General features: G+C 37.8%; 3 protein-coding genes, 1 long non-coding RNA gene, 1 other non-coding gene and 4 pseudogenes across 5 annotated transcripts; 5 read left to right on the forward strand and 4 right to left on the reverse strand.

Annotated features, from left to right (window-relative positions):
- The first annotated feature begins 16,829 nt into the window (after nucleotides 1-16,829).
- On the forward strand, nucleotides 16,830-20,187 carry LOC146929337 (uncharacterized). Its single transcript, XM_085707290.1, has 2 exons — nucleotides 16,830-17,091; nucleotides 19,919-20,187. The coding sequence occupies exons 1-2, from the start codon at nucleotides 16,830-16,832 to the stop codon at nucleotides 20,185-20,187; spliced, it is 531 nt and encodes a 176-aa protein (XP_085563416.1).
- A 629-nt stretch (nucleotides 20,188-20,816) lies between these two features.
- Nucleotides 20,817-22,001, reverse strand: LOC146929338 (uncharacterized). Its single transcript, XM_085707292.1, has one exon. It carries the CDS (start codon nucleotides 21,999-22,001, stop codon nucleotides 20,817-20,819), a length of 1,185 nt encoding a protein of 394 aa, XP_085563418.1.
- Nucleotides 22,002-28,820: 6,819 nt separating this feature from the next.
- LOC146929339 (uncharacterized) lies at nucleotides 28,821-36,334 on the forward strand (annotated as a pseudogene).
- Nucleotides 36,335-48,339: 12,005 nt separating this feature from the next.
- LOC146929340 (uncharacterized) lies at nucleotides 48,340-50,439 on the forward strand (annotated as a pseudogene).
- Nucleotides 50,440-55,688: 5,249 nt separating this feature from the next.
- On the reverse strand, nucleotides 55,689-61,431 carry LOC146929341 (ASI1-immunoprecipitated protein 2-like). Its single transcript, XM_085701321.1, has 9 exons — nucleotides 61,191-61,431; nucleotides 60,996-61,090; nucleotides 60,381-60,605; nucleotides 59,731-60,228; nucleotides 58,751-59,432; nucleotides 58,419-58,655; nucleotides 58,187-58,311; nucleotides 57,328-57,743; nucleotides 55,689-57,020 (listed from the first exon to the last, which is right to left on the reverse strand). The coding sequence occupies exons 2-9, from the start codon at nucleotides 61,081-61,083 to the stop codon at nucleotides 55,980-55,982; spliced, it is 3,312 nt and encodes a 1,103-aa protein (XP_085557447.1). The 5' UTR covers nucleotides 61,084-61,090; nucleotides 61,191-61,431; the 3' UTR covers nucleotides 55,689-55,979.
- On the forward strand, nucleotides 61,145-62,584 carry LOC146929342 (uncharacterized; annotated as a pseudogene).
- Nucleotides 62,585-62,700: 116 nt separating this feature from the next.
- On the reverse strand, nucleotides 62,701-82,058 carry LOC146929343 (uncharacterized; annotated as a pseudogene).
- LOC146929344 (small nucleolar RNA R71) lies at nucleotides 74,418-74,524 on the forward strand. The gene has a single exon (XR_015009113.1). It is a non-coding gene; the product is annotated as a small nucleolar RNA R71 (small nucleolar RNA).
- Nucleotides 82,059-126,692: 44,634 nt separating the features above from the next.
- Nucleotides 126,693-129,018, reverse strand: LOC146929345 (uncharacterized). Its single transcript, XR_015008258.1, has 2 exons — nucleotides 128,879-129,018; nucleotides 126,693-126,982 (listed from the first exon to the last, which is right to left on the reverse strand). It is a non-coding gene; the product is annotated as an uncharacterized LOC146929345 (long non-coding RNA).
- Nucleotides 129,019-138,207: the final 9,189 nt, after the last annotated feature.

The following is a 138,207-nucleotide window of genomic DNA, read 5'->3' on the forward strand; positions in this document are numbered from 1 at the left end:
CAATTAATCAGGTTCTAACATATTCAACAATATTATCACAATCATTTCTACAATATCCTTCGTGTCCAAAGCGATATCGTTATTTCTAAGTTATCGTTTAAACATTCGTGTCCAAATACCTTAAAAGATAACAAAGTCGATCGAATAACTTAATCGACCGTGTCCAGCCTGATTAAATGTCTGAAAGCATTAAGTTCTTGATTAAAAGTGATTATCAAAGATTAGTCAAACGCGTCAAGAGTGATAATTTAAGATAGATTGTTATTCTAGTTCTAGATTCAAGAGTTCGTGTCCAAATCATCTTGAATCTCTTTGAAAGTATTAAGAACGAGAATAACAACAATATTGAATAAATAAGCTAGAACCATAAATTAAAAGATAAAGAAATTACATAATAGCTTGTTTGAATACCTTAGAACCACAAGTTAAATGCAGCTACATATGTCTATGATAGCTTTGCAAAGGATAAAGAAAGATGAAGATTCCATGTCAAGATCCTTCGTGTCCAAAGCGATCTAGAATTGAATCTACTCCAAACTACCTTGCTTTGTGTTTCTTTCTATGGAAAGATCTAACCTTCTCCCTAAAACTAGAAAACATAAAGAAAATATTTATGTTACATTGCAATTCTGTGTTACAAGAGAGAAGGAAAGCTTGTTTTATAGGCAGAATTCGAGGGAGGACGCTTTCGCGTCCATAGCACGCTTAAGCGTGCTACAAAAATATCTTCTTTGGTCCAATTGAAGACTGCCACGTGGAGAACCACCTTCTAAAACTGTCGGCAGGCTGAGGACCAGAAAGCGTCCTTAAGATGCGAAAGCGTCCTACTCTAAACTTCTGTCGGCAGGCTGAGGACGCGAAAGCGTCCTACTCTAAACTTGAAAAGCGTCTTAAAAGCGTCCTGAAAGCGTGGTGAAAGTTGCTTACGGCATTGTGGATGCGAAAGCGTCCTGAGGACGCGAAAGCGTCCTTCACTTTGTTCAAGAGCTTCTTTCTTTGTCCTTGCTTGTCTTTTTCTGCATAAATTGGTTTGATAATGGCATATAAAGCATAAATGGTGAATTTACATCAAATAATTGCTTTTCCTTAGATAGCTTGTAAAACAAGTAACTAAAAATGCCTATTTTATCATATGATTTGTATCACTTTTGTGCACTTATATCGTCATCCCCGGCAACGGCGCCATTTTGAAGGTAGTATTTTTCATACGATCAAAAGTAAGTATTTTCGTTTATATCATCTCCAAAGGGATGGTGTATGTCTTTAAATATTTCCATAATATTTGTCACGTTAAGGATCTGAATATAATTTGTTGTTTGTGCAAAACTATTTTAACTAAATGACATAAAAATAAAACCAGAAGAGATTAGAGCGATTCCGCTTGAGGTCAGAGACATCAACCAAGCGTAACAGCTGCAATCTCTCGATCAATTAATCAGGTTCTAACATATTCAACAATATTATCACAATCATTTCTACAATATCCTTCGTGTCCAAAGCGATATCGTTATTTCTAAGTTATCGTTTAAACATTCGTGTCCAAATACCTTAAAAGATAACAAAGTCGATCGAATAACTTAATCGACCGTGTCCAGCCTGATTAAATGTCCGAAAGCATTAAGTTCTTGATTAAAAGTGATAATCAAAGATTAGTCAAACGCGTCAAGAGTGATAATTTAAGATAGATTGTTATTCTAGTTCTAGATTCAAGAGTTCGTGTCCAAATCATCTTGAATCTCTTTGAAAGTATTAAGAACGAGAATAACAACAATATTGAATAAATAAGCTAGAACTATAAATTAAAAGATAAAGAAATTACATAATAGCTTGTTTGAATACCTTAGAACCACAAGTTAAATGCAGCTACATATGTCTATGATAGCTTTGCAAAGGATAAAGAAAGATGAAGATTCCATGTCAAGATCCTTCGTGTCCAAAGCGATCTTGAATTGAATCTACTCCAAAATACCTTGCTTTGTGTTTCTTTCTATGGAAAGATCTAACCTTCTCCCTAAAACTAGAAAACATAAAGAAAATATTTATGTTACATTGCAATTCTGTGTTACAAGAGAGAAGGAAAGCTTGTTTTATAGGCAGAATTCGAGGGAGGACGCTTTCGCGTCCATAGCACGCTTAAGCGTGCTACAAAAATATCTTCTTTGGTCCAATTGAAGACTGCCACGTGGAGAACCACCTTCTAAAACTGTCGGCAGGCTGAGGACGAGAAAGCGTCCTTAGGATGCGAAAGCGTCCTACTCTAAACTTCTGTCGGCAGGCTGAGGACGCGAAAGCGTCCTACTCTAAACTTGAAAAGCGTCTTAAAAGCGTCCTGAAAGCATGGTGAAAGTTGCTTACGGCATTGTGGATGCGAAAGCGTCCTGAGGACGCGAAAGCGTCCTTCACTTTGTTCAAGAGCTTCTTTCTTTGTCCTTGCTTGTCTTTTTCTGCATAAATTGGTTTGATAATGGCATATAAAGCATAAATGGTGAATTTACATCAAATAATTTCTTTTCCTTAGATAGCTTGTAAAACAAGTAACTAAAAATGCCTATTTTATCATATGATTTGTATCACTTTTGTGCACTTATATCGTCATCCCCGGCAACGACGCCATTTTGAAGGTAGTATCTTTCATACGATCAAAAGTAAGTATTTTCGTTTATATCATCTCCACAGGGATGGTGTATGTCTTTAAATATTTCCATAATATTTGTCACGTTAAGGATCTGAATATAATTTGTTGTTTGTGCAAAACTATTTTAACTAAATGACATAAAAATAAAACCAGAAGAGATTAGAGCGATTCCGCTTGAGGTCAGAGACATCAACCAAGCGTAACAGCTGCAATATCTCGATCAATTAATCAGGTTCTAACATATTCAACAATATTATCACAATCATTTCTACAATATCCTTCGTGTCCAAAGCGATATCGTTATTTCTAAGTTATCGTTTAAACATTCGTGTCCAAATACCTTAAAAGATAACAAAGTCAATCGAATAACTTAATCGACTGTGTCCAGCCTGATTAAATGTCCGAAAGCATTAAGTTCTTGATTAAAAATGATTATCAAAGATTAGTCAAACGCGTCAAGAGTGATAATTTAAGATAGATTGTTATTCTAGTTCTAGATTCAAGAGTTCGTGTCCAAATCATCTTGAATCTCTTTGAAAGTATTAAGAACGAGAATAACAACAATATTGAATAAATAAGCTAGAACCATAAATTAAAAGATAAAGAAATTACATAATAGCTTGTTTGAATACCTTAGAACCACAAGTTAAATGCAGCTACATATGTCTATGATAGCTTTGGAAAGGATAAAGAAAGATGAAGATTCCATGTCAAGATCCTTCGTGTCCAAAGCGATCTAGAATTGAATCTACTCCAAACTACCTTGCTTTGTGTTTCTTTCTATGGATAGATCTAACCTTCACCCTAAAACTAGAAAACATAAAGAAAATATTTATGTTACATTGCAATTCTGTGTTACAAGAGAGAAGGAAAGCTTGTTTTATAGGCAGAATTCGAGGGAGGACGCTTTCGCGTCCATAGCACGCTTAAGCGTGCTACAAAAATATCTTCTCTGGTCCAATTGAAGACTGCCACGTGGAGAACCACCTTCTAAAACTGTCGGCAGGCTGAGGACGTGAAAGCGTCGTTAGGATGAAAAAGCGTCCGTAGGATGCGAAAGCGTCCTACTCTAAACTTCTGTCGGCAGGCTGAGGACGCGAAAGCATCCTGAGGATGCGAAAGCGTCCTACTCTAAACTTGAAAAGCGTCCAAAAAGCGTCCTGAAAGCGTGGTGAAAGTTGCTTACAACAATGTGGATGCTTAAGCGTCCTGAGGACGCGAAAGCATCCTTCACTTTGTTCAAGAGCTTCTTTCTTTGTCCTTGCTTGTCTTTTTCTGCATAAATTGGTTTGATAATGGCATATAAAGCATAAATGGTGAATTTACATCAAATAATTGCTTTTCCTTAGATAACTTGTAAAACAAGTAACTAAAAATGCCTATTTTATCATATGATTTGTATCACTTTTGTGCAGTTATATCGTCATCCCCGGCAAAGGCGCCATTTTGAAGGTAGTATTTTTCATACGATCAAAAGTAAGTATTTTCGTTTATATCGTCTCCACAGGGATGGTGTATGTCTTTAAATATTTCCATAATATTTGTCACGTTAAGGATCTGAATATAATTTGTTGTTTGTGCAAAACTATTTTAACTAAATGACATAAAAATAAAACCAGAAGAGATTAGAGCGATTCCGCTTGAGGTCAGAGACATCAACCAAGTGTAACAGCTGCAATCTCTCGATCAATTAATCAGGTTCTAACATATTCAACAATATTATCACAATCATTTCTACAATATCCTTCGTGTCCAAAGCGATATCGTTATTTCTAAGTTATCGTTTAAACATTCGTGTCCAAATACCTTAAAAGATAACAAAGTCGATCGAATAACTTAATCGACCGTGTCCAGCCTGATTAAATGTCCGAAAGCATTAAGTTCTTGATTAAAAGTGATTATCAAAGATTAGTCAAACGCGTCAAGAGTGATAATTTAAGATAGATTGTTATTCTAGTTCTAGATTCAAGAGTTCGTGTCCAAATCATCTTGAATCTCTTTGAAAGTATTAAGAACGAGAATAACAACAATATTGAATAAATAAGCTAGAACCATAAATTAAAAGATAAAGAAATTACATAATAGCTTGTTTGAATACCTTAGAACCACAAGTTAAATGCAGCTACATATGTCTATGATAGCTTTGCAAAGGATAAAGAAAGATGAAGATTCCATGTCAAGATCCTTCGTGTCCAAAGCGATCTAGAATTGAATCTACTCCAAACTACCTTGCTTTGTGTTTCTTTCTATGGAAAGATCTAACCTTCTCCCTAAAACTAGAAAACATAAAGAAAATATTTATGTTACATTGCAATTCTGTGTTACAAGAGAGAAGGAAAGCTTGTTTTATAGGCAGAATTCGAGGGAGGACGCTTTCGCGTCCATAGCACGCTTAAGCGTGCTACAAAAATATCTTCTCTGGTCCAATTAAAGACTGCCACGTGGAGAACTACCTTCTAAAACTGTCGGCAGGCTGAGGACGAGAAAGCGTCCTTAGGATGCGAAAGCGTCCTACTCTAAACTTCTGTTGGCAGGCTAAGGACGCGAAAGCGTCCCGAGGACGCGAAAGCGTCCTACTCTAAACTTGAAAAGCGTCCTAAAAGCGTGGTGAAAGTTGCTTACGGCATTGTGGACACTTAAGCGTCCTGAGGACGCGAAAGCGTCCTTCACTTTGTTCAAGAGCTTCTTTCTTTGTCCTTGCTTGTCTTTTTCTGCATAAATTGGTTTGATAATGGCATATAAAGCATAAATGGTGAATTTACATCAAATAATTGCTTTTCCTTAGATAACTTGTAAAACAAGTAACTAAAAATGCCTATTTTATCATATGATTTGTATCACTTTTGTGCAGTTATCAGTAACCGTCAAGTGGTTATGGACAATTGGATCCTAGGTAATTTTCTGCCTGTTGTTGCTCGAAATCTGCCACCTCCTTTTCTACCTGAAATTGCTTATCCAATCCTTCTAGTGTCTGCTACTCCTGTTCCTGAGCCCTCTGATAAGGCTCCACCTCCTCCTCCAGCCTAAGGGTTAGGCTGAGCTTTAACCACCCCCTTACTTTTTAGTTGCTGACAAAAGGGGGAGAATTTTCTTGAAAAAATCTGGTGTCTGCTGTCTGCTACTGTCTACTATTATGCTTTTTATTTTTTTGCTTTCTAAAAATTGCAATCAGTCTGCAATTCGTGCTTGTACAAACAGTTTTTTTAGTCTAATCTTTTGGAAAACTAGGTAGTAGTTAGTTTTAATCCCTTTTTGAAATTTCTAGGATCTTATCTTTGAGCTTAAACATGGTGTATGTAGCAAATTGATCCTCTGAAATTTTAATATTAGTCTTATGCTAATCTTTATGAATCAATTGTAATCATGAATTATTATGATTAATGAAATGAATGATTCTATGCTTTTAATCTTTCCATCTAATATGATGCATAAATTAAGGGGGAGTTTTTATTCTAAACCTCCTTATATAATTTTAATTTCAAGAAGTTTGTCATCAATCAAAAAGGGGGAGATTGTTGAAGCAAAAATCCCTTTAAAATTGTTTTTAAATGATAAACAAACTCTTGTATTAAAATTAAGATTATAATTTTATTTGGTTATTTAATGTGTGCTCTTCAGTGAATTTTATTAAGGATAGGTAAGTCCAATTCTCACACATTGTTAAAACCATGGATGATTATGCTTAAGCTCTCATGAACATTGTGATTATGCTCAGGCTATCATGAACATTATGATGGTAATTCATTATTAATCAAGAAAGGTTAATAAAGCAATCACAAAGGAAAGCCATGCGCTAATGCAAGGGAAAATTATCTTTCAATCATGTGCTAATCATTTGGTAAAGATAAAGATGATGACAAAGCCCTAAAGATGAATCTTGATGAGCAAGCAAGAAAAAAATCTTAAAGAAACAAGACTTGGTGACCAAGTACGCTAATATGATTAATTAATGGTGTCTTGGAGGCAAAAAGAAAAGATCTTTTTACTGTTCATGTAATTTTCACTGTTCACACACGCTCCTGGTCCAAGACAAGCTCAAGCTCTTATTGTTAAAAGTTGAGGTCGAGGCTGACAAGCTCAAGCTCAGCATACAAAAGAATGGGACAATGGAAGTTTTGCAATTCCTATCAACAGCAAAGGTGTCTACACAAGAATGAACAGTTGCAGATATTGAAGGATGAAGGATGGCTATAAATAGAAGTTTTCTCTCAACAAAGAAAGCATGAATTTGAAATACAATCACAAGCCTACATACAAGCAATAAATTCATCAATCAATCTCAATATAAAAAATACTCTTACAGTACTCAATCATATTTTCTGATCATCCTTTTAAGAGTATTACAAACTACAATCTCTCATTCTCTTAGTAGCTTGAAAGTTGTAACTAGATCCAAACATCAAATCTTATTTTGATTGTATATCCTCAAGACTGTAAAATCTTGAGTGATAGTGTAAGCTTGCTGAAGCTAATAATATCAGTAGTGTAAGCCTGGTGAGGCTAAGAGAATACATAGTTGTACAAGCTCAGGCTCTTTAAAAGCTCGAGTTTGAGTGTAAGCCTAGTGAGGCTTAGAGAATACATACTATTTTGCACATTGCAAAGAGGAGGAAAAAACTCCTAAGAACTAGTGGATAATCTCACAAAGTTGTGGGGACTGGACTAACCCATATTGGGGGAACCAGGATAACTTCTCTGTGTGATCTCTCTTAACTCTACTCTTTACTTTCTGCTTTGCTTACTTTAGCATTAAATATTTATTTATCGTTTTACTAACCATTTCATTGCAAGCAAAGTCTTAAGTGTTTAAACTCTTAAAAAGTACAGATAAATTTTTAAAGGGTCACTATTCAACCCCCCTTCTAGTGACATTTACTTCAACTTCACCCTTTTACTATATTCTACTATATTACAAGAGGTGTGTGAGAACATTTATCAGGATCTTAACAAGTTGGTGAAGACCAGAACCAATTTTGTCCATGAAAAAGATTATGTAGATGAATGGACAAAACTGAGAAACAGAGTAGATTTTGTCATGTGTGAGCTTCAAAAGACATCTTTGGAAGCACATGATAAAGCCTTGAACACTCTCAATGAATGGTTTAAAGAAGTTGTCAAGAATGTGGAAGAAGTGGAAATCAACAGAGATCAGGAGAAGAGCAAATTGTACTTATCAGACACTCCTATCTATTTGGATGCTTCTGGTATTATCTCTTCAGGAGTACACTCCAAGAATTTGGATCTCAGATGGTTAACTATGTTAAAGATTCAAACTGATGCTCCTATTCTTGAGGAGTTAAAGAAGAACTCTGAACTTGAAAAAGAAAACAAGGAGCTGAAGAAAGATCAGTTTGAGCAAAGAATGTTGTGTGCTGAACTCCAGAGGAAGATGATAGCTCAATAAGAGGAAGCTAAGGTCAGAGAAGAAGCACTTATGAAGAGCTATAATGATCTTAAGGAAACTATGGAGAAGCAGTTTGAAAAGACAAACAACATGATGCAGGAAATGATAGAACTGATGAAGAAACAAGCCAAGCCTTAGATTGCACACCTTTAGCTTGTTTAAGTTATATTTCTATCTTTGTCTTCTACTTCTGAACTATGTTTTTACTATGATGCTTCTAAACGGAAACAACCCCTATATTGGATCAAAATAGCTTCACAAAATCCATTATCCAACCTTATCCCCCCTAAAATACAAAGAAAATTACTCTTCTCTTGAAGGGAATTGCTCACTCTCACATGATCTGTCTAAATTACCTCCACGTGATTAAGTCATGTTCGGCAGCATCGACATGACTTAAGTCACATTGAGCCAACGTGAGTTAAGTCACATAGGTACAAAGCCAACGTGACTTAAGTCATGTTGGTTTTAGATAAGTTAAGATTTCATCAATTTTTTCAATTTTTCACAAAGATGCTATTTTTTGAATACCCCAAACGTACAATATGTTATGTTCATTTTTTAAAATCATGTCATGTCTTATTAAACAATAACAATAATTCATTCACAATCCAAAATAAATCATAACTAAAAATACACAAGTTCATGAAATCAATACCAAAAATACACAATTTTATTTAGTTTTAATTTCATCTACATTACATTACATTACATGGTGGCATTTAACATGGGAAAGGTTAATCCTGTCCCACCATGGGAAGATTTTTTTTTTACCATTAGATGAAAGAGGATCACATATTTTATAATGATATGTCAATACTATATCATCCATAAGCATTCTCTCTCGTCCATTCCCCCACTCATGAACCCACCCACCACCACTACACTATTCTTCTTCTATCTTGGTCTGGGTTTTCAGTCCAGAACACAAAAATTGCTTATCCAACCACTTAAACAACTTCAATTATTCTCTTCCCCTCATCCTTTCCCTTTCATTCATCTAAAATCTCAGATTTAGAATTCAACAAGAAATTCATATTAATCAAAATAATAGAATACTGTGTTGGAACAAAATGTGTTTAACATTACCCTTTGAGTTTTGATGATAACAAGGTATTAAAAATTGTCAATTGGATACACTAATATTGTTCAATTGTGCAGGACCATAGTCAAAAATTTTAGTGTCTTTAATTCAAGCATAGGTTCTGAAGAACAAAAGAGAGCAATGGAAACAACAAAAAGGAAGCTTGTGTTGCAAGAAAGTGGATCTAAAGAAAAGAGGTTCTGAAGACAAGAGGTTCTGAAGACAAGAGGTCCTGAAGAAGCTGACGTCATCAGAAGCACTCTGCTCATAAGCTAGTCACCAGAAGCTGAAGATCATCAGGAGCTGGATAACTGGAAGCTTCAGTTTATGTCAAAGAGCTGTTTCAATCACACGTGTCATTGCAGAAGAATAGAAGCCTGATGCAACGGCTAAATCAGAGGATTTTAGAAGGCATTGGATGCTTATTCTTTGGAGAACGTTGGAAAAAGACAATAGTACAATTGTACAACCACTACCTCCACTACTCTGTTTTGTGTCTGCAATAGTACAAGAACAACAGTTGTGACTACGCTGGTATTCCTCTATACTTGGAATGGATTTGAAATTGTTCCTTCATATGACAATAACTAAATCAGGCAACAGATCATTGGTGATTTGATCAAGCTTCAAATGACTCTTTTTGATGTGCTGGCAATCAACAACGTCTCTTTCACACCTCTATATAAAGGAGTTAAGACTTGAAGATTTCCAAGAGACTCATAACAATTTTACAAGTGCCAAAACTCTGCTCAAATTGTTTCACATCAAAGTTCGCTTAGAATTTCTTAACAACTTTCATATCTTAGAAATTCTAGAGTCTTAAGAGTCTGTATCTGATTTGTATTCTGAACACCACTGATTGTATATCAAGTGTTCAACCTTAAACAATTTTCTTTGTAATTCTGTTTGAATAGAAGCCTCTTGCAGTTGTGCTTTAGCATAAGAAGTCTCTTGATTTTGTTCTTGAGCATAGGAAATCTCTTGCAGTTGTGCTTGAGTAGTTTGAAATCTCTTGCTAGTTTTAGCAGTGAGCTGTTGTAATCAGATATTGAATTTAGTGAACTCTCCTTAGAAGTGCAAGGGGGACAGGACTACTTCCGGTTTGTGGAAGGAAACTGTATAATTGTTTTGTGTCTTTCTTCTCTCTTTCTCTCTATTTTTATCCGCTGCATTTAGATTCTGAACATCACTCAGTTCAGAAGCTGAACTCTATCAGGTTCTGAACAGTGATTTCAGTTTAGGAGAAAATGAAGAAAAAGCTAACACAATTCAACCCCTCCTTCTTGTGTTTTTCTCACCTTCATACTGTTGAGCTGAAATGGGTCTTAAATTTTATACATGGATGGATTTCGAAAATGGGGTTCAACCTTCATTTATATCAAATTGTAATCATTGAATTAAAAATTCGGTCTTGATTTTTCATATGGGTTTTAATTTTTTTAAGGACATATGGGTTTTGAATGTTTATGAACATTAAATTAATTTGAATGAAAAATAGAAAAGAGAAAACGAAATTGTTGAGAGGAAGATGAATTTTGTGATCCTGTGTTTATGAAAGTGAGAATATTCCAACAAATGGAAACAAATCTAAGCCTCCCACACTCATGTTGAAATGCTAGAAATGGTTAATCAAGAGATGTTCTCGTTTTGCAAAATGGTAATTCAAGCTATTGGAATGGGAACCATGGTGGTAACTGGGTGGATTTTGATTTTGAGAGGTTGCTGCTGCTGGTGGTGATGGGTGAAGAGAGGAAACTAAGGAGAGAGAAATTGGTGAATGATAGTGTTAAAAAAGATATAGTGTTGAGAGAGTATGATAGTATTGTGGTCTTCATTTAATCTAATGATCAAAAAATACTTTCCTATGGTGGGAAAGTTTTATCCTTTCCCATGTTAAATGCCACCACATTACATTCTTCCTAAATATGTGGTATCATCGTGATGTTGGATTTAAATTAAATTCTTGAAAATTTGCAGAAAATGTTGGCATTGAAGTGTCTTATATTTAGTGTAAAAATTTGCTAGTCTCTTTGAAAACTAAAAAGAATTAAGAGAACACAACACATGTATTCTACCAAATCAACTGTATAGGTTATCACGTCGAATCCCTTCATGTAGGATGAGTACTCACAAAAAAGAATGCATTCCAATATATTCTTTTGAACTTAATCCTACTGCCCTGTCAACTAACAAGTTTCAATTGACAGAGGAGCATGATCAAACTCAAAACATCTTAGAAACGAATTCCCTTTTATGGCACTCATCCTATACGAAGGAATTCTATGTGAAAACCTATATAGTTGATTTGGCAGAATACATGTTGTGTTCTCTTCATTCTTTTGAGTTTCTAAAGAGACTTGAAAATCTTTACACTAAGTATAAAACACTTCAATGTCAACATCGTCAGCAAACTAACAAGATAATGACACAACATAATAATATTGCCTAAACATCTTCATCTGGTCGAATCAAACTCTTGAGAATATCTTCATGTGATCTCAACAACGTAGCATCCATCTCGATCCTCGGGAACATGTTGTGTTGACTAAATATCGAGAACATGCTCCTCACGTCATCGTTTTTTGTTAACTTCAACCAACCGAACGTCAATCTCCCCTCTGATTCGAACGATGGATGCTCATACCAAACTTATTCCACCCACTTTGTGTCTCCAGGGTTGAGTCTTTGGTTGATTTCATTTAGTTGATCATTTAGATCTTTTAATGTGACATCGTCCCGAACCCTGAACAAACTAGGGTTTCCACCGTTGAAGCATACTTATGCATTAAACAAATTGTCCATTGTTTCAGGTTTACATCATAAAAAAATTAAAAACAATCAATGAAAAACTCATTCAAACATTTCATCAACCACTTGGAGTGAAAATTATATCTAAACCTAAAACTAAAAACTACAACATAAACATGCAAACATCTAAACACTTAATCAATATAAGTCATTTACGTGTAAACATTGTATCATTTCTTACAAAAAAAAAATCAAAATTTAAACAAACTCTAAATAAAAAAAATTTAATTTAAGAGAAAAAAATGTAACATATAAACGTAAAATGACAATGGTACTTGATTATGAAAACTTACTTGTTATTGAAGTGTTGGTTGATTTGAACTTGGAGAAATTGGGAATTTGGATGATTTGAGAGAGTTTTTAGAGATTTTAGATGTGAAAAGAAGAAATGAGGTACTGTCTGACCTATAAAGGAACGCCACGTGACTTAACTCACGTTGGATGTACGGAACGTGACTTAAGTCACGTAGGTTATAACCCAACGTGACTTGACTCACATAGGTTATATCCCAACGTGACTTAACTCACGTTTTGTTTGTGTCAGCAAACAGAACAACATAATTGCTTATGTTCCCTGTTTTCAATCATTCATGAATTCATACATACATCCATTCATTCATTTTCATCCCTGTTTTGCATCATTCATTCAGTCATTCAATCATTCATTCATTCATAATTAAAATAAGCACAATAAAACCAAAAATTACGTAAAATATCATAAAAACGCAAAAGCACAAGTGTAATATGTTACATCCATATCCGCCAAATTGTCATAAAAATAACTACAACTATACCAATGTCATAAAATAAGACCCTACTCATGTGGACTATGGCTACTAGTCCTCCTCTGGAGAACCAACTCCTCCTGAAGAATGTGATACTCCGACTAGATGTCCTGCAACACATCGGTAAAGACTGGATGCACCTCAGGATACTCCAATGCTAACTCGACTCTGACTCTGATGTTCACAATAATCTGAAGTGAGTCGGGAACCTGTCAGGTCCACTGTTACAGAACAATAACTTCCTAGTAAGAAGGGAAATGAGTTATGTATTAGCAACGAGCCCAGGGCCGCTCATAATAGGATGAGATACATGGTAGAACCATATCATGTACCCCTCCTGATACCTCCACTATTGAGCCTTTGTTGTCTGCCGATCCTGAAGCACCAATGGAAGGACATGGACCATAAAATCCTGTAAGGCCACAACCATATCCTCTGGCCTAAGAGCCTCAAACATCGTCGAAGATCTTGGAATGGTCTGGACATAGTCGTACTTCCTGAGAACCCGCTTTGGCAAGTGAAGGCACATCGTCGTACTCTTGGCCATGATCCAACCCGAGTACCAGCATATGTCATGGAAAGGCGTGATGTCCGACTAGGGGTGTTCAAAACCGAACCAACCCAATAGATAAACCACAAACCAAACCAACCCAAACCGAACCGCAAAAAACCGCATTTGGTTTGGATGTAATCGGATCATTTTCTTGCTCAACCGCATGGTTTGGTTTGGTTTGTGGTTTTAATTTTACCAACTGAACCAAACCAAACCAAACCAAACCTCAACATAAGAAAAATGTTAATTAAACATATATCACCTAGACCAATACTAATATTATTGAAACCCATTTCTCTTGTTAAATTCCTTCTTTACTTTTTTATTTAAAAAACGTATTTATGTGCTACTTGAAATTTTATAGAATAATAAAATCTTAGTCTTTTGCATTTCTTACAAAATAGGATTACATTTTGTCCATGTTTTTAACTTGGTCTATGTTGTTGGAAACATTGTAAAGTGAAAATGAAATTGTAATATTTGATGAAATTTAAAACATTGTTGAAAATATGTTGTGTTTCTGCTTTTTAACCTGATTTTAATGTTGAAAACAAAAAATTGTGTCGTCTAGAAAAAACCGCACCAACTGATCCAATCTAAACCGCATTGGTTTGTGATCCAATCTAAATGTGGTGGTTTGAGTGGTGGTAGAATGCGTCAAGAATGCTTCTTGGAATGGAGGGGGTGTGTACCTGCAGGCGCTCCGACGCTCAAGTAAGTAGAGATCAGAGAGTGAGGGTTTAGAGGAAGAGATATATTCTACCTTGGGGACTACTTTGAGTCCCCTATATATAGAGGTGGAGGGCGGCAGAGCCGTTGTAATGGCACACCAGGCTCTGGCGTTACAAAATCGTGGGAAGTGTAACCGTAGAGAGATTATTGCGGGAACGTGCAAAGAGACGTTGGGGTTCGTTTGAACAGGTCTTGCTCGCTCCGTGCACCCCCTCGCGGGGAAGGGGTGTGTCGCAAGTAATGTTGCCAAACGTGGTATTTGGGCTTTGGATTGTATTGGGCCTAAGTAAATGGGCCAAAGTTCCTTTTGGCCGGTCCAGAACAGTAGCCCCCCAAGTCGTTGCTCTTGAAGAAGAGTGATGACTTAAGGGCGGACATGTTTTGCTGCTTGGAAACGGTCAAAGAGGAAAGATTTGCTCTTGGAGTCGAGCTATTGAGACATGCGATAACGCCTTGAATTTGGGAACCGTTTGCCTTGGATAGTTATAATACTTAAGAGAACTGGGCGGGCGTGTGTAGGGACGCGCTCGCTATTCCCTGAGAATTTTCGTTTCATAGCCAGACAAGTTCGACAGTCGAGTGATTTGTGTTCGGCATGTGGATGCTTGACTCTTTCTTGGTCAGATGGAAAGATTCCCTCGTTAGAAAGTTTGGTCGATTGTCATTCCACAATTAATGCCCACGTCTCGTGGGAAAGTTTGAGGAGACATGACCTTTGGTTTCTGAGTGACACGTGTAAAGGCTAGCATGGTACTTGAGTACCTAGTGCCTGAGGTGTGTTCTTGGTTTATGTTTCCAAGGTGTCATTAGTACTGTTGATCTAACCTTGACGTTTGAGGAACCACTATCTTTAATCAGGGCCCTTGGATGGATGATTTGATTTGATCTGAACCGTGGGTAGGCCACTTTGAGTGGAGAGTTGCATGCGAAGGGTTCTACTGGATTGCAGCTTCTTGGCCCTTGAAAGGTTTATGAAGCGGATATAAATAGTTCAAACGCTTGTTTGGAACATTTTTATCACTTCATTTCTCAGAAACTTAGACAATTTCCAAGAATTCTTTCAAAGACGAAGCCTTTCCGAACCTTCAACTTTTCACTTCAAGTTCAGTTTTTCATTCATCGTAACAGGTAATGTCCTGATGATTCTTCTTTCTTTTATTTTTATGCTTGCTGGCTTGACTTCTTTGGTTTCTGCCTTTTGTTATGGTGGTTCCCACTGTGTGTAAGAAGTTTTAGGAGTTTTGCTGTCTGTTTTCTGTATTTCGAGAAAAACATTGGCGATAGGCTATAGTTTAACTCATAAGCTTTAGTCCTGCTTGCTTCGGAACAAGTTCCCCGATGTGGTTGGAGTAGACTTACCATCGGTTTCCTCCTCTGGTTTCAAGTGGTGATGTTTAATCCCTTCCTCGCCGTGGTCGATCTGATGGGTGAAGGAAGGGTGGATCTGAATGTTGGATTCACTTTTTCCTTGCTCTTTCAGGTTTCCCATGGCGAACGAGGAATTTGTCGCGCCTGTTTCTTCTTGGCTGGGGGAAGAACTCCTGGAGATGGATTCATCTTTTTCTATTGACGGAACAGGAGAGATTCCTTTCAGCTCCATTGGTAAAGCAGAGGATTGAGAGGTAGTACTCCCGAGCACATCTGATCGAGTGTGTTTGGAGTACGAGAACCATGTCTTTCCCATGTATGAAGTGGTTTTCGAATACATGGGTTTTCGACTCCCTTTCTCTGATTTTCAACGGGAGTTGCTCCGCTGGACTAAGTTGTCGCCTTCTCGGATTCACCCCAATTTTTATGCCTTTATGAGGGCCTTTGAATTGGTGTGCGATTATCTGAAAATTCCCACCTTTAAGAAAGTTTTCTTTACCATCTTTACTGTGCAACGGGGCACGGATTGGGTTTCTTTCTGTCAGACCCAGAAGATATTCGAGTTATTTACTGGGAAAGTACGGAGTTTCAAAGAACGCTTCTTTCTGGTAAGGTCGAGAAGTGAAGCGGCTTTGAATACTCTTTTGGAGGCGGCGAAGGAATGTGTTCAGGACCGTCGTACCCTTTTTCCTCTCTGCTGCACTCAAGATCACTTTAGCTATGAGCCAAAGGATTTCTGTCAGACCATTTCCAGTCTCACGGAGGAGATAGATGCTCGCCAAAAACTTTGGGCATTTGTTCATTCTTTCTCACGGAGGGTCAAAACTGACAAACGGGGGAACCCATTGATGAATGCGGATGGGACACCAGTAACAGAGCCCCGCTTCATCAATACCCGTGAGTTTTTGGTGTCGGAAGATTCTGAGGATTCCCTTGGTAGTTTGTATTTTCTTTTTGTTCCATCTATAGCTTGTTTTATGTACTATCTTTCGTATCTGATCTGTTTTTCCCTTTTTGTGTTTGCGGGAAAAATGAAAGATTTACATGCCCTTGTGAATGAAGCAAATAAGAAGGTCGCCGCCAAGAAGCGGCGTAAGAATGTTCAGTATGTGGACCAACTCATAGCTGGGTCTGGACCTGGTTCGACCTCTTGTCCGGTGGTGGACTTGGAAGGAGAAGTCCGTTCTAAGGAGAAGGTGCAGGAACCTGTGAAGAGAAGGAGAGTGGAGACCCCTTCGAAAGAGCCCGCCACACCTATCAGGGCTATTACTCATCGCTCTAAAAGCGGGGATTTCCTCCAGCTTCCTAAAGTATGGTCTGAGCCTGATCGTTGTGGTCCTCATTCGACCCTTTTCTTGGATGACCCTGAGTTGTGAGTTATTCATGACCTTGGTCCCGCTGGCCGGAGTAAGGCAATAACGGAAGGAGTTATTGCTACTATGAAGGCTCTGATGGTCGCCATGGTCCTGAACATCGCTTCTCTTGAAGGTGAGATTCAGGTGAATGCACTGTCCAAGGAGAGGGACGCTTTTGCTGCCAAAGTCTCCGAACTTGAAGGCGAGGTTGCTGACAAGAGGTCAGTTGCTGAGGAGCGTGCCCGCCAGGTTGCTGTTATAGAAAAGCAATTGGCAGATGCTCGAACTGCCCTTAAGAAGGCGACCAAACCTTCTAGGAAGCTGGCTGAGGAGAAGGAGGCTTTGGAGAAGTCTCTGAAGAAAACGTGTAACGCCCTACTTCTATTAAAGCGATAAAACACGCAAATAATACAAATATTCAAGAAATAGACGTTACGTCTCCAGATGATCTCAAAGCATGCATAATAAAAATTAATTCTCAAAACACCGCAGCGGATAATTAGCATACATCTCAAAATATTCATGTCATAAACTCATAAATACATCATCACATAAAATCTCCAAATCCCGACATATGGGGAAAATCTCAACAACATAACTCAATACAAAATAAAGTATAGACCGACTATCCTACATCAGAGCCTATACTATGACTCGAAAATAGGTAAATAGAGGAAATTATGCTATCCTCAGGTCACTCACCAAGCAAGCTAAAAGATCACTCCTGCACAATGTCTACCCATTCATACAAACAGGTAAGCGGTCAAAACCACTGAAGGTTAGCTTCACATCAACCATAATCAGCATAAATAATTGAAAAGATAAGCATTGAATTAAACTTCAATTAATTACACCACGGCTAATTCAACTTCAACCAACAAAATAAATTCACAACATCACCAATTTGTAATTCACCAATCATATTCAATCACCAAGCACATGTACAATTAGGACTCATGGAAGAATGTATTATGCACATATACATGACACCTAAATGCATGCGATACCATCACCAACAAAGGTCGTCACCTTATGATGCAACAAAAACATCATATCCATTAAATCACACCATTGGATATAAATATCCTAATCTCCATCAGTCATGTATGCATGAACATATGAAACAACAACAATGCATATGTTCACACAAACAAATCACCAACACCATTATCATATATGCATCCACTAACATATATATGCATTTCTCAACATCAAATATATTTAACATATATGCTTTCACAAACAACATCACCATCAATTGACATATATCCATTGCTCAAAATAAACTATATATCATATAGTTCAACGACTTCATTCAATTCCTCATAATCCAAGTAAAGGAGAAAATACATCATATTAAGATAAACATCATATTCATCTCCTATCAGTAATTCATACATCTTCATATAATCATATAAAGTTATTCACAAAAGATTTGTCAAGTATTTGGTCTTAAATATTATTTCTGACAAAGTTCGTCTCTCATTTCACAACTTTAAAATAATTGAAACAAGTAAATCAAGACCAAGCAAACAAGATCCAATGCCTCAACTATGTATACATCTAGACCACTTATAAGTGCAGTAGAGTATACATGTGTGTTTCACCGGCTAATTATAACGAAATCATAAAATTCACAAAGTTCGTCTCATAGTATCATTTAGCAAAACCAATTCATTTTCAAAACAAAACAAAGTTAGATCCATCACATCATAGGTTAAACACTCTTAAAAACCTTAATTGAACTCCTTAACACTCAAGTTTTGAAGTTTGGAAACAAACCATAAGATTTGGGTTGACTAGAAACGGTTATGCTGAATTTTCGTAAAATTTTACAAAGACCTCCTTGGAGTATTTTCATCATAACTCGAAATCTAAAAATCATTTTCAAGTCAAACTAAAGCCACTGGAAAGCTAACACAATTATCTAAAACTTTCATGTTTACACCGAAAGCCAATTCAAAACAGAAATGTGTGAAAAGACGCAAGAACATTAAATAGGGAATGTTGTCACTATGCAACTCGCCCCGGCGACCAAATCACTCGCCATGGCCACCAGATTACTCGCCATGGCGAACTATGACAGGTAGCTCTCGGGAAAAACTCCATTTTCACCCAAAATCCCAATTTTGAATCCCCTAAGCCCAAATTTTTCCCCAAAGTTTGTCCAAACGTTTCTAAACATAAAAAGACACTCAAATCCATATAAAACTTGAACCAAAACATCCTTTTAACAAAAATCACCATTTGACCCATTTTTCATGAAAATTCTCAAGAACAACACAATTTCACATCAAGCTCTATGATTATGGTTACCCATGGCATCAATCATCAACAACATCTCATAACAACAACAGCAACAGTTAATCATGAATTCATCAACAATTCATCAACAACAACATCACATTTCATCAATTTTTAAGTAAAATACAAAGTATACATATATACATATCTTGGGCATGTAATTTCATCATCAACAACTTAATTATCATTAAATTCACATACCCAAACATTACATCAAAACCTAAGCACGAATTTCACCAATTAAATTCACAATAATCACTTTTCACAAATAAGCACTTTTGAATTTGAGAAGGAAAAGAGATTATACAAAGGATTATGAATGAAAACTATCCCCCTTACCTCAACTCTTCACAAATCTAAGCTAGTGCTTCACTTTAGCTCCAAACCCTTGAGTCTCTACCCTCTCCTTGCTCTTCAAGTTCTTCTCTCTTCAAAACCCTCTCTCTAGCTCTTTCTCTCTACCTCTTGTGAAAAACGAACAAATGATCTTACAAGACCTAATTTTCCTCACAGCTAGGGTTTAAATAGGCTCCTCACTATTGGGCTTAACCCTTAATGTCTTAATGGGCTCAACTCCCTCATTAAACAATTCACAAAGTTTCTACTCACTAACGGTAAAAATAACGATTACTCACCGGCTCTTAATTAATTACCACAACCCACTAATAACTTAGTAAAATAACTATTCACTCCAAGCATTACAAAATAACCTAAGTGGTAAAATTTCTAATTTACACTTGCCCGCGAAATGACCAAAATACCCTTCTAACACCAAACCCGTCAAAATACACACATAGGCAATTAATCACATACGAGCATAAATAAAACACACATAAAACAATTAAAATAAATCTAATAAAAATTGAGTTGTTACAAGGCGGACCTCCCAGGGGAGGATGAGACAGAGGACATAGTTGTCCTGAAGCGCGCTGAACTCGTTGAGAGGGTTAGCGTGCTGGAAGGAAGCTTGGTGGACGCCGTCAAGCTTGGTTTTGATCGCGCAGTGGCTCAGTTTAAGGTGGTGAACCCTGGAGTCGACTTATGCGTCAAGGGGATTCATCATCTTAGTGATGTTGAAGATGGTGTGATAAAACCTCCCCCAGACTTTGAGGAAGATATAGGGCATGTTGATGAAGCCCAAGCCGATGAGGCCTTTTAATTTTAATCACTCTTCTTTAACAATTTCTGCTTGTAACTGGCTTTCGAGCTGATGACATTGTGCGCCCTTTGTAGTTTTAGCACTTTAATATAATTTGTTGTTTTTTGTTCTCATCATACTTTGTTGAAAAATGTTTGTTTTATTTTCAAGTATGACGTTCGAACTGAGTGCTCGCTAACTTCGAATTTTTGTTTTATGACCTTTTTGTTTTAGCGTTGTTTCTCACAAAGCTGCTTCACTTCTGACTTCGTCAGCAAATTCGAGCTCTTCACGTAAGTTAACCGTGTTAGTTGGGAAGTCTGTGTTAGCGTCGGTTCGCCAAGTGAGTTCTGTGAGCTCAATGGGAATGATCGCTTTTGTCCCACACGTGAGTCGAAAAGGTGACTTGCCGGTAGTGGAGTGGGGAGTAGTTCTATAGGCCCAAAGGACCATGTGCAACTTTTCATCCCACCTGGTTTTGGTTGTTTCTTGCCTTCTTTGTATTCCCCGTAAGATGAACCTGTTTGCTGCTTCGGCGAGGCTGATAGCTTGAGGGTGTTCTACGGAGGTGAAGCTTTGTTTGATGTCGATGTTTCTCAGGTAGTCCTAGAACTTCTAATCAGTGAATTGAGTTCCATTGTCAGATATCACTAGGGTCGGTACTCTGAATCTTGCCATAATGTTTCTTTTAAAGAAGCGAGTACGTTCCTGGCTGTGATCTTTGCCAATGGTTCTGCTTCGACCCAGTTGGTTGAGTAGTCAATTGCTACGACTAAATATTTGAGTTGACCGGCAGCTTTAGGGAATGGTCCCAGAAGGTCGATACCCCACCATGCAAAAGGCCAAGGAGAGACCAGAGGTGTCAGTTCGGCGGGAGGTCCTAGGTGCATGTCTCCGTGCCTTCGACACTTATCACACAGGTTGACATAGTCTTTCGCGTCTTTTAGCATGGTGGGCCAAAAGTATCCTGCTCGTAGAACCTTTTTGGGGAGTGCTTTGGCACCAAGATGTTGTCCGCATATGCCATCGTGGTCGTCGGCAAGGACTTCTTGGGTCTCGTTAGGTCCCAAACACTGGATGAGTGGTTTGATGAAACCCCTTTTGTATAGGATTCCCTCCACTAAATTGAATGAGCAGGCCCTTCTTTTCAGCTTCATTCTCTCGTGAGGATCAGATGGGAGTTCGCCGCTAGTTATGTAGCGTGTAATGGGTCCTCTCCAATCCTCCATCCCAACGATTGAGTTGATTTCATGTAGCTGAGCTTTCTGCCTCTGAACGCTGGGTCCGTTGAGGACTTCTTGAATCACTGTCTTGTTTTCGCTTGCAGTCCGCGTGCCAGCGAGTTTTGAGAGAATGTCTGCTTGGGTATTCTGTTCTCGGGGAACATGAGTTACCTCCACAGTTTTGAATTCTCTCATCTTTTCGTGTACTAGTTGTACGTACTGTTGTAGATGCTCTTCTCGAACTTGGTAATCGCCAGTCACTTGCAAAGCCACCAATTGAGAATCGATAAAGATTTTTACCTTTCTGGCTCCTAGATCCTGTGTGATTCGCAGACCGGTCAAGAAGGCTTCATACTCTGCAGTATTGTTAGTTACAGGGAAAGACAAACCAAGGGAGATTTCAACGACAATACCTTCGCCGTTTTCTACAATTACCCCTGCTCCGCTTCCTTTGGAATTGGATGATCCGTCTACGAAGACGGTCCATTCTTCTGCGTTCTCTTCCGCGGGGAAGGTCATTTCAGCTAGGAAGTCAGCGAACACTTGTGCCTTCGGTGCCTTCCTGAATTCGTAGTATATGTCGAACTCGGATAGCTCGAGTGACCACTTCATCATCCGTCCGGCGACGTCAGGACAACCCAAAATTTCTCTAATGGATTAGTCTGTTTGGACTATCACTATGTGGGCTAAGTAATATTGCCTCAATCTTCGAGCTGTTGTGAGGAGGGCGATAGCTACCTTTCCAATCTTTTGATACCTTGTCTCTGGCCCTAACAAAACTTTGCTGGTGAAGTAGACTGGTTTCTGACCTTTCAGTGTCTCTCTGACTAGAATGGCGCTCACCGCGTCGGAAGAAACGGAAAGGTAGAGGTACAGTACTTCACCTTGATCAGGTCGCAGAGAACAGGAGGTGCGGAAAGGGTCTACTTGAGATGCTTTAAGGCTGCTTCACACTCCTCAGTCCATTCGAACTTTGTCTCCTTCCTCAATAGTTTGAAGAAAGGGAAAGCATGTTGAGCGTACTTAACCAAAAATCTTGAGAGGTCAGTTAGCATGTTGTTGAGTGTTTGGATGCACTTTTTAGAGTGGGGTGTAGGGAGCTTTGTAAATGCCTGGCATTTATCTAGGTTAATTCCTCTTTCTGTTAAGTAGAAACCAAGGAACTTACCCGCTTGAACTCCAAAAGTGCATTTTTCTGGGTTGAGTCGCATGTTGTATTTCCGGGTTTGCTCGAACACTCTCTTGAGATGGGCGGCATGATCAACCTCTTGTAGGGATTTTACAATCATGTCGTCCATGTAGACTTCGAGAATGTCGCCCAGAAGTTTCTTGTCATAGATTTTATTCATCATTCGTTGATAAGTGGCCCTCGCATTTCTTAGACCGAAGGGCATTACGTTGTAGTAATAGTTCCCTGATTCGGTCATGAAGGTTGTTTTCTTTTTATCTTCTTTGGCCATGGGTATCTGGTTGTAACCAAAATAGGCGTCCATGAAGGATAAAAGTTTGTAGTCAGAGGAATTATCTACGAGTTTATCGATGTTCGGAAGAGGATATGCGTCTTTAGGTCAGGCCCTATTAAGATCGGTATAATCAACACACATACGCCATTTTCCATTAGGTTTCTTGACAAGTACAACATTGGAGAGCCATGCAGTGTATTTGGCCTCAGAAATAAAATTTGCCTCTAGGAGGTCTTTTACAGCTTTTTCTGCAGCCTCCGACTTTTCAGGAGATTGCTTTCTACGTCGCTGGGCCAGAGTGCTAACACCAAGGTCCACTGTCAGCTGGTGACAGGCAACGCTCGGGTCAATTTCGGGCATGTCAGGTGCACTCCAGGCAAATAGGTCATCATTTTCCCTTAAGCAGGTGACCAACTGTACTTTGACAAGTTCGGGAAGATACTTGCCGATCTTGAAATTCTTCGAGGGGTCGTTCCCTAAAGGGACCAACTCGAATTCTCCATCAGGAATAGGTCTAAGAAGTTTAGCATTGAGCGGATCCTTCTTTTCCCTCTTATGTTCCTTGAGGTCCTCCTTGGTGAACCTGGGGTCAAGTTCGACCAAGTTTGCATCCAGAGTGCTTGCAGCAACTTTCCCTTTGTCGTCAGTAGATTTGCTGGATTGGGAAACCGAGTTCTGGGTTTTGTTTGCCTGAAGGAAAAATCTTTTTGCAGCTTCGATGTCTCCGTTCAGGGAGGCGTTGATGCCATCCTTTGCATGGTATTTCAACTTCAGATGAGCAGTTGAGCATGCAGCGCCCAGCTGGGCAAGTCCGGTCTTTCCTAGAATGCAATTATAGAGAGAAGGACAATCGATCACCAGGAATGGAATCTTAATTGCTTTCTTGGCCTCCTTTTCGCCGAAGGTGACCAGCAACTCTACGTAGCCCCAAGGTTGAGTAGACGAACCGTTGAAGCTGTAGAGTTCATTTCCGACATAGGGAGAAAGGTTTTTCTTACGTCGGCTGAAGAGTTTTGAATATGTTGGTGTACATAATGTCGCATGAGGCCCCTGTGTCAATTAGGACTCGACGGACGTCGGTATTGGCCATCGACGCTTGCACGAGCAAAGGGATGGCTGAATTTGAAGCCCCACCAAGCAGTTTAGAGTCGTAGAACGCCAAGCATGGTCTTCCCCCGATGTTGGAATCAGAAGGGACTAGCAAATTGATGCTCATGAGCTCTTCAGACTTTCTTTTCATGTTTCCTATGGAGATGTTCAGTGTTCCTCTCGTGATGACGTTGGCGGAGGGGAACTGTTCCCAGGTGCATGAGTAAGGTACAATTTCCACGTTGTCAGGGAAATCGCCCAAATGTTCGACGGACACAGCCACTATCTTGTCTGTTTCGTTGCCATCGGCGATGAGCTCAATGGTTTTCCTTTCCGACTCGGGGTTCTTGACGAACTGCTTGAGCCATCCTCGTTGGATGAGGAGTTCGATAGCATCTTTCAGGTGGATGCAATCGTCAGTGACGTGCCCATGGCACTTGTGGAACCAACAGTATTTTGTTTTGTCGACTCCCTTCCTCTCCTGCGACGGGGCCTTTGGTGGCTTGACGCCAGCTTCTGTCAGATCGGCTAAGACGATCTCGGGGAGGATTTTTTCCCTGGACATGGCCAACAGTGTATAGTTAGTGAAGCTACCATTAGGTGCTTTGCCTTCACGAGTTACTTTGCCTTCCTTGTTTTTCTCATGGAAGGGCTTTTTGGAGAATTCAGCAGCAGGCTCCTCCTACCTGGACTTGTTGAGGCTGTCCGCATACAGCTCCTCTTCGTACCTGATGTAGATATTTGCGATCGCTAGGAACTCGTTGAGAGTCCTTGGGTGATCTAAGTGGGCAGCCTTCTTGACATTTGTGCCTTCGCGCAGACCTTTGGCAATGAGGTATCGCTTCATTGTTTTGTCGACACCCATTACCTGCACAGCTTCTTTGTTAAACCTTTTGATGTAGTCTCTAAGAGGTTCGCTCTTTCCTTGACCAATGGCTTCAAGGGATGCCACCGTTTTTGGTTGCGTCCTTGAAGCAGTAAAGTGGGTTGTGAACTCGTCACAGAGGTCGCTCCATGAGTTGATGGAGTTTCTCTATAAGTTCTTGAACCACATAACGGCTCCTCGTCTCAGTGTAATGACGAAGAGTTTACATTTCACGGCGCCTTGCACCGATCGGTATGTGAGAACTGCCTCAATGTTGTCGATGTGCTCATCCAGATCCATCGTCCCGTCGTACGAGTCCATATGAGGAGGTTTCTCTTGTCCGCGGGGAGTAGGAGCTTCTCGGATGCACCATGTGAATGGACCGTAAGCATTACGGTCATTCCGGGCATCGCGGCTGTCCTCGGAGCTAGAAGGGGACCAAGAGCGTCTGTTGTGTCTTGGTGGTGGTCTCCTAGGAGGGCATCGCCTTGGAGGAGATCGTCTGGGTGACCTCCTTCTGGGTGATCTCCTGGTGTAGCTGGGAGACCTGATGCTTACTGAGTGTCGAGGGGATTTGGAATGTGAAGGGCGAGGGCTCCCTCCTTTTCTGTTAGTTGTTGGGGAAGGAGTACGTCTAGGTCGGACTAATGGACGCGCTCGCTTCAGAACCATCAAGCGTCGATTATGTTCCTCGATTAACGATGTCTGTCATTGAACCGTGGGAATCAGGTTGTTGACGAGGGCACTAGTTGGTGTGGCATCTTATGGTGTCTCTATAGGTCGTGGAGGACCTTGCAGAGGCCTTTGTAGGTCGTGGTATTTGGGCTTTGGATTGTATTGGGCCTAAGTAAATGGGCCAAAGTTCCTTTTGGCCGGTCCAGAACATTTTGGTTTGGTTTGGTTCGGATTTTATTTTTAAAGTCAGCCGAACCAAATCAAACCGCAAGATTTGTTATCTTGCGGTTCGGATGACTTAGCCTCAAAACCAAACCAAACTACACCGTGAACACCCCTACGTCCTGCTGATCCTCGTACGGTCTCCATATGACATTAGCATTCACCATCATATCAATCAGGCCTCAGTAATGTCCAAGATCAGAATGGCCTCTGGGCGGTTTCCATCTAGCAGCAAGAGGGTTAGCATAATCGTAGTCCTGCACAAGATTCCTCGGAAAGAGGTAGAGACATGTAACCACTAATGACGCCGATGGTCTGGTCTGTAGCAATCGAAAGTTGGGTGTAGAAAAAAGCAAGTGTCATCCCACCCTAGGACCACTCGTGCACTGTGCTAAGTCCTACAGTATAGTCACCCATAACAGATGAATGTTTTTGCTATTCTTGTTGGCAAAAATGGTGATGCCAACCAAGAACAACAAAAACGCCTTAATGCACGTAGTCATATTCCTATCCAGCTCCTTCGCCTCCTCCTCATCAGCTGGCTGCTCCAACTCATCATACCTATGCACGAGTCTATCATACACAATCTTCAGGTTATGTATACTAATATACTCACCCCACTGTTTATTTCCCCAGACATTGCCTCCTCCACAGTCAAACCCAGCTCATCACCCATGAGCCTCCCAACGATGGGGATGTGTAGACGACACACCACAATATCTATTGTGACGGTCATCTCCTAACGGGGCAGATGGAAGTTGCTGGTCTCCCCTTGCCATCTCTATGACAAGGCGGTGATGAGGATATGGTTTATGTTCTCATACCTAGTCTGATGAGGCCATGGTTTCAGATTACATATTCCTCTGAAACTTGCTCAGAAAAACAGGAAAAAATTTAAAATTATATAATTTGAATTGTAAATATCTGAGAATATGATCAAATAGCCTGAAAACTGGAGTTTTGACTGGGACTCGACATGAATAGCTAACAATGATCTAAAACACAAGGAAGAGGTTATGATAGTTATTATAGTTCTTAAAGTGACTATCTCTTCCTAAAAAAGACTCGGTCTTTGTGTTGATACAATTTGAATTATATAACCCGAACTAGTTTTCCTTGAATTTTTGGCACAAGAGGAGTGTGTATGGAGTGTTCGGATTTTATAATTCGAAAAAAACAAGGAATACACATTGTTATAATTGGGTTTTCATATTGTGTAATTCAAATAGATGAAAAAAAAACTCATTCTTCATCCAAAAACAAGTGAAAACTCGGTTTAGATTCTATAATCGGAAAATCCATCAAAATATTTTTTTAAGAAACAAATAGAGAGAGTGAAAAGACTTTTTGCGCTTCTGATCAATTATTATGCTTCTAAACTTATGTTTATACCTCTAATTTTGTGTTTTTGCTCTGATATATATATATATGGTTAATGCTCTGATTATAGAATTTTTCTCACTATCTTTTTCCTATCTCTTTCTTTTTGTCTTTAGTTTTTATACTTTTTATTGATGACAAAAAGGGGGGTAGATGTATAGTATTTATAGGCTCTGAGCCCCATTAATTTAATTTTTAATCAAGTTAAATTAATAGGACCTTCTTCTTATCTCTTAGTCTATTAATGTGAGAATATTCCGAGTGTTATTTCGTTCTTAATGATGAATTTAATTAACATGGATAGAACTCAGGGGGAGCTTACAAACCTCACCTTAAAGTACTATTAGACTCAGGGGGAGCTTACAAACCTCAAACCCTTATAGTCAACTTGTTAATTAGATTAACAACAATTGCACATTTTAAATACTAATGTTTGTCATCATCAAAAAGAGGGAAATTGTTGGAACAAAATGTGTTTAACATTACCCTTTGAGAATTTTGATGATAACAAGGTATTAAAAATTGTCAATTGGATAAGCTAATATTTGTTCAAGTGTACAGGACCATAGACAAAAATTTGACATCTTAAATAGGTATTGGAAGAACAAAAGAGAGCTAAGGAATCAACAAAAAGGAAGCTTAAAGCATCTGAAGAGAAGTGCTCCTGAAGTGATGACGTCATCAGAAGCAAGTTCATCAGAAGCATCTCATCATAAGCTGAAGATCACCAGAAGCTGAAGTTCATCAGGAGATGCAAGAATTAAAGCTTCAAATATTGTTCAATGGATTTAATCTCGTCTAAGCATTGCAGAAGACTGGAAGTGTGAAGTAACGACTAATTTGAAAGGATTTGATGGCATTGGATGCTTGTTCTTTAAAGAGCGTTAACAAAGTACAATTGTACGAAGTGTACAACCACTACCTCCACTACTCTGTTTTTGTCTCTGCTACAAGACAAGAAAAACAGCTCTGTCTGCAACGATGTTCCTTCACAATGGGAATGGATTTGAAATTGATCCTTCATAGGACAATAACCATATCAGGCAAAAGATGATTGGTGATTGATCAAAGCTTCAAACGACTCTATTTTGATGTGATGGCAGTTCACAACGTCTCTTTCACACCTCTATATAAAGGAATGAAGACTTAGAGTTTGGTAGAAGGACTAAACAACAATTTACAAGTGCCAAAACTCTGCTGAAATTGTTCTGCATTCAAAGTGCACTTAGAATTTCTTTTTCAAAGTTCATATCTTAGAAATTCTAGAGTCTTAAGAGTCTATATCTGATTTGTATTGTGAACACCACTGATTGTATATCAAGTGTTCAACCTCAAACAATTTCTTTGTAATTCTGTTTGAATAGAAGTCTCTTGCAGTTGTGCTTGAGCATTAGAAGTCTCTTGATTGTGTTCAGGAGCATAGGAAGTCTCTTGTAGTTGTGCTTGAGTAGTTTGAAGTCTCTTGCTAGTTTTAGGAGTGAGCAGTTGTAATCAGATATTACATTTTAGTGAACTCTCCTTGGAAATGCAAGAGGGACATTACTACTTCTGGTTTGTGGAAGGAACTTGTATAATTGTTTTGTGTCTTTCTCTCTCTGTTTTTATCCGCTGCAAGTTAGTCCTGAACATCACTTCAGAAGTAGAACTCTATCTGCTACTGATCAGTGTTTTCAGCTCAGGAGAAAACAAAAAAAAAAGAACGCTAACACAATTCAACCCCCCTTCTTGTGTTTTTCTCACCTTCAATTGGTATCTAGAGCCTTGGTCTGTTGTCTTAACACTTAACAGTGTAACAGAAAAAGATCTGAGAAAAACATGTCTGGTGATTCCTCCAGTTCGAACAACAATGTTGTTCCATATGATTATGGTGACAACAAGAAATCTAACTCTGGAAAAGTTCCTAAGTTCAATGGAGATCCTGAAGAATTTTCTTGGTGTAAAACCAACTTCTACAGCTATGTCATGGGCTTAGATGAAGAACTATGGGACATACTTGAAGATGGTGTTGGTGACTTGGTCCTTGATGAAGAAGGGGCTGCTGTTGAGAGAAAGAAACATACTCCTACTCAGAAGAAAATTTATAAGAAGCATCATATTATCAGAGGAGCACTTGTCACTGCCATACCTAAAGCAGAGTACATGAAGATGAGTGACAAATCCACTGCTAAGGCAATGTTTGCTTCTCTTTGTGAAAACTATGAAGGCAACAAGAAAGTCAGAGAAGCAAAAGCTCTTATGCTTGTTCATCAGTATGAGTTGTTCAAGATGAAGGATGATGAAACTATTGAGGAGATGTACTCAAGGTTTCAAACCCTAGTCTCTGGACTACAAATACTGAAGAAGAGTTATGTTGCTTCTGATCATGTTAGCAAGATACTAAGAAGCTTGCCTGCTAGATGGAGACCTAAGGTTACTGCTATTGAGGAAGCTAAAGATTTAAACACTTTGAGTGTTGAAGACCTTGTCAGGTCTCTCAAGGTTCATGAGATAAGTCTAAATGAGCATGAGCCTGCTAAGAATAGTAAATCTATTGCTCTACCATCTAGAGGGAAGTCATCAAAAGCTCTTAAAGTTATTGAATCTTAAGAAGAGTCACCTGATGGAGATTCTGATGAAGATCCTACAGAGAAGATGGCTATGCTCTCCAACAAGCTTGAGTATCTAGCAAGGAAGAACAGGAAGTTTCTTAGTAAGATAAGTGGTACCAAGAGCTCCAAGAAAGAAGATCAGAAGGGATGCTTCGACTGTAAGAAGCCTGGACATTTCATTGCTGACTGCCCTGATCTTCAGAAGGAGAAATCAAAGGATAAGTCAAAGAAATCAAGTTTCAACACAAGAAAATTTAGAAAGAAGATTAAGAAGAGTGTAATGGCAACCTGGGAAGATTTAGATAGTGAATCTGGGTCTGAAAAGGAAGTAGTTGAAGATGAAGTAAATGTAGCTATGGGGTTAGTGGCTACTGTGACTTCAGAAGCAGATCCTGACTCAGACTCTAAAGATGAAAATGAGGTATATTCTAAAATTCCCAGAGAAGAACTTATTGATTCTCTTAAAGAACTCCTTACACATTTTGAACTGAGAACCAATGAGTTGAAAGATTTAAAAGAAAAATATGTTGGTTAATGAAACAACAAGAATCAACTATATTGGATCTGAAAGCTTGTGAAGAATGACTTAGAGGCTTTGACTTCATCTGTAAAACTTATGAAGAGAAGCTCAAGTTTCTTTGTCAGAAGCTACAAGAAAAGTGTAATGGAAAGACTTTAAGCAAACATGAAATTGCTCTTGAGGATTTTATCATATCTGGTATTGACAGAAGCAAAGTTGCTTCAATGATTTACATCATTTACAAAAACAATGGTAAAGGGATTGGATTTTCAGGAGGGAAACCTAATGAAATCAGTCTCAAAGCATGTTGTGAATGAATCAAAGAAGGATTGAAAACCTTCTTTGTACCTGAAGGTGCTAAGCCTGAAACTGTACTTCAGTCAGAACTTGAAGCTTCCATCTCTAAGGCTAAGATTACATCAAAGCCAAAGAACTCTAAGCCAAAGGGAATGACAAACTCTGATTCTAAGACTTCAAAGATCAAGATTCTAAAGAGATCAGAACCTATTCCTCAGAGTCTGTTGAAACCTGAATCTGAGGTCCTAAAGTCTATGTTTCAAAAGAACAAAACAGTTGTTGCTCCTGGAGAATCAAAACCAAAAGGTGTTAAACCTAAGGTAATGATTAATCAGAAGCTACCAAACTTACAACACAAGGTACAAGAAGTGAAGAGTAAAACTTCTAGTACTAACCTCAAAGGACCCATAAAACAATGGGTACCTAAATCTGAAAATGTCAATACTGCAGATATGTCTAAGAGCAAAGGAAAAGCAAAAATCTTGGTACCTAGACAATGGTTGCTCAAGGCATATGACAGGAGAGAAGTCTATGTTCCTCACCCTCACAAAGAAAGAAGGAGGAAATGTGAAGTTTGGAGCCAACCAGTCTGGCAAGATCATTGGTACAGGAACTATTGGTAACTCCTCTATCTCAATTAATAATGTGTGGTTGGTAGATGGTCTTGAACATAACCTTTTGAGTATCAGTCAGTTTTGTGACAATGGTTATGATGTGATGGTTGAAAAGACCAACTGCACAGTAATCAACAAAGATGATAAGTCCATAGTATTCAAGGGAAACAGGATGGAGATTGTCTATAAAATTAACTTCTCTGAACTGGTTGACCAGAAGGTAATTTGCCTTCTGTCAGTGAATGATAAGAAATGGATGTGGCACAGAAGGTTGGAACATGCTAACTGGAGATTAATCTCTAAGCTTAGTAAGTTACAACTTGTCAAAGGCCTGCCAGACATTGACTATCATTCAGATGCACTTTGTGGTGCATGCCAGAAAGGGAAGATTGTAAAACCATCTTTTAAAACAAAAGACATTGTCTCAACCTCCAGACCCTTAGAATTACTTCATATTGATTTATTTGGACCAGTTAGCACAGCATCCTTATATGGAAGTAAATATGGATTAGTTATTGTTGATGCTTACAGCAGATGGACTTGGGTAAAATTCCTGAAAAATAAGGATAATGCTTATGATGTATTCAGCAACTTCTGCACTCAAATCCAGTCTGAAAAAGAAATGAAGATTTTAAAAGTAAGAAGTGATCATGGTGGAGAATTTGAAAATGAGCCATTTGAAAATCTTTGTGAAAAAACGTGGAATTGTCCATGAATTCTCTTCTCCTAGAACTCCACAGCAAAATGGGGCTGTAGAGAGAAAGTATAGAACTTTACAAGAAATGTCTAGAACCATGATTCATGAAAACAATTTGGCTAAACATTTCTAGGCAGAAGCAGTGAATACAGCAAGTTATGTCCAAAATAGAATCTATATCAGACCTATCTTGGAGAAAACAGCATATGAACTCTTTAAGGGAAGAAGACCCAATATCTCTTACTTTCATCAATTTGGATGTACCTGTTACATTCTGAATAACAAGCTCTACCTAAAGAAATTTGATGCCAAGGCCCAAAAGGGAATCTTTTTAGGTTACTCTGAAAGGTCAAAGGCATACAGAGTGTATAATTCAGAAACACTTTGTGTTGAAGAATCAATGCACGTTAAATTTGATGACAAAGAGCTTGGAAGTAAAACTCCAGAGCAAGATGAAAGTTTTGCAGATATACAGGTTCCTGAAGATACTCCAGAACCTGATCAGATAGCTGAATCTGAAGATAGTCCAGAAGCTGAACCAACCTTAGAAGCACAAGATGAAGTTGCTTCTGATGAAGCTCAAGATGGCTCTCAGCAAGCTACTCTATCCAAGAACACATTCAAGTACAAGTCTTCACATCCTGAGGATCAAATCATTGGAAACAAAGAGAGTCCTAGAAGAACAAGATCATACTTCAGACAAGAAGAGTCAATGATAGGACAGTTATCAGTGGTTTAACCTGTTACAGTTGATGAAGCACTTTTAGATGATGGATGGATACTAGCTTTGTAAGAAGAGCTTAATCAGTTTCAAAGAAATGATGTGTGGGATCTGGTACCCAAACCTCAACATCAGAACATTATTGGAACAAAATGGGTATTCAGAAACAAGTTGAATGAACAAGGTGAAGTAGTCAGAAACAAAGCAAAACTTGTTGCATAGTGTTAGAGTCAACAAGAAGGCATTGATTATACTGAAACATTTGCTCTAGTTGCAAGATTGGAAGCAATCAGGTTACTTTTATCCTATGCAGTTAATCATGACATAATATTATATCAAATGGCTTGAAACAAGCTCCCAGAGCTTGTTATGATAGACTAAGTAATTTCTTGATCAAAAATGATTTTAAAAGAGGTCAGGTTGACACAACACTCTTCAAGAGGACTCTTGAGAAAGACATTCTTGTTGTGGCGATATATGTTGATGATATAATATTTGGTTCTACTAATGCATCTCTTTGCAAGGAATTCTCTAAGTTAATGCAGGATGAATTTGAAATGAGCATGATGGGAGAGCTAAAGTTCTTCCTTGGAATTCAAATCAATCAAAGCAAAGATGTAGTATATGTTCATCAAACAAACTACACTAAGGAGCTTCTGAAGAAGTTCAAGCTGGAAGATTGTAAAGTCATGAACACTCCAATGCATCCAACTTGCACCTTAAGCAAAGAAGATACTGGAACAAAAGTAGACCAGAAGCTGTATAGAGGTATGATTGGTTCTTTGTTATACCTCACTGTGTAACAGCCCGATTTTTCGCTAGATTTATTTTATTTTTTATTTAATTGCTTTTATGTGCATTTGTATGTGCTCGTATGTGATTATTTGCCTCTGTGTGTATTTTGGTTGGAATTTGTAGAATTTGGTGTTAGAAGGGTATTTTAGTCATTTTGGACTCAGGGGTATTTTGGTCATTTTATGAGTAGGGGTAATTTAGTAATTTTGATGAGGATTATTTTTAGTGCTTAGAGAGAGCTAGTATTATTTTACTAAGTGCTAGGGAGTTGTAGTGAATTGTTTTATTACCGGTAGGTGGCCGTTATTATTACATTTTACCGTTAAGTGAGTAGAAACATTTTGAATTAGATTAGTAATGGGTTAGACCCATTAAGGCATTGTAAGTTGAGCCCAATTATGTAGAGCCTATATAAACTCTAGTGTTAGAGAGAAATAGGGTTTACAACATCATTTTTCATTTTAAGAGAAGAAGTAGAGAGAGAAAGGGCAAGAGAAGATAAGGGTTTGAAGAGGAAGATCTAGAGAGAGCTAGGGGAGGCTAGAGATTCAAGTCTTTGGAGTTAAAGTGAAGCCTTAGTTGGTGATTGTGAAGAATTAAGGTATGGGGGTTAGAATTCAAGCATAATTAATAGTTGTTGTTCTTCCCTAATTCTTTGTTTAAGTGGTTAATTTGAATTTGGTTGTAGAAATTCGTGCTTAAATTTGGTGACATGATTATATACATGAATTGAATGATAATTGTGTTGTTGTTGAATTTGTATGTCAAAACGGGTTTATATGTATATGTCATGTTTTTGAATGATTATGATGAAGGATGAAGTTGTGGTTGTTATATTGTTGATGAAATCATGATTAGATGTTGTTGTTGTTGTTGTTAGATGTGTTGTTGATGAACTGATGCTTTGAGTATCATGTATTGGTGAATTATGATGAGAATTGAATGGTTGTTGAAGGTTTTGTAAAAATAGGTTGATTTGATAAATTGTGTTGGAATGGTGTTTGATTTCATGTTTGGTTGTGTTTTTGAAAGCCCTTTTGAGTACATATACCTGTAAACAACCTTTGGGAACAAATCTGGATGTTGGGGGATCAAAAATTAGGTTTTTGGGTGAAAAATGGTGTAAAAACCGTAACTACAGGGGAAACTCGCTAAGAAACTCGCTAATGGCGAAACTGTCTGGAACTTTTTCGCTAATAGCGAAAAATTTCGCTATCAGCGAAATTGCCTAGTGCCAGCATTCTCTGTTTCGCGTTCTTGTGTCTTTTTCACACGTTTCTGTTTTGAATTGGCCTTTGGCGTAAACATGAAAGTTTTAGATAATTGTGTTAGCTTTCTAATGGTCTTGGTTTGGCTTGAAAATGATTTTTATATTTTGAGTTATGATGAGAATACTCCAAGTGGGTCTTAGTAAAACTTTATGAAAATTCAGCATAACTATTCCTAAGTTAAACAAAAACCTATAGTTTGCTTCCAAACTCCGAAGCTTGAGTTTTATGAGTTCAATTAAGGTGTTTAATGATATTTAAACTATGATGTGATGGATTTAACTTGTTTTGATTTGAAAATAGAAAATTCTTGAAAAATGATAAAGAGAGACGAACTTCGTGATTTTCATGATTTCGTCGTATTTAGCCGGTGAAACGTAACTGTATGCTCTACTGCACTTATATGTGGCCTAGAGGTATACTTAGTTGAGGCATTGGATCTTGTTTACTTGGTTTCGGTTTAATTGCTTCAATTATTTTGAAATGGTGAAGTTAGAGACGAATTTTGATGAAAATGGTTTTAAGAGCCGAATGCTTTATAAATCCTCTATGAATAGTTTGATATGATTGTAAGAAGATTTATGCATGATTGTTAGGTGATGAATATGATCTTTGTTATCATATGTTGTATTGAATGGAGTTGTTGAACTTTATGATAAAGTTGTATGTTGATGATAGCCGTTGGTTATAGCCGTTGATTATAGCCGTTGAATATAGCCGTTGAATTGTTATGAACATATGCATAGTAGATTGAGTCATATGTTCATGCATCATATGTCGTGTCGGGTGTTATATCCATATTGTCGTTGACTATAGCTGTTGATAATGATGTTTTTGTTGCATCATGGGTGACGACCTTGAGGAGATTTGGTACCACATGCATATATGTGTCGAGTCTAGGTGCATATCATTATAACATGAGTCGTAATTGTTGCATTGGATGATGAATGTGATGAAAGTGTGATTGAAATATACATACTTGTGATGATTGATATTGTTGTGTGAATGTGTAGTTGGAGGTTAATTGTTCATAATGATTGGTGAAGAATGGAATTGAACTGAATTGATTTGATGTATTTGTGCCAAGTTGTTTATTATTAATTATGATTGATGTAAAGCTAACCTCTAGTGGTTTTGACCGCCTACCTGTCTGTATGGATGGGTAGACGCTGTGCAGGAGTAGTTGCTTTTGGTGAGTGCTTGGATAGCGGGAGCTATCTCCGTTATCGGTTGGAGTCGTAGGTTTAGGCTCTGATTAGGTTGTTGGTGTATTTATGTTATTGACGGAGTCTGTTTTATTTTGTTGATATTGTGCACTTGTTGGGACTTGGAGGATTTTATATAATGATGTATTGTTGACCATGGCATGTATATTTGGAGATATATGATTTGTATCCGCTGCGACTGTTGAGATATTTTATATATGCATTTTGTTTTGGATTTTGTTGAGACGTAGCGTCTATTTCTTGAATATTTGTTATATTCGCGTGTTTTATCGCTTTAATAGAAATAGGACGTTACAAGTTGGTATCAGAGCCGTGGTCAGTCCTTGTCCGGACTAACATCCGTTGAATTTTCCTGTTAGTATACGAATGGTACTAAGCTACCTTCGATACTTGTTTGTTGTGATGTTGTTCTTATCTGTTGGTTGGTTTTAATGTAGAAGTGAGACGGTTGGTGGTAGAGATCATGGAGCGATTGCAGAAGCTTTGACTGCAATGGCACAGGTGTTGGTTCAGGCTAATGAGTAGACGGCGGTTGGTCATCGTGATCCTGGGGAAGTTGAGGAGCCGAGGCTTGATCGTTTCTTGAGAAATAGTCCGCCGACGTTCAAGGGTAGATATGACCCGGTTGGAGCTCAGACATGGATGCAAGCCATGGAGAGGATCTTTCGTGCTATGGTGATAGTTGCTACAAGTGCGGGAAAGCAGGTCACAAGGCGTTTAAGTGCAAGAGGGATATTACTTGTTTCAACTATGGTGAAGAGGGTCATCTTAGTACCAAGTGTACCAAGCCGAAGAAGGCAGCGGGGAAGGTGTTTGCACTGAATGCGGAAGAGGTGGAGCATCCGGATAATCTCATCTGAGGTATGTGTTTTATCAATAGTACTCCTTTGATTGCAATTATTGATACTGGTGCTACTCATTCTTTTATCACGGTTAGTTGTGTTGAGCGTTTGGGTTTGGTTGTGACTCCGTTGTCTCGAGGAATGGTTATCGACACCCCGACTAGTGGTTCGGTGACTACTTCCTTAGTGTGTGCTAAGGGTCCTGTTAGTTTTGGTAACGTTGGTTTTGAGTTGGATCTTGTGTGTCTTCCGTTGAACCATATGGACGTGATTTTTGGTATGGATTGGATGTTGACTTTTGGTGTTAACATTAATTGTTTGACCAAGAGTATAACGTTTTCTAAGCCGGTAGCTGAGATGGGAGATAAGTTCTTGACCACGGAACAAGTGAAGAAGTCTTTGGAAGGTGAAGCTAGTGTGTTCATGATGTTTGCTTCCTTGAAGGAAAGTGGTGAGAAAGGAATTGGTGGTTTGCCGGTAGTGCAAGAGTTTCCAGAGGTTTTTCCGGACAACATTACCGAGTTGCCGCCGGAGAGAGAAGTTGAGTTTGCAATTGATTTGGTACTAGGAACGAGTCTTATTTCGATTGCGCCGTATCAGATGTCTGCATCAGAGTTGGGTGAGTTGAAACAGCAGTTGGAAGAATTGCTCGAGAAGCAGTTTATCAGGCCGAGTGTTTCTCCGTGGGGTGCTCCAGTGTTGTTGGTTAAGAAGAAGGATGGAAGCATTAGGTTGTGTGTGGATTATCGGCAGTTGAACAAGGTGACGAGTAAGAATCGGTATCCGCTTCCGAGGATTGATGATTTGACGGATCAGTTAGTTGGTGCGGAGGTGTTCAGTAAGATTGATTTGAGATCAAGATATCATCAGATTAGAGTAAAGGCGGAAGATATATCCAAAACTGCGTTCCAAACAAGGTATGGGCACTATGAGTATTCTGTGATGCCATTTGGAGTATCTAATGCGCCAGGTGTCTTCATGGAATATATGAATAGGATATTTCATCCTTTTCTGGTGGTGTTTATAGATGATATTTTGGTGTATTCGAAGTCAGAAGAAGAGTATGCCGGGTATTTGAGGATTGTGTTGGGAGTCTTGAAGGAGAAGAAGTTGTTTGCTAAGTTGTCGAAGTGTGAGTTTTGGTTGCGGGAAGTGAATTTCCTTCATCATGTGATTTCTAAAGGTGGTATTATCGTGGATCCGTCGAAAGTTGATGTAGTGTTGCAGTGGGGATCACCTAAGTCTGTTTTTGAAGTTAGAAGCTTTCTTGGATTGGCAGGTTATTATCGGAGGTTCATTGAAGGATTCTCTAAGTTGGCGTTGCCATTGACGCAGTTGACTCAGAAAGGACAAGCTTATGTTTGGGATTCTAAGTGTGAGAAGAGTTTCCAAGAGTTGAAGAAGAGGTTTTCTTCAGCTCTAGTTTTGATTTTCCCAAATCCGAAGGAATCGTTTGTTGTGTATTGTGATGCTTCTAAGATAGGTCTTGGTGGTGTTCTTATGTAGAATCGTCAGGTTGTGGCTTATGCGTCGAGGCAGTTGAAAGTGCATGAGAAGAATTATCTGACTCATGACTTGGAATTAGCAGTTGTTGTGTATGTGTTGAAGATTTGGAGACATTATCTGTATGGTTCTAAGTTCGAGGTGTTCAGTGACCACAAGAGTTTGAAGTACTTGTTTGATCAGAAGGAGTTGAATATGAGGCAAAGAAGATGGTTGGAGTATCTTAAGGATTTCGATTTTCAATTGAGTTATCATCTTGGAAAGGCGAATGTTGTTGCTGATGCTTTGAGTATTAAGTCGTTACATATGTCTGCTTTGATGGTGAAAGAGTTGGAATTGATTGAGCAATTTCGAGATTTGAGTTGGTTAGTGAGTTGACACCGGAGGGTGTGAGGTTGGGAATGTTGAAGCTGACGAATAATATCTTGGAAGAGATTAAGAATGGTCAGAAGGAAGATTTGGAACTTGTAGATCGTGTGGTGTTGGTTAATCAAGGTAAGGGTGGAGACTTCAGATTGGGTGAGAACGGTGTTTTGATGTTTCGTGATCGTGTTTGTGTACCAGATGTTCTTGAGCTTAAGAGACGGATTTTGGAATAAGGTCACAGAAGTAGTTTGAGTATTCATCGAGGAGCGACTAAGATGTATCAGGATTTGAAGAGGTTGTTTTGGTGGCCTGGAATGAAGAAAGAGATTACAGAGTTTATGTATGCTTGTTTGGTTTGTCAGAAGTCTAAGATTGAACATCAAAGACCGTCGAGTTTGATGCAATCGTTGTTTGTGCCAGAGTGGAAGTGGGATAGTATCTCTATGGATTTTGTCGGAGCGTTGCCGAAGACTGTGAAGGGTTTTGATTCAATTCGGGTGATTGTTGATCGGTTGACGAAGTTGGCACATTTTGTTCCTATCAAGACCGGTATGTCTGTGGCAAAGTTGGGTGAGATCTACATTGAACAGATTGTTAGGTTGCATGGTATTCCTTCTAGTATTGTGTCGGATCGGGATCGGAGGTTTACTTCTAAGTTTTGGGAGAGCTTGCAAGCAGCTTTGGGAACTAAGTTGAGGTTGAGTTCTGCTTATCATCCCCAGACCGATGGTCAGACGGAGAGGACTATTCAGAGTTTGGAAGATTTGTTGAGAGCTTGTGTTTTGGAGCAAGGTGTCAGTTGGGTCGAATGTTTACCGTTGATTGAGTTTACTTACAACAACAGTTTTCATTCTAGTATCGGAATGGCACCGTTTGAGGCTTTGTATGGTCGGAGGTGTAGGACGCCGTTGTGTTGGTATGAGTCAGGTGAAAGTGCTTTGTTAGGACCGGAAGTTGTGCAAGAGACTACGGAAAAGGTTAAGATGATTTAAGAGAAGATGAGAGCGTCTCAGAGTAGGCAGAAGAGTTATCATGATAAGAGGAGGAAGGACATTGAGTTTTAGCTTGGTGATTATGTGTTTTTGAGAGTGAATCTTGTAACCGGTGTTGGTCGTGCTTTGAAGTGTCGGAAGTTGACTCCTCGTTTTGTTCGACCGTTTGAGATTATTGAGAAGGTCAGGGTTGTAGCGTATCAGATTGCGTTACCACCATCTTTGTCAAATCTTCATGACGTGTTTCATGTGTCTCAGTTGCGGAAGTATGTGTATGATGCGTCTCATGTGATTCAAGTTGATGATTTGGAAGTAAGAGATAATTTGACCGTTGAGACTTGGCCAGTTAGGATTGAGGATCGGGAGGTGAAGCGTTAGCGTGGCAAGGAGATCGTTTTGGTTAAAGTGATTTGGGTTAGACCAACTGGTGATAGTGCCACTTGGGAATCGGAGAGTAGGATGAAGGTTTCGTATCCAGAGTTGTTTCCTTCAGGTAATTTTCGAGGGCGAAAATTCTTTTTAGTGGGGGAGAGTTGTAACAGCCCGATTTTTTGCTAGATTTATTTTATTGTTTATTTAATTGCTTTTATATGCATTTGTATGTGCTCGTATGTGATTATTTGCCTCTGTGTGTATTTTGGTTGGAATTTGTAGAATTCGGTGCTAGAAGGGTATTTTAGTCATTTTGGACTCAGGGGTATTTTGGTCATTTTATGAGTAGGGGTAATTTAGTAATTTTTATGAGGGTTATTTTTAGTGCTTAGAGAGAGCTAGTATTATTTTACTAAGTGCGAGGGAGTTGTAGTGAATTGTTTAATTACCGGTAGGTGGCCGTTATTATTACATTTTACCATTAAGTGAGTAGAAACATTTTGAATTAGATTAGTAATGGGTTAGGCCCATTAAGGCATTGTGAGTTGAGCCCAATTATGTAGAGCCTATATAAACTCTAGGGTTAGAGAGAAATAGGGTTTACACCATCATTTTTCATTTTAAGAGAAGAGGTAGAGGGAGAAAGGGCAAGAGGAGATAAGGGTTTGAAGAGGTAGATCTAGAGAGAGCTAGGGGAGGTTAGAGATTCAAGTCTTTGGAGCTAAAGTGAAGCCTTAGTTGGTGATTGTGAAGAATTAAGGTAAGGGGGTTAGAATTCAAGCATAATTAATAGTTGTTGTTCTTCCCTAATTCTTTGTTTAAGTGGTTAATTTGAATTTGGTTGTAGAAATTCGTGCTTAATTTTGGTGGCATGATTATATACATGAATTGAATGATAATTGTGTTGTTGTTGTTGAATTTGTATGTCAAAATGGGTTTATATGTATATGTCATATTTTTGAATGATTATGATGAAGGATGAAGTTGTGGTTGTTATATTGTTGATGAAATCATGATTAGATGTTGTTGTTGTTGTTAGATGTGTTGTTGATGAATTGATGCTTTGGGTATCATGTATTGGTGAATTATGATGAGAATTGAATGGTTGTTGAAGGTTTTGTAAAAATGGGTTGATTTGATAAATTGTGTTGGAATGGTGTTTGATTCCATGTTTGTTTGTGTTTTTGAAAGCCCTTTTGAGTACATATACCTGTAAACAACCTTTGGGAACAAATCTGGATGTTGGGGGATCGAAATTTGGGTTTTTGGGTGAAAAATGGTGTAAAAACCGTAACTACAGGGGAAACTCGCTAAGAAACTCGCTAATGGCGAAACTGTCTGGAACTTTTTCGCTAATAGCGAAAATTTTCGCTATCAGCGAAATTGCCTAGTGCCAGCATTCTCTGTTTCGCGTTCTTGTGTCATTTTTGCACGTTTCTGTTTTGAATTGGCCTTTGGCGTAAACATGAAAGTTTTAGATAATTGTGTTAGCTTTCTAATGGTCTTGTTTTGGCTTGAAAATGATTTTTATATTTTGAGTTATGATGAGAATACTCCAAGTGGATCTTAGTAAAACTTTAAGAAAATTCAGCATAACTATTCCTGAGTTAAACCAAAACCTATAAGTCTGCTTCCAAACTTCGAAGCTTGAGTTTTATGAGTTCAATTAAGGTGTTTAATGATATTTAAACTATGATGTGATGGATTTAACTTGTTTTGATTTGAAAATGGAAAATTCTTGAAAAATGATAAAGAGAGACAAACTTCGTGATTTTCATGATTTCGTCATATTTAGCCGGTGAAACGTAACTGTATGCTCTACTGCACTTATATGTGGCCTAGAGGTATACTTAGTTGAGGCATTGGATCTTGTTTACTTGGTTTCGGTTTAATTGCTTCAATTATTTTGAAATGGTGAAGTTAGAGACGAATTTTGATGAAAATGGTTTTAAGAGCCGAATGCTTTATAAATCCTCTATGGATAGTTTGATATGATTGTAAGAAGATGTATGCATGATTGTTAGGTGATGAATAAGATGTTTGTTATCATATGTTGTATTGAATGGAGTTGTTGAACTTTATGATAAAGTTGTATTTTGATGACAGCTGTTGGTTATAGCCGTTGAATATAGCCGTTGAATTGTTATGAACATATGCATAGTAGATTGAGTCATATGTTCATGCATCATATGTCATGTCGGATGTTATATCCATATTGCCGTTGGTTATAGCCATTGATAATGATGTTTTTGTTGCATCATGGGTGACGACCTTGAGGAGATTTGGTACCATATGCATATATGTGTCGAGTCTAGGCGCATATCATTATAGCATGAGTCGTAATTGCTGCATTGGATGATGAATGTGATGAAAGTGTTATTGAAGTATACATACTTGTGATGATTGATATTGTTGTGTGAATGTGTAGTTGGAGGTTAATTGTTCATAATGATTGGTGAAGAATGGAATTAAACTGAATTGATTTGATGTATTTGTGCCATGTTGATTATTATTAATTATGATTGATGTAAAGCTAACCTCCAGTGTTTTTGACCGCCTACATGTCTGTATGGATGGGTAGACGCTGTGCAGGAGTAGTTGCTTTTGGTGAGTGCTTGGATAGCGGGAGCTATCTCCGTTATCGGTTGGAGTCGTAGGTTTAGGCTCTGATTAGGTTGTTGGTGTCTTTATGTTATTGACGGAGTCTGTTTTATTTTGTTGATATTGTCCACTTGTTGGGACTTGGAGGATTTTATATGATGATGTATTGTTGACCATGGCATGTATATTTAGAGATATATGATTTGTATCCGCTGCGACTGTTGAGAAATTTTATATATGCATGTTGTTTTGGATTTTGTTGAGACGTAGCGTCTATTTCTTGAATATTTATTATATTCGCATGTTTTATCGCTTTAATAGAAATAGGGCGTTACAAGTTGGTATCAGAGCCGTGGTCATTCCTTGTCTGAACTAACATCCGTTGAATTTTCCTGTTAGTATAAGAATGGTACTGAGTTACCTTCGATACTTATTTGTTGTGTTGTTGTTCTTATCTGTTGGTTGGTTTTGATGTAGACGTGAGATGGTTGGTGGTAGAGATGATGGAGCGATTGCAGAGGCTTTGACTGCAATGGCATAGGTGTTGGCTCAGGCTAATGAGCAGGCGGCGGTTGGTCATCGTGATCTTGGGGAAGCTGAGGAGCCGAGGCTTGATCGTTTCTTGCGAAATAGTCCGCCGACGTTCAAGGGTAGGTATGACCCGGATGGAACTCAGACATGGATGCAATCCATGGAGAGGATCTTTCGTGCTATGGTGACTAGTGAGGATCAGAAGGTCAGATTGGCTACTCATATGCTTGCTGAGGAGGCTGAGTATTGGTGGACCAATGCTAAGGGAAGGCTTGAGGCTAGTGGAGAAGTTTTGACTTGGGCTAGGTTCAAGACCGAGTTTTTGAGGAAGTACTTTCCTGAGGATTTGAGGACCAAGAAGGAAATGGAATTCTTGAATTTGAAGCAAGAGAACCGTTCAGTGGCTGAGTATGCTGCAAAGTTTGAGGAGCTTTCGAGGTTTTGTTCGTACATCAATGTTGAGGATGCGATGGTTTCTAAGTGTGTGAAGTTTGAGAGCGGTTTGAGGCCCGATATCTACCAGTATATGTGTATTCAAGAGATCCGAGACTTTGACACTTTGGTGCACAAGTGTCGTATGTTTGATGATGCCGGAAAGGTCAAGGTGAACCATTATAAGGCGATGAATGAGAAGAAGCGAAAAGGTCATGGATTTGGTAATCCGTACAACAAGGACAAAGGAAAGAAGAAAGAATCTGGTGGAGGCTCTAAGCCTAACGTTGCTGAGGTGAGGTGCTACAAGTGTGGAATCTTGGGTCATTTTGCTAATGATTGCAAGAAGGGTGATAGTTGCTACAAGTGTGGGAAAGCAGGTCACAAGGCGTTTGAGTGCAAGAGGGATATTACTTGTTTCAACTGTGGTGAAGAGGTTCATCTTAGTACCAAGTGTACCAAGCCGAAGAAGGCAGCGGGGAAGGTGTTTGCACTGAATGCGGAAGAGGCGGAGCATCCGGATAATCTCATCCGAGGTATGTGTTTTATCAATAGTACTCCTTTGATTGCAATTATTGATACTGGTGCTACTCATTCTTTTATCGCGGTTAGTTGTGTTGAGCGTTTAGGTTTGGTTGTGACTCTGTTGTCTCGAGGAATGGTTATCGACACCCCGGCTAGTGGTTCGGTGACTACTTCTTTAGTGTGTGCTAAGTGTCCTGTTAGTTTTGGTACCGTTGATTTTGAGTTGGATCTTGTGTGTCTTCCGTTGAAGCATATGGACGTGATTTTTAGTATGGATTGGATGTTGACTTTTGGTGTTAACAGTAATTGTTTGACCAAGAGTATAACGTTTTCTAAGCCGGTAGCTGAGATGGGAGAGAAGTTCTTGACCGCAGAACAAGTGAAGAAGTCTTTGGAAGGTGAAGCTAGTGTGTTCATGATGTTTGCTTCCTTGAAGGAAAGTGGTGAGAAAGGAATTGGTGGTTTACCGGTAGTGCAAGAGTTTCCAGAGGTTTTTTCCGACGACATTACCAAGTTGCCGCCGGAGAGAGAAGTTGAGTTTGCAATTGATTTGGTACCAGGAACGAGTCCTATTTCGATTGCGCCGTATCAGATGTCTGCATCAGAGTTGGGTGAGTTGAAACAGCAGTTGGAAGAATTGCTCGAGAAGCAGTTTATCAGGCCGAGTGTTTCTCCGTGGGGTGCTCCAGTGTTGTTGGTTAAGAAGAAGGATGGAAGCATGAGGTTGTGTGTGGATTATCGGCAGTTGAACAAGGTGACGATTAAGAATCGGTATCCGCTTCCGAGGATTGATGATTTGATGGATCAGTTAGTTGGTGCGGAGGTGTTCAGTAAGATTGATTTGAGATCAGGATATCATCAGATTAGAGTAAAGGCGGAAGATATATCCAAAACTGTGTTCTGAACAAGGTATGGGCACTATGAGTATTCTGTGATGCCATTTGGAGTATCGAATGCGCCAGGTGTCTTCATGGAATATATGAATAGGATATTTCATCCTTTTCTAGACCGTTTTGTGGTGGTGTTTATAGATGATATTTTGGTGTATTCGAAGTCAGAAGAAGAGCATGCCGAGCATTTGAGGATTGTGTTGGGAGTCTTGAAGGAGAAGAAGTTGTTTGCTAAGTTGTCGAAGTGTGAGTTTTGGCTGCGGGAAGTGAGTTTCCTTGGTCATGTGATTTCTAAAGGTGGTATTGTCGTGGATCCGTCGAAAGTTGATGCAGTGTTGCAGTGGGAATCACCTAAGTCTGTTTTTGAAGTTAGAAGCTTTCTTGGATTGGCAGGTTATTATCGGAGGTTCATTGAGGAATTCACTAAGTTGGCGTTGCCATTGACGCAGTTGACTCGGAAAGGACAAGCTTATGTTTGGGATTCTAAGTGTGAGAAGAGTTTCCAAGAGGTGAAGAAGAGGTTGACTTCAGCTCCAGTTTTGATTTTGCCGAATCCAAAGGAATCGTTTGTTATGTATTGTGATGCTTCTAAGATGGGTCTTGGTGGTGTGCTTATGCAGAATCGTCAGGTTGTGGCTTATGCGTCGAGGTAGTTGAAAGTGCATGAGAAGAATTATCCGACTCATGACTTGGAATTAGCAGTTGTTGTGTATGTGTTGAAGATTTGGAGGCATTATCTATATGGTTCTAAGTTCGAGGTGTTCAGTGACCACAAGAGTTTGAAGTACTTGTTTGATCAGAAGGAGTTGAATATGAGGCAAAGAAGATGGTTGGAGTATCTTAAGGATTTCGATTTTCAATTGAATATGTGTCTTTTTCGCACGTTTCTGTTTTGAATTGGCCTTTGGCGTAAACATGAAAGTTTAGATAATTGTGTTAGCTTTCTAATGGCCTTGGTTTGGCTTGAAAATGATTTTTATATTTTGAGTTATGATGAGAATACTCCAAGTGGGTCTTAGTAAAACTTTATGAAAATTCAGCATAACTATTCCTGAGTTAAACCAAAACCAATAGTCTGCTTCCAAACTTCAAAGCTTGAGTTTTATGAGTTCAATTAAGGTGTTTAATGATATTTAAACTATGATGTGATGGATTTAACTTGTTTTGATTTGAAAATGGAAAATTCTTGAAAAATGATAAAGAGAGACGAACTTCGTGATTTTCATGATTTCGTCGTATTTAGCCGGTGAAACGTAACTGTATGCTCTACTGCACTTATATGTGGCCTAGAGGTATACTTAGTTGAGGCATTGGATCTTGTTTACTTGGTTTCGGTTTAATTGCTTCAATTATTTGAAATGGTGAAGTTAGAGACGAATTTTGATGAAAATGGTTTTAAGAGCCGAATGCTTTATAAATCCTCTATGGATAGTTTGATATGATTATAAGAAGATGTATGCATGATTGTTAGGTGATGAATATGATGTTTGTTATCATATGTTGTATTGAATGGAGTTGTTGAACTTTATGATAAAGTTGTATGTTGATGATAGCCGTTGATTATAGCCGTTGAATATAGTCGTTGAATTGTTATGAACATATGCATAGTAGATTGAGTCATATGTTCATGCATCATATGTCGTGTCGGATGTTATATCCATATTGCCGTTTACTATAGCCGATGATAATGATGTTTTTGTTGCATCATGGGTGACGACTTTGAGGAGATTTGGTACCACATGCATATATATATATATATATATATATATATATATGTGTGTGTGTCGAGTCTAGGCGCATATCATTATAGCATGAGTCGTAATTGTTGTATTGGATGATGAATGTGATGAAAGTGTGATTGAAGTATACATACTTGTGATGATTGATATTGTTGTGTGAATGTGTAGTTGGAGGTTAATTGTTCATAATGATTGGTGAAGAATGGAATTGAACTGAATTGATTTGATGTATTTGTGCCAAGTTGTTTATTATTAATTATGATTGATGTAAAGCTAACCTCCAGTGGTTTTGACCGCCTACCTGTCTGTATGGATGGGTAGACGCTGTGCAGGAGTAGTTGCTTTTGGTGGGTGCTTGGATAGCGGGAGCTATCTCCGTTATTGGTTGGAGTCGTAGGTTTAGGCTCTGATTAGGTTGTTGGTGTCTTTATGTTATTGATGAAGTCTGTTTTATTTTGTTGATATTGTCCACTTGTTGGGACTTGGAGGATTTTATATGATGATGTATTGTTGACCATGGAATGTATATTTGGAGATATATGATTTGTATCCGCTGCGACTGTTGAGATATTTTATATATGCATGTTGTTTTGGATTTTGTTGAGACGTAGCGTCTATTTCTTAAATATTTGTTATATTCGCGTGTTTTATCGCTTTAATAGAAATAGGGTGTTACACACTGCATCTAGGCCAGATATTTTATTCAATGTATGCTGAGAATCTCATTTAACTGCTGTTAAGAGAATCTTCAGGTACTTGAAAGGAACAACTAATCTTGGACTCCTTTATAGGAAATCCTTAGATTATCAGTTGGTTGGATTTTGTGATGCAGACTATGCTGGTGATAGGATTGAAAGAAAGTCAACCAGTGGCAACTGCCAATTTCTGGGTGATAATCTGATATCCTGGGCTAGCAAAAGACAAGCAACTATTGCTATGTTTACAGCAGAAGCAGAATACATCTCAGCTGCAAGTTGTTGTACACAACTACTTTGGATGAAACATCAGTTGGAAGACTATCAGAATATTTGTTTGTCAAAGAATCCAATTCTACATTCAAGAGCCAAGCATATTGAAATCAAACACCACTTTATTAGAGACTATGTTCAAAAAGAAATTTTAGATATACAATTCATTGATATTGAGCATCAATGGGCTGATATATTTACTAAACTTTTAACTGTGGAAAGATTTGATTTTATAAAGAAAAATTTGAACATGCACTTTGTGTCTGATTAGAATTTGCTTGCTCCTGAACAGGAATTTAGGTCTGAAGTCTGTTCAGAAGTTGTGGTCCATCAGAAGCTCTTTATTGAGGTTCTGAGGATAATTGCTTCTGAAGATGACATCAGCATCTAAAGTCTAGAAGCTGGGTTTTGTGCTCCTGAATAGTAGAGTTAGTGGAAACGCTGGAAGTTACTTTTTAGTAACACCTGTCCCACTAACTTGGCAGTTACTCTGAGAAAATTCTGACGTGGCTTATGTGTACTGGTGTATAACGTAAGAGGGCAATGATGATTTTATGCTTTGAAAGTACTATCTGGCGCCCCCTATGTCATTAATGTTGTGTTTGTTTGTCCCCTACTGAATTGCAATCGTTTTTACTCAAAACACTTAGACAATTCACACACTACTCACTTCACAACCAACACTTTCTATTCTCAACTGTTCTCTGCGAAGTAAAACGCATTCTCTGCAATCAAAAAGTAGAACCCTAAAAAGCTTTCTTCAACATCAATGGCGTCCTCAAGTTCAGTTCCAGAATCATCATCTAGCATGCAAGAAGCACCTGCCTATGAAATCAAAGGAATGACCATTCTTTGGAAGAATGGGACATGAGGATTCAAACGGAGAATCCAGTTGATTTCAATTCTTTAAAACATCATGGTTGCAACATCAGAAGCTACTATGAAATGCAAGGTTTGATGGAGTACTTCAATATGTTGAATGGCCCAACATACAAGACCTTGGTCAGGCACTTTTGGGTGAGAGCGCTTGTCTATGATAGAAAAGTTGCTAAGTTAGAAGAAACATAAAAGGTGATGATTAACCCCACTTTGAAAGGGAAGACAAGGGAAGAAATGGGTTTGGAACCGTTCAGATGCACTGAGATCAGGTCTAGCATCATGGGCATCCCAGTTTTCATTTCTGAAGAGATTATAGCATTTGTTCTCAGAAGAGATGCATCAGGAAAACACACATGTGGGATATCTAATCCCAAGACCAGTCCATGGAACGAGATTGTCAATCAATCCATGGTGCATATGAAGATTTGAGCATGGAGAAGAAGATGCTTCTGAAGATTCAAAATGAGAATCTGCTGACAAAAGGTGGTGGCAGTGATCAGCCATCTTTGGAGCACAGGGTATTCCATCACTACTTCATCACGAAGGAGAAAGCTAATGTAACCAAATATATCTTCAAGCATATGATCAAGGAGCTTAGGGAAAGCCAGGAGAACAAAAGATGATGGGTTCCCTATGGAAGACCCATCTCAGAGATCCTTCATCAAGGAGGGATTTTGAAAGCTCTCAGTAATGTCAACTTCTTCACTGATGAGCAGTTGAACACTGAGACTGGCAAGGTCATCAATGGGAGAACACTCAAGAACATGAAGCTAATTGAGGCCTTCACAAAGCTCAGCACTGACTTGAGTGAATCAAATGCACAGTCAAATATGATGGAAGATTTTCCCCAATATGCAAGAAGGATCCTCTTGAAGTCCAAATGAATTACATTAAAGACCACTTTGCAACAACTGGAAAGGTCATTAGACTTGAAGATGTTCCTGAGAACATGTATGGTGGTGCTCTACTAGTAGCAAAGGGCAGGAAGTCAAAGAGGAAAACAATCACCAAGGATGAATATTTGGAAGCTAAGCAACCTTCCAAGAAGGCAAATAAAGAGAAAGCTTCTGATAAGGTGAAGGTTGGTGATTCTGGTCTACCAACCATTCAAGAAGAAGTTCAGGACCTGGACACTGATACGGTTCTGAACAAGAGAACCATGAGTGGCAAAGCTGCTGCTTCTTCACAAATTGCTTCTGATCAACCTTCTGTCCCAAAGAAGAAGAGGAAGACAACTGTGAGGAAATTGAAAGAATCTGCTTATGTGGCTGAAGATGAAGAGCAGATTGCAGCTGCTACTGACCTGGTAACAATAGAAGTAAGGAAGAAGAAGATGGAAGATGCTGCTGCACTTCAGAAGGCCCTGGAGATTGCAAAAAATATTGAAGTCCCTGCATCAAGCATTGCAAGGGAAGATGTTGGTGTTGTTGCACAGCAAGTGGTTCAAGCTACTGAAGAAGTACATGATTTGGTGACTTCAGAAGCTAGGAGTATACTGATGATTGTTAAGGCTGCTGAAGAAGCTCAGGAGGATGAAGCTGCTGGTTCAGGAACTGCTGCTCCAGGAGCTGATATAGGTAATCCTGATTCACCACACTCCTTAAATGTTATAGTCGTAGAATCAGATTCAACCCCATCCATATCCTCTCAATCCACCTCCTCATCATCTTCTTTAAATTTAGATGATATACCCATAGGCCAAGTTTACTCAACCATTCACAAAGGCCTTCCACCATCAACTAAACTCCATAAAAAGTCTGCTGACAACACTCCTCATGAACCTATAAACTCAAACATAGATGAAAGAATCATTGGTTTGTCTCAAATAAAAGCAGACTTCTGTAATAGACTACCTACTAATCATCCTTTAAAACCACCAATGATTCAACCTTTAAATGTTGTTCCCGCTGATGCAGAGTTGATCATAGATGAACATATAGGTTCTGAGCCATCCAACCCAATGTTGAATCATCATCTCATCCATCTTTAACCAATCAAACATCAGAAACATCAATGTTAGACAACTTGCATAGTCACTATTCTGGTGAACTACCAGGTGTTGAGCCCAACTCACAAAGAGCCTCTAGAGTAGCTTCTATGAAAGTTGCTTTAGAAAGCCCCCAACACCAAGCACCAAACCAACAAATGGCCTCAACAACCCACCCTGTTATCTCTAACCCTGAACATGTTGTTCCTGAATTAGCTGGTTCTGAACAACTTGTTCCTGAGCAAACTGTATCACTTTCCATTCCTGAAATTGTCAATGAACCAAATCAACCCTCAACCAGCAATCAAACTCCAACCTCCACAAATGACCAACCTTCATCATTAACCTTAGCTATTCAAACTGTTGCTCCTGCCAAAACAAAAGTACCCTCACCACCAACCATATTTATAGATTCTACTATTCTAACAGATGTGTGTGAGAATATCTTTGAGGAGTTGAACAAGTTAATTCAAACTAGGAATGACTTGATTCACAAGGAAAGCTATGAGAAGCAATGGCAAAGATTGAAGGAAAGAGTTGACTATATCTTGACCGCACTGCAAAGAACATGTTTTGATGCTCAAGATATGGCTCAACAAAAGCTTCAAGATTGGCTGAAAGGAGTTGACAGCAATCTGCAAGAAGTTAATATTCTGAGAACTTGGGTGCAAAATCCTCCAATCATAAGAGGAAGAGATGCTACTGACTTTATTCCTTCTGGTGTGCATCCCAAGGAATTGGACTTAACCTGGTTGAGCAAGGTAAACTTCAAATCAGCCTCTACTAACTTGGATCTGATACAAAGAAATGCTAATTTGGAAAGGGGGAATAAGAAGCTTCAAAAGGAACTCTTGGAACAGAAGCTACTCTTGCTTGAATATAAGTTTACTACTGAAGCAAAGTTGGAAGAAGCAAGAGTAAGAGAAGAGAATTTGATCAAGAGTAATGAGGATTTTAAGAATGAAATGAAGCTACAGCAAGAAGCAATGAAGCAACAACAAGAAGTGACTAACAAGATGCTTAAACAGATGATGGAGATGTTTAGCAAAAAAGCCAACCCTTAGTTGCACACATTTTTTTTTCTTGTTTAGTTTTAGTCTTAAGTTTCTTTGTTCTAAACTTCTTGTGCTTCTGGCTTCAAATTTTGCTACTGGTCTAATTTTGCTTCTGAACTCAACTTTTTGCGCTTCTGATCAATTATTATGCTTCTGAACTTATGTTTATACCTCTAATTTTGTGTTTTTGCTCTGATATATATATATATATATGGTTAATGCTCTGATTATAGAATTTTTCTCACTATCTTTTTCCTATCTCTTTCTTTTTGTCTTTAGTTTTTATACTTTTTATTGATGACAAAAAGGGGAGTAGATGTATAGTATTTATAGGCTCTGAGCCCCATTAATTTAATTTTTAATCAAGTTAAATTAATAGGACCTTCTTCTTATCTCTTAGTCTATTGATGTGAGAATATTCTGAGTGTTATTTCGTTCTTAATGATGAATTTAATTAACATGGATAGAACTCAGGGGGGAGCTTAAAAACCTCACCTTAAAGTACTATTAGACTCAGGGGGGAGCTTACAAACCTCAAACCCTTATAGTCAACTTGTTAATTAGATTAACAACAATTGCACATTTTAAATACTAATGTTTGTCATCATCAAAAAGAGGGAGATTGTTGGAACAAAATGTGTTTAACATTACCCTTTGAGAATTTTGATGATAACAAGGTATTAAAAATTGTCAATTGGATAAGCTAATATTTGTTCAAGTCTACAGGACCATAGACAAAAATTTGACATCTAAATAGGTTCTGGAAGAACAAAAGAGAGCTATGGAATCAACAAAAAGGAAGCTTGAAGCATCTGAAGAGAAGTGCTCCTGAAGTCAAAGTGCTCCTGAAGTGATGACGTCATCAGAAGCAAGTTCATCAGAAGCATCTCATCAGAAGCTGAAGATCACCAGAAGTTGAAGTTCATCAGGAGATGCAAGACTTAAAGCTTCAAAGGTTGTTCAATGGATTTAATCTCGTCTAAGCATTGCAGAAGACTGGAAGTGTGAAGCAACGGCTAATTTGAAAGGATTTGATGGCATTGGATGCTTGTTCTTTAAAGAGCGTTGACAAAGTACAATTGTACGAAGTGTACAACCACTACCTCCACTACTCTGTTTTTGTCTCTGCTACAAGACAAGAAAAACAGCTCTGCCTGCAACGATGTTCCTTCATAATGGGAATGGATTTGAAATTGATCCTTTATAGGACAATAACCATATCAGGCAAAAGATCATTGGTGATTGATCAAAGCTTCAAACGACTATATTTTGATGTGCTGGCAATTCACAACATCTCTTTCACATCTCTTTATAAAGGAATGAAGACTTAGAGTTTGGTAGAAGGACTCAACAACAATTTACAAGTGTCAAAACTCTGCTGAAATTGTTCTGTATTCAAAGTTCACTTAGAATTTCTTTTTCAAAGTTCATATCTTATAAATTCTAGAGTCTTAAGAGTTTGTATCTGATTTGTATTGTGAACACCACTGATTGTATATCAAGTGTTCAACCTCAAACAATTTCTTTGTAATTCTGTTTGAATAGAAGTCTCTTGCAGTTGTGCTTGAGCATTAGAAGTCTCTTGATTGTGCTCAGGAGCATAAGAAGTCTCTTGCCGTTGTGCTTGAGCAGTTTGAAGTCTCTTGCTAGTTTTAGCAGTGAGCAGTTGTAATCAGATATTACATTTTAGTGAACTCTCCTTGGAACTGCAAGGGGGACATGACTACTTCCGGTTTGTGGAAGGAACCTGTATAATTGCTTTGTGTCTTTCTTCTTTCTCTCTCTGTTTTTATCCGCTGCAAGTTAGTCCTGAACATCACTTCAGAAGCAGAACTCTATCTGCTCCTGATCAGTGTTTTCAGCTTAGGAGAAAACGAAAAAAAAAAGCTAACACAATTCAATCCCCTTCTTGTGTTTTTCTCACCTTCAAAGACAATAAAGTGGACAAATTAATAGCCAATGATTTTCACGTTTTGGCCCAAATTGTTGCGGAAAACAAATCTAATTAATGTTTGTCCGCAACAAGGCTTTAATCAATCTCTCTCTTGTCACGTGAAAGTTGAACTACAAGACAAAATGCTTCCTTCCCCTTCCCCGGCGACAAAGTCCATGCTGCAGATTCATGGTTTTGAGAAAGCAACGTTTTGTTTCTTCCATAAGAAAACCTTACCCATTTGCCCCTCATTTTCTAAATTCAAATTTTGAATGGCTCAAACCTCTTTCTACCTCCTCGTCCTCGCTCCCAGTAGATAGTGGATTTACAGTTAAATATAGATAGTGATACTATGTGAACAAGCTTGATCATCATCCCCTATATGATCAAGCTTATGACTGATGCTTACAATTAGATTTTAAATGTTTATCCAACACACACTTGGATGGATACTGAAATTTATAGAGCACCATTTGCTTTAAATTTTGGGTTATGTTAACCGGTGCCTCCGGTGCACTAGTTAAGGAAATAAAAAAAATTTAAATTAAAAGAGATACTTTTTAGACTTTTGATGAAATGACTGCACAAATTTTAATGTGATGTTGCTATATTTGTTTCCTTAAATTTTTAGGCACGGTTTTGTCTCATTTTTTTTACGAGCAAATGACATGATTTTGTACAAAACCACTTGCAATGTATTTTCAAGGAGCCACACTTTTTGTACAAAACCACATGAGAGTTGAGATGTACTCCCTCCGTCCCTTATTAGATGACATGTTTGACAATATACAATTTTGACCTGACATGCTTTGACCGTATTTTTATACTAATATACAAAGATAAATAATATCATATAAGATGTTGGATTCGTCTCCTAAACTGACGGAGGGAGTATCACCGTACAAATCCACTTAGGGTCACATATCTTTGATTACTTTCAAAAGGTGTCAAAATGTCTCTCCTAAACTGGTTTCTCCCATTTTTTTTTCATTCTCTCCGTTACTATAGGTTTAGAAATATCAATACTAAAGTGAGTCCAAATCATTTTTATATACCCTGAAACATGTAAAAACTTTAGTAACAGACGGAATAAATAGAGAGAAAATGGAGATGATCTTAATTCTCATAATTATAATTATGGTTATGGGTTTTTTTGTAATGAACTGTGAGACAAATTAAAAGAATTTTTTGTTTGGTTACCAAATTAAAAGAATTTAAATAGTATACTCTTTCGGTGTACAATTATTTTATATTTGCATGTGGCAACACATGATTGGATGCATGTGTACACCGACAATCATACTGACTACACTAAAATTAAAAAATTCAACAATTCAATGTAAAGGCAATATTTATTGCAATTAGTACTTACACGCTCCAGACATTATTATAAGCAAAAATCTACTTTTAAATTCAATTAATGATGTATATAGTCTTTACTATAGACCACATACATCATTTAATAAATGAATCTAAAATGTTAATTTTTGCTTATAATAGTGACCATAGGGTGTATGATATTGCGAGTAGAGATTAAAATTTCTCAAATTTAAAGTGTACTCTTCAATTTTATCACCAAACCGAACATTAGTTCCAAATTTAACAAAATTCAAAATGAGTGAAGACAAACATGCTCATAACTTGTACTATGTTTTAATCTATGCAAGCAAACCTGGATGGGCAGGGGGTTGTAAATCGATAATTTAGATTAGATCATTGTTGTATTGAAGGGATAATAAAGTGTGAAATTACTAACAATAATTTGTCAATATACATGGAAGTAATGGTACTGTTTCTTACTGGATGAGTTTCAAAGCTCCAATGAAGAGTGTGCTAGCAAAGACACTCCACTAGTTGTTTCAACAAGATGCACTAGCAGAGGAATATTAGCAAAATATCACTAATGTTCAGTAAAAGCCGAGATATTAAACTTGGTATGAACCTATGAACCTGTGATAAGAGTCTCGATGAAGCTATGAACCTCACAATATGTCCTATCTGTTTATTATAAAGACAAAGTTTGTTGCAAGCTATTTGAATTATGTGATACGTGAACTTCCGAATAGTGTATCTTCCGTAGATTTAGGCTAACGTTTTATTTTTGGATAAGGTCTTACTCTAAGACCATGGCCCTAGCTTGAAACTAGTATTTGTTAAAAGTAAAAACAATAGTTAAGTGCTCATCATCTATAACAATAAATAATAGTTGTTGACGACCAAAAAATAGTTAAGTGCTCATTAACTATAACAATGACAAAGATGGATGATAAAGCCAGGAACAAAGGAAACCATGTCATAAAAATAGTCATCCGCAAGTTCCTAGTAACATTTCTGAGATAATATCGGCTTTAAGTTATCTCTATTTACAAACAGTCGTACCTATGCATTCTTGAACCAAAATGATACTATTATTACAAAACATGTATATTTTAACAAAGGGTAAGAAAAACTTACTGATTCTTCCCGGGCACATGGACAGGTGTACTACATGATGTATTGTATCTTTAACAAAGGGATCACAAACAGTTTAATGTACATGAGAAATACCAGCATACTTATTTGTCAGCGAATCTCCCAAAAAGGAGCAACGAAGAATTCATGTGATGCTCATCAGGCAAATGCTCATCTTTTGAAGCATGTTTTGTGGGTTCCTTGTTTGAAGATGGGAAAGATAGAGACAGGGAAAGAGATGCGGGAACACTGTCACCATCCTCTTGCTCAGCTTCCAAACAATCTGGAGTATTTTCCTGGTTACTTTTCTTATCAGCTATCCCAGCAAAGAAAGGAAGCGTACCCTTCAGTGACTGTTTCATTTCACCCCCCAATGCAAGCTCGAGACTTGGAATCCCAACTTCAAATTGGTCACCGCTCTCATGAGACCCTTTTAGTGGCATGCTATCCAGCACCAATCGTGAGTCATTTGTATTGTGTGTATCAATAGGGAAGAAGGTTTTTTCCATCGTTCCAAGGTCCTCATGGATGATTTTCTCATCACAAGCTTCTTTGCATCCTTTGTCTTCAACTGAAGAAGCGGAACTAAAATCGTTTACAAGTGATGCAGAACTTCCATTCATAGAATCCCTAGCTACAGAACTGTAACATCTATAGATTCCACTGAAACCTGACTGCAGCTTGCTAGAACTGTCTGTATCTTCCAACTTCCCATCTATCTTATTCCGAGGCATTTCCTGACAACCAGCTGCAGAAGCGTCCATAACTGTGTCAGAATGGTCTATATGCTCAACTTTTATAACATTAGGTAGCCGACAGCTGAGTGCTTCTATGGCCAGATCTCCCTGAAATATTGCTTCTACATTAATATTGAGATCATCTTCTCTCTCTTTCCTTTTAGGCCTTCGATGATTTTCATTATTGTTTGTTCTCTCTGAAATTTTATCTTTCCTGGCGCTGTTTGCAGTGAGTACCTCTTGATTGTCAACATGAGGAATCCTTGAAGACACAGAGTTCTCTTGCTTGACAGAAATACCACAATTAGCTTCTGTTTCCACAGTCATAGCTCTTACAATCGTTCCCACCTCTTCCAGAGGTTTTGACTCTCTGTGCAGTCCATGCTCTGACAAACTACCTTTCCGTTTCTGCACAAAGCAAAGACATCGTTCAAAAATAATGAGATGATCATTACTATTAGCAGCATTACTCTTCCTTATTATACTAATGTTTAATATTCCCTTAGATGTAATCACCAAGTATTTGTAAATGAACATAATAACAACTTAACATCATTGTAAGAGTAAGACCGTAAAAAAAACATTGCTAATTTGAAGTTATTACAGGAGATGAGGATCAGATCACAATATTGACAGCATGGAAGCAGATTTATATCAATTAGGGAACAGCAACACTTTGTCTACCAAACTACACACATGCGGATAATGACATTACCAGAGATGAACCAGTGGAATTCATTTCTGGACACGGTTGTATACCATTTGTTGAAATCCTTGACGAAGATTTGGCGCTGATTCTACTATCTTGCCAATCGAAGTTTACTTGTGAACCCAAATGTGTCTGGTCAGAAATAGTTTCTTTTATATCAAAATCCCTACTTAGCATAATATGACCTTGGTCAACAGAAGTGGCTGGAAGTTCACTGAAAACATCACCACAAGCTATTGATTCTTCATCGATGCGCACTGGTGAACAGCGAGTATCAGACAAGGTCATGACAGCTGTCGGAAAATCCTTCTCATTTGGCACCGCCACATTCAAACTAGGTAAAGCAATATCTTTTGCAGAATCTGAATGATTAATCCTCCTCCCTCTAAATATGCCCCATAAAAAAAACAGCATATTCCAACCTGCAGAAACAGATAGGATTCAAGCAATGGATTTTTTTGTTAAAAACGTTATGCAGATGTACATTTACAATTTCACTCAAGTAAACTGTTGAAGTAACATCCCCCGCCATGATCAGAAGGGAGAAAAGATGTTGACCAAAACATAATAGATAACATGAACCAATGCTAACTAGACACAACAAATTTTAAACAAAACACTAACATTCTTTATGACCTTCATGCCTTTCATCAGACAAGCCTTATCAGAATTCTAAATGGCCATGCTTTATAAAACCAAAAATCTAATATGCACTACAGAACAAAATCGCATATGAACTAAATTCCTGCAGAACTAGAAAACTAATGCAGGCATAAACCTTAAACACCAAACCTAGAAGCATTCTCATTCACAAGTTAGCTATTATCAAGCCTTGTTTAGCAAGAGTCCATAGTAAATTTCTTACGCTGTGAATTTTCAGGGAGCTGATTGGAAGCAAATATGAGAAGTTCAACGCCATCAAAAAAACCTTTGAGTGCTAAATCATGTCTAATCATGTGATCCAGCAGACCCTTGTAGTGTCTCTTGTAACTGTATTCAAATACCAATAGCTAAATAAAAATAATTATAAAAAAGCAAGTGACGTTTGTACTTGAAAGTTTACTGTCAAGTTTTATCAAAAACTACTATATTCATACTCTTGCCTTTCAATGTCTTTGGCAAAGAAGTAAAGTGCAATGTTATCTTCTTTAGCACCACATTGATGAAAATGTGAAGGCCATGTGCTCAAGCGAGAAACTTCGTGCAGGGAAATTTCAGGTAAGAACTTGTCCACTACATCAAGAACCTTGGGGGAAGCGCACGAGGATAAATGTGCTTGAATCCCATTATAAAGGTCAGGAGACATTCCACTTCCATTCACTTCAAAGACACCCCTGCATAAACAAAACTTTAAAACTTGATAGAAAAACATGACCAATAATACAGCAAGAACAATTCAAAAAAAACTAGTTCGTCATCTGCTACATACTGCCATATGTATTTGGATTCTGGAATGGCTGACATCTCTGATGTAACACTTGAATTTGCCGAAGCATGATAGGGCAAGTCTCTCACCACAGGCTTTTCAGAAGCAGGAATACCAGAATCTGACTTTTTCAGTTGAGAGCAAAAATCAGTTTTAAGTTGCTCCAAATCGTTAGCAGACAAACATTTGGACGTTTCAGATGTAGAATTCCCAAGCATTTCCTGCCTGGCATTGATTTCTAGAACAGAAATACTATTTTTCAGTGTGTTAAAAGCAGAGACCTCCACTTGGTCTTGAGAACTGACTTTACGTTTCAAGATTGTGCCTGATGGAGGAAACTGATCAGTTTGATCATGTAGATCTTTCTTCTTGTGTATTTCAGGCCTTTTAAGCAAAGCTGCCTGAATTGCAGCTTTCAATCTATTACTTGTATGCGACTCTTTTGGACTACTTACGGCATTAAGTGATCCATCAGTACCAAATTCTTGTGCTACACTAACCGTACAGCATTCTGTAGCATGGCCAAAATCTTTACATTTATGACAGAACAGAGATTTTGAAGCATCAGTATCTGACCTCACACGATGAGTATAACTATCTTTTGTTTTGTCAACCTGGTTTTTTGCTTCTCGTAATCGATGCAGCCCATCCAATTGAGTGTCATTCACACTGGTTGACATTTTCTCTGCACCATTCAAAGAATGCTAAATAAGAAATCATCTTTGCAGCTGACATAGTCTGCTTAATTCTTAGCAAAAAATCCATCAACAACATGCTCCTACAGAAACTAAAATAAAAGAGAATTTGATAGATAATGCTGTTACTACAACAACAACCACCACCAAGCCTTATCCCACTAAGTGGGGAGATAATGCTGTTACTACAATGAAACTAAAACATCAAGAACAGATAACTGAACCAATAAACAAAGGCAAGTAATAGTACTATAAACAGTAATTATACACTTCCAATTGAGTTGACACCTGAAATAACTTGAGGTTCTGAACTTTCGTTGCTTATATTATTAACGGACTTTGATAATGAACTTGATTTCCCATCATGGTTAACTTTAAAATCCCGGTTGCAGTTAATTGCTAAAGGTTTGACAGTTTCACCACGAGGTGTAAGCTTCTGATTGTGCGTGGAAATGACAGAACTAGCCATAGTTGAACAGACGACAGGCTGACCAATCCTAGACAGAGATTTCCTGTCAAATACACCTGATTCTTTTGCAAGGCTTGATCCTTTCAAATTCTGAGCAGTTCCAGACTTAGGAGAAAGCATTTTAACTTTTGATTCAGTAGCACGACCCAAATTTGAGGATTTGAATGACATTGATTTTCCTATTGTCCTGATAGGTGTGTCCGTGTTCTTAGAGACATGTTCACCACCCCCTTTCTGCTTTTGAGGAACATCATCATCAAGTTTGACTCTTGATTTGGAATTGAAGTTGTTGAATGAACAAGACTTCAACAATGTACCTTTCCATAAGATCAAAAAATCACAATTTAGATAAATGGAACTCAAAAAGATCGGGATATGATATATTTTTCATGGAATGAAAAACTGCTTAAAAGGGAAGAAAACAAAAACTGAAAGTTGTAATGAAGCACAGCAGATGTAAAAGACACACCCATTCTCCTTGAAGTTTGACCAGGTTTCACCTTTCCATTGTCTAAGCTCTTGAATGAAGACTCCCGTGACAATGGAACTAATCTCTTGGGGCTTGATGCCTTCGGTGATCCCGTGCTTGATTCGAGGGCTCGCCTCTTTGCTGCTGCAACTAATTCCATGATTTCAGAAGACCTTTTGCCAGAAATTTGAGAAGTGGAACTAACTTTATGACCACTTTTTCCTTCTACATTTAAAAACAAAATTAAATTACAAAAATATGTCAGCAGACAACCATGGATATGGCTAATTTCATACTAATGCTACCCTAAACACAGTGCAGATTTAGTTGCAGAATGAAATAATTATGGACTACAGAAAGAATACAGGGTGCAGAACTCAGACCCAATAACTTTTTAATACTATTTACAGCAATAATTATACCTTTTGTCTCAGTAGGTGGGGTTGGCCACACTTTGAACAATTTTTAAAATAAAAAAATAGTGTAGGCGGAACTAGAAACGTGGTATGAGGGGGCCAATGGCCAAACATGTTGTGGGGGATCAATCATATATAATAAAAGTAGATTTTATAAATTTATTTTCCTCTGCCCCTGCGTTTACATCTCCATGCTTACCCAATCTTTGGTTGGCAGTCTCTTCAGCATATTGGCATTCCTCACAAAACCAATCCCCTTCAGGCACTTTTTCAAGCATTTCCCTCATGCAGTATCTGATTCAAAGATATAATAATGTCAGACTCATTCAGGGAAAATACTATGCAACAATGGTAGACGCTAATAAAATGCAAAATGAAAGGTTCTTTAGCTTACGTGTGCTCTGCACCATCACTGCACCTACTACATATGGCAAGCAGGTTCTCACGACCAGAATCACCACAGATGTCACATACTTTTACCTATTTCCAGGCCAATGAAACAAAATAACATCACCTCAGTAAGCAACATCATAGAAGTTCACAAGAACAGTCGATGGAAGGAGAATATGGATTCTCTCCTCTTGTTCTCTTCTCTCTAAACCTTGTTTTCTCCAAATCCTTGTCTTTGCATCTGTTCCTCTTTCAACCTAATATCTCCTCTATTTATAATACTAACTTCTCTTCTCAAATCTAATTAGGCCCAATAACTCTCTCCTTTCTATTTCAACCCCCAAATCTACTTATTCTAATAATTACAATTCTCTACTAAATATAGTCTAATAAATAATAAAACCACCCAATAAAATACCAGCATAATTAAATAAATCATATAATTCGACTCTATTTCAAGAAAAATAATTAAATAAAAAAGAGGGCGTTACACAGCCCCACACTGCCAAAAGATCTATGGAGTTACTCACCGAGCCTACGCTACAAAGGAAGAGGCGGAGAAGGCTTTGAAAGATCATAAAGAATTAGAAAAATCAAGAAATGAAATTTATTTCGGTCCAAGAACTTTTTCCGAGTCAACAAGAAGTAAGGCACCAGAAAGAGCCCCAATGAAAATATTAGGAAGAATACCTTCTTCTTTCGATGATCTTCCAATTATTTCCAAAGAAGAACATGAGCTTCAGATACAATTTTCAGAAGAAAAATTTCAGGAAAATTTTAATAGACTTAAAAACTGGACGAATGAAGAAAAAATGAATTGTTTTTATATGGTTAGCAGAAATGGTTTTGGAATTAAAGCAATAATCACTTCTGGAGCTTCACAGATATTAAAATTTAATATGTTCCAATTTGGACTTATTGAATGTATTTATCTAAGCGCAAATTTTTGAAGAAATTAGCATGTTCCCGATTGCACTCAAGGAAGTAGTCCAATCGTTCAAAAGAAATATTGCAAGAGAAAGATCTAGCTATCTCATGTTTTACTACTCAGCATATCCCGATTTCTCTACTAATCAACCAGCCATGCATTTTGTTCAGATTGGATTAAACAATCATAAATATCCATTAATGGACGAAGCAAGGGAAGAAATATTCAGTGAAGAACAAATTAATATGATTATTGCTAATCAATTAGCAAGCATATATTCCTAATGCCAATCGTTTAATAAAAATTCTTATATAAAGGTACTTAGCAAGATAAAAAATATGTTGATCTCTAGCAAAACAAGTGGCAAACTAATCAATGAAAAAGACATGCAATTACTAACAAGCTTTGAAGTTCCATTTTACTCATTATACAAGGAGTTATTGAATTTTATTTTATGGGCTTATTTATAAGCCAAAAGGCCCTACTATTCATACATAATATTATTCATCCTAACACTATTCATCCTTACATAATTTTATGACATGATTAACTACATGTCTCCATGCATGTTAACATTACATTTTCATCATGGCTTTTTCTCTTCTTCTTCAAGACACATGTCCACGTACTTGGCACTTGCTTCAACCTTTTCTTCATGCATGCACAGCTCACAAGCAAGATTAATACTCCCTTTGATGCTTAAACATAATTCTCTTAAGATACTTGGCTTGTAGTTCAATAACTCCTTGTATAATGATTAAAATTGAACTTCAAAGCTTGATAGTAATTGCATGTCTTTTTCATTGATTAGTTTGCCACTTGTTTTGCTAGATATCAACATATTTTTTGTCTTGCTAAGTACCTTATATAAGAATTTTTATTGATTGATTGACATTGGGAATATATGCGTGCTAATTGATTAGCAATAATCATATTAATTAATTCTTCACTGAATATTTCTTCCCTTGCTTCGTCCATTAATGAATATTGATGATTGCTTAATACAATATGAACAACATGCATGGCTGGTTGATTAGTAGAGAAATCGGGATATGTTGAGTAAAACTTGAGATAGATAGATCTTTCTTTTGCAATATTTCTTTTGAACGATTGGACTACTTCCTTGAGTGCAACCGGAAACAAGCTAATTTCTTCAAAATTTGCGCTTAGATAAATACATTCAATAAGTCCAAATTGGAACATATTAAATGTTAATATCTGTGAAGCTCTAGGAGTGATTATTGCTTTAATTCCAAAACCATTTCTGCTTACCATATAAAAACAATTATTTTTTTCTTCATTCGTCCAACTTTTAAGTCTATTAAAATTTTCCTGAAATTTTTCTTCTGAAATTTGTATCTAAAGCTCATGTTCTTTTCTGGAAATAATTGGAAGATCATCGAAAGAAGAAGATATTCTTCCTAATATTTTCATCGGGTATCTTTTTGGTGCCTTACTTCTTGTTGTCTCGGAAAAAGTTCTTGGACCCAAATAAATTTAATTTCTTGATTTTTCTAATTCTTTACGATATTTCAAAGCCTTCTCCACCACTTCCTTTGTAGCGTAGGCTTGGTGAGTAACTCCAGAGATCTTTTTTGCAGTGTGGGGCTGCCTTGTACCACTCATCGTGTAACACCCTAATTTTTAATATTTGTTTATTAATATAATTATTAGTTAATATTAGTATTATTATTAGTAAAATGTTGATTGTTTGACATTATTATTTTTTATTGTTTTTATTTGAATTAAATCAATTTTGACATGTTTGGGTGAGGTTGTTTAGTTAATTGGGATATAGACATTGGATTAATAAGGGTAGTATATGTAAACTAGAGATTTAATTAATTATAGTAGTTTAGCTAAAAAAAGAATGGGATAAAATAAATTTTAGGGTTAATATGTCTTTACCCCCCTGTAATATAGGCGAGTTCCGGTTTTCCCCCTGTAAAAAAAATTCTTTCGATTCCAACCCTGTAATATGAAGATTCCGTCGAAAACCCCCTGGTCGAATATTGGACCCCCCAGCTGATGACGTGGCGCGCTGAGTAACCCTTTTCTGCTGACGTGGCGTGCTGACTGTATAATTAATTTTATTTTTTATTTTTTTTATAGGGTACACGTGGCATTTGTCATTTTTTTATGTCTTTACCCCCCTGTAATTTAGGCGAGTTCCAGTTTTCCCCCTATAAAAATTTTAAAAATAAAAAATAAAATCTGGAAAATTTTAAAAAATAATTATTTTTTAAAAAAAAATTCTGGAAAATTAATAAAAATTGAAAATAATGAAAAAAATACTGAAAAAATTTAAAAAAATTTAAAATATGGAAAAAAAAATTTCGCATGACATGTGTGTATATACATACCACATCATTAAATCATTTTAATAATAAAAATTAAAAACTTTCAAAAATAACAAAAAATCAGATTATTTTAAAAAAAAATTAAAGATTGATTTTTTTTTTTAAATTTTAAAAATAACAAAAAATCAGATTATTTTTTTCAAAAAATAAAATAAAAAAGCAGAAAAGACATTTAGATTTTTTTCGAAATTTTAGCAAGTGTACTAATTTATATCGATAAGCGGCAATTTCGTCAATATTCAGGATGTATGTTAATGGGGGGTTGCCTTAGGAAAACATGTTTTTTTGCAATAATAAATAAATTACTGAAGAATAAAATTGGTTTTGAAATATGATTAGAGAAATGATTAGGTCTTTCGTATCATCTATTCGTCCCTTATTAGTAATCTACACCTAAATCATATGATTGTTAATCGGTTTACGACAATTAAAAAAACAGCTCAGATCAATCCCTTAACTCAAAGCCCTTTTCTCTAATTATAATTCCCTAATTCTTTATGTGAACCTATAATCATTGAAGGTATGGAGTCCGTTAATTTTAGAATCAAAACCTAACAACTTTCAATCCCTATATTGTTCGTTAAATTGAACAAAATAAATATGTAGGAGTTATAAAGTGGTGTCAGCAGTCCTGTAATCTCTAAAATCAATTATATTGGGTAAGAATCATAAAAGCATTACGTACAATTTATACTGAATAAACTATAATAACTTTCATAATAATTCAGAGTTACTTACATGGTCATGAGCTAGAACAAAATCATTTATGACCCAATCATAAAGGAACTAAATCATCAAAGGAATAAACAACATAAAAGAGAAAATAAACCGGAAGACTGAACAATTTTTTCAAATTTTTAAAATCCGAACTTTTTCATAATTTTTAAAATTTCCAAAAAAAAATTATCCATAATTTTTAAAATCCCGATTTTTAATTTTTTTTAAATTTTTTCAGTATTTTTTTCATTATTTTCAATTTTTATTAATTTTCCAGAATTTTTTTTAAAAAAATAATTATTTTTTTAAATTTTCCAGATTTTATTTTTTATTTTTAAATTTTTATAGGGGGGAAAACTGGAACTCGCCTAAATTACAGGGGGGTAAAGACATAAAAAAATGACAAATGCCACGCGTACTGTAACATCCCGCCTGTCAGAATCGGTATATTACCCGTTAATCGTGCCATAGGAATTAATTCAAGGAAAGTAAGTTTAAGGTTAATATTTTATGAGGTGTCAGTTTAATACGGGAAAATATCAGAGTCGTTTCAAGGACGCCTGTGGCAAGGGCATTTTAGTAATTTCACGAGTGAGGGATATTTATTTGATTTGGGGCCAAAATATCTTCACAATCTTTTCACTTTCTCTCTCTAAGTTTTTGAAGTTGGTTCTTGCTCTCCCTTCTCTCTACTCCCACGCCCTCTTCTTGTCTTCTCTCCACCAATCTTTTCCAAAAACTTCTTCCTTACATGCTAAGCTTTTAAACTTTGTTCCCTCTTGATCTCTTAAACTTAAGAAAGCTTGGATTTTTGTTTTCTTCTTTCCCTCCTCTCAAGAATGGATTCAAGAAACTAGGGTTTGGATGGTTTGAGTGAAGATGATGTTAGAAGTTTGAGCAAGAACATGTTATGGTGTCATCTTGATCAAAGAAGTGATAAGAAAGTATTAAATGGATTGTTTTCATTACTGTTCCTCCTCAAGAGAAGTTCATGGAGAATTAGGGATTTGGTGAAAGCTTTGGGTTAGAGTATAAAATCAAGATTGATGATCAAGCAAAGGATCATGATGCTAAAGATTGTAAGAAAACATCAAGATAATAAAGATTTGGGTTATGTATCAAGAAGTGATCAAGCTAGGGTTTTGGGTTTGTATGAGCTTGGGTTTTGATGATGCTTCAAGAACTTGATTAGGTGAGTTCCTTAGATAGCTTACCACCCTTGGTTTATGTGTTTCATTCATGTAAGAAAACTATATGGATTCTAGGGTTTAAAGTATAAGTTAGTTGCCCCTTTTCTTGCCATGCTTGCTATACTTGTGCATACTTGTTCCATGACTGTTTTTACAGGTTTCTAATGATCCTAAGGGTCACATAGCACTTGGAGATGCTTGGTTTGAGGTTTTTAAGTCAAAAATATCAATTTTGAGGTTGCAGGACTGTCACAGCTCGCCACGGCGAGCAAATGGCTCGCGAGGCGAGCTAGGAGGCCGAACAGGGGGTCCTGCTCGCCCCCAACTCGCCATGGCGAGTAGGAGCTCGCCTCCCACACTAATTCACTCGCCTAGGCGAGCAACACAGTGGGGAAACCCATTGTTTTGTTCGCCTCAGGTCGTTCCGGCGATTCACGAGTGGTTTTTGCTTGTGCAGTCTTTTTAAGGAAAGTAAACCCCCCTCAAACCAAGATCCTAGATGTTAATTCTTGTAAGAAATCTTTCTTAAAGATAAAGCAAGTATATGGCAAGTATATATTCAAGCATGGTAAACGAGAGAATTTTGTTATGAACCGGGTAGCAAAGATAATCCTTAAGGAAAGGGAAGAAGCTAGAGCCTCGGTATAGTTATCGAGAACTTAAATAGTTAGAAGAATTAGAATGCTATGCATTAGTGATATGCTTGATAAGACGCAAGGTAATAAAGAGTATTATCTTAGCATAGAAGCAAGAGCTATATAAGTATGGCAAGACGTGAATCGATTTCATATCCGTTCACAAAGTTAGTTAAGCAAGCATATAGTTACCTCTAGAGGGATCAGTTAAGGATCCAAGGTAAAAGAGATAGTATGAATAGGTTAAACCTTCATTCATGCATAAGACCAAGATTATAATAAGAGTGTTATGTCTCTTGAATTCCTTCCAAGGTTGGGTTCAAGGGGTTCCCCACGGGGAATGGTTAAGCCGAAAGGGAGCCGCATTTCACTAAGTTAAAGTGTCGTGTCTTTTATATACCTTCCAAGGTTGGATATGAAAGGTTCCCCTAGGGGAATGGGGTAAGCCGTAAGGGACCCGCACGTTCACTAAGGGAGTCCGGTGCGCTATGCAAAGCATTTTCACCGGTAGTAAGGGATGAACTTCCAGGGTTACTCCACTCGGGACTAATCCATAAAATGAACTCAGATAAGTTGTTTGTTACACGCTAACTTAATTAATGAAGCTAACTATGCATGATTATTATACATGTTTATATTATGTCATAGAGCCTTGACGTAGATCGTCAAGAATAAGTAGAGACTTGGCGTGGTTCGTCAAGAAGTAGTAAGATAGCAAGAATCTCTTATGTGATAAGAGATGATATGTTGCTGAAACAACATATTAAGCAAGTAGAAGCAAGTATAGAAAGATATGCCGATGACGAACTTAGGTTTCCCTAATCGTCCGGTTTAGAGTCGTGTCATGAAAATAGTATGAGAGCCCTGATGCATAGAGTGTATTCTTGGCAAAGCGGATTTAGTTTCCCCTCGACCGCCATGACACGTATAGAAGAGAAGCCTATAACAAGTTAAGAATATTATGACGGCCCTAGTATGCATGACCGTCTAAGAAAGCAAGTCCCCACACACGTATAATCAACCGGCAGGTTGTATTGTAGACACGTGGTGACCGTAGGTTTTCCCCGTGGTTGCCTATAGCCTAGGGTTAGGTGGAACTCACTGAGACATTATGTCTCATCCCAATCCTTATTTGTTTCAGATATCAGGATGGTTTGCAAGCTAGTAGCCGAATGGATGCTGCGACAAGTGTTGGTTCGTACCCGATGCCGGATGTTGTGGATCTTCAAGGGTGTATACATTATGTATTAGGAAAGTTTAAGATGTAATCTCTTGTACGAACGCATGTTGTTGTATAAACATTCATTTGAAGTTTTATTGTTGTAAATTTTTAATGTATCCAGTACTAAAGATAACGCACGTGCTAGACTTTCTAGATACGTCTAGTATGGGTGTTACAATTGGTATCAGAGCAGGTCGATTCAGACCGTGCCTTGGGTCATTAAGTTACAACAAAAGTAGCGGGACCATTGGGTTCCGGGTAAATGTTCTAGTTGTTGTTGTTAGTTGAGCCTGATCAACTCAATTTAACATTCGACGATTAGAACGGATGCCTGAGAGCTGAATAGGACCCTGGAGGAGCGAAGTATGTGATGAAGATGCATTGGAAAGTAAGAACTCGGAAGGAGTATTAGTAAGAAGTTTGATTGTGCCAATGGGTGGCCGGTGAACTAAGTAGTAGAAATGTGAATTCTTCGGGAATGTAAGGTAATGTTAAGAAGGGACGTTCTGGCAGCGTTGGGTAAGATGTTGTAGATACATCGTATACCCGTGAGTAAAGAATTTGGAAATGTCTAAGTATGATCTGAAGCTTCAGTAAGATTTTTTGTTGAAACAGATTTATTATATAGGAAGGATTTGTATTCCAGAACGTCAACGCAAGGCTACAAGTTAGAAAGAAGTTGAAGTAGGCTGGCGGAATTAGTAGGCTCTCAGGGATAGCGTTCTGTGAATGAGGTTATGGACTTGTGAGCTCATAGTGGACAACGTTCTAGTGTTCTGAAAGTACGATAAGTCGCAACATTGTGAGGCAAGTTACTCGTATTAGAAGAAGTTAAGGATTTAAGCGAAAGTTTATGTTGTCAGAATTAAGGCATTGATTTCCGACGTGTTGAGAATTGTATCGAAGTAGGTTGATGGTTGCCGTGCATATATAGTAGAATATTTTACGATGATGGGAATGAATGATATGCATTGGATTACCTGAGAAATAAGGATTTTCATGTGAAGAATGTTTTTAGGAAAATTGAGCTGAAGAAACTCGCCAATAGCGAACCTGGAGCGAAATTTGAGTTTTTCAAAAAAAAAAAAAAATTGTCAATTCGTTCCTAGGATCTATAGTGGCTAATGGGGGAGTTGTCTTCACACTCTTTTATGCAACAAAAACCTTTTATGACATTAAGTTATGAATGCATATCACATCCTAAGATTTTCAAAGAAAAATGCATGAGCAACTATTAACGAAAATTGATACGGTTAAGGTAACTTTGGAAGTTAATATGTCAAGGGTCGAGAAAGAGTTCAGATCAAGAGATTAGAAAATCTGGTATTGAGAATGGACGTCACGGAAGTGAAGACATGAGTAAGAATTAAAGTGGTGCGGAGTTATAAGAAATCACAAGGTTCTTGGATTTTGTGAAAATTATGATGTATCCCTCAAATCTATGTTTTGCTTGATTAACTTGCTGAAACTCGTTATGATGTTGAATAACGATGTTACACGATTTTAGAAAGATATATGCATATGGGTGATTGAAGTTGATATTTTAGAAATTCAAAAGAAATTTTTGCAGGTACCGGTTGTTACGACTCGCGTAGAGTATACTAAACTCACTAGGACTAAGATTTGATGGAACATATGTGTTGTCAACTCGTCCTGTGAATTTAGAGTAACAACTGGGGCTTAGATTCAGTATATTTTATAAACGTTTATAGTGGAAAATCATCAACGTCGATAACCCATGTGCTAATTTACAAAGTTTCCTTTAAAAAAAAAATCAACGAGCAAGCATAGGTACGATTAAGCAAAACGTAGTAAGAGAGAATACAAAGACACCGTATTTGATGCATAAGGCATATATGTTCAAGTGCGAGATGAGTTTACCATGGAAAGTCGGAAAGACAAATCATGGAAGTAGTAAGTATGTAGTAACAAAGATGTACTCTATGAGTTGATATTTCTCGAGAATAAGTACAAGCAGGGCATTTACATGTCAAGAGAAAAGTCTACCTTGAGATTCAATCTTACAAGCAAAGGGTAGAGAAAGGTTGCAGAGTTGATTGCAACATAGAAAGTTTTGAGAAGAGTCAAGAAGATATTATTGAAATGATAGAAGGAGTGTGAAGTTCACTCGTCTCAACGGATTAGATGAACTAATCAAAGCCAACCGGTGGGAATCAGAGTTGCGCCGCAGAAATTAATCGGTAAAGGATGTGAACGGTGACCATGGAACATGGAACTTTGGTTGTTTAATTGATGTTGTCGAATGTGTAGAAGAGCATATGCTATTATATTTGAGTGAAGTCCATGATATATATACACGAAAAAGTACATACCCTCCTATACCAAACTTGTTAGATGATAACGACACTTCCTAGAATAGCAACAAGCTATGTTTGCAATTTTCTCAAAGTTAAGATTGGTATCAAGGAACTTGTGAACGAAATTGTTTTAAAAGTATGATATTAAACATTGAAGGAACCGATGAGGTGCACCGTAAGTGAGCAAGCTCACTTAAGATGTACGAGCTTCAGGGCCAACTTGTTATAAGAGAGAAGAGAGAAGGAAAGAGAGGAAGAGGAAAGCTCACAGTTGTTCATTGAGGTCCATAGGGAGGACCTTGGAGATGAAGGTGTTGCATCATCCGGTGGAGCATCTCATTGTTTTCTTGTGTTAAGCGGTTGCCCCTTTGAACATCATTTCGAAGCCCGGAGATCTCAACACCTTGCCTTTGTTGCTCGGTGCTTATCCTTTCAACTTCATTGTGAATCCATGCCCACCTTTGATCTTCATTAAACTCACCGGCTTCATGGCCATGGTGCCCCTCCTCTTGGTGCAAGCTAGCACCTTCTCCAGCATCATCATCTTGCTCACCAAGAACCTGCACATCATCAACATACAACCAATTCGCTTCCACCTCGGTGGTAGTCCGAGATGGGTTAGGAAGTAAAAACATGATTGGGACATTTAGCTTGAGTTGGTATTTCATGGGTGGACGATGTTTTATGAAATTCATAGCAATGAGGGCTTCCCTATTGAGCCTATTGTTTCCCTCAATCGGTTTGATCCCCTCATCCTCACTCACCCCAAAACACCTAGCTATATATGTAATGATGCCACCCACCACTATGTCTCCCTTACCGGCTTGTCTAGTACCTACAAAGTCTAGATAATCAATCAAGTAGAAGCAAGTGTTGATGGGGTGGTTGTATAGCATTGCCCATAACATGAACAACTCATCGGTTCTAGTGTTTCCTAGCTCGGTTTACCCCAAATAGTGCAAGCCATTACCCTCTGAAGGTACCTAAGGACCGGGTTGTGAATGTTGCTAGCTTTGTTGGACCTAGAGACAAAAGATGTAAGGCCGGTGATACGCTCCCAAAAGGCAGCTGGTTGGTAGTTTTCTGGTTTTAGGCTAGGATCCCAAGAATCATGAATATACCCCTCGATTGCAAAACCTAAGGCTTCACAAAAGTGCTGAAGAGACATGTTATAATCAATATTCATTAACCGAAAAACAACTCTATGGTTAGGGTTATCAAAATTCAGCTTATCTTTAGTGAAAACAATTGAGCTTAAAAATTCATAAGTGAAATTTTCATAACCCCGCATAGGTGTTAGCATATCAGTCCAACCTAGCCTTCCTATCAACCTAAAAACATCATCTCTAAGCCCTAGTACACTCAAATCATAAGAATCAGGATATCTAGAAGGATGCAAGGATTTAGAAATTAGAGTTTTATACTTGTCCCTTTGCTTGTTGTCTTTGAACTAGATTCCATGATTCTTGACTTGTGCTTGCTTCTTTGAGGGAGGACCGGAAGAGCTTGCTGGTTCCTTACCACCTCTTCTTGAAGCCATTGACCTTGGGTGTGGATTTGTTTGAAGGTTTAGGGTTCGGGAAGATTTTTGGTGGAAAGGATTGGTTTAGGGTTGGGGTTTATGGTTTAGTGAGGTTTATGGGTTTGGTGATGGAGATTGGTTAATAATTTGTGGTTTTTGGCTTAGGTTTTGAATGATTAGGGTTTTGGTGAATTATGGGTTTGGATGGATGAAAGATGTTTTTGATTGAAGGTTTGTGTTTTGGATGAAGTTTGTGATTGTTTGGTGAAAGAATTGGGTGGATTGGTTGGGTTTTGAGGGAGATATGAAGGTTTGAAGATGTGTGGTTATGGAGGTTTAGAAAGAAGTTTAAAAGATGAAAAAGGGTTGTGGTTTGTGAATGAGGAAGAAGAGTAGAAAAAATTGAATATATGGTGTGTTAGAAATCGGGCACGGCCGTGCCACCTATTGGCACGAGCCGTGCCAACTTACTGGACTTGGCATGGTTTTTGGCTTGAACATCTGGCACGGCCGTGCCAACATTAGCACGGGCCGTGCCAACCTTCTGGACATAGGGGCTTCAAAATTTTCAACTTTTCTTGAATCACACTCGGACAATTACCTATAAAACACTTAAAAGAAAGGAAAACAAACAAAATAAAGCATTTAAATGCGTGGGTTGCCTCCCACGAAGCGCTCTTTTAATGTCATTAGCTTGACGGTTAGGAAAAAATCCTTAAAATGGATCAAAGAGATCATGTTGTGTAGATGACGCTATAAAACGTTCTTTCACATCATGATCTTTAATCATGTAACAAGAGTAAAGAGCGGGACCTTTCATAACATTTTCCAACTCAAAGCCGACCATTGTATCACTCACTTGAAAGACTATCCTACCAAGTTTAACATCTATAAGAGCTCCCGCAGTGGCGAGGAAAGGTCTACCTAGGATTATAGGGACGTCTTCGTCCTCTTCAATGTCAATGACTATAAAATCAGTTGGGATGTATATCCCTTCTATCTTAACAGGTATGTCCTCAACAAATCCTATTGGTTTCATGGTAGAACGATCAGCTAACTTCAACTCTATCTCGGTAGGTTTCAACTCTCCTATTCCCATCCGTTTAAAGAGGGACAAAGGTAACAAACTAACGCTAGCTCCTAAGTCACATAAGGCATTGTCAACGGTCTCACTCCCAATCATACAAGGTATGGCAAAACTACCTGGATCTCTAAGCTTAGGGGGTGTCTTTTGGATGATTGCACTAGTATCCTTAGCCAAAGATATTGTCTCACTATGCTCTATAGCTCTTTTCTTTGAAAAATTTTCCTTTAAAAACTTGGCATATAGAGGCATCCTAGACAAAGCTTCCGCAAAGGGGATTTTAATGCAAATTCTTTTAAGGATGTTGACAAACTTATTGAATTGACCCTCTAATTTAAGCTTAGCAATATCTAATGGGGATGGAGTTTGGGTCTTATCAAGCAGTTTCTCACTCTCTATCATAGTTTTCTCACCTAAAAGCTTAACATTTTCTTTCTTGATGTTTTGAACCTTAGCAATAGTATCTCCTAACTTACTACCCTCAAAAGATATGACATTAACATTAGCTTTAGGGTTGGCTTCGGTTTGACCAGGAAAGACTCCCAGTGCTTGAGAAAGAGTGGACACTTGTTGGGCTATTTGGGAGATTTGTGTTTCAAGCATTTTAGAATGAGTAGAGATAGAATCAACCTTGGTATTGAGTTTGGAAAGAGAATCGTTCAGAAATCCAGTTTGGTTTTTAAGTTCTTGAAGTTGTTTATTTTGGTTGGCAATAGAATTTTCCAACAAAATTTCCAAATTGGATTTCTGACCGAATCTCTGGTTGTTTGCATAACCAGGTGGTGCTACTTGTCCATAGGGATTTTGATTTTTGTAAAAATTTTGATCTTGTCTCATCCCTTGGTTGTATTGAGCATAGTTCATGTGCTCAACACCATTAATAGCACTACCTAGTTGGCAATCAACACCTACATGACCAGTTATACCACAGATTTCATAAGAAGAAGGAGTAGAAGCAGAATTGACAGCACTAACATTGAATTTTTCAAATTTTTCAGTTAATGCATCAATTTTGGAAGCAAGGTGGTCATAGTTAGAGACTTCGTACATACCTGCCTCCTTTTTGGAGGTTGAAGAACTAGTGATGGCTCTCTTGTCGGTCCATTTGTAATGATTTTGAGCCATGTCTTCAATCAAGGCGTATGCCTCCGTGTAGTTCTTGTTCATTAGGGCTCCACCTGCAGCTGCATCAACAGACATCTTAGTGGTATAAGATAAGCCATTATAAAAGGTGTGGACTATGAGCCAACTCTCTAGACCATGGTGGGGACAAAGTCTAAGCATTTCTTTGAAACGCTCCCACGCATCATAGAGAGACTCCCCATCCTTTTGATTGAACCGAGTAATTTGGTCCCTAAATTTAGCAGTTTTGGATGGGGGGAAGAAACGGGCAAGGAATGCTTGCCTCATCTGATCCCATGAAGTAATGGAACCGACTTCGAGGGAATGGAACCAAGCGCTAGCTCTATCCCTTAAAGAAAAGGGAAAGAGATGAAGTCTTACGGCCTCTTGGTTCTCCTTCATGGTTCCACTAATTCGTAGGAAAACAGAGATGTGAAGATTGGGATCCTCGGTGGGAGATCCCGAAAATTGGTTTTGCTGCACCAAGTTAAGTAGGGCAGGCTTGATTTCAAAATTATCATCTTCAACCGTTGAGTACACAATAATAGCTTGTGGCTCAGCCGTAGACTGCGTTGCATACTCTTTGAGAGTGCGATTAGCCATGGCGGTATTATTTCGTGCGTCTCTCTTTCCTTTATGCAAATACCTTTCGATCTCGGGAATTAGTACCACTCGATTTCTGGTTTTTCGCATAAAAAATTGAGAACCCAAGAAGTTAATGATAACAGAAAAATAAAAAGAAAAGAAAGATAATAAGAGAGAAATCTAATCACTAAAGAAAAGTTAATTAAATTAGTTAACTCCCCGGCAACGGCGCCAAAAACTTGATAGGCCAAACCGCAAGTGCACGGTCTATCTAAGTAATAGTAGTAAAGTAGAGTATCGTTCCGCTAGGGAGTTGTTCAATCTAATTAACTTTAAAAGAATGATTAGAGGAGGAGAAAATTTATAAAAAAGGGAGGTTTAGTTGCTGAAGGTAAATAACAATAATAATAAAGAGCCTTGGGATCATTGGTTCGTCATAACAACGAATCCTTCACAATCAAGCCTTAAACTTATAATTTACGTTATTCTTAATTTCTAAAGACAAGTTTCTCTTTAGCATATCAAAGCTTCTCTCGAAGTCAGTGAGTGTATCCCTCCAACAACCACACCTATTCTCATGGGTGATTGCCTTTGGGACCCTTGAAGATCGAAACTTTATATGTCTCAAGGTTTGCTAGACTATTCTCATGTTTCGCAAACCTTGTCTAAATTCACTTGTTCGAATATCAAAGCTCCGCGTTCGCTTTATGAATTGATATTTGAGATGATGAATTAACCATTTTCAAACCCTCCGCGTTCGCTTCCACAGTTTGATAATAATTAATTCATGTTAAAACAGTGAATTTAGATTAGAAATTAAGGTAACATATAATTAGGGTTTAAGGCTTGGATTGATTCGGATTACGTCATTAGACTTATCCAACAATCCCAAGACAAAGAAGTCTACTCACTCATGTTCATTGTAGACATGGGGGAAGAAGAGAGAAAACAATAAAATAAATTGCGACAAAGAAATAAAATAAAGGAAAGAACTTTATTAAAATAATTGTTGCTAAAATAAATTCAAAGAGTAAAAGGTGTCTTGTTTATGATGGAATGCTACTCTATTTATAGCTTTACAATCGACTTAGAAACTAAGCAACTATAAGGGCAAAACAGTAAAGCTGCAACAGGGTAACTTGGGCTTGAAGAAAAGCAGCAAAAGAGCATCCTGGAGGGTGGCACGACCGTGCCACATGTTGGCACGGGCCGTGCCAAGTTTCTGACTTGGTGGGATCATATTTTTGCATTGTATTTTCATATTTCTGCACCGTATTTGCTCCAGTCCTCTTTCTTTTGCTCCAAGACACCTTCCACCATATATTCGTTCCTAAAATAAAATAAAAAGCAATTTGTAGTAAAAGATTTAAAAAGGAAATAAATATGCAATAAAATAAAATCAAATCTAATTAAAACTAATCTAAATAATGCAATAAAATAGACTAATTAATGACTCATCAAACTCCCCCACACTTGAATCTTTGCTTGTCCTCAAGAAAAAGGCAATAGACATTAGCAGCAGCAAAAGATTAATCATGGCAATACTATTAAGAACACATGTCTCAAAAGTAAGGTTTTGTTTCAAGTACACTAATCACAATTTCAAACATTCCTCGTGAACCTATTCAACCCAACATCAAGTCTTAAGTGAGTGTGTGTGTGCAGTCCAATCCTCTTCTTGCTCCTGTATAAGACAGATATTATGAGGAACAGGTTCTATCCTTAATGCTAAAGTAACCGAGAAAAGTCCTTTCTTCATTTCATATAAGAGTGATGGGAATTTAAGTTAAAATTGAATTAAATTAACAATTAAGCACAAGGGGCTGCAGATGCTTAGGGGCTATCTATCCTCATAGAAAGTCTTTTTGGATGTAATTGTCCTTTCCCCCTAGATTCAAAATCACCCTAAGCAGTGCTACAAAATTTTTATTTATTTCATCTCCGCGTAGGAAGTCTTTTTGGATGTAATTGTCCTTTCCCCCTAGCATTGATGAAATTATTTTACTTTAAGTTCAAATTAAGGAGTCACCACCACAATTAGGAATTTAGGGATTGTCCTTTCCCCCACATGTTGGTGCCATTCTCCCGCCCCATTTAACTTCACCAATCAAGAATATAACAATAAAGCACAATTGATTAATTTCCCACACAAACTTATACTACTTTTACTCTAAAGACTTTAAAGGGTCTAAGTTAACACTAAAGATAGAACGTGCTCCTTAAAATACCTACTCATACATTTGCTCAAAGATTGCAACCGGGTGCTTTTCTCATTGGAGAATTTTCACAATAAAACAAGATATGGGTATAGCAAGAACATAAGAAACACAAGAAACAACCTTTAAAGAAGAGACAAAAAAAAAAAAATTATGCCATATTTTACATTAAAAGCAAGCTACTGGTCATGCCTTTCACTTTAAAAACAAAACAGAAGAATAAAATCACTGTATTTTCATATTTCTGCACCGTATTTGCTCCAGTCCTCTTTCTTTTGCTCCAAGACACCTTCCACCATATATTCGTTCCTAAAATAAAATAAAAAGCAATTTGTAGTAAAAGATTTAAAAAGGAAATAAATATGCAATAAAATAAAATCAAATCTAATTAAAACTAATCTAAATAATGCAATAAAATAGACTAATTAATGACTCATCACCACGTCAGAAGTTCTCAGAGTAACTGCCAAGTTAGTGGGCCAGTGTTACTACAAAAAGTAACTTCCAGCGTTTCCACTAACTCTACTATTCAGAAGCATAAAATCCAGCTTCTGGACTTCAGATGCCGACGTCATCATCAGAAGCATATTTTCCTCAGAACCTCAATAAAGAGCTTTTGATGGACCATGACTTCTGAACTGACTTCAGAACCTAAAATCCTATTCAGGAGCAAGCAACCTTTTAATCAGACACAAAGTGCATGTTCAAATTTTTCTTTATAAAATCAAATCTTTCAACAATTAAAGGCTTAGTAAATATATCAGCCCATTGATTCTCAGTATCAATGAATTGTATATCTAAAATTCCTTTTTGAACATAGTGTCTGATGAAATGGTGTTTGATTTCAATATGCTTAGCTCTTGAATGCAAAATTGGATTTTTAGACAAACAAATAGCAGCAGTATTATCACAATAAATGGGAATACTGTTAGCAATAATCTAATAGTCTTCCAACTGATGTTTCATCCAGAGTAGTTGTGTACAACAACTTCCAACTGATGTTTCATCCAGAGTAGTTGTGTAGACATAGCAATAGTTGTTTGTCTTTTGCTAGCCCAGGATATAAGATTATCACCCAGAAATTGACAATTGCCACTTGTTGACTTTCTTTCAATCCTATCACCAGCATAGTCAGCATCACATAATCCAATTAGCTTATAATCTAAGTATTTCCTATAAAGGAGTCCAAGATTAGTTATTCCTTTCAAATACCTGAAGATTCTCTTAACAGCAGTCAAATGAGATTCTCTAGGATCTGATTGGAATCTTGCACACAAGCATACACTGAATAAAATATTTGGCCTAGATGCAGTGAGGTATAACAAAGAACCAATTATACCTCTGTACAACTTCTGATCTACTTTAGCTCCTTCATCTTCTTTGCTTAGGGTGCACGTAGGATGCATTTGAGTGTTCATCACTTTACAATCTTCAAGCTTGAACTTCTTCAGAAGCTCCTTTGTGTATTTTGATTGATGAACATAGACTCCATCTTTACATTGATTGATTTGAATCCCCAGGAAGAACTTCAGCTCTCCCATCATGCTCATTTCAAATTCATCCTGCATTAGTAGAACCAAATATTATATCATCAACATATATTTGCACAACAAGAATATCTTTCCCAAGGGTCCTTTTGAAGAGTGTTGTGTCAACCTGTCCTCTTTTAAAATCATTTTTGATCAAGAAATTACTTAGTCTATCATACCAAGCTCTGGGAGCTTGTTTCAAGCCATATAGTGATTTCTTCAGTTTAAAAACATGTTCAGGATACTTAAGATCCTCAAAACCAGGAGGTTGTTTGACATACACTTCTTCTTCAATGACACCATTAAGAAATGCACTCTTGACATCCATTTGATATAATATTATGCCATGATTAACTGCATAGGAAAGAAGTAACCTGATTGCTTCCAATCTTGCAACTGGAGCAAATGTTTCAGAATAATCAATGCCTTCTTGTTGACTGTAACCTTGTGCAACAAGTCTTGCTTTGTTTCTTGTTACTTCTCCTTGCTCATTCAACTTGTTTCTGAATACCCATTTTGTTCCAATAATGTTCTTGTGCTGAGGTTTGGGTACAAGATCCCACACATCATTTCTTTGAAATTGATTCAACTCTTCTTGCATAGCTAAGATCCATCCATCATCTGAAAGTGCTTCATCAACTGTAATCATTGATATAAGTCCAATGATTGAATCTTCTTTTCTGAAGTATGATCTTGTTCTTCTTGGACTATCTTTGTTTCCAATGATTAGCTCCTCATGATGTGAAGACTTGTGCTTGAATTTGTTTCTGGGAGGATCTGCTTGATATGAGCCATCTTGTTCTTCATCAGAAGCAACTTCATCTTGAGCTTCTAATGTGGGTTCAGCTTTTGGACTGTCTTCAGATTCAGCTATCTGATCAGGTTCTGGAGTATCTTCAGGAACCTGTATCTCTGCAAAACTTTCATCTTGCTTTGGAGTTTTATCTCCAAGCTCTTTGTCATCAAATTTAACGTGCATAGATTCTTCAACACAGAGTGTTTCTGAATTATACACTATGTATGCCTTTGACCTTTCAGAGTAACCTAAGAAGATTCCCCTTTAGGCCTTGGCATCAAATTTCTTTAGGTAGAGCTTGTTATTCAGAATGTAACATGTACATCCAAATTGATGAAAGTAAGAGATATTGGGTTTTCTTCCTTTAAAGGGTTCATATGCTGTTTTCTCCAAGATAGGTCTGATATAGATCCTGTTTTGGACGTAACATGTTGTATTCACTGCTTCTGCCCAAAAATGTTTTGCTAAATTGTTTTCATGGATCATGGTTCTTGCCATTTCTTGTAAAGTTCTATTCTTTCTCTCTACAACCCCATTTTGTTGTGGAGTTCTAGGAGAAGAGAATTCATGGACAATTCCATGTTTTTCACAAAAAGCTTCAAATGGCTCGTTTTCAAACTCTCCACCATGATCACTTCTGATTTTCGAAATCTTTGTTTCCTTTTCAGATTGAATTTAAGTGCAGAAACTACTGAATACATCACAAGCAACATCTTTACTCTTTAGGAATTTTACCCAAGTCCATCTGCTGTAATCCTCAACAATAACCAATCCATATTTACTCCCATATAAGGATGCAGTGCTAATTGGTCCAAATAAATCAATATGAAGTAATTCCAAGGGTCTAGAGGTTGAAATAATGTCTTTAGATTTAAAAGATGATTTCACAATTTTCCCTTTCTGGCATGCACCACAAAGTGCATCTGAATGATAGTCAATGTCTGGAAGGCCTTTGACAAGTTGTAACTTACTAAGTTTAGAGATTAATCTCCAGTTAGCATGTCCCAACCTTCTGTGCCACATCCACTTCTTATCATTCACTAACAGAAGGCAAATCACCTTATGATCAGCCAGTTCAGAAAAATTGATTTTGTAGACATTTTCTACCCTCTTTCCCTTGAACACAATGGATTTGTCTTCCTTGTTGATTACAGTACAGTTGGCTTTTTCAAATAACACATCATAACCATTGTCACAAAATTGACTAATGCTCAAAAGGTTATGTTCAAGACCATCTACCAACCATACATTATTAATTGAGGTAGAGGAATTACCAATAGTTCCTATATCTATGATCTTGCCAGACTGGTTGCCTCCAAATTTCACATTTCCTCCTTTTTCATTGTTAGGCTGAGGAACATAGACTTCTCTCCTGTCATGTGTCTTGAGCAACCGCTGTCTAGGTACCATGATTTTTGTTTCTCCTTTGCTCTTAGACATACCTCGTTTTCATCTTCAGAATCTGATTCTGATCTAGCTTCTGAAGTTGCTGTAGCTACTAACCCAACAACTATCTTTGCACCTTCATCAGCTTCCTCTTTATCAGATCCAGATTCACTTTCCAAATCATCCCAGGTTGCCATTAAACTCTGCATAATCTGCTTCTTGAATTTGCTTGGTTTGAAAGATGACTTCTTTGACTTGTCCTTTGACTTCTCTTTCTGAAGATCAGGGCAATCAGCAATGAAATGTACAGGCTTCTTACAGTTGAAGCATCCCTTCTGATCTTCTTTCCTTGAGCTTCTTGAGTTACCCCTTCTGGTCAGAAACTTTCTGTTCTTCTTGGCCAGATACTGAAGTCTGTTGGAGAGCATAGCCATCTCAGCAGTATCTTCTTCAGAGTCTGAACCAGATGGTTCTTCTTCTTCAGATTCAACTACTTTGAGAGCTTTTCATGACTTGCCTTTGGATGGAAGAGCTATTGATTTACTCTTCTTAGTAGACTCATGTTCAGTAAGACTTAACTCATGAACTTTGTGAGAACTAACAAAATCTTCGACACTTAAAGTGTTTAAATCTTTAGCTTCCTCAATGGCAGTCACCTTTGGTCTCCATCTAGCAGGCAAACTTCTAAGTATCTTGATCAAATGATCAGAAGCAACATAACTCTTCTTCAGTATTTGTAGTCCAGAGACTAAGGTTTGAAACCTTGAGTACATCTCCTCAATAGTTTCATCATCCTTCATCTTGAACAACTCATACTGATGAACCAACATAAGAGCTTTTGCTTCTTTGACCTTCTTGCTACCTTCATAGTTTGAACAGAGAGAAGCAAACATAGCTTTAGCAGTGGACTTGTCACTCATCTTCATGTACTCTGCTTTAGGAATGGCAGTGACAAGTGCTCCTCTGATAATATGATGCTTCTTGTAGAGTTTCTTCTAAGCAGAAGTATGTTTCTTTCTATCAACAACAGCTCCTTCTTCATCAAGAACCAAGTCTCCAACACCTTCTTCAAGTATGTCCCATAGTTCTTCGTCTAAACTCATGACAAAACTGTAGAAGTTGGTTTTCCACCAAGAAAATTCTTCAGGGTCTCCATTGAACTTAGGACTCTTTCCTACGCTGGATTTCTTGTTGTTGTCATAATCACATGCAACAGTAGTATGGTCAGGCCCAGATCCATAAGTAGAAGTACCACTAGACATGTTTTTCTCAGATCTTTTTCTGTTACACTGTTAAGTGTTGAGTTAACAGACCAAGGCTCTAGATACCAATTGAAGGTGAGAAAAACACAAGAAGGGGGGGGGGGGGGGTTGAATTGTGTTTTGAAAAATTCTTCGTTTCTCCTATAAACTGAACACACTGGTCAGAAGCTAAGCGAGACAGCTTCTGAAGTCATAATCAGAATCTGAACGCAGCGCATAAAAACAGAGGGAGAGAAGAAGAAAGACACAAAGCAATTATACTAGTTCCTTCCACAATCCGGAGGTAGTCCAGTCCCCCTTGCATTTCCAAGGAGATTTCACTAAAATGTAATATCTGATTACAATTGCTCAAGCACACAACAAGAGACTTCCTTTGCTCAAGCACACTTCGCAAGAGTCATCCTATGCTCAAGAACACAATCAAGAGACTTCTATGCTCAAGCACAACTGCAAGAGACTTCTAGACAAACAAAATTACACAGAAAATTGTTTGAGATTAAACACTTGATATACAATCAGAGGTGCTCACAAAATAAATCAGATACAGACTCTAAGACTTAAGAATTTCTAAGATAAGAACTTGAGAAACAGAAATTCTAAGTGACTTTGAAAGCAGAACAATTTCAGCAGAGGTTTGGCGCTTGTAAATTGTAGTAGAGTCGTATGCCAATCTCTAAGTCTTCACTCCTTTATATAGAGGTGTGAAAGAGACGTTGTGAAATTGCCAGCACATCAAAAGAGTTGTTGTTGAAGCTTGATCTTTCACCAATGATCTTTTTTCCTGATTTGGTTGTTGTCCTATGAAGAACCAATTTGAAATCCATTCCCATTGTGAAGGAACATCTTTGCAGGCGTAGTTGTATTCTGGAGCTGTTTTCTTGTCTTGTAGCGTGGACACAAAACAGAGTAGTGGAGAACGTGGTTGTACAGTTCGTACATAGTACAATGTCAACGCTTTTGAAGATAAGCTTCCAAAGCCTTCAAATCTTCACCAAAATGACCGTTGCAAAGTTTCACTAGTCTTCTGCAGTGTTTTCGAATCCAATAGACAGCTTTTGAAGTGTTGATCCTTGAATCTTCAGCTTGTGGTGATAATCAGCTTCTGATGAGCTTCAGCTTCTGATGAAGTCGCTTCTGAACTACCCGTTTCTGATGAACTTCTGCTTCTGATGACTTTCAGCATCTGATGACGTCATCATTCTTCAGGAACACTTTGTCTTCAGGAGCATTTTTAGTCTTCAGGAGCACTTCTCTTCAGACGCTTTAAAGCTTCCTTTTCTTGATTCCTTAGCTCTCTTTTTGTTCTTCAGAACCTTTATATGATGTAAATTTTTAACTATGGTCCTGTACACTTGAACAAATATTAGCTAGTCCAATTTACAATTTTTAATACCTTGTTATCATCAAAACTCTTTAAGGTTCATTGTTAAACACATTTTGTTCCAACAATCTCCCCCTTTTTGATGATGAAAAACAATAGTATTTAAAATTGATCAATTGTTGTTAATCTAATTAACAAGTTGACTTTGGGGTTCTGAGGTTTGTAAGCTCAGAGTCTGAGGTTTGTAAGCTCTAACTCCCCCTGAGTCTGATAGTCTTTAAGGCGAGGTTTGTAAGCTCCCCCTAAGTTCTATCTAGGTTAATTAAATTCATTGAGCGCGCAATAATATCAGAGCTATTAAAAACCAATAATTGAGAAGTAGATTATAGATAAGAAGAATGGTTCAATTAATTTTATTTGAAATTTGATACTCCTTCTTTCGTTCATAGCTTATACCTTTCAGGTAAAAATGATAGAAGTTTTTCAAAATAATTTTCAAATATCATTAATGGGACTCAGAGCCTTTAAATACTATCACATATACTCCCCCTTTTGTCATTAGCAAAAAGCAAATAAGCATTAAAGACAAAAAGATATTGAGAAAACCTCAAACATGGAGAGAGTATCATCAGAACCTATAATCTTATCAAAATATAATCAGAGCAGAAATCATTGAGTATATCAGAGCAATGCATATAATAAAGAATATCAGAGCAAATCAGAACGAAATATGCAACTTAATATCATTCAGAAACAGTAAGAAATTCAGAGCATAAGGTGTTCAGAAGCAAAACCTAAAACAACTAAAAACAATCAACAAAGATAAACACTAGGGTGTGCAACTAAGGTTTGGGTTGTTGTTGTTGTTGGATCATAGCCATCATTTTATCCATCTGCTCAGCTTGCTTTTTCACCAATTCTTCAAGAGCCAGTTGCCTCTGAAGAAGAGCATCTTCCCTCGCCTTGGATTCCTCCTGTTGCCTTGTCAGCTTCTGTTTCAGCATCTTGAAGATATTTTCTTCCCTTGAAATGTATTCAGATTCTGAGTAGAAAGGCACATTTGCCAGAAGCAACATTGGAGTTCTGACTTGCTCAGCTGATTTCAGATTCTTCAAGAATCTTCTAACTGAAGTAGCCTTGACCTTGATACACTTTCTGCTCACAACTTCTATCAGGTCAGAAGCTTTCTTCTTCAAATATGACCATTGTTCCTCATAAGCAATTGGCAAATCAATCATTGTTCTGAGATAAACCAGATCTTGCATCTCTGAGTTGATCTTGAATAGCTCAGATTCAATGTAGTCAGATTCCAGGATGTCTTGGGGTGGTTGTTCAAGAATTTCTAGGTCTGAAGGTTGGTCAAAAGTACTAAGGGAAAGGTCTTGAACAGGGTCAGACTCTGGAATGGTGATATGTTGATCAGGTTGGGTAGATGAGGATGGTTGGTCAGGGTTAACTTGTACAGTCAGAGTTGCAGCTTGAGGATTGACTTGATGATTATTGTCAATATCCATTGGAATGATTGTAGTGTTGTTTGGTGATGTTGGTTTGATGACATCTGTAGGTTGGGGTAATGTTTGCTCTGGTTGTGGGTTAATATGAGTGTTGGGTGATTGTTGTTGGGGTGATGAAGTCTTTAATGGTTCAGGTGTATGTTGTTGGGGGCTTTCTGAAACAACTTTCTCAGAAGCAACTGCTTCAGAATCTATTTCAGAGGCTTTCTCTGAGTTTAGGCTAGAATCTGGCAGTTCACCTAAGCAATGACTGACCAGATTGTCTAAGACAGAGTTGTCTTCTATTTGTTCAGTGACAGGAAAGTTAGATGATGGGGGTTCAGTGTTGATTGAGGGATTTGGAATCTGACTTACCTTGACAGAGTTATCAACTGCTGAGGTAGACTCAAAAGCAGTATGCTATGGAACAGCAGCTTATGGAACTGCTTCTGAAGTCCCAGCTTCCTTTCCTGCAGCTTCACCTGCTATTGCCTTGACTTCTGCACTCTTCTCCTTGAAGTATTCATCACATTTTTCTAACCCAAGAGCCTTCAGCTTCTCATCTCTTTCTTGAATGTACTGTGCTTTCAGATCCATCTCTTTTGCTTTCAAGTCAGCAGCACATTCATTAGCCATCTTCTTCATGGCAGGAGTCACCTTAAATATGGGAGTAACAATTGGAGCAGGAGCTTGCTTCTTCTTCTTGGACTTATGCTCTTCTGCTTTTATTCCATCAAGAGCTTTATCCAATTGCTCCTTGGTGATTATAGTTTTTTCTTTACCTTTACTTCTCTTCTTGGGAATAGAAGCAGCACCAACTTTCTGCCTCTTTGCCTTAACATTGGCAGCATCAGATTCAGCTTTGGTCTTTTCCATCCAATTCTCCTTGACAGGGGGTTGGTCAATGATCCTCATAGCATACAAAGACTTGCTGTTTAGGATCTTGTCAGAAGTTGTGACCTTGAAGCAGCTGTCAGTTGCAGGCTTGATGTTCCTCAGGACCTCCAACAAACCTCCTTGATGGAAAATCTCAGACAGAAGCCTTGCACAAGGTACTTGCTTCCTTCCCTTGTTAATTCCTTCCTTGATAGCCCAGCACAGATGATGTATGAGGTATCTAGGAATGTTTATCCTATCAAAAGTGGCCATGAAGTACAGAGCCAGTTGATGATCCTGATTAGGTTGATCAGCCCCTCCTCCTCTTTGAAAAAAGAAATTAGCGCAAAACTTCAGGAGCAGCCTGTGACAATCCTCCATTTCAGTAGTCTTAGCCTTTGGGTTTCCTTTGCAAAACAATCTCACGTAGCTTTCTAACAAGACATCATCCTTGACATCCCATTGAAATCTACCTTTAGCAGAAACCTTGCATGCTCTGGAAATTGCTTTTTCAGTGATGGTAACTAGAATACCCATCACAGCTGATCTTATCTCCATATCTTCAAAAGGTACCAAACCCATCTCTTCTCTAGTTTTCCCTTTCAGACTAGGATCTCTCTCTACAGCCTGTTCTTCTTCCAACTTAGCAGCTTCCCAATCATAAACTTCAGCCCTCAACCAGAAGTCTTTTACCAGATTCTCATATGTTGGTCCATTCAACATACGGAAGTAACTTAACAGCTTTTGAGGTTTGGCGTAGGCTTCCATGTTCACTTTGTATCTCTCAAGAGAGGTGAAGTCCACTGGGCTCTCTATTTGAACCTTTAGAGATTTAACCGGTATGGTCATGGTTTTTGGTTTGATGACAAACCCTGGTTCTGAAGCACCTTGTTGTTGTTGCATGCTTGAAGTAGATTATGGAACATCTTGTTGGATCGAGCTTGATGATGCCATTTGATGATCATGATGATTTTGGGTTTCTAGGGTAGAGATTGCGCTTACTTCGCAAGAACAAGTTTGAAAGAAAAGTGTTTGTTGTGAAGTGAGTAGTGTGTGAATTGACAAAGTGTTAAAAGTAAGAACGATTGCAATTCAAAAGAGACAAACAAACATAACATTAATGACATTGGGGGCGCGTGAAAGTACTTTCAAAGCTTTAAATCATCATTGCCCTTTTAAGTTATACACCAATACAGATAAGCCACGTCAGAAGTTCTCAGAGTAACTGCCAAGTTAGTGGGCCAGTGTTACTACAAAAAGTAACTTCCAGCATTTCCACTAACTCTACTATTCAGAAGCATAAAATCCAGCTTCTGGACTTCAGATGCCGACGTCATCATCAGAAGCACATTTTCCTCAGAACCTCAATAAAGAGCTTCTGATGGACCATGGCTTCTGAACTGACTTCAGAACCTAAAATCCTATTCAGGAGCAAGCAACCTTTTAATCAGACACAAAGTGCATGTTCAAATTTTTCTTTATAAAATCAAATCTTTAAATAGTTAAAGGCTTAGTAAATATATCAGCCCATTGATTCTCAGTATCAATGAATTGTATATCTAAAATTCCTTTTTGAACATAGTCTCTGATGAAATGGTGTTTGATTTCAATATGCTTAGCTCTTGAATGCAAAATTGGATTTTTAGACAAACAAATAGCAGCAGTATTATCACAATAAATGGGAATACTGTTAGCAATAATCTCATAGTCTTCCAACTGATGTTTCATCCAGAGTAGTTGTGTACAACAACTTGCAGCTGAAATGTATTCTGCTTCTGCTGTAGACATAACAATAGTTGTTTGTCTTTTGCTAGCCCAGGATATAAGATTATCACCCAGAAATTGACAATTGCCACTGGTTGACTTTCTTTCAATCCTATCACCAGCATAGTCAGCATCACAGAATCCAATTAGCTTATAATCTAAGGATTTCCTATAAAGGAGTCAAAGATTAGTTGTTCCTTTCAAATACCTGAAGATTCTCTTGACAGAAGTCAAATGAGATTCTCTAGGATCTGATTGGAATCTTGCAAACAATCATACACTGAATAAAATATTTGGCCTAGATGCAGTGAGGTATAACAAAGAACCAATCATACCTCTGTACAGCTTCTGATCTACTTTAGCTCCTTCATCTTCTTTGCTTAAGGTGCACGTAGGATGCATTGGTGTGTTCAATACTTTACAATCTTCAAGCTTGAACTTCTTCAGAAGCTCCTTTGTGTATTTTGATTCATGAACATAGACTCCATCTTTACATTGATTGATTTCATTCCCCAGGAAGAACTTCAGCTCTCCCATCATGCTCATTTCAAATTCATCCTGCATTAAATTAGAAAATTCCTTGCAAAGAGATGCATTAGTAGAACCAAATATTATATCATCAACATATATTTGCACAACAAGAATATCTTTCCCAAGGGTCCTTCTGAAGAGTGTTGTGTCAACCTGTCCTCTTTTAAAATCATTTTTGATCAAGAAATTACTTAGTTTATCATACCAAGCTCTGGGAGCTTGTTTCAAGACATATAGTGATTTCTTAAGTTTAAAAACATGTTCATGATACTTAAGATCCTCAAAACCAGGAGGTTGTTTGACATACACTTCTTCTTCAATGACACTATTAAGAAATGCACTCTTGACATCCATTTGATATAATATTATGCCATGATTAACTGCATAGGAAAGAAGTAACCTGATTGCTTCCAATCTTGCAACTGGAGCAAATGTTTCCGAATAATCAATGCCTTCTTGTTGACTGTAACCTTGTGCAACAAGTCTTGCTTTATTTCTTGTTACTTCTCCTTGCTCATTCAACTTGTTTCTGAATACCCATTTTGTTCCAATAATGTTCTTGTGCTGAGGTTTGGTGTCGCGTCATTTTTCGGAGATCAAGGCTATTTGATTAGCTTTTGACTCACTCTTTATTTCACGACTTTGAAAAAATTTATTTAAATTGGGGGGTCCGGGGGTTGGTTATATTTAGGGAAGGTATTAGCACCCTAAATATCCGTAGTACCCTACGAGAACCTTTTGGCTTTATTTAACTTTTTGTGCTTTAAACTTGCTTGCTTCTTTTTTTTTTAAAAAAATGGGAATTTTGAAATGATTAAAAAGGAAGACCTAATTTTCTACATTTTATTGATTTGGAAGGACGAGTGTCCTCTGCCTACGTACCCGTGAAGGATCAAAACCTCGTAGTTCGGGGTTGAGAAAATGACGTTTGATTTGTTGTGTGTTTTTTATTAGTTTTGAAAAAAGTTTTAAAGAGAAAAGCCAAGTGTCAAAAAGAATTTGTTTGTGTTTTTTATATTGAAAGAAAGTAGACTTAAAATATGATTAAAATTGATTTGATATTTGATTAAGAAAGAAAATAAAAAGAACGATCACTTGATTGAAAATCAAGGTTTATTATGAAAATATTTTTGAATTTTTGGTTATTTGCATGTTTTTGTTATTTTTGAATAATTAATGAAAGTTAAGCTAACGGAGCAATAAATTTAAAAGCGCGTGGATTTTTGTAGTGACGTTGGATCACCACAAAATCCCTAATCTAATTTTTTTGATATATATAAAGCAGTAAAGAAATATAAGACACACACACACACACCCTTTTCTCATTTATATTTACATTGGACCTAAATACATTCTAATTGCTGGAAAATAAATGACAATAATTAAAATGCTAAATAGAAATAAAATAAAATGCTAAAAAGAAATAAAATGCAAGAAAATAAAAGAAAATAAAAGGAAAGGACAACCGAAGGGACAAAATTACCGAAGGGACAAAATTCCGAAGGGACTTTTCCGAAGGGACTTATTCCGAAGGGACAGAAAAAAGAGGGAGAAGAAAAGAATAGCTCGTCAACACAAGCTAAATGAGGGAGAAGAGAGAAAAGTTCTTTGACAACTCAAGAGAACTTTTTGGTGTGTGAAATTGTGAGGAATGAGAGCTATATTTATAGGTGAGGAGGTTGATGAAAATGGAAAAATGGTTTAATGGATTTTGATGGTGATTTGAATGGTGTTTAATGGTGAATTTTAAAAGAGGAATGTTAAAGTTGACACTTGTCTTGAAAATTTTTTTTGGACCTTGGACATTTTATTTTTGGACCTATTGACACTTTGTTTTTTTTTTTTTTTGACTTGGACAATAAAATAAAAGTGACCAAAATAAAATATGAAAAATGACTAATTAAAAGATAAAATAAAAATTAGAAATAAAAATTAAAATTTATAAAATTAAATAAAAGATGGAAATTAAAGAGTAAATAACAAATAATAAAAAACTAAAGAAAACTAAAAATATAAAAATATAAAGAGAGAAGAGGGCCTGACTTGAAACCAAACATGAGATATTTTAAAATACCTCTCTGCCAAATTTTTCACTAAAAAGTCAGAGACTAATCAGGGTCAAACGGCGCATGAATGTGGGACCTTAGGTCAAAAATTGGGGTATGACAGATGCCCCTATTTAAGTTTCTTCGTCTGGAGATTTGAAGATGGAATCTTTGAGTTGACGGGACGAAGAGACTTAAATACAAAAGTACACCAATTTTGGACCTAAGATGCTGTGAAATGCTCATGATGCAAGTATGAATGCAGGATGGCAAAGACAATTTGACTGGGAGTAGAAACAACAAACGGGATACCCAAATTCGTTAAAGGAAGGGATCCGACTCCACTGGAGAATTGCAGCTTCATTGGGGAAGAGATTGTCTGCTACCGTATCGGTTTGGAACGATAGCTTAATGAAGACAAAACCTTTTTAGCGACATCACTTGAACAGATAAACTGGGGATGACACTGGAGAGAGAAAAAAATGTGATTTCAAACTGAAACTTGGCGAAAGGTAAACTCAAGTGGTCCGTTGTTTAGGACTGACAGCTTAAAATAAGACAAAAATGAAATTCAAGCGGTCCGTTGTTTAGGACTAGCAGCCTGAAATAAGACAAAATGTAGACTCAAGCGGTCCGTTGTTTAGGACTGGCAGCTTGGAACAAGACTAAAAGGAAACTCAAGCGGTCCGTTGTTTTGGGCTGGCGGCTTGAAACAAGATTAGAAGGTAAACTCAAGTGGTCCGTTGTTTAGGACTGACAGCTTAAAATAAGACAAAAAGGAAATTCAAGCGGTCCGTTGTTTAGGACTAGCAGCCTGAAATAAGACAAAATGTAGACTCAAGCGGTCCGTTGTTTAGGACTGGCAGCTTGGAACAAGACTAAAAGGAAACTCAAGCGGTCCGTTGTTTTGGACTGGCGGCTTGAAACAAGATTAGAAGGTAAACTCAAGCGGTCCGTTGTTTAGGACTAGCAGCTTGAAACAAGGTAAACGTTTGCGAGAATCCACCCGGCTTTTGATAAACATTCGCGAGAATCCACTCGGCTTTTGATAAACATTTGCAAGAATCCACTCGGCTTTTGATAAACATTTGCGAGAATCCACTCGGCTTGGTAAACATATGCGAGAATTCACTCGGCTTTTGCGAGAATCCACTCGGCTTTTGATAAAAGTTGGCCAGAATCCACTGGGCTTCATAAGAGTTTTGCGAGAATCCACTCGGCTTTTGATAAACATTTGCGAGAATCCACTCGGCTTTTGATAAACATTTGCGAGAATCCACTCGGCTTTTGCGAGAATCCACTCGGCTTTGGATAAAGGTTGGCCAGAATCCTCTGGGCTTTGTAAAGGTTTGCGAGAATCCACTCGGCTTTTGATAAACATTTGCGAGAATCCACTCGGCTTTTGCGAGAATCCACTCGGCTTGGTAAACATATGCGAGAATCCACTCGGCTTTTGATAAAAGTTGGCCAGAATCCACTGGGCTTCATAAGAGTTTTGCGAGAATCCACTCGGCTTTTGATAAACATTTGCGAGAATCCACTCGGCTTTTGATAAAGGTTTGCGAGAATGCACTCGGCTTTTGCGAGAATCCACTCGGCTTGGTAAACATTTGCGAGAATCCACTCGGCTTTGGATAAAGGTTGGCCAGAATCCTCTGGGCTTTGTAAAGGTTTGCGAGAATCCACTCGGCTTTTGATGAAAGGTTTGCGAGAATCCACTCGGCTTTTGATGAGAGACATCTCTAGACCAGACACACTGGGGATGACACTTTTGATGACAAGAAGGTAAATGCAAGATGTTTATTTGTAGAAACTTGTGGCTTGACGCAGTGATAAGTGAGGACCGAACTGAAAGGAGAGAGTAAACTTCTGAGTGATCAACGCGACTATGTATGAATGACGTTGTGTATGATGTGTATGAATGAAAGTAATAATGCATGAATGTATGAATGTATGGATGTATGAATGGATGAATGAATATATATGAGTGTATAGACTGGATTGTGACAGGTGGACTCGATGAAACGAGACAAGACAGGTAAGAAGGGCGGCGAACTGACATTGCAAAACAAACACTCGGCAAACTCCTTTGGAGATGATATTATTGTGAACCAATGTAAAACCCGGCACAAGGTAGAAAACTGATGCCTCCTGTGTATAAACCCATTGTTGATCAAGAGTCTGGAAGAAGTCGCCATTTGTAAACCGGCGTAGAGTGTACTTCCATCGGCATGCTTCAGCAGTCATTTTTTTTTATATTTTTTGTGAAGATCCCTAACTTTTGCCTGGACCGCCCTTTCAGGTTTTCAGTCCACCGGGAGTATATTCCTTTTTTATGCCCCTAATTTTTGCCTGGACCGCCCTTTCGGGTTTTCAGTCCACCGGGACACTCTCTATTGCCTAAGCCGCCCTTTTCAGGTTTTCAACTTAGCGAGCATTTATTTTTGTATTTCTTTTTGTATTTTTTTTGGACTGTGAAAGCATCTTGCTCGAAGCAGAGGTCCTCTCCACAGTGTTTAGCCATGTTTCTCTTCCGGAATGTAACCGTTCTCGAGACGGATGTTGATGTATGTTTCAACTACTCACGAGTTCAAAGAGAGTGTATGTTGCTCACACTTTTCAAAAAAATGTTAAAAAAGGTTTTGTATTTTGAAAATTTTCGCTTCAAGTATTGCCATCAAAAATAGAAGAAATTTTGCAAATAGAATAAATGAGAGTTCCAACTGAATGGGCACAGGCTCAAATTTGGTGAATTGAGTGGTGGCATGCCAATGGCGTGACCCCACGGATCTTTGAAAAATTTGGAAAATGGTAAATATATGGGAAGGTACATTGAACACAATAACCGTTATACTCCCTAACAAATTTGGATGCCCCTGTTTCGAGTCTTTGATCTGCAGATGCTTATAATCGGAGGTTCTTTGATAGCAGGTATGCCCCATGCTTCGAATTGGAGGTTCTTTGACAGCGGGTATGCCCCAAGTGGATTGTGCCTGACCGGATGCAATTACTTGTTATGATCCTTAACTTTTGCATAGGTCGCCCTTTTTTGGGTTTCAACCTATCAGGATGATTATATTTTTTTTGTCTCTAATTTTTGCCTGGACCGCCCTTTCGAGTTTTCAGTCCACCGAGACGCTCATTTTTGCCTAAGCCGCCTTTTCAGGTTTGCGACTTATCGAGCTCATATTTTTTGACAGAGTATTTCTTGACTGCACCGGCATTTATAGGACGTGTGAGTTTGTCTGCACCGAAGGGACAAAATTACCGAAGGGACAAAATTCCGAAGGGACTTTTCCGAATGGACTTATTCCGAAGGGACAGAAAAAAGAGGGAGAAGAAAAGAATAGCTCGTCAACACAAGCTAAATGAGGGAGAAGATAGAAAAGTTCTTTGACAACTCAAGAGAACTTTTTGGTGTGTGAAATTGTGAGGAATGAGAGCTATATTTATAGGTGAGGAGGTTGATGAAAATGAAAAAATGGTTTAATGGATTTTGATGGTGATTTGAATGGTGTTTAATGGTGAATTTTAAAAGAGGAATGTTAAAGTTGACACTTGTCTTGAAATTTTTTTTTGGACCTTGGACATTTTATTTTTGGACCTATTGACACTTTGTTTTTTTTTTTTTGACTTGGACAATAAAATAAAAGTGACCAAAATAAAATATGAAAAATGACTAATTAAAAGATAAAATAAAAATTAGAAATAAAAATTAAAATTTATAAAATTAAATAAAAGATGGAAATTAAAGAGTAAATAACAAATAATAAAAAACTAAAGAAAACTAAAAATATAAAAATATAAAGAGAGAAGAGGGCCTGACTTGAAACCAAACATGAGATATTTTAAAATACCTCTCTGCCAAATTTTTCACTAAAAAGTCAGAGACTAATCAGGGTCAAACGGCGCATGAATGTGGGACCTTAGGTCAAAAATTGGGGTATGACATTTGGGTACCAGATCCCACACATCATTTCATTGAAATTGATTCAACTCTTCTTGCATAGCTAAGATCCATCCATCATCTGAAAGTGTTTCGTCAACTGTTGTAGGTTCAATCATTGATATAAGTCCAATGATTGAATCTTCTTGTCTGAAGTATGATCTTGTTCTTCTTGGACTATCTTTGTTTCCAATGATTAGCTCCTCAGGATGTGAAGACTTGTGCTTGAATGTGTTTCTGGGAGGATCTGCTTGATGTGAGCCATCTTGTGCTTCATCAGAAGCAACTTCATCTTGAGCTTCTGATGTGGGTTCAGCTTCTGGACTGTTTTCAGATTCAGCTATCTGATCAGGTTCTGGAGTATCTTCAGGAACCTGTAGCTCTGCAAAACTTTCATCTTGTTTTGGAGTTTTATATCCATGCTCTTTGTCATCAAATTTAACGTGCATAGATTCTTCAACACAAAGTGTTTCTGAATTATACACTATGTATGCCTTTGACCTTTCAGAGTAACCTAAGAAGATTCCCCTTTGGGCCTTGGCATCAAATTTCTTTAGGTAGAGCTTGTTATTCAGAATGTAACATGTACATCCAAATTGATGAAAGTAAGAGATATTGGGTTTTCTTCCTTTAAAGAGTTCATATGCTGTTTTCTCCAAGATAGGTCTGATATAGATCCTGTTTTGGACGTAACATGTTGTATTCACTGCTTCTGCCCAAAAATGTTTTGCTAAATTGTTTTCATGGATCATGGTTCTGGCCATTTCTTGTAAAGTTCTATTCTTTCTCTCTACAACCCCATTTTGTTGTGGGTTCTAGGAGAAGAGAATTCATAGACAATTCCACGTTTTTCACAAAACGCTTCAAATGGCTCATTTTCAAACTCTCCACCATGATCACTTCTGATTTTCAAAATCTTTGTTTCCTTTTCAGATTGAATTTAAGTGCAGAAACTAATGAATACATCACAAGCAACATCTTTACTCTTTAGGAATTTTACCCAAGTCCACCTGCTGTAATCATCAACAATAACCAATCCATATTTACTTCCATGTAAGGATGCAGTGCTAACTGGTCCAAATAAATCAATATGAAGTAATTCCAAGGGTCTAGAGGTTGAAACAATGTCTTTAGATTTAAAAGATGATTTCACAATTTTCCCTTTCTGGCATGCACCACAAAGTGCATCTGAATGATAGTCAATGTCTGGAAGGCCTTTGACAATTTGTAACTTACTAAGCTTAGAGATTAATCTCCAGTTAGCATGTCCCAACCTTCTGTGCCACATCCACTTCTTATCATTCACTGACAGAAGGCAAATCACCTTCTGGTCAGCCAGTTCAAAAAAATTGATTTTGTAGACATTTTCTACCCTCTTTCCCTTGAACACAATGGATTTGTCTTCCTTGTTGATTACAGTACAGTTGGCTTTTTCAAATAACACATCATAACCATTGTCACAAAATTGACTAATGCTCAAAAGGTTATGTTCAAGACCATCTACCAACCATACATTATTAATTGAGGTAGAGGAATTACCAATAGTTCCTGTACCTATGATCTTGCCAAACTGGTTGCCTCCAAATTTCACATTTCCTCCCTTTTCATTGTTAGGCTGAGGAACATGGACTTCTCTCCTGTCATGTGTCTTGAGCAACCGCTGTCTAGGTACCATCATTTTTGTTTCTCCTTTGCTCTTAGACATACCTCGTTTTCATCTTCAGAATCTGATTCTGATCCAGCTTCTGAAGTTGCTGTAGCTACTAACCCAACAGCTATCTTTGCACCTTCATCAGCTTCCTCTTTATCAGATCCAGATTCACTTTCCAAATCATCCTAGGTTGCCATTAAACTCTGCTTAATCTGCTTCTTGAATTTGCTTGGTTTGAAAGATGACTTCTTTGACTTGTCCTTTGACTTCTCTTTCTGAAGATCAGGGCAATCAGCAATGAAATGTCCAGGCTTCTTACAGTTGAAGCATCCCTTCTGATCTTCTTTCCTCGAGCTTCTTGAGTTACCCCTTCTGGTCAGAAAATTTATGTTCTTCTTGGCCAGATACTGAAGTCTGTTGGAGAGCATAGCCATCTCAGCAGCATCTTCTTCAGAGTCTGAACCAGATGGTTCTTCTTCTTCAGATTCAACTACTTTGAGAGCTTTTCATGACTTGCCTTTGGATGGAAGAGCTATTGATTTACTCTTCTTAGTAGACTCATGTTCATTAAGACTTAACTCATGAACTTCGAGAGAACTAACAAGATCTTCGACACTTAAAGTGTTTAAATCTTTGGCTACCTCAATGGCAGTCACCTTTGGTCTCCATCTAGCAGGCAAACTTCTAAGTATCTTGCTCACATGATCAGAAGTAACATAACTCTTCTTCAGTATTTGTAGTCCAGAGACTAAGGTTTGAAACCATGAGTACATCTCCTTAATAGTTTCATCATCCTTCATCTTGAACAACTCATACTGATGAACGAACATAAGAGCTTTTGCTTCTTTGACCTTCTTGCTACCTTCATAGTTTGAACAGAGAGAAGCAAACATAGCTTTAGCAGTGGACTTGTCACTCATCTTCATGTACTCTGCTTTAGGAATGGCAGTGACAAGTGCTCCTCTGATAATATGATGCTTCTTGTAGAGTTTCTTCTGAGCAGGAGTATGTTTCTTTCTATCAACAGCAGCTCCTTCTTCATCAAGAACCAAGTCACCAACACCTTCTTCAAGTATGTCCCATAGTTCTTCATCTAAACTCATGACAAAACTGTAGAGGTTGGTTTTCCACCAAGAAAATTCTTCAGGGTCTCCATTGAACTTAGGACTCTTTCCTACGCTGGATTTCTTGTTGTTGTCATAATCATATGCAACAGTAGTATGGTCAGGCCCAGATCCAGAAGTAGAAGTACCACTAGACATGTTTTTCTCAGATCTTTTTCTGTTACACTGTTAAGTGTTGAGTTAACATACCAAGGTTCTAGATACCAATTGAAGGTGAGAAAAACACAAGAAGGGGGAGTTAAATTGTGTTTTGAAAAATTCTACGTTTCTCCTAAAAACTGAACACACTAGTCAGAAGCTAAGCGAGACAGCATCTGAAGTGATAATCAGAATCTGAACGCAACGGATAAAAACAGAGGGAGAGAAGAAGAAAGACACAAAGCAATTATATTGGTTCCTTCCACAATCCGGAAGTAGTCCAGTCCCCCTTGCACTTCTAAGGAGATTTCACTAAAATGTAATATCTGATTACAATTGCTCAAGCACACAACAAGAGACTTCCTTTTCTCAAGCATACTTCGCAAGAGTCTTCCTATGCTCAAGAACACAATCAAGAGACTTCTATGCTCAAGCACAACTGCAAGAGACTTCTAGACAAACAAAATTACACAGAAAATTGTTTGAGATTGAACACTTGATATACAATCAGAGGTGCTCACAAAATAAATCAGATACAGACTCTAAGACTTAAGAATTTCTAAGATAAGAACTTGAGAAACAGAAATTCTAAGTGACTTTGAAAGCAGAACAATTTCAGCAGAGGTTTGGCGCTTGTAAATTGTAGTAGAGTCGTATGCCAATCTCTAAGTCTTCACTCCTTTATATAGAGGTGTGAAAGAGACGTTGTGAATTGCCAGCACATCAAAAGAGTCGTTGTTGAAGCTTGATCTTTCACCATTGATCTTTTGCCTGATTTGGTTGTTGTCCTATGAAGAACTAATTTGAAATCCATTCCCATTGTGAAGGAACATCTTTGCAGGCGTAGCTGTTTTCTTGTCTTGTAGCGTGGACACAAAACAGAGTAGTGGAGAAGGTGGTTGTACAGTTCGTACATAGTACAATGTCAACGCTTTTGAAGATAAGCTTCCAAAGCCATCAAATCTTCACCAAAATGACCGTTGCAAATTTCCACTAGTCTTCTGCAGTGTTTTTGTAACGCCCCATTTTTATTCTATTTATTTTTAGTGGATGTTTGAGTGTTTTATATGAATTATTTGGTATATGATGTGTTGTGTTTTATTTAAATAAATAATTGTTTTGTCATTTAAAATAATAGGAGAAATAGAGTTAAGGAAGGAATAATATTTATTTTAGTTAATGGGAATTAAATTGTAATAATATGAGAAAAGAAGGGAGTTATGTTTTAGAGTAAAAGAAAGAAAAAGTCAGAAAAACACAATTGTACGTACAGACTTTTAGAAACTGAGCTTTTGAGAGAAGGAGGGAGAAACCTAGAAGAGGCTAAGAGAAGAGGGAATCCATTTCTTTTGCTGTAGATTTTGCTGAATTAAGGTAAGGGTGGGATTCCTTTCACTAATAATATGTATAATTCTGAAATTTGATGAATTGTTGTGTTCTTGATTTTAGGGTTAGAAAGTTATGCTAGGTTGCTATAATGAAATGAATTATGTTGAGAATGCATGTTTTCTATATTGTTTTGACTGCTATGTTTCCCATAGAACCTATAAACATTGTTGCAAATCATTTGGGGGTTTGGGTGATCAGAAATTGGGTTTATGAAAATTGAGATTTTGAGAAATAACTGATTCTGGGATAAGCTATTTTGGAGATTTGAAAATATGATTTTTTTTCAGTAAAATATAATAGGATTTGTCGAATAGAACGCGTAGGCGAAAACGAAATCGGATTCGGGCTAACAGTTAGGTTTTTACAGACGAAACGGTAAAACCGGGAAAAAAGGGACTGCACAGAGCTGCATCGCAGGTCCTTGGCTGCTGCCTTTCCACGCCTGAGCGCAGTTTTCCACGCTTGAGCGCAGCAAGGCAGCCCCTCATGGGTGTCTGCTTGTTGTGCTTTCGTTGCGTGCTGTCAGAACTTCGATTTTTGCGTTCTTGTGTCCTTTTCACCTGTTTCCGTGTTGAACTAGCTTTCGGTGTAAACATGAAATTTGTATATAATTAAGTTAGATTTATAATGGCCTTAGTTTGGAGTGGAAAAGATGTGTAGATTTTGAGTTATGATAAAAATAGTCCAGGTGGGTCTTCAGAAAACTTTAAGAAAACTTAGCATAACTAATCCCAAGTTAGTCCAAAAAACTTATGGTTGGTTTCCCAACTTCAAACTTAAGTGTTAGGGATTTACTTGAGGTGTTTTATGGGTATTTGGATTATGTCCTATTGATCAAAACTTAATTGCTTTTGAAGGATGTTTTGGACTTTGAGATGAATGTAATTGATTTATATATATGCTATGTTGTTGATTTCCGTTGTTGACGTTGTTGTATCGTCTAATGTCGAAGTTGGGGAGTGTGTCATAATTGTTGTAGGCACATATGTTGTTGTTGTAGTCGTTGTTGAAGTTGTATGTTGATATACACAAGTCGAGTCCATATGCATACTCATGCTCTGTTGGGGGCTTATGCCCTGGAATGTTCATCATTCAAACCGTTGGGGGCTTATGCCCTGGAATGTTTATCATTCATCTGTTGGGGGCTTATGCCCTGGGATGCTTTAATCATCCAAACTGTTGGGGGCTTATGCCCCGGAATGCTTAGCATTCAACGCGCGTAGATTGGTACTGTAATATCTCGCCTGTCAGTATCAGAACTGTATCAGTTAATCGTTCCAGAGAACTTATTTTGAAAGAAAGTTTAATGGATAATATTTATTATGTTATTTCATCTTAATACGGATAAAGTATCAGTGTTGGGTTAAACACGCTTAAGTCAAGGGCATTATGGTCATTTCACGCTAAAGGATATTTATTGGATTGGGACCAAAGAATATCCCATTATTCCTTTATTCTTCTCTCTCCAAAAGTTGGAAAAGGCATTTTCTCTCTTCCTCTCCTCTTCTCTTCTCCATCGATCTCTCTTCTCTCCTCACCTCATCATGTCATCAAATCTTCTTCCTCAAGGTTCATGATTCAAGTTTTGGTTTCCCTATGATTCTACAAGAGGTTAGTAACTTGGATTAAGCTTGTTTTCTCTTCCTCTCCTTTTTAGAAGATATTCAAGCTCAGGGTTTATGGTTTGGTGAAGTGGAAGCTTGAGCTTTGCTTATGTTATGGTTTTATCTCCGTGAAGGGTGTGCTATGAAGCTTGGAATGGATTGATCTCAATACTTTCTCTCCTTAAGAGAAGTTTATGAGAAACTAGGGTTTTGGTTAGAAAGCTTTGGGTTGAAATTAAGATGATCAACAAGAGATCATGAAGCTTGGAATTGCAAGGAAACAACAAGATTAGAGTGGTTTGAACAAAGAAAGCAAAAGAGACCAAGAGCTAGGGTTTTTGGCATGCTTGAGCTTTGGACTTGGGGCTGCTATGTTAACCTTGTCTAGGTGAGTTCCTTAGATAGTTCCCACCCTTGGGAATATGTGATTCATGCTTGCAATAAAATATATATATTTATTTAGTGTTTATACATAGAAATTATTACCCTATTTGTATGCCATGCTTGCTTGACTTGTGAATACTTGCTAAGTTCATGTTTTACAGGTTTCTAATGATCCTAAGGGTCATATAGCACTTGGAGATGCTTGGTTTGAGGTTTTTAAGTCAAAAATATCCATTTTGAGGTTGCTGGACTGTCACAACTCGCCACGGCGAGCAAATAGCTCGTTAGGCGAGCTAGAGGGCCGAACAGGGGGTACTGCTCGCCCCCAACTCGCAGCTGCAAGCAGCTACTCGCCACGGCGAGCAAGCTTACTCGCGAGGCGAGTGGACAGTGCACAGTGCACTGTTTGCTTGTTTCGCGTATTGTTGGCATGTCCCGACTCAAGTTTTCTTCAAGTAGTCTTTTTATAAATAAACCCCTCAAACCAAGATCCTAATTGTTAAAGTTGAAAAGGAGATTTTCTTAAAATAAAGCAAGTATTTGGCAAGTATATTCAAGCATGGTAAGCGAGAGAATAGTAAGACAAGAATCGGGTAGCAAGATAATTATTCAGGAAGGGAATGAAGTAGAGCCTTGACATAGCTTGTCAAGAACTAGAATAGTTAGAAAGAAATAGAATGCCATGCATTAGTAATATGCTTGATAAGACGCGAGGTAATGTGAGTGTTATCTTCGCATAGAAGCAAGTGTTATACGAGTATGGCAAGACGTGAATCGATTTCATATCCATTCACAAAGTAAGTTAAGCAAGCATATAGTTACCTCTAGTGGGATCGTTTAAGGGTCCGAGGTAAAAGAGATAGCATGTTTAAGTATATTCTTCATGCATAAGACTAAGACTTTTAAGAAAGAAAGAGTGTCATGTCTCTTGTTATCCAAATTGGATTCAAGGGGTTCCCCAAGGGGAATGGTTAAGCCGCAAGGGAGCCGCATTTCACTAAGTTAAGGTGTCGTGTCTTTTGTATACCTTCCAAGGTTGGGTACAAAAGGTTCTCCAAAGGGAATGGGGTAAGCCGTAAGGGACCCGCACGTTCACTAAGGGAGTCCGGTGCGCTCTTGCTAAGCATTTCACCGGTAGTAAGGGATTATCTTCCGGGGTTACTCCACTCGGGACTAATCCGTAAAATGAACTCATATAATATTGTTTGTTACACGCTAACATAATCAATGAAGCTGGCTATGCATATTTCTTATACATTTATATGTTATGTCATAGAGACTTGACGTAGTTCGTCAAGAAGTAGTAAGAGCAAGAATCACTTTTGTGATAAGAGATGATATGTTGTAGATACAACATATTAAGCAAGTAGAAGCAAGTAAAGAAAGTTATACCGGTGACGATCTTAGGTTTCCCCTATTCGTCCGGTTTAGATGTCGTGTCATGTTAGTAGTATAAGAAAGCCTTGATACGTAGAGTGTATTCTTGGCATTGCGGTGTTAGGATCCCCTTAACCGCCATGACACGTATAGGAAGAGAAGCCTATAACAAGTTAAGGAAAAGCCTATGACGGGTCTAGTATGCACAACCGTCTAGGAAAGCAAGTCCCCACACACGTATAATCAACCGGCAGGTTGTATTGTAGACACGTGGTGACCGTAGGTTTCCCCCGTGGTTGCCTATAGCCTAGGATTAGGTGGAACTCATTGAGACATTATGTCTCATCCCAATCCTTATTTGTTTCAGATATCAGGATGGATTAGCAAGTTAGTAACCGGATGGATGTTTCAACAAGTGTTCGTTCGTACCAGCTGCAACATGATATGGATTCTCAAGGATGCCTCTATCATATTTAGAAAAGTTGAGTTGTAATATTATACTACGAACGCATTTGTTGTACATGATATTCATTCGAAGTTTTATTGTTGTAATTATAATGTATCCAGTACTAAAAATAACGCACGTGCTAGACTTTCTAGATACGTCTAGTATGGGTGTTACATTTGGTATCAGAGCAGGTCGATTCAGACAGTGCCTTGGGTTATTAAATTACAACAAAGGTTGCGCGACCATTGGGTTCCGGGTAAATATTCTAGTTGTTGTTGTTAGTTGAGCCTGATCAACTCAATTTAACATTTGGCGAATAGAACGGATGCCTGAGAGCTGAATAGGACCCTGGGGGAACAAAGTAGATGATGAAGATACACTGGAAGGTGTGAACTCAGAAGCGAGAATTCGGATTGAGTATTGATAAGAAGTTGATCGTGCCAGTAGGTGGCCGGTGAACTAAGCAAGTAGAAGTATGAATCCTCCGGGAATGTAAGGTAATGTTCAAAAGGAACGTTCCGACATCGATGGGTAAGTTGTTAATGATACTTCGTATATCTGTAAGAGAAGAATATGAAGTATCTCAGTAGGACCTAAAGTTTCAGTCAGAGTCGTTGTTGGAACGGGTTAGCAGTATAGAAGGAATTGTATTCCGGAATGCATATACAAGGTTACAAGATAAGGAGAAGTCGACCTATGTTGATAGGGTTAGTAGGCTCTCAGGAATAGTGTTATGTGATGGAAGTTATGGACTTGTATGTTCAGAGTGGACAAGGTTCTAGTGTTCGAAGAGTTGCCATAAGAGGTGACGTAATGAGGGAAGTTATTCGTAGTGGAAGGAGTTAAGGATTTAAGTGGAGGTTTTATGTTATCAGGACTAAGCATTAATTTCTGACGTGCCGAGAATTGTATTGAATTAAGTTGATGCTTGCCAGGCATAGGTGATAGAATATTTTATGATAATGGGAATGAATGATGTGCATTGAGTTATTTGAAAAATAAGAATTTTTATGCAAGGAAAGTTTCCGGGAAATTTAATTGAAGAAACTCGCCAATAGTGAACCTGGGGCAAAATTCTCTGTTTTACCAAAAAAAAAAAATTTGTCAATTCGTCTCTAGGGTCTGTAGTAACTATTGGGGAGTTGTTTTCATAATCTTCTAAGTGATGAAAACCTTATGACATCGAGTGACGAATGCATACCACATCCTAAAGTTTTCAAAGAAAAAAGGCATGGGCAATCATCCAGGAAATTGATTTGGTTCAAGGTAACTTTGGAAGTAAATGTGTCAAGAGATGAGAAGGAGCTTAGATCAGGAGTTTATAAGTTTCGGTATTTAGAATGAACGTCACGGATGTGAAGACATGAAGAAAGAGTAAAGTGGTGAAGAGCTATATGAGTACCCCTCGAACCAATGTTTTGCTTGGTTAATTTGCTAAGACTTGTTATGATGTTAAATCCTAAAGTTTACAAGATTTTAGAAAGATATACGCATATGGGTGATTGAAGTTGATATTTTGAAATTTAAAATAAAATTTTTTAGGTACCAGTTTGTTACGACTCGCGTAGAGTGGGCTAAACTCACTAGAACCAAGGTTTGATGGCTCATATGTGTTGTCAACTTGTTCTATGATTTTAGAGTAACGACTGTGCCTAGATTTAGTGTTTTTTTTTATATAGTGGAAAATCATCAACGTCAATAACCCGTGTGCTAATTTACAAAGTTTTCTTAGAAAGAAAAATTAACAAGCAAGCATAGAAATGATTAAGCAAAACCTAGTATGCGAGAATACGAAGATGCCATGTAAAATGTTCAGGAAAGTATGATGAGAACAAGATGAGATACCATGGGAAGTTGTAAGAATGATTCATGGAATAGTAGGTATGTAGTAGCAAGAATGTGCGCTATGAGTCAAGATTGTTCGAGAACAAGTGGGAGTATAGTATTGATATGTCCTGAGGAAAGTCTACTTTAAGATTTAACCTTACAAGCAAAGGGTAGCGCCAAGTTATAGATTTGGTTGCAACATAAGAATATCTTGAGAAGAGTACAAGAAGATATTAGCGAAGCGAAAGAAGAAGTATGAAGTTGATTTGTCTCAACGGGTTAGAGTATTGGTCAAAGCCAACCGGTGGAAATCAGAGTAGCGCAACGGACGCTAATCAGTAAAGTTGTTAACAATAACCATAGAACATGGAATTTTGTAGTAGAATCTTCGTGAAGAATGTTCGAGTTAGTAATACAGTTTTGGTGAAGAAGCATTACGAGACGAGCAAATAGTCCTTGATGAGAAGTAAGTATCAATGTTTACGTAGTCAGTGATGATCAAGATAAAAGTATAAAGGATGTACATTCATTTTAGTAAGACAAGGAAGACTAGAGGGGTTACCTAATTGGTGATGTCGAATGTGTAGATGGGCTGATGAATAGTTTGGAAGAGTATGTGCTACGGTAAGGGAATACTGTTCATGGAATTTTCATGATGAAGCACATACCCTCCTATACCAAACTTGTTAAGTGATAACGATACTTACTAGAATAAAGTTAAGTCATGATTTTACAACCATTACGTGTTAAGATTGGTATTAAGGAAATTGGGAACGAGGTTTGTTTTAAAAACATGATATTGTACATTATTGAAACTAAGGAGGCATGTCGTAAGCGAGTAAGCTCACTTAAGGCGTGCAGACTTCAAGACCAACTTGTCATAGGCAAGTTTGGGACGAGTTGTAAAACCTTTTTCATAATATAAACACTCGTCCTGTGGTTCTGCGGTACCAATACAAACTCGGTTTCAAAATGAGATTTCTTTTTAGTCAAGTAATTGTTCGTTCCAAGAACCTATGTACCAAAGTTTAAAAAAAAAATTTAAAGCAAAATGCTAGAAAGAGTATCGTTTTTAACTAACAGGAAGTGGTACTAGAAAGTATGTAGAATTGTAGAGGATAAAGTTTTATGAAGGAATGACAATGCTCATGTGATACTAGTATCGAACGGGATGCACTGAATTGTGCTAAGAGTGTTCAATGCAAGTACAAATGGAATTAGTAGAAAGTTTTAAGAACAAGTGAACCGCCAGACTGGTTAGTAGATTGTCCGATGAATCGGTGTAATTGTTACATTTCTCCAAGACAAGTTATTGAGTTACCATGAGTTCGGGTGCAAGGGGATCGTAAGTTCTCTTTAAGACTTTGAGAGGAGACGAGAGAATTGTAGCATCACCAAGATAAGTAATGTAAGTAAGAGGCATGTGTTTTGGAAGTACAGTGAGAAAGATTACGTATGCATGATAAGATGTTTTTGATGCAAAGGAGCACTGCAGGGTAGATACCGAGTGTTTTAGTTAATGAAGGTTATTCAAATTAATGGTACATGCCAAGTAACTAAGTTTGGGATCCAAAATGATCAAGTTGCATGTAGCAAAGATGTGTTTCAAACACGATGTTCGGAGATAGCTCAGTGATTTGAGAAAGAAAATAAGATTGAGAGATTTTATTCGTTTTAATGCGGATAAAGAAAGAAGTTAAGTTACGTATTCTAATGAAGAAAGCATACTTCGAGATCTTTAGAGTGGGCTCGGTCAGATATTGTTATGAGGATTAGTAGGTGATTTCTAAATTTCGAGGACGAAATTTTTTTTAAAAGGGGTAGAATGTAATATCCCGCCTGTAAGTATCAGAACTGTATCAGTTAATCGTTCCAGAGAACTTATTTTGAAAGAAAGTTTAATGGAGAATATTTATTATGTTATTGCATCTTAATACGGATAAAGTATCAGTGTTGGGTTAAACACGCTTAAGTCAAGGGCATTATGGTCATTTCACGCTAAAGGATATTTATTGGATTGGGACCAAAGAATATCCCATTATTCCTTTATTCTTCTCTCTCCAAAAGTTGGAAAAGGCATTTTCTCTCTTCCTCTCCTCTTCTCCATCGATCTCTCTTTTCTCCTCACCTCATCATGTCATCAAATCTTCTTCCTCAAGGTTCATGATTCAAGTTTTGGTTTCCCTATGATTCTACAAGAGGTTAGTAACTTGGATTAAGCTTGTTTTCTCTTCCTCTCCTTTTTAGAAGATATTCAAGCTTAGGGTTTATGGTTTGGTGAAGTGGAAGCTTGAGCTTTGCTTATGTTATGGTTTTATCTCCATGAAGGGAGTGCTATGAAGCTTGGAATGGATTGATCTCAACACTTTCTCTCCTCAAGAGAAGTTTATGAGAAACTAGGGTTTTGGTTAGAAAGCTTTGGGTTGAAATTAAGATGATCAACAAGAGATCATGAAGCTTGGAATTGCAAGGAAACAACAAGATTAGAGTGGTTTGAACAAAGAAAGCAAAAGAGACCAAGAGCTAGGGTTTTTGGCATGCTTGAGCTTAGGACTTGGGGCTGCTATGTTAACCTTGTCTAGGTGAGTTCCTTAGATAGTTCCCACCCTTGGGAATATGTGATTCATGCTTGCAAGAAAATATATATATTTATTTAGTGTTTATACATAGAAATTATTACCCTATTTGTATGCCATGCTTGCTTGACTTGTGAATACTTGCTAAGTTCATGTTTTACAGGTTTCTAATGATCCTAAGGGTCATATAGCACTTGGAGATGCTTGGTTTGAGGTTTTTAAGTCAAAAATATCCATTTTGAGGTTGCTGGACTGTCACAACTCGCCACGGCAAGCAAATAGCTCGTTAGGCGAGCTAGAGGGCCGAACAGGGGGTACTGCTCGCCCCCAACTCGCAGCTGCGAGCAGCTACTCGCCACGGCGAGCAAGCTTACTCGCGAGGCGAGTGGACAGTGCACAGTGCACTGTTTGCTTGTTTCGCGTATTGTTGGCATGTCCCGGCTCAAGTTTTCTTCAAGTAGTCTTTTTATAAATAAACCCCTCAAACCAAGATCCTAATTGTTAAAGTTGAAAAGGAGATTTTCTTAAAATAAAGCAAGTATTTGGCAAGTATATTCAAGCATGGTAAGCGAGAGAATAGTAAGACAAGAATCGGGTAGCAAGATAATTATTCAGGAAGGGAATGAAGTAGAGCCTTGACATAGCTTGTCAAGAACTAGAATAGTTAGAAAGAAATAGAATGCCATGCATTAGTAATATGCTTGATAAGACGCGAGGTAATGTGAGTGTTATCTTCGCATAGAAGCAAGTGTCATACGAGTACGGCAAGACGTGAATCGATTTCATATCCATTCACAAAGTAAGTTAAGCAAGCATATAGTTACCTCTAGTGGGATCGTTTAAGGGTCCGAGGTAAAAGAGATAGCATGTTTAAGTATATTCTTCATGCATAAGACTAAGACTTTTAAGAAAGAAAGAGTGTCATGTCTCTTGTTATCCAAATTGGATTCAAGGGGTTCCCCAAGGGGAATGGTTAAGCCGCAAGGGAGCCGCATTTCACTAAGTTAAGGTGTCGTGTCTTTTGTATACCTTCCAAGGTTGGGTACAAAAGGTTCTCCAAGGGGAATGGGGTAAGCCGTAAGGGACCCGCACGTTCACTAAGGGAGTCTGGTGCGCTCTTGCTAAGCATTTCACCGGTAGTAAGGGATTAACTTCCGGGGTTACTCCACTCGGGACTAATCCGTAAAATGAACTCATATAATATTGTTTGTTACACGCTAACATAATCAATTAAGCTGGCTATGCATATTTCTTATACATTTATATGTTATGTCATAGAGACTTGACGTAGTTCGTCAAGAAGTAGTAAGAGCAAGAATCACTTTTGTGATAAGAGATGATATGTTGTAGATACAACATATTAAGCAAGTAGAAGCAAGTAAAGAAAGTTATACCGGTGACGATCTTAGGTTTCCCCTATTCGTCCGGTTTAGATGTCGTGTCATGTTAGTAGTATAAGAAGGCCTTGATACGTAGAGTGTATTCTTGGCATTGCGGTGTTAGGATCCCCTTAACCGCCATGACACGTATAGGAAGAGAAGCCTATAACAAGTTAAGGAAAAGCCTATGACGGGTCTAGTATGCACAACCGTCTAGGAAAGCAAGTCCCCACACACGTATAATCAACCGGCAGGTTGTATTGTAGACACGTGGTGACCGTAGGTTTCCCCCGTGGTTGCCTATAGCCTAGGATTAGGTGGAACTCATTGAGACATTATGTCTCATCCCAATCCTTATTTGTTTCAGATATCAGGATGGATTAGCAAGTTAGTAACCGGATGGATGTTTCAACAAGTGTTCGTTCGTACCAGCTGCAGCATGATATGGATTCTCAAGGATGCCTCTATCATATTTAGAAAAGTTGAGTTGTAATATTATACTACAAACGCATTTGTTGTACATGATATTCATTCGAAGTTTTATTGTTGTAATTATAATGTATCCAGTACTAAAAATAACGCACGTGCTAGACTTTCTAGATACGTCTAGTATGGATGTTACATTTGGTATCAGAGCAGGTCGATTCAGACCGTGCCTTGGGTCATTAAATTACAACAAAGGTTGCGCGACCATTGGGTTCCGGGTAAATATTCTAGTTGTTGTTGTTAGTTGAGCCTGATCAACTCAATTTAACATTTGGCGAATAGAACGGATGCCTGAGAGCTGAATAGGACCCTGGGGGAACAAAGTAGATGATGAAGATACACTGGAAGATGTGAACTCAGAAGCGAGAATTCGGATTGAGTATTGATAAGAAGTTGATCGTGCCAGTAGGTGGCCGGTGAACTAAGCAAGTAGAAGTATGAATCCTCCGGGAATGTAAGGTAATGTTCAAAAGGAACGTTCCGACATCGATGGGTAAGTTGTTAATGATACTTCGTATATCTGTAAGAGAAGAATATGAAGTATCTCAGTAGGACCTAAAGTTTCAGTCAGAGTCGTTGTTGGAACGGGTTAGCAGTATAGAAGGAATTGTATTCCGGAATGCATATACAAGGTTACAAGATAAGGAGAAGTCGACCTATGTTGATAGGGTTAGTAGGCTCTCAGGAATAGTGTTATGTGATGGAAGTTATGGACTTGTATGTTCAGAGTGGACAAGGTTCTAGTGTTCGAAGAGTTGCCATAAGAGGTGACGTAATGAGGGAAGTTATTCGTAGTGGAAGGAGTTAAGGATTTAAGTGGAGGTTTTATGTTATCAGGACTAAGCATTAATTTCTGACGTGCCGAGAATTGTATTGAATTAAGTTGATGCTTGCCAGGCATAGGTGATAGAATATTTTATGATAATGGGAATGAATGATGTGCATTGAGTTATTTGAAAAATAAGAATTTTTATGCAAGGAAAGTTTCCGGGAAATTTAATTGAAGAAACTCGCCAATAGTGAACCTGGGGCAAAATTCTCTGTTTTACCAAAAAAAAAAAATTTGTCAATTCGTCTCTAGGGTCTGTAGTAACTATTGGGGAGTTGTTTTCATAATCTTCTAAGTGATGAAAACCTTATGACATCGAGTGACGAATGCATACCACATCCTAAAGTTTTCAAAGAAAAAAGGCATGGGCAATCATCCAGGAAATTGATTTGGTTCAAGGTAACTTTGGAAGTAAATGTGTCAAGAGATGAGAAGGAGCTTAGATCAGGAGTTTATAAGTTTCGGTATTTAGAATGAACGTCACGGATGTGAAGACATGAAGAAAGAGTAAAGTGGTGAAGAGCTATATGAGTACCCCTCGAACCAATGTTTTGCTTGGTTAATTTGCTAAGACTTGTTATGATGTTAAATCCTAAAGTTTACAAGATTTTAGAAAGATATACGCATATGGGTGATTGAAGTTGATATTTTGAAATTTAAAATAAAATTTTTTAGGTACCAGTTTGTTACGACTCGCGTAGAGTGGGCTAAACTCACTAGAACCAAGGTTTGATGGCTCATATGTGTTGTCAACTTGTTCTATGATTTTAGAGTAACGACTGTGCCTAGATTTAGTGTTTTTTTTATATAGTGGAAAATCATCAACGTCAATAACCCGTGTGCTAATTTACAAAGTTTTCTTAGAAAGAAAAATTAACAAGCAAGCATAGAAATGATTAAGCAAAACCTAGTATGCGAGAATACGAAGATGCCATGTAAAATGTTCAGGAAAGTATGATGAGAACAAGATGAGATACCATGGGAAGTTGTAAGAACGATTCATGGAATAGTAGGTATGTAGTAGCAAGAATGTGCGCTATGAGTCAAGATTGTTCGAGAACAAGTGGGAGTATAGTATTGATATGTCCTGAGGAAAGTCTACTTTAAGATTTAACCTTACAAGCAAAGGGTAGCGCCAAGTTATAGATTTGGTTGCAACATAAGAATATCTTGAGAAGAGTACAAGAAGATATTAGCGAAGCGAAAGAAGAAGTATGAAGTTGATTTGTCTCAACGGGTTAGAGTATTGGTCAAAGCCAACCGGTGGAAATCAGAGTAGCGCAACGGACGCTAATCAGTAAAGTTGTTAACAATAACCATAGAACATGGAATTTTGTAGTAGAATCTTCGTGAAGAATGTTCGAGTTAGTAATACAGTTTTGGTGAAGAAGCATTACGAGACGAGCAAATAGTCCTTGATGAGAAGTAAGTATCAATGTTTACGTAGTCAGTGATGATCAAGATAAAAGTATAAAGGATGTACATTCATTTTAGTAAGACAAGGAAGACTAGAGGGGTTACCTAATTGGTGATGTCGAATGTGTAGATGGGCTGATGAATAGTTTGGAAGAGTATGTGCTACGGTAAGGGAATACTGTTCATGGAATTTTCATGATGAAGCACATACCCTCCTATACCAAACTTGTTAAGTGATAACGATACTTACTAGAATAAAGTTAAGTCATGATTTTACAACCATTACGTGTTAAGATTGGTATTAAGGAAATTGGGAACGAGGTTTGTTTTAAAAACATGATATTGTACATTATTGAAACTAAGGAGGCATGTCGTAAGCGAGTAAGCTCACTTAAGGCGTGCAGACTTCAAGACCAACTTGTCATAGGCAAGTTTGGGACGAGTTGTAAAACCTTTTTCATAATATAAACACTCGTCCTGTGGTTCTGCGGTACCAATACAAACTCGGTTTCAAAATGAGATTTCTTTTTAGTCAAGTAATTGTTCGTTCCAAGAACCTATGTACCAAAGTTTAAAAAAAAAATTTAAAGCAAAATGCTAGAAAGAGTATCGTTTTTAACTAACAGGAAGTGGTACTAGAAAGTATGTAGAATTGTAGAGGATAAAGTTTTATGAAGGAATGACAATGCTCATGTGATACTAGTATCGAACGGGATGCACTGAATTGTGCTAAGAGTGTTCAATGCAAGTACAAATGGAATTAGTAGAAAGTTTTAAGAACAAGTGAACCGCCAGACTGGTTAGTAGATTGTCCGATGAATCGGTGTAATTGTTACATTTCTCCAAGACAAGTTATTGAGTTACCATGAGTTCGGGTGCAAGGGGATCTTAAGTTCTCTTTAAGACTTTGAGAAGAGACGAGAGAATTGTAGCATCATCAAGATAAGTAATGTAAGTAAGAGGCATGTGTTTTGGAAGTACAGTGAGAAAGATTATGTATGCATGATAAGATGTTTTTGATGCAAAGGAGCACTGCAGGGTAGATACCGAGTGTTTTAGTTAATGAAGGTTATTCAAATTAATGGTACATGCCAAGTAACTAAGTTTGGGATCCAAAATGATCAAGTTGCATGTAGCAAAGATGTGTTTCAAACACGATGTTCGGAGATAGCTCAGTGATTTGAGAAAGAAAATAAGATTGAGAGATTTTATTCGTTTTAATGCGGATAAAGAAAGAAGTTAAGTTACGTATTCTAATGAAGAAAGCATACTTCGAGATCTTTAGAGTGGGCTCGGTCAGATATTGTTATGAGGATTAGTAGGTGATTTCTAAATTTCGAGGACGAAATTTTTTTTAAAGGGGGTAGAATGTAATATCCCGCCTGTAAGTATCAGAACTGTATCAGTTAATCGTTCCAGAGAACGTATTTTGAAAGAAAGTTTAATGGAGAATATTTATTATGTTATTGCATCTTAATACGGATAAAGTATCAGTGTTGGGTTAAACACGCTTAAGTCAAGGGCATTATGGTCATTTCACGCTAAAGGATATTTATTGGATTGGGACCAAAGAATATCCCATTATTCCTTTATTCTTCTCTCTCCAAAAGTTGGAAAAGGCATTTTCTCTCTTCCTCTCCTCTTCTCCATCGATCTCTCTTTTCTCCTCACCTCATCATGTCATCAAATCTTCTTCCTCAAGGTTCATGATTCAAATTTTGGTTTCCCTATGATTCTACAAGAGGTTAGTAACTTGGATTAAGCTTGTTTTCTCTTCCTCTCCTTTTTAGAAGATATTCAAGCTTAGGGTTTATGGTTTGGTGAAGTGGAAGCTTGAGCTTTGCTTATGTTATGGTTTTATCTCCATGAAGGGAGTGCTATGAAGCTTGGAATGGATTGATCTCAATACTTTCTCTCCTCAAGAGAAGTTTATGAGAAACTAGGGTTTTGGTTAGAAAGCTTTGGGTTGAAATTAAGATGATCAATAAGAGATCATGAAGCTTGGAATTGCAAGGAAACAACAAGATTAGAGTGGTTTGAACAAAGAAAGCAAAAGAGACCAAGAGCTAGGGTTTTTGGCATGCTTGAGCTTAGGACTTGGGGCTGCTATGTTAACCTTGTCTAGGTGAGTTCCTTAGATAGTTCCCACCCTTGGGAATATGTGATTCATGCTTGCAAGAAAATATATATATTTATTTAGTGTTTATACATAGAAATTATTACCCTATTTGTATGCCATGCTTGCTTGACTTGTGAATACTTGCTAAGTTCATGTTTTACAGGTTTCTAATGATCCTAAGGGTCATATAGCACTTGGAGATGCTTGGTTTGAGGTTTTTAAGTCAAAAATATCCATTTTGAGGTTGCTGGACTGTCACAACTCGCCACGGCGAGCAAATAGCTCGTTAGGCGAGCTAGAGGGCCGAACAGGGGGTACTGCTCGCCCCCAACTCGCAGCTGCGAGCAACTACTCGCCACGGCGAGCAAGCTTACTCGCGAGGCGAGTGGACAGTACACAGTGCACTGTTTGCTTGTTTCGCGTATTGTTGGCATGTCCCGGCTCAAGTTTTCTTCAAGTAGTCTTTTTATAAATAAACCCCTCAAACCAAGATCCTAATTGTTAAAGTTGAAAAGGAGATTTTCTTAAAATAAAGCAAGTATTTGGCAAGTATATTCAAGCATGGTAAGCGAGAGAATAGTAAGACAAGAATCGGGTAGCAAGATAATTATTCAGGAAGGGAATGAAGTAGAGCCTTGATATAGCTTGTCAAGAACTAGAATAGTTAGAAAGAAATAGAATGCCATGCATTAGTAATATGCTTGATAAGACGCGAGGTAATGTGAGTGTTATCTTCGCATAGAAGCAAGTGTCATACGAGTATGGCAAGACGTGAATCGATTTCATATCCATTCACAAAGTAAGTTAAGCAAGCATATAGTTACCTCTAGTGGGATCGTTTAAGGGTCCGAGGAAAAAGAGATAGCATGTTTAAGTATATTCTTCATGCATAAGACTAAGACTTTTAAGAAAGAAAGAGTCTCATGTCTCTTGTTATCCAAATTGGATTCAAGGGGTTCCCCAAGGGGAATGGTTAAGCCGCAAGGGAGCCGCATTTCACTAAGTTAAGGTGTCGTGTCTTTTGTATACCTTCCAAGGTTGGGTACAAAAGGTTCTCCAAGGGGAATGGGGTAAGCCGTAAGGGACCCGCAAGTTCACTAAGGGAGTCCGGTGCGCTCTTGCTAAGCATTTCACCGGTAGTAAGGGATTATCTTCCGGGGTTACTCCACTCGGGACTAATCCGTAAAATGAACTCAGATAATATTGTTTGTTACACGCTAACATAATCAATGAAGCTGGCTATGCATATTTCTTATACATTTATATGTTATGTCATGACGTAGTTCGTCAAGAAGTAGTAAGTGAGCAAGAATCACTTTTGTGATAAGAGATGATATGTTGTAGATACAACATATTAAGCAAGTAGAAGCAAGTAAAGAAAGTTATACCGGTGACGATCTTAGGTTTCCCCTATTCGTCTGGTTTAGATGTCGTGTCATGTTAGTAGTATAAGAAAGCCTTGATACGTAGAGTGTATTCTTGGCATTGCGGTGTTAGGATCCCCTTAACCGCCATGACACGTATAGGAAGAGAAGCCTATAACAAGTTAAGGAAAAGCCTATGACGGGTCTAGTATGCACAATCGTCTAGGAAAGCAAGTCCCCACACACGTAATCAACCGGCAGGTTGTATTGTAGACACGTGGTGACCGTAGGTTTCCCCCGTGGTTGCCTATAGCCTAGGATTAGGTGGAACTCACTGAGACATTATGTCTCATCCCAATCCTTATTTGTTTCAGATATCAGGATGGATTAGCAAGCTAGTAACCGGATGGATGTTTCAACAAGTGTTCGTTCGTACCAGCTGCAGCATGATATGGATTCTCAAGGATGCCTCTATCATATTTAGAAAAGTTGAGTTGTAATATTATACTACGAACGCATTTGTTGTACATGATATTCATTCGAAGTTTTATTGTTGTAATTATAATGTATCCAGTACTAAAAATAACGCACGTGCTAGACTTTCTAGATACGTCTAGTATGGGTGTTACAGGTACCACATGCATGATGCATTAGTTGTTGTCGTTATTGCATTGTCGAGTTGTTGTTGTCGTTGTCGCATTGTCGAGTTGTCGGTGTCGTTGTTGATAACGAAGTTGTTGCTGTTGTTGTTCATTGTTGTTGAAGATGATTATGTTGTGCTATATGTATACGTTTATATACATTCTTAATGATGCCTGCTGTGAGATGCTGTTGTTTCATTAATTTGATGGATTATATATTATTATTATTGAATGTGTTTCTCACCCCTTCTGCTTGAAAATGTTGCCCTTCGTATGGGTAACTTGCAGGTAATGAAGGCTTGTAGGTTGGTTGGCTCTTGTGTCTTGGGCTCTGATACATATTATGATGGGGATCGTCGTGAATGTTTCTTTCATTCTTTTATGTATCATGTTTTGAAAAGACTTTGTTGTTGGAGTTTATCATTGTTGAGAATAATGTTTATTATGTTGAGGCCTTTGTGCCAAGAATTTCATTGATCTTGGATTTGGTTGAATTATATTTTCGAAAGAATTATTCCGCTGCAGTTTTTAAGATATTTTAAATGTTGGTTTAAATAAATAGTTATTTTCTATTTATGAATTTTTGAAAAGCAGTGTGACTCCCTGTTGTATGATTTACTCTGATTATTATAATTAATATTACGACTGTTGGGAGAACGGGGTGTTACAGTTTCGAATCCAATAGACAACTTTTGAAGTGTTGATCCTTGAATCTTCAGCTTGTGGTGATAATCAGCTTCTGATGAGCTTCAGCTTCTGATGAAGTCGCTTCTGAACTACCCGCTTCTGATGAACTTCTGCTTCTGATGACTTTCAACATCTGATGATGTCATCATTCTTCAGGAGCACTTTGTCTTCAGGAGCATTTTTAGTCTTCAGGAGCACTTCTCTTCAGACGCTTTAAAGCTTCCTTTTCTTGATTCCTTAGCTCTCTTTTTGTTCTTCAGAACCTTTATATGATGTAAATTTTTAACTATGGTCTTGTACACTTGAACAAATATTAGCTAGTCCAATTTACAATTTTTAATACCTTGTTATCATCAAAACTCTTTAAGGTTCATTGTTAAACACATTTTGTTCCAACAAGTTTCGCGAACAAAATGGCCGCAAAATGAAGTTTTCAAAGGCAACTCCTTGCTCACTTGAAAACTCACTTTCCGTTGATTTTTTTGCACAAACTCAACTCCGAGGTATCGTAACCAGCTCTGATGCCAAATCTAGCTTAAGGACAAAAGGAAAGGTATAGAAAATAGAGAAGCTCTCTAATATTCTCAAAGAAAAGTTTATATTATTATTTGAATGCTTCAATGCTTGAGTATTCTTGAATATGCCAAAACACTAGGTGGTGAGCCTTATTTATACTACTCTAAGAAGGTTCTCCATTACAAACTAGAAATATCTAGAAACAAAGAAAAGTCTAGAGATATGGATACTCTAGTACATAAGACTAGAAGGATCTATAAAAGTTAAGACTTCCCTAGTGCTTATTTAGTAGTGTCTAGTAGCTTCCTTATTATTCCCTAGTATTCTAGAGACTTCTATATTATTATTTAGTGTTCTAGAGACTTCCATATTACTCTTCATCATTCTCTATCACAAAGCTAGACTAATCAACATACAATCTAAATAACACTAATTTAGATAATAAAAGCTAACATCATCAAAACTATAGCTAGAGGCTTCATTGCTCTGCCTCCTTGGGTAACGACCTGGAAAATGCTCCAAAATTTATCCCTGCCAAAACAATTAAACACAAAATTAATCGAATTAAATTGTAACCTAGAAATAATAATCTAAAAAAATCGTAAATAAAATAAACAAACATAGAAAAAGTAGTCGAATTAAATCCTAAATAAAATAGACGAACCTAAAAAAAATAATCTAAAAAAAAATCGTAAATAAAATAGAGAACATAGAAAAAATAATCGAATTAAATCCTAAATAAAATAGATGAACCTAGAAAAAATAATCTAAAAAATCATAGATAAAATAGACGAACATATAAAAAATAATCGAATTAATCGTAAATTAAATAGACGAACAAAATTAAATTTATTACCATCATAAGGGTCACACAACCAGCCATCGTCTTGTTACGCTGACAGACGAAATCATCAAGGTAATGATATAGGTAGGCTAATGTCATCCCTCCCCACGACCACCTCCCTACCACATTCAGGTCCACCATGCAATCTAGATATACCACGTCGATGTGTTTGTTCGTCTTGTTACCTAACAATGTAGTCCCGACGATATATAGGAGAAAACTCCTAACACGCCATTGCCTCCTCCTATCTCTCTCTAGCATTTCCTCCCTGGTCTGTGACACCTCCATCCGTCTAGCTACAGTGAGGTGCTCCTCACAAAGCCACTTCAATGCCTGATAACTAATATGAGCACCATACTCAGTCTTGGACGCCTTCGCCGCAGCAGCATCCGACATACCCAACAACCTAGTCATCAGCCTCATCCCATGCTCCCGATCCACCTTCTTCTCAAATTCCCGCAAGGTGATGGTCTTTGTAACAACTCGATTTTCGTTAGATTTATTTTAATTGTTTTTATGTGTGTTTATTTATACTCGTATGTGATTATTTGCCTATGTGTGCATTTTAACGGGTTTAGTGTTAGAAGGGTATTTTTGTCATTTTATGGGCAAGGGTAAATTAGTAATTTTACCATATAGATTATTTTAGTGGTTTGAGTGAGAATAGTTATTGTTATTAAGTGACTAGAAAGTGAGGTAATTAATTAAGAGTCGGTAAGTAATCGTTATTTTTACCGTTAAGTGAGTAGAAACATTTTGAATTGGTTATTAAGTGTTGTGAGCCCATTAAGACATTAAGGGTTAAGCCCAATAGTGAGGAGCCTATTTAAACTCTAGTTGTGAGGAAAATTAGGTCACCTAGTATCATTTGTTCATTCTCACAAAACATTTTGAGAGAGGTAGAGAGAGAAAGAGCTAGAGATAGGGTTTTGAAGAGAGAAGAACTTGAAGAGCAAGGAGAGGGTATAGACTCAAGGGTTTGGAGCTAAAGTGAAGCACTAGCTTAGATTTGTGAAGATTTGAGGTAAGGGGGCTAGCTTTCATTCATAATCCTTTGTATAATCTCTTTTTCTTCTCAAATTCAAAAGTGCTTATTTGTGAAAAGTGATTATTGTGAATTTAATTGGTGAAATTCGTGCTTAGGTTTTGATGTAATGTTTGGGTATGTGAATTTAATGATAATTAAGTTGTTGATGATGAAATTACATGCTCAAGATGTGTATATATGTATACTTTGTGTTTTCACTCAAAATTGATGAAATATGATGTTGTTGTTGATGAATTGTTGATGAATTCATGATTGATTGTTGTTGTTACTATTATGAGATGTTGTTGTTGATGATTGATGTCATGGGTAATCATAATCATAGAGCTTGCTATGAGTTTGTGTTGTTCTTGAGGATTTTCATGAAAAATGGGTCAAATGGTGATTCTTGTTGAAATGATGTTTTAATTCAAGTTTTATATGGATTTGAGTCCCTTTTTATGTTCATAAATGTTTAGACAAACATTGGGAACAAATTTGGGCTTAGGGGATTCAAAATTTGGATTTTGGAATGAAAATGTAGTTTTTCCCGAGAGCTACCTGTCATAGCTCGCCATGGCGAGTAATCTGGTGGCCATGGCGAGTGCAGCAGATGTCTAGCTCGCCATGGCGAGTGATTTGGTCGCCGGGGCGAGTTGCACAGTGACAACATACCCTGTTTCGCGTTCTTGCGTCTTTTTCACACGTTTCTGTTTCGAGTTGGCTTTTGGTGTAAACATGAAAGTTTTAGATAATTGTGTTAGCTTTCCAGTGGCTTTGGTTTGACTTGAAAATGATGTTTAGATTTTGAGTTATGATGAAAAACACTCCAAGGAGGTCTTGGTGAAATTTTACGAAAATTCAGCATAACCGTTTCTAAGTCAACCCAAAACTTATGGTTTGTTTCCAAACTTCAAAACTTGAGTATTAAGGAGTTCAATTAAGGTGTTTAATAGTATTTAACCTATGAGGTGATGGATCTAACTTGGTTTTGTTTTGAAAGTGAATTGGTTTTGTAAAATAGTGCCATGAGACAAACTTAGTGAATTTTATGATTCTATTGTATTTGGCCGGTGAAACGTACATGTATACTTTACTGCACTCATATGTGATCTAAGTATATACATAGTTGAGGCATTGGAACTTGTTTGCTTAGTTTCGACTCATTTGTTCCAATTATTTTAAAGTTGTAAAATGAGAGATGAACTTTGTCGAAAATAATCTTGAAGACCAAATACCTGGAAAATCTTTTGGGGATAGTTTGATATGATTATATGAAGATGTATGAATGGTTGCTAGGTGTGGAATATGATGCTTATCATAATGTGTGGTGTTTTCTCCTTTACTTGATTTGTGAGAAATTGTATGAAGTTGTTATGATGTTGGTTGATTGTTGTGATAATGATCATGTTAACAATGATAATGTGGTGATGACTCTTATTTGAATTGTGACTTGTTGATTGTGCGGACGTAAATACTTGATAATACAATTGTTGTTGAAGTTGATCAATGTAAATGGAGGTGATCTCTTACATTGTTGTTGTTGAATATATATAAGGTGATTTTGCATTGTCGAGTCTTTGCTTGTATGTCCATGCATCATAGTCATATTGAGTCATATGTGTTGTAAAAGGGTGGTGAACTTTTACTTTGTTGAAATGTAAGACGGGTGTGAAATCTTACAAATGATGTTTTTGTTGCATCATGAGGTGACGACCTTTGTTGTTGGTGATGTAACACTCTATTTCTAATAAGCGGTAAAACGCGCGAATACATCAGACATATTCTAGAAATAGATGCTACATCTCCGAATCAAACCACAATTATACATGCATAAAGATCATGTTACACAACATAGCAGCGGAATAGTCATATAATTCATAAAACAGCTCCCAATATCAACATGATACAATTGTATCCTCCAAATCTCGAATAACAAAATATCTCAACAACTCCGAAATACATAGTCAAAATAAAACAACATGCAAGAACTATCCTAGATCAGAGCCCGAATCTAGACACTTGCATGAAAAAGAGGAACTCCACTCCTCGGCATCATCAAACAAACAACTAAGCATCCTGCACTCCATCTACCCGTCCATACAGAAAGGTGGGTGGTAAACCACTGAGGGTTATCATTACATCATCATAATCCACGAAAAACATTTATCATGAACATTGGAAATGAAAGAATATATTCAAGAATAACAATCCATACATATATTCACAAGTATCCACAACACATGCATATTATTCTTTACCATCATTCCAAGTTCATCTCAACAAGTGTATCATACACATATCACAAATTCACCTTGTCAATCAACAATTAACCCTCAATAATTCAATCCACAAATTACAGTTAGCAATCAATCATAAAACACATTGCAATGCAATTCAATCCACCAATAGTTTATGCAATGATTCTAGACTCATCTAGATGCATGTGGTACTAGTCACCTCTAGGTCGTCACCTTCGATGCAACAAAAACATCGTACTCACCTCAATTGGATATAAAATCCGCCACCATCAGTCTTGGATATAAAATCCACCACCATCAGTCATGAATGCATGAACATATGACTCAACTACAAATGCATATGTTCACACAAACAATAATCACCTCACCATCACCAATACTTGTATATATGCAATCATCAATAATTCACCACCAATTTAACATATATACAATCACCAACAACATCAAAAATTACACAACATGAAGTTGTCACATAATCACACCACCAATCATCTTCACATAACATATACCAATTCTCCGTAAAGGATTCACAATCAATTGGTTCTCAAAAGTCCTCTTTAGTCAAGTTCGTCTCTCAAAATCACAACATTAAATTAATTGAACATTTAAGTCAAAACCAAGTAAACAAGATCAATTGCCTATGCCATGTATTCTTACAAGTCACATATACGTGCAGTAGAGGTTACATAAGCATTTCATCGGCCAAATACGACGAATTCATAAAAATCACAAAGTTCGTCTCAATTATCATTTTTCAAAGAATTTCCCAATTTCTAAGTAAAAACAAGTAGGTTCACTACATCACAGTTTAACCACCTTAGTTGCACTCTTAAAAATCAAGTTTCAAAGATTAAAAACATTCCACAAGGATTGGGTCGACTTAGAACTAGTTATGCGGGATTTTCGACAAAACGTTTCAAGAGTATTCTCTTCATAACTTGCAAACCAAAAATCGTATTCAAGTCAAACCAACGTCCTTAGAAAGATAAAAATATTATTTACAATTTTCATGTTTGTACCAAAAACCAGTTCACGACTGAAACGAGCGAAAAAGATGCGGGAGTGCAAAACAGGAACCCTGTCTTGTGACAACTCGCCACTGCGAGTAGGGCTACTCGCCACTGCGAGTTAGCAGTTACTCGCTGGTGCGAGTAAGCTTGCTCGCAGCTGCGAGTTATGAAAGTTCAGTCTCGGGAAAAAGAGCTATTTTCACCCCAAAACCCCAATTTTGACTCCACAATGCCCAAATTTGATCCCAAGGTTCATCCAAACATTTCTAAACATGAAAAGACACACAAATGCATATCAAATTTGTCCCAAAACATTCTCTAAACAAAAATCATCATTTGACCCATTTTCCATCAAACTTCAAAAACAACACAAGTTCATAGCAAACTTCATCAATTATGATTACCCAATGTTTTAATCATCAACAACAACACCTCTCAACAACAACAGCAGCTAAACATCATGAATTTATCAACAATTCATCACAACAACACTTCATATCATCATTTTTGGACAAAAATGCAAAGCACACATATAACCACAACTTAAGCATGTAATTTCATCATCAACAACTCAATTAACATTTAATTCACATACCCAAACATTGCATCAAAACATGTACACGAATTTACAAGCAATTAGGCTCAATTCAACAATTTCACAAAATGGGTAAAAAGAAAAATATGTGAATTATGGTTGAAATCTAACCCTCTTACCTCTAACACCAAGATTTCCTAACCCAAGCTTCAATTTAGCTCCTAGATGATGAATCCCCTCTTTGCCTTCTAACCCTTGTTGTTGTTCTTCTCTCTAGCCTCTATCTCTTCTCTTCTCAAATGAAATGAAATGAATAATGTTGTAAAACCTAATTTCACCAACAACTAGAGTTTAGATATATGCTCTACTCAATTGGGCTTATCTCTCAAACCTTAATGGGCCTAACCCATTTCTATTTTAACACCCAAAATGTCACTACTCACTTAATGGTAAATTATAACACTAACGGTCACTTAATGGTAATTAAAATAATTACTACACCCTCTCTAGTAACTTGGTAAAATAATACTCTTACTAAGCACTAAAATATCCTCCAACAAAATTACCCCTGCTCTCAAAATGACCAAAATGCCCCTAAGTCCAAAATGACTAAAATACCCTTCTACACCGAATTCTACAATTCCCAACTAAAAATACACACAAAGGCAAATAATCACATAAGAGCACATATAACACACATAAATAAATAATAAAATAAAACTAGCGAAAATCGGGCTGTTACAACTCTCCCCCACTAAAAAGAATTTTCGCCCTCGAAAATTACCTGAAGGAAACAACTCTGGATACGCAACCCTCATCTTACTCTCCGATTCCCAAGTGGCACTCTCACCGGTCGGTCCAACCCAAATCACTTTAACAAAAACGACCTCCTTGCCACGCAAACGTTTCACTTCACGATCCTCAATCCTAACCGGCCAAGTCTCAACGGTCAAATTATCCCTTACTTCCAAATCATCCACTTGAATCACATGAGATGCATCATACACATATTTCCTCAACTGAGACACATGAAACACATCATGAAGATTCGACAAAGATGGCGGTAACGCAATCCGATACGCTACAACCCCAACCCCAACCTTCTCAACAATCTCAAACGGTCCAACAAAACGAGGAGTCAACTTCCGACACTTCAAAGCACGACCAACACCAGTTACAGGATTCACTCTCAAAAACACATGATCACCAACCTGAAACTCAAGATTTTTTCTCCTCTTATCATGATAACTCTTCTGCCTACTCTGAGACGCTTTCATCTTCTCTTGAATCATCTTAACCTTTTCGGTCGTCTCTTGCACAACTTCCGGTCCTAACAAAGCACTTTCTCCTGACTCATACCAACACAACGGAGTTCTACACCTCCGACCATACAAAGCCTCAAACGGTGCCATTCCGATACTAGAATGAAAACTGTTGTTGTAGGTAAACTCAATCAATGGTAAACATTCAATCCAACTGACACCTTGCTCCAACACACAAGCTCTCAACAAATCTTCCAAACTCTGAATAGTCCTCTCCGTCTGACCATCAGTCTGGGGATGATAAGCGGAACTCAACCTCAACTTAGTTCCCAAAGCATCTTGCAAACTCTCCCAAAACTTAGAAGTAAACCTCGGATCCCGATCCGACACAATACTAGAAGGAACACCATGTAATCTAACAATCTGCTCAATATAGATTTCAGCCAACTTCGCCACAGACATACTGGTCTTGATAGGAACAAAATGTGCCGACTTCGTCAACCGATCAACAATCACCCAAATAGAATCAAAACCCTTAACAGTCTTCGGCAACGCTCCAACAAAGTCCATTGATATACTATCCCACTTCCATTCTAGCACAAACAACGGCTGCATCAAACCTGACGGCTTCTGATGTTCAATCTTAGACTTCTGACACACCAAACAAGCATACACAAACTCTGCGATCTCTTTCTTCATTCCAGGCCACCAGAACAACCTCTTCAAATCCTGATACATCTTAGTCGCTCCTGGATGAATACTCAAACTACTTCTGTGACCTTCTTCCAAAATCTGCCTCTTAAGCTCAAGAACAATTGGTACACAAACACGATCACGAAACATCAAAACACCGTTCTCATCCTACCTGAAATCCCCACCTTTACCTTGGTTAACCAACACTACTCGATCTACAAGTTCCAAATCTCCCTTCTAACCATTCTTGATCTACTCCAGAATATTACTCGTCAGTTTCAACATTCCCAACCTCACACCCTCCGGTGTCAACTCACTAACCAAACTCAAATCTCGAAACTGCTCAATCAACTCCAACTCTTTTACCATCAAAGCAGACATATGCAACGACTTCCTACTCAAAGCATCAGCAACAACATTGGCCTTTCCAGGATGATAGCTCAACTGGAAATCAAAATCCTTAAGATACTCCAACCATCTCCTCTGCCTCATATTCAACTCCTTCTGGTCAAACAAGTACTTCAAACTCTTATGATCGTTGAACACTTCAAACTTAGAACCATACAGATAATGCCTCCAAATCTTCAACACATACACAACAGCTGCTAATTCCAAATCATGAGTCGGATAATTCTTCTCATGCACTTTCAACTGCCTCGAAGCATAAGCCACAACCTGACGATTCTGCATAAGCACACCACCAAGACCCATCTTAGAAGCATCACAATACACAAGAAACGATTCCTTCGGATTCGGCAAAATCAACACTGGAGCCGAAGTCAACCTCTTCTTCAACTCTTGGAAACTCTTCTCACACTTAGCATCCCAAACATAAGCTTGTCCTTTCTGAGTCAACTGCGTCAATGGCAACGCCAACTTAGAGAATCCCTCAATGAACCTCCGATAATAACCTGCCAATCCAAGAAAGCTCCTCACTTCAAAAACAAACTTAGGTGATTCCCATTGCAACACTGCATCAACCTTCGACGGATCCACGGCAATACCACCTTTAGAAATCACATGACCAAGGAAACTCACTTCCCGCAACCAAAACTCACACTTGGACAACTTAGCAAACAACTTATTCTCCTTCAAGACTCCTAACACAATCCTCAAATGCTCGGCATGCTCTTCTTCAGACTTCGAATACACCAAAATATCATCTATAAACACCACCACAAAACGATCCAGAAAAGGATGAAATATTCTATTCATATATTCCATGAAAACACCTGGCGCATTAGATACTCCAAATGGCATCACAGAATACTCATAGTGTCCATACCTCGTTCTGAACGCAGTTTTGGATATATCTTCCACCTTTACTCTAATCTGATGATATCCTGACCTCAAGTCAATCTTGCTGAACACTTCCGCACCAATCAACTGATCCATCAAATCATCAATCCTCGGAAGCGGATACCGATTCTTGATTGTTACCTTGTTCAACTGTCGATAATCCACACACAACCTCATGCTTCCATCTTTCTTCCTAACCAATAACACAGGAGCTCCCCACGGCGAAACACTTGGCCTGATAAACTGTTTCTCAAGCAACTCTTCCAACTGCTTCTTCAACTCACCCAACTCTAATGCAGACATCCGATACGGCGCAATCGAAATAGGACTTGTTCCAGGTACCAAATCAATTGCAAACTCAACTTCCCTCTCCGGCGGTAACTCGGTAATGTCGTCCGGAAAAACTTCTGGAAACTCTTGCACTACCGGCAAGGAAGCAAACATCATGAACATACTAGCTTCGCCATCCAAGGACTTCTTCACTTGCTCCGCGGTCAAGAACTTACCACCTTCCTCAGCTACCGGCTTAGAAAACGTCAGACTCTTGGTCAAACAATTAATGTAAACACCAAAAGTCAACATCCAATCCATACCGAAAATCACGTCCATATGCTTCAACGGAAGACACACAAGATCCAACTCAAAATCAACATTGCCAAAACTAATAGGGCACTTAGCACACACTAAAGAAGTAGTCACTGAACCACTAGTCGGGGTGTCGATAACCATCCATCGAGACAACGGAGTCACAACCAAACCCAAACGCTCAACACAACTAACCGCAATAAAAGAATGAGTAGCACCAGTATCAATAATTGCAATCAAAGGAGTACTATTGATAAAACACATACCTCAGATGAGATTATCCGGATGCTCTACCTCTTCCGCATTCAATGCAAACACCTTGCCCGCAGCCTTCTTCGGTTTGGTACACCTAGTACTGATATGCCCCTTCTCACCACAATTGTAGCAAGTGATCTCCTTCTTGCACTCAACAGCCTTGTGACCTGCTTCTCCACACTTGTAGCACTTCTCACTACCCTTGCAATCATTAGCAAAATGGCCCAATGTGCCACACTTGTAGCACCTCACCTCAGCAACATTCACCTTAGAGCCTCCACCAGATTCTCTCTTCTTGCCTTTGTCCTTGTTTTACGGCTTCCCAAATCCATGACTCTTTCCTTTCTTCTCATTCTGAGCCTTGTAATGATTAACCTTGACCTTTCCAGCTTCATCAAACATACGACACTTATGCACCAAAGTATCAAAATCACGGATCTCCTGAATACACATATACTGATAGATGTCGGGCCTCAAACCGCTCTCGAACTTCACACACTTGGAAACCATAGCATCCTCCGCATTGATGTACGGACAAAACCTCGAAAGCTCCTCAAACTTTGCCGAAACCACAACCACAAACAACTGAGCTTCTCTATCCAAAAGATACCTGGAGTATGCGGCTTCTCCCCACTTAGCTCAGACCCGCCTAAAAGAACGGAACACCGGAACAAGTATCGACAGTACTTCCGTACATGTCGCATACAACGGGAAAAACAACCAACAGATAAGAACAACAGCACAACAACCAAGAACAAGTACCGAAGGTAACTCATTACCATTCGCATACTAACAGGGTAAATCAACAAACACTAGTCTATTAGTCTATTAGTCCAGAGAAGACTGACCACGGCTCTGATACCAACTTGTAACACCCTATTTCTAATAAGCGGTAAAACGCGCGAATACATCAGACATATTCTAGAAATAGATGCTACGTCTCCAAATCAAACCACAATTATACATGCATAAAGATCATGTTACACAACATAGCAGCGGAATAGTCATATAATTCATAAAACAGCTCCCAATATCAACATGATACAATTGTATCCTCCAAATCTCGAATAACAAAATATCTCAACAACTCCGAAATACATAGTCAAAATAAAACAACATGCAAGAACTATCCTAGATCAGAGCCCTAATCTAGACACTTGCATGAAAAAGAGGAACTCCACTCCTCGGCATCATCAAGCAAACAACTAAGCATCCTGCACTCCATCTACCCGTCCATACAGAAAGGTAGGTGGTAAACCATTGAGGGTTAGCATTACATCATCATAATCTACGAAAAACATTTATTATGAACATTGGAAATGAAAGAATATATTCAAGAATAACAATCCATACATATATTCACAAGTATCCACAACACATGCATATTATTCTTTACCATCATTCCAAGTTCATCTCAACAAGTGTATCATACACATATCACAAATTCACCTTGTCAATCAACAATTAACCCTCAATAATTCAATCCACAAATTACAGTTAGCAATCAATCATAAAACACATTGCAATGCAATTCAATCCACCAATAGTTTATGCAATGATTCTAGACTCATCTAGATGCATGTGGTACCAGTCACCTCCAGGTCGTCACCTTCGATGTAACAAAAACATCGTACTCACCTCAATTGGATATAAAATCCGCCACCATCAGTCTTGGATATAAAATCCACCACCATCAGTCATGAATGCATGAACATATGACTCAACTACAAATGCATATGTTCACACAAACAATAATCACCTCACCATCACCAATACTTGTATATATGCAATCATCAACAATTCACCACCAATTTAACATATATACAATCACCAACAACATCAAAAATCACACAACATGAAGTTGTGACATAATCACACCACCAATCATCTTCACATAACATATAACAATTCTCCGTAAAGGATTCACAATCAATTGGTTCTCAAAAGTCCTCTTTAGTTAAGTTCGTCTCTCAAAATCACAACATTAAATTAATTGAACATTTAAGTCAAAACCAAGTAAACAAGATCAATTGCCTATGCCATGTATTCTTACAAGTCACATATACGTGCAGTAGAGGTTACATAAGCATTTCATCGGCCAAATACGACGAATTCATAAAAATCACAAAGTTCGTCTCAATTATCATTTTTCAAAGAATTTCCCAATTTCTAAGTAAAAACAAGTAGGTTCACTACATCACAGTTTAGCCACCTTAGTTGCACTCTTAAAATTCAAGTTTCAAAGATTAAAAACATTCCACAAGGATTTGGGTCGACTTAGAACTAGCTATGCGGGATTTTCGACAAAACGTTTCAAGAGTATTCTCCCCATAACTTGCAAACCAAAAATCGTATTCAAGTCAAACCAACGCCCTTAGAAAGATAAAAAAATTATCTACAATTTTCATGTTTGTACCAAAAACCAGTTCACGACTGAAACGAGCGAAAAAGATGCGGGAGTGCAAAACAGGAACCCTGTCCTGTGACAACTCGCCACTACGAGTAGGGCTACTCGCCACTGCGAGTTAGCAGTTACTCGCTGGTGCGAGTAAGCTTGCTCGCAGCTGCGAGTTATGAAAGTTCAGTCTCGGGAAAAAGAGCCTTTTTCACCCCAAAACCCCAATTTTGACTCCACAATGCCCAAATTTGATCCCAAGGTTCATCCAAACATTTCTAAACATGAAAAGACACACAAATGCATATCAAATTTGTCCCAAAACATTCTCTAAACAAAAATCATCATTTGACCCATTTTCCATCAAACTTCAAAAACAACACAAGTTCATAGCAAACTTCATCAATTATGATTACCCAATGTTTTAATCATCAACAACAACACCTCTCAACAACAACAGCATCTAAACATCATGAATTTATCAACAATTCATCACAACAACACTTCATATCATCATTTTTGGACAAAAATGCAAAGCACACATATAACCACAATTTAAGCATGTAATTTCATCATCAACAACTCAATTAACATTTAATTCACATACCCAAACATTGCATCAAAACATGTACACGAATTTACAAGCAATTAGGCTCAATTCAACAATTTCACAAAATGGGTAAAAAGAAAAATATGTGAATTATGGTTGAAATCTAACCCTCTTACCTCTAACACCAAGATTTCCTAACCCAAGCTTCAATTTAGCTCCTAGATGATGAATCCCCTCTTTGCCTTCTAACCCTTGTTGTTGTTCTTCTCTCTAGCCTCTATCTCTTCTCTTCTCAAATGAAATGAAATGAATAATGTTGTAAAACCTAATTTCACCAACAACTAGAGTTTAGATATATGCTCTACTCAATTGGGCTTATCTCTCAAACCTTAATGGGCCTAACCCATTTCTATTTTAACACCCAAAATGTCACTACTCACTTAATGGTAAATTATAACACTAACGGTCACTTAATGGTAATTAAAATAATTACTACACCCTCTCTAGTAACTTGGTAAAATAATACTCTTACTAAGCACTAAAATATCCTCCAACAAAATTACCCCTGCTCTCAAAATGACCAAAATGCCCCTAAGTCCAAAATGACTAAAATACCCTTCTACACCGAATTCTACAATTCCCAACTAAAAATACACACAGAGGCAAATAATCACATAAGAGCACATATAACACACATAAATAAATAATAAAATAAAACTAGCGAAAATCGGGCTGTTACAACTCTCCCCCACTAAAAAGAATTTTCGCCCTCGAAAATTACCTGAAGAAAACAACTCTGGATACGCAACCCTCATCTTACTCTCCGATTCCCAAGTGGCACTCTCACCGGTCGGTCCAACCCAAATCACTTTAACCAAAACGACCTCCTTGCCACGCAAACGTTTCACTTCACGATCCTCAATCCTAACCGGCCAAGTCTCAACGGTCAAATTATCCCTTACTTCCAAATCATCCACTTGAATCACATGAGATGCATCATACACATATTTCCTCAACTGAGACACATGAAACACATCATGAAGATTCGACAAAGATGGCGGTAACGCAATCCGATACGCTACAACCCCAACCCCAACCTTCTCAACAATCTCAAACGGTCCAACAAAACGAGGAGTCAACTTCCGACACTTCAAAGCACGACCAACACCAGTTACAGGATTCACTCTCAAAAACACATGATCACCAACCTGAAACTCAAGATTTTTTCTCCTCTTATCATGATAACTCTTCTGCCTACTCTGAGACGCTTTCATCTTCTCTTGAATCATCTTAACCTTTTCGGTCGTCTCTTGCACAACTTCCGGTCCTAACAAAGCACTTTCTCCTGACTCATACCAACACAACGGAGTTCTACACCTCCGACCATACAAAGCCTCAAACGGTGCCATTCCGATACTAGAATGAAAACTGTTGTTGTAGGTAAACTCAATCAACGGTAAACATTCAATCCAACTGACACCTTGCTCCAACACACAAGCTCTCAACAAATCTTCCAAACTCTGAATAGTCCTCTCCGTCTGACCATCAGTCTGGGGATGATAAGCGGAACTCAACCTCAACTTAGTTCCCAAAGCATCTTGCAAACTCTCCCAAAACTTAGAAGTAAACCTCGGATCCCGATCCGACACAATACTAGAAGGAACACCATGTAATCTAACAATCTGCTCAATATAGATTTCAGCCAACTTCGCCACAGACATACTGGTCTTGATAGGAACAAAATGTGCCGACTTCGTCAACCGATCAACAATCACCCAAATAGAATCAAAACCCTTAACAGTCTTCGGCAACGCTCCAACAAAGTCCATTGATATACTATCCCACTTCCATTCTAGCACAAACAACGGCTGCATCAAACCTGACGGCTTCTGATGTTCAATCTTAGACTTCTGACACACCAAACAAGCATACACAAACTCTGCGATCTCTTTCTTCATTCCAGGCCACCAGAACAACCTCTTCAAATCCTGATACATCTTAGTCGCTCCTGGATGAATACTCAAACTACTTCTGTGACCTTCTTCCAAAATCTGCCTCTTAAGCTCAAGAACAATTGGTACACAAACACGATCACGAAATATCAAAACACCGTTCTCATCCTACCTGAAATCCCCACCTTTACCTTGGTTAACCAACACTACTCGATCTACAAGTTCCAAATCTCCCTTCTAACCATTCTTGATCTACTCCAGAATATTACTCGTCAGTTTCAACATTCCCAACCTCACACCCTCCGGTGTCAACTCACTAACCAAACTCAAATCTCGAAACTGCTCAATCAACTCCAACTCTTTTACCATCAAAGCAGACATATGCAACGACTTCCTACTCAAAGCATCAGCAACAACATTGGCCTTTCCAGGATGATAGCTCAACTGGAAATCAAAATCCTTAAGATACTCCAACCATCTCCTCTGCCTCATATTCAACTCCTTCTGGTCAAACAAGTACTTCAAACTCTTATGATCGTTGAACACTTCAAACTTAGAACCATACAGATAATGCCTCCAAATCTTCAACACATACACAACGGCCGCTAATTCCAAATCATGAGTCGGATAATTCTTCTCATGCACTTTCAACTGCCTCGAAGCATAAGCCACAACCTGACGATTCTGCATAAGCACACCACCAAGACCCATCTTAGAAGCATCACAATACACAAGAAACGATTCCTTCGGATTCGGCAAAATCAACACTGGAGCCGAAGTCAACCTCTTCTTCAACTCTTGGAAACTCTTCTCACACTTAGCATCCCAAACATAAGCTTGTCCTTTCCGAGTCAACTGCGTCAATGGCAACACCAACTTAGAGAATCCCTCAATGAACCTCCGATAATAACTGCCAATCCAAGAAAGCTCCTCACTTCAAAAACAAACTTAGGTGATTCCCATTGCAACACTGCATCAACCTTCGACGGATCCACGGCAATACCACCTTTAGAAATCACATGACCAAGGAAACTCACTTCCCGCAACCAAAACTCACACTTGGACAACTTAGCAAACAACTTATTCTCCTTCAAGACTCCTAACACAATCCTCAAATGCTCGGCATGCTCTTCTTCAGACTTCGAATACACCAAAATATCATCTATAAACACCACCACAAAACGATCCAGAAAAGGATGAAATATTCTATTCATATATTCCATGAAAACACCTGGCGCATTAGATACTCCAAATGGCATCACAGAATACTCATAGTGTCCATACCTCGTTCTGAACGCAGTTTTGGATATATCTTCCACCTTTACTCTAATCTGATGATATCCTGACCTCAAGTCAATCTTGCTGAACACTTCCGCACCAATCAACTGATCCATCAAATCATCAATCCTCGGAAGCGGATACCGATTCTTGATTGTTACCTTGTTCAACTGTCGATAATCCACACACAACCTCATGCTTCCATCTTTCTTCCTAACCAATAACACAGGAGCTCCCCACGGCGAAACACTTGGCCTGATAAACTGTTTCTCAAGCAACTCTTCCAACTGCTTCTTCAACTCACCCAACTCTAATGCAGACATCCGATACGGCGCAATCGAAATAGGACTTGTTCCAGGTACCAAATCAATTGCAAACTCAACTTCCCTCTCCGGCGGTAACTCGGTAATGTCGTCCGGAAAAACTTCTGGAAACTCTTGCACTACCGGCAAGGAAGCAAACATCATGAACATACTAGCTTCGCCATCCAAGGACTTCTTCACTTGCTCCGCGGTCAAGAACTTACCACCTTCCTCAGCTACCGGCTTAGAAAACGTCAGACTCTTGGTCAAACAATTAATGTAAACACCAAAAGTCAACATCCAATCCATACCGAAAATCACGTCCATATGCTTCAACGGAAGACACACAAGATCCAACTCAAAATCAACATTGCCAAAACTAACAGGGCACTTAGCACACACTAAAGAAGTAGTCACTGAACCACTAGCCGGGGTGTCGATAACCATCCATCGAGACAACGGAGTCACAACCAAACCCAAACGCTCAACACAACTAACCGCAATAAAAGAATGAGTAGCACCAGTATCAATAATTGCAATCAAAGGAGTACTATTGATAAAACACATACCTCAGATGAGATTATCCGGATGCTCTACCTCTTCCGCATTCAATGCAAACACCTTGCCCGCAGCCTTCTTCGGTTTGGTACACCTAGTACTGATATGCCCCTTCTCACCACAATTGTAGCAAGTGATCTCCTTCTTGCACTCAACAGCCTTGTGACCTGCTTCTCCACACTTGTAGCACTTCTCACTACCCTTGCAATCATTAGCAAAATGGCCCAATGTGCCACACTTGTAGCACCTCACCTCAGCAACATTCACCTTAGAGCCTCCACCATATTCTCTCTTCTTGCCTTTGTCCTTGTTTTACGGCTTCCCAAATCCATGACTCTTTCCTTTCTTCTCATTCTGAGCCTTGTAATGATTAACCTTGACCTTTCCAGCTTCATCAAACATACGACACTTATGCACCAAAGTATCAAAATCACGGATCTCCTGAATACACATATACTGATAGATGTCGGGCCTCAAACCGCTCTCGAACTTCACACACTTGGAAACCATAGCATCCTCCGCATTGATGTACGGACAAAACCTCGAAAGCTCCTCAAACTTTGCCGAAACCACAACCACAAACAACTGAGCTTCTCTATCCAAAAGATACCTGGAGTATGCGGCTTCTCCCCACTTAGCTCAGACCCGCCTAAAAGAACGGAACACCGGAACAAGTATCGACAGTACTTCCGTACATGTCGCATACAACGGGAAAAACAACCAACAGATAAGAACAACAGCACAACAACCAAGAACAAGTACCGAAGGTAACTCATTACCATTCGCATACTAACAGGGTAAATCAACAAACACTAGTCTATTAGTCTATTAGTCCAGACAAGACTGACCACGGCTCTGATACCAACTTGTAACATCCTATTTCTAATAAGCAGTAAAACGCGCGAATACATCAGACATATTCTAGAAATAGATGCTACGTCTCCAAATCAAACCACAATTATACATGCATAAAGATCATGTTACACAACATAGCAGCAGAATAGTCATATAATTCATAAAACAGCTCCCAATATCAACATGATACAATTGTATCCTCCAAATCTCGAATAACAAAATATCTCAACAACTCCGAAATACATAGTCAAAATAAAACAACATGCAAGAACTATCCTAGATCAGAGCCCTAATCTAGACACTTGCATGAAAAAGAGGAAATCCACTCCTCGGCATCATCAAGCAAACAACTAAGCATCCTGCACTCCATCTACCCGTCCATACAGAAAGGTAGGTGGTAAACCATTGAGGGTTAGCATTACATCATCATAATCTACGAAAAACATTTATTATGAACATTGGAAATGAAAGAATATATTCAAGAATAACAATCCATACATATATTCACAAGTATCCACAACACATGCATATTATTCTTTACCATCATTCCAAGTTCATCTCAACAAGTGTATCATACACATATCACAAATTCACCTTGTCAATCAACAATTAACCCTCAATAATTCAATCCACAAATTACAGTTAGCAATCAATCATAAAACACATTGCAATGCAATTCAATCCACCAATAGTTTATGCAATGATTCTAGACTCATCTAGATGCATGTGGTACCAGTCACCTCCAGGTCGTCACCTTCGATGTAACAAAAACATCGTACTCACCTCAATTGGATATAAAATCCGCCACCATCAGTCTTGGATATAAAATCCACCACCATCAGTCATGAATGCATGAACATATGACTCAACTACAAATGCATATGTTCACACAAACAATAATCACCTCACCATCACCAATACTTGTATATATGCAATCATCAACAATTCACCACCAATTTAACATATATACAATCACCAACAACATCAAAAATCACACAACATGAAGTTGTGACATAATCACACCACCAATCATCTTCACATAACATATAACAATTCTCCGTAAAGGATTCACAATCAATTGGTTCTCAAAAGTCCTCTTTAGTTAAGTTCGTCTCTCAAAATCACAACATTAAATTAATTGAACATTTAAGTCAAAACCAAGTAAACAAGATCAATTGCCTATGCCATGTATTCTTACAAGTCACATATACGTGCAGTAGAGGTTACATAAGCATTTCATCGGCCAAATACGACGAATTCATAAAAATCACAAAGTTCGTCTCAATTATCATTTTTCAAAGAATTTCCCAATTTCTAAGTAAAAACAAGTAGGTTCACTACATCACAGTTTAGCCACCTTAGTTGCACTCTTAAAATTCAAGTTTCAAAGATTAAAAACATTCCACAAGGATTTGGGTCGACTTAGAACTAGTTATGCGGGATTTTCGACAAAACGTTTCAAGAGTATTCTCCCCATAACTTGCAAACCAAAAATCGTATTCAAGTCAAACCAACGCCCTTAGAAAGATAAAAAAATTATCTACAATTTTCATGTTTGTACCAAAAACCAGTTCACGACTGAAACGAGCGAAAAAGATGCGGGAGTGCAAAACAGGAACCCTGTCCTGTGACAACTCGCCACTACGAGTAGGGCTACTCGCCACTGCGAGTTAGCAGTTACTTGCTGGTGCGAGTAAGCTTGCTCGCAGCTGCGAGTTATGACAGTTCAGTCTCGGGAAAAAGAGCCATTTTCACCCCAAAACCCCAATTTTGACTCCCCAATGCCCAAATTTGATCCCAAGGTTCATCCAAACATTTCTAAACATGAAAAGACACACAAATGCATATCAAATTTGTCCCAAAACATTCTCTAAACAAAAATCATCATTTGACCCATTTTCCATCAAACTTCAAAAACAACACAAGTTCATAGCAAACTTCATCAATTATGATTACCCAATGTTTTAATCATCAACAACAACACCTCTCAACAACAACAGCAGCTAAACATCATGAATTCATCAACAATTCATCACAACAACACTTCATATCATCATTTTTGGACAAAAATGCAAAACACACATATAACCACAACTTAAGCATGTAATTTCATCATCAACAACTCGATTAACATTTAATTCACATACCCAAACATTGCATCAAAACATGTACACGAATTTGCAAGCAATTAGGCTCAATTCAACAATTTCACAAAATGGGTAAAAAGAAAAATATGTGAATTATGGTTGAAATCTAACCCTCTTACCTCTAACACCAAGATTTCCTAACCCAAGCTTCAATTTAGCTCCTAGATGATGAATCCCCTCTTTGCCTTCTAACCCTTGTTGTTGTTCTTCTCTCTAGCCTCTATCTCTTCTCTTCTCAAATGAAATGAAATGAATAATGTTGTAAAACCTAATTTCACCAACAACTAGAGTTTATATATATGCTCTACTCAATTGGGCTTATCTCTCAAACCTTAATGGGCCTAACCCATTTCTATTCTAACACCCAAAATGTCACTACTCACTTAATGGTAAATTATAACACTAACGATCACTTAATGGTAATTAAAATAATTACTACACCCTCTCTAGTAACTTGGTAAAATAATACGCTTACTAAGCACTAAAATATCCTCCAACAAAATTACCCCTGCTCTCAAAATGACCAAAATGCCCCTAAGTCCAAAATGACTAAAATACCCTTCTACACCGAATTCTACAATTCCCAACTAAAAATACACACAGAGGCAAATAATCACATAAGAGCACATATAACACACATAAATAAATAATAAAATAAAACTAGCGAAAGTCGGGCTGTTACAGGTGACAGTACCGCATGCATTTAGAAGAGTCTAGAACATTGCATGCATTTGAATAATTGATGAGTTGTGTCATAATTGAATATGTGACTAGGTGAATTTGTGCATGGGTGAAATTGTTGAATGTTATGATTATGTGGATTGGTGTATATGTACGTTGGTGGATTTTGTTGATGGTTGCGAATGATTTAACTATGTTCTATTCCATGTCTTACTTGCTTGTGCTTGTACACTTGATGAATATATTTGATGATAATTAGTTGAATAAATTGAAGTTGAATTATCCATTTTGTAATTGATTGGAATACTTATCTTTTGATAATTGTTTATGCTGATTATGATTAATGTGAAGCTAACCCCCAGTGGTTTTAACCGTCTACCTGTTTGTACGAATGGGTAGACGGAGTGCAGGAGTAGTTGTTTGTTTGGTGAGTTGCTCGAGGATAGCGGGAGATTCCTCTATTTTATCCGTTTCGATGTCTTAGATTAGGCTCTGACCTAGGATGTCAATCGTTATGTTTGTTTTGGATTGAACATGTTGTTGAGATTTTACCTATATGTCAGGATTTGGAGATTTTTATGTATTGCCATATTTGGAGTTATAACATGTATACTTGGAGATGTATGCTATATATCCGCTGCGTAGTTGTTTGAATTTTTTTGCATGTTATATTATGGTGAACTTTTGGAGACGTAACGTCTATTTCTTGAATAAATGATTTATTCGCGTGTTTTATCGCTTTAATAGAAATAGGGCGTTATAGTCTTCTCCCCCACCGGTAGATTGAAACTGCTAATCTCCGTGTGCCGCCTCTCGTACAAAGCATGTATCATGTCATGCGCCACACTCTTATACCCCGTGTATAAGAGATCACATAATCCAGACGCCTTCACAAGTTCCCAAAACCAACGAAACAAATAAATTTCTTAATCAATTAACCGCTTAATAATTTAATCTCTTAATCAATTAATGACTTAAACACATAAGCATTTAACATTTAATCGCTTAACAATAAAAAAAAATGTATCACTTAATAACTTAAAGACAAACATTTAACATATAACATTTAACACTTAAACAGTTAACAATAAAACAATCAATCACTTCTTAAACACATAAGCACTTAACAATTAATCACTTATCAATAAAACAATTAATCACTAAATATGAATTTTTATATTTTTGGTGGTTAAAAATTCATATTTAATTCATGTTTTGTTAAAAAATTCTAATATTTTTTTACAATATAATACACATTTATGCACAAATTTTATTAAAAAAATACATGAGTTGGCTTAAAAATAGGGACCAAAAGTGGTGACTGAAAATTTTATAGAGACTAAAAGTCAAAGAAAAATTTTATAGGGATTAAAACGAAAATTGGATATATTTATAAGGACCAAAAACATATTTAACCCTAGAATAAACAAAAGATAGGCAAAATACATCTTTTTGTCCTTTAAGTTAGACAAAGATATCAGGTTAGTTCTTTAAGTTTTAAATAAGTCCTTTGAAGTATATTCAAGTTTCAAATAGATAATTTAAGTTATTAATTTAATGCACATAGTTGAAATTTTTTAAGTTTTTAAATTTTAAACTTGTTTTTAAAAAGATAATAAGAATCTATTCGAAACTTAAAAAATTCAAAGGACTAACCCAATACTTTTGTGTTATGTTGATATTAGAAGATTAAAAGATGATCCCGTGAGCTTAGCTCAGTTGACAAGGATAT

The sequence above is a fragment of the Medicago sativa genome, chromosome 4 (assembly GCF_051527215.1).
Source record: "Medicago sativa cultivar Bolivia chromosome 4, Bolivia_mono, whole genome shotgun sequence".
Classification (NCBI taxonomy): Eukaryota; Viridiplantae; Streptophyta; class Magnoliopsida; order Fabales; family Fabaceae; genus Medicago; species Medicago sativa.

Excerpts from the sequence above, each read along its gene's own strand:
- LOC146929337 (XM_085707290.1), top strand. The coding sequence starts at position 16,830 with ATGGTCCTGAACATCGCTTCTCTTGAAGGTGAGATTCAGGTGAATGCA. Across the intron at positions 17,092-19,918 it reads GAAGTCTCTGAAGAAAACGT|GGGAGGATGAGACAGAGGAC; the intron begins GTAACGCCCTAC and ends CGGACCTCCCAG.
- LOC146929338 (XM_085707292.1), bottom strand. The coding sequence starts at position 22,001 with ATGAAGTGGTCACTCGAGCTATCCGAGTTCGACATATACTACGAATTC.
- LOC146929341 (XM_085701321.1), bottom strand. The coding sequence starts at position 61,083 with ATGAGGGAAATGCTTGAAAAAGTGCCTGAAGGGGATTGGTTTTGTGAG. Across the intron at positions 60,606-60,995 it reads GACTGCCAACCAAAGATTGG|AAGGAAAAAGTGGTCATAAA; the intron begins GTAAGCATGGAG and ends TTTTAAATGTAG. Across the intron at positions 59,433-59,730 it reads AGAACCTCAAGTTATTTCAG|AGAAAATGTCAACCAGTGTG; the intron begins GTGTCAACTCAA and ends TGAATGGTGCAG.